The sequence below is a fragment of the Macaca nemestrina genome, chromosome 1 (genome assembly GCF_043159975.1).
Source record: "Macaca nemestrina isolate mMacNem1 chromosome 1, mMacNem.hap1, whole genome shotgun sequence".
Lineage (NCBI taxonomy): Eukaryota > Metazoa > Chordata > Mammalia > Primates > Cercopithecidae > Macaca > Macaca nemestrina.
In genome coordinates, this window is record NC_092125.1 from 201,534,493 (window position 1) to 201,647,928 (window position 113,436).

Consider the following 113,436-nt stretch of genomic DNA (forward strand, 5'->3'; position numbering starts at 1 on the left):
GCACACACCCTCTTGCCTGCCACCACATAAGACATGCCTTTGCTCCTCCTTCACCTTCCACCATGATTATGAGGCCTCCCCAGTCACGTGGAACTGTTTTTTGCTTTCTTATAGTGCAAAAGTCACCCCGTGGGTATTCACAATTTGTCCCTAAATTCATTAAACCTCTTCTTCTTTAAAATTACCAAGTCTTGGGTATGTCTTTATTAGCAGCATGAGAACAGACTAATACAGAGAGAAATGAGGATCTGGGGAAGCTGCCCCCAATATTTCAATATAGGTTCTTTCTATTTTCCCTAAGTGTTGGCCAGTCTGAGAAGTAAAGAGAAAGAGTACAAAGAGAAGAATTTTACAGCTGGGCCTCCAGGGGTAACATCACATGTAGGTAGGTCTGTGATATTCCCTGAGCCACAAAACCAGCAAGTTTTTATTAGTGATTTTAAAAGGGGAGGGGGGTATGAACATGGAGTAGGTCACAAAGATTGCATGCTTCAAACAGCAATAAAGGTCACAAGGCAAAGGCAAAATTAGAATTACTGATGAGGGTCTATGTCCCACTGTGCACATATTGTCTTGATAAACATCTTAACAGAAAACAGGGTTCAAGAGCAGAGAACTGGTCTGACCAAAATTTACCAGGCTGAAAGTTCCCAATCCTAGTAAGCCTGAGGGTACTGCAGGAGACCAGGGCATAGTTCGTCCTTATCTCAACCGCATAAGACAGACACTCCCACAGCAGCCGTTTATAGACCTTCCCCCAGGAATGCATTCCTTCCCCAGGATATTCCTTGCTGGAAAAAGAATTCAGCAATATCTCTCCTACTTGCATGTCCATTTATAGGCTCTGTGCAAGAAGAAAAATATGCCTCTCTTCTGCCTGATCCTGCAGGCAGTCAGACCTTATGGTTATCTTCCCTCGTTCCCTGAAAATCGCTGTTATTCTGTTCTTTTTCAAGGTGCACTGATTTCATATTATTTGAACACACATGTTTTACAATCAATTTGTACAATAGTGGTCCTGAGGTGATGTACATTCCCAGCTTATAAAGATAACAGGATTAAGAGATTAAAGTAAAGTCAGGCATAAGAAATTATAAGAGTAGGAGTGGTGAGAGAGGGCATCCCTGTCTTGTGCCAGTTTTCAAGGGGAATGCTTCCAGTTTTTGCCCATTCAGTATGATATTGGCTGTGGGTTTGTCATAAACAACTCTTATTATTTTGAGATACGTTCCATCAATACCGAATTTATTGAGAGTTTTTAGCATGAAGGGCTGTTGAATTTTGTCAAATGCCTTTTCTGCATCTATTGAGATAATCATGTGGTTTTTGTCTTTGGTTCTGTTTATATGCTGGATTACATTTATTGATTTGCATATATTGAACCGGCCTTGCATCCCAGGGATGAAGCCCACTTGATCATGGTGGATAAGCTTTTTGATGTGCTGCTGGATTCGGTTTCCCAGTATTTTATTGAGGATTTTTTCATCGATGTTCATCAGGGATATTGGTCTAAAATTCTCTTTTTTTGCTGTGTCTCTGCCAGGCTTTGGTAACAGGATGATGTTGGCTGCATAAAATGAGTTAGGAAGGATTCCCTCTTTTTCTGTCAATTGGAATAGTTTCAGAAGGAATGGTACCAGCTCCTCCTTGTACCTCTGGTAGAATTCAGCTGTGAATCCGTCTGGTCCTGGACTTTTTTTTGGTTGGTAGGCTATTAATTATTGCCTGAGTTTCAGAGCCTGTTATTGGTCTATTCAGGGATTCAACTTCTTCCTGGTATAGTCTTGGGAGGGTGTATGTGTCCAGGAATTTATCCATTTCTTCCATATTTTCTAGTTTATTTGCATAGAGGTGTTTATAGTATTCTCTGATGGTTGTTTATATTTCTGTGGGGTCAGTGGTAATATCCCCTTTATCATTTTTTATTGTGTCTATTTGATTCTTCTCTCTTTTCTTCTTTATTAGTCTTGCTAGCGATCTATCAATTTTGTTGATCTTTTCAAAAAGCCAGCTCCTAGATTCATTGATTTTTTGAAGAGTTTTCCCTGTCTCTATCTCCTTCAGTTCTGCTCTGATCTTAGTTATTTCTTGCCTTCTGCTAGCTTTTGAATGTGTTTGCTCTTGCTTCTCTAGTTCTTTTAATTGTGATGTTAGGGTGTCAATTTTAGATCTTTCCTGCTTTCTCTTGTGGGCATTTAGTGCTATAAATTTCCCTCTACATACTGCTTTAAATGTGTCCCAGAGATTCTGGTATGTTGTATCTTTGTTTCACTGGTTTCAAAGAACATCTTTATTTCTGCCTTAATTTCGTTATGTACCCAGTAGTCATTCAGGAGCAGGTTGTTCAGTTTCCATGTAGTTGAGCGGTTTTGAGTGAGTTTCTTAATCCTGAGTCCTAGTTTGATTGCATTGTGGTCTGAGAGGCAGTTTGTTATAATTTCTGTTCTTGTACATTTGCCGAGGAGTGCTTTACTTCCAACTATGTGGTCAATTTTGGAATAAGTGCAATGTGGTGCTGAGAAGAATGTATATTCTGTTGATTTGGGGTGGAAGTTCTGGCCAGGGCAATCAGGCAAGAGAAAGAAATAAAGGGTATTCAATTAGGAAAAGAGGAAATCAAATTGTCCCTGTTTGCAGATGACATGATTCTATATTTAGAAAACCCCATCATCTCAGCCCAAAATCTCCTTAAGCTGATAATCAACTTCAGCAAAGTCTCAGGATACAAAATCAATGTGCAAAAATCACAAGCATTCTTATGGCCGGGCGCGGTGGCTCACGCCTGTAATCCCAGCACTTTGGGAGGCCGAGGCGGGCGGATCACAAGGTCAGGAGATCAAGACCACAGTGAAACCCCGTCTCTACTAAAAATACAAAAAATTAGCCGGGCGCGGTGGCGGGCGCCTGTAGTCCCAGCTACTCAGGAGGCTGAGGCAGGAGAATGGCGTGAACCCGGGAGGCGGAGCTTGCAGTGAGCCGAGATCGCGCCACTGCACTCCAGCCTGGGCGACAGAGCGAGACTCCGTCTCAAAAAAAAAAAAAAAAAAAAATCACAAGCATTCTTATACACCAATGACAGACAAACAGCAAATCATGAGTGAACTCCCATTCACAATTGCTTCAAAGGGAATAAAATACCTAGGAATCCAACTTACAAGGGATGTGAAGGACCTCTTCAAGGAGAACTGCAAACCACTGCTTAATGAAATAAAAGAGGACACAAACAAATGGAAGAACATTTCATGCTCATGGATAGGAAGAATCAATATCGTGAAAATGGCCACACTGCCCAAGGTAATTTATAGATTCAATGTCATCCCCATTAAGCTACCAATGACTTTATTCCCAGAATTGGAAAAAACTACTTTAAAGTTCATATGGGGGCCAGGTGCAGTGGCTCAAGCCTGTAATCCCAGCACTTTGGGAGGCCGAGACAGGCAGATCATGAGGTCAGGAGATCGAGACCATCCTGGCTAACACGGTGAAACCCCGTCTCTACTAAAAAATACAAAAAGCTAGCCAGGCAAGGTGGCAGGCACCTGTAGTCCCAGCTACTCAGGAGGCTGAGGCAGGAGAATGGGGTAAACCCGGGAGGTGGAGCTTGCAGTGAGCTGAGATCCGGCCACTGCACTCCAGCCCGGGCGACAGAGTGAGACTCCATCCCAAAAAAAAAAAAAAAAAAAAGTTAATATGGAACCAAAAAAGAGCCTGCATTGCCAAGACAATCCTAAGCCAGAAGAACAAAGCTGGAGGCATCACGCTACCTGACTTCAAACTATACTACAAGGCTACAGTAACCAAAACAGCATGGTACTGGTACCAAAACAGAGATATAGACCAATGGAACAGAACAGAGCCCTCAGAAATAATACCACGTATCTACAACCATCTGATCTTTGACAAACCTGACAAGAACAAGAAATGGGGAAAGGGTTCCCTATTTAATAAATGATGCTGGGAAAACTGGCTAACCATAAGTAGAAAGCTGAAACTGGATCCCTTCCTTACACTTTATACAAAAATTAATTCAAGATGGATTAGAGACTTAAATGTTAAACCTAAAACCATAAAAACCCTAGAAGAAAACCTAGGCAATACCATTCAGGACATAGGCATGGGCAAGGACTTCATGTCTAAAACACCAAAAGCAATGGCAACAAAAGCCAAAATTGACAAATGAGATCTAATTAAACTAAAGAGCTTCTGCACAGAAAAAGAAACTACCATCATAGTGAACAGGCAACCTACAGAATGAGAGAAAATTTTTTGCAATCTACTCCTCTGAGAAAGGGCTAATATCCAGAACCTACAAAGAACTCAAACAAATTTATAAGAAAAAAACAACCCCATCAAAAAGTGGGCAAAGGATATGAACAGACACTTCTCAAAAGAAGGCATTCATGTAGCCAACAGACACATGAAAACATGCTCATCATCACTAGCCATCAGAGAAATGCAAATCAAAACCACAATGAGATACCATCTCACACCACTTAGAATGGCGATCATTAAAAAGTCAGGAAACAACAGGTGCTGGAGAGAATGTGGAGAAATAGGAACACTTTTACACTGTTGGTGGGACTGTAAACTAGTTCAACGATTGTGGAAGACAGTGTGGCTATTCCTCAAGGATCTAGAACTAGAAATACCATTTGACCCAGCCATCCCATTACTGGGTATATACCCAAAAGATTATAAATCATGCTGCTATAAAGACACATGCACACATATATTTATGGCAGCACTATTCACAATAGCAAAGACTTGGAACCAACCCAAATGACAATCAATGACAGACTGGATTAAGAAAATGTGGCACGTACACATCATGGAATACTATGCGGCCATAAAAAAAGATGAGTTCATGTCCTTTGTAGGGACATGGATACAGCTGGAAACCATCATTCTCAGCAAACTATTGCAAGAACAGAAAATCAAACACTGCATGTTCTCACTCATAAGTGGGAATTGAGCCGGGCGCGGTGGCTCAAGCCTGTAATCCCAGCACTTTGGGAGGCCGAGATGGGCGGATCACAAGGTCAGGACATCGAGACCATCCTGGCTAACACGGTGAAACCCCGTCTCTACTAAAAAATACAAAAAAACTAGCTGGGCGAGGTGGCGGGCGCCTGTAGTCCCCGCTACTTGGGAGGCTGAGGCAGGAGAATGGCGTAAACCCGGGAGGCGGAGCTTGCAGTGAGCTGAGATCCGGCCACTGCACTCCAGCCTGGGCGACAGAGCCAGACTCCATCTCAAAAAAAAAAAAAAAAAAGGTGGGAATTGAACAATGAGAACACTTGGACACAGGAAGGGGAACATCACACACCCAGGGCCTGTTGTGGGGTGGGGGGAGGGGGGAGGGATAGCATTAGGAGATATACCTAATGTAAATGACGAGTTAATGGGTGCAACACACCAACATGGCACATGTGTACATATGTAACAAACCTGCACGTTTTGCACATGTACCCTAGAACATAAAGTATAATAAATAAATTTTTTTTTTTTAATTTAAAAGAAAAGTTACAGGAAGTTCTTCAGATTGAAGGGAAATTACCCCAGAGGGAAAATCAGAACTTCAGGAATGAAGGAAGAACAACAGAAATTGTAGACATCTGTGTAAATATAATAAACCATTTTGTCCTCTAAAAAAAGAAAAAAAGAAATTATAAGAGTATTATTAGGGAAGTGATAAATGTCCATGAAATCTTCACAATTTATGTTCAGAGATTGCAGTAAAGACTGGTGTAAGAAATTATAAAAGTATTAATTCTGGGAACTGATAAATGTCCATGAAATCTTCACAATTTATGTTCTTCTGCCTCAGCTCCAGCCAGTCCCTCCATTTGGGGTCCCTGACTTCCTGCAACAAATGAGGATGTCCTGTTTTCTGACCTGTGGGAATGTATTCCTCAAGTGATGCCTGGTTAGTAATGATCAGCTGTTTTTCTGCCTTAGGTGGCCCAATCCATAGGCTGTGAAAAAGAAGTTTCTAGGGAAGAACATAAGGGTGGCACTTTGTGATGATACTCAGCAGGCTTCTCCCACAGGTCTGTTCCAATTGCAGTGTCTTCTCTGTGGATGATGCATTTACAAGATGTTCACTTTCACAGCTTGGTGCCTATGGCTTATGGATAGAGATGCACAGAGGCCATTAGTCCACCCAGAGGTCTGATAAATCATTGAACCCGAGCGCGGTAGCTCACACCTGTAATCCCAGCACCTTGGGAGGCCAAGGTGGGCAGACCGTCTGAGGTCAGGAGTTTGAGACCAGCCTGACCAACATGGTGAAACCCCATCTCTACTAAAAATACAAAACTTAACTGGGTGTAGTGGAGGGTGCCTGTAGTCCCAGCTACTCAGGAGGCTGAGGCAGGAGAATCGCATGAACCCACGAGGCAGAGGTTGCAGTGAGCTGAGATTACGTCATTGCACCGCAGTGTGGGTAACAAGAGTGAAACTGTCTCAAAAAAAAAAAAAAAAAAAAAGCAAATCATTGAACAAAGTCATCACAGGACAATATATATTCCCTCAGACTCAAGAGGTACATGACAACCATGGCTGCATGTTCAGGGCCATGCAGTCCATATGGACATACCCAGCCACCGGATTGTATACATTGGCTATATTTGATTCCCATATGGGGAAGATAGAAAAAGGCTACACCCCCTCACTAAGACTGTCCATATTACTCCCCACAGCAGGCAGGGCCAGAACAATTGCAAATGCACTATACCTGTAGCCACCCTGGAAAATCACAGAGCATTTTCTGATGCCCGAAAGAGGCCACCAATAAAACTTCTCCAGTCAGCATTCAGGCAGGACAGGCAATGAACAAAACGGAGGACATTCAAGCTATCACTGGGGAAACACATTACTGTCACCTTCAGGATTTGGGATGTGTGTGGTTTATTACAGGAGCGATTTATGAGAAGCTTGTCATGGCAGCTGCTAGGGTGCTAAACTTAAAACCACAGACAACTGTGTTCCTTTTATTTTTTTTTTCCCAGAGGCAGGGTCTCACTCTGTCCCCCAGCTGAAGTGCAGTGGTGCAATCATAGCTCACTATAGCCTCAAACTCCTGGCCTCAAGCGACTCTCCCAAAACGATGCTCCCACTTTGGCCTCCTAAAGTGCTGGGATTACAGGTGTAAGCCACAGCACCCAGCCTCCCTACATTGTTTTTTTTGTAATCTCTGTATTTACTGTGGCCAGCCACTGTCAACATCTGTCCTAGTGAGGAGTACTCAGAACAATAGAAAGCCACTTGAGGAACTACACACAACTCACCTTTTCTCAGGGGTTCCCTGAGTTTCCACTGAGAGTGGATGTGTGTGATACTTGAATAACAGAGTCAGGAGCAGCTGGGCACTTCCCAAAAAGATGCAAGAATAGAAGCCGCCCACCTGGTCAGGAGGCATCTGATTTGTCAGGAGCAATATGATAGAGTGTGGATAACTTGTGTTGCAACAGATGTGGGTTCCACCTGCCTTCATCCAACAAGGCGCTATAATGTCCTTGCCTGTAACTGATTCCAAAGGCAAAACCATCCCCTCTGCATCTCCAGGTTCTGGGCCACCATCTCTCCTCTCCTGGGAGGACTCATGAAGCGGTCACCACAAAATATGTTGCACCTCAATGGAAGTCAGTGTTTGTTTGTTTGTTTGTTTGTTTGCTTTTAGAGATGGGGATCTCACTATGTTGCCCAGGCGGGAGCACAGTAGCTATTCACAGGCATGATCCCACTACCGATCAGCACAGGAGTTTTGACCTGCTCTGTTTTCAACCTGGGCCAATTCACCGCTCCTTAGGCAACCTGGTGGCCCCCTGCTCCCAGAAAGTCACCATACTGATGCTGAACTTAATGCAGACACCCAATCAGCATAGTGCTCAGAGCTCCTGGGTTCCAGTGATCCTCCTGTCAGCCTCCTGAGTCGCCGGGACTACAAGGCATGTACCATCACACCCAGCCAAGATTTCTTATTAATATTAGTTTAGGCTGGGCATGGTGGCTTGTGTCTGTAGTCCCAGCTACTCAGGAGGCTGAGGTGGGAGGATCACTTGAACCCAGGAGTTCAACACTAGCCTGGGCAACATAGTGAGACCCTGTCTCTACAAAAAATAAAAGATTAGCCAGGCATGGTGGCATACACCTGTTGTCCCAGCTACTCAAGAGGCTGAGGTGGGAGGATTGCTTGAGCGTGGGAGGTTGAGACTGCAGTGAGCTCTGATTGTGCCACTGAACTCCAGCCTGGGTGACAGAGTGAGGACTATCTCAAAAGAAAAAAAAAATCCATTTAACCCAAGGGCAACTCTGAGTTTTCCCTGCCAATGTAGGGCGCTCACATTTATTCTTAGGTGTATGCGTCTTCCCCTGGATTAGATACAGTGGTCACTGCCTCTTGAGTCAATTCCAAATACCCTCTCAATCTGTATTTTACTCCCAGTTGAAGCCCTGACTTTATAGAAAATGTAATAGGTGGACATTTGGACAGGATGGCAGGCACAGGAATGGTCCTCTGGTATGATTGCCTCAGTTTGGTTGTTGTTGTTTGATTGTACTTTTTATTACAGAGAACTTTTAATATACAAAGTACATTTATTGTAAATATCCTTTATGAGATAAAGAAAGTTCCGTTATGGGACAGAAAGACTTAACAGCAAGGCTGTAACCCATTTCCTGTCTTTCCTAGGGTCCAGGGAAAAAGAAATGATCCTGGTCAAATCTTATAAACATGCTACTAACTCATACCCTTGGTAAACACATGAATAGAATTTACTGGCCGAAAAATAATAGGAAATCCTTATTTATGAAACATTCTTAACTGGATATACCTGGCCTGTCTAGGTTGCTTACTATATATAACCCTGGAACTTACAGATTTATGGGGAACTTGGCTAGCCAGAAAATGGAGGACAGTCATATAATACACTGTGTAATTAACTGGATATAAGATGGAGATGTTCCATAACCAAAATGTTTCCCTTTCTATAAGTAATGGCATCCACTCTTTGGCCTTGGACTTGCTTCAGCATGCTCCACAGCTGGGCCCCGCCCTGGTCACCCTGGCCTCAATGTCACTACCGAAGCCTCTCCTGAAAGCTGCTGCGGTTTCCCATTCCAGGGCCCCTGTGGCTTCTGGCCCCACCCACTGCACCAGCGTCATCGGCCATTTGGTGTTTTCTCATAGAAGATGCAATTTGCTAATATTTTGTTTAGATTGATATCCATGATTGAGATTGACCCTTCATTTTTATTCTTGTCATTTCTTACCAGGTTTGGTTTCATGGTTATGATGCAGCACAGGTGAGCCCTGTCCTGTATATAACCATGAAACCAAAAGGTGCTTTTAAAAAGTCTTAGAGCAACTTTTATCAAAGCAGCAGTGCACCGTGGCGGCAGAGGTACCACTCCTTGCAGAACAGGGTTACCCCATAGGCAGTGTGCCCAGAATAGCAGCTCAGAGGCAGGCCTGCATTCATATTTTTACTTTTAATTATATGCAAATATTATCTTTGCATATAATACAATAAGGGCCAATTTATGCAGAAATTTCTAGGAAAAAGGTGGCAACTTCCTGGCTATCAGGGTCATTGCCACGTAAAGGGGTGGTAAATTCTGGGTGTTGCCATGGCAGTGGTAAACGGACATGGCATACTGGTAGGCATGTTTTATGGAAAGCTGTTTCCGCCCTAGACCTGTTTTAGCTAGTCCTCAATTTGGTCGAGAGTCTAAGCCCCAGCTCTGGAGTCCAGTCCTGCCTCCTACCTCAGTCATGCCAACTTCATGCAATGCACTGGAAAGTTCTCACTTTTTCTCTTCTCTGGAAGAATTTGTATAGGACGGTAATTACTCAGCCTCTGCCACAGTCCACTTTTTGACTACTCCACATCCACACTCATTCTTCTTCCAAAATATAAAACACATTGATCTTCTCCCTGAGAGGTATTCTAAAGTCCCATCCAAAGTGACTGCATCATACTTAAAGTCTCGGTATAACATGCGGTCTTCTCCATCAAATTCAGATGTGTAAAGACGTTATCTGTCTATCATTCAACACTCCCAGTATACAATGAGAGAGAAGAAAGGATGACTACAACTTTTTAAAAACCTATCATTCAAAAAGCAGAGATTATTTTTGTTTGCTTGTTTGAGATAGGGTCTTGCTCTCTCACCCAGGCTGGAGTACAGTAAGCATCAAAGCTCACTACAGCCTCCACCTGCCTGGCTAAAGGGATCCTCCCTCCTCAGCCTCCCGAGTAGGCGGGACTACAGGTGTGCATCACCAGACTCAGCTGATTTTTAAATTTTTTTGTAGAGATGAGGTCTTGCTATATTGCCTACGCTGGTCTCAAGCTCCTGGGCTAAAATAATACTCCCACTTTGGCCTCCCAAAGTGTTGAGATTACAGGCATGAACAACCATGCCCTGCCGATTCTTAGTTCTTGATCAACCAATTAGTCAGCCCCTGGATGGATTCTCTGGAAGGATCTTCCTAGTCCATTGTTCTCTATGTCCACCTCCAGGGGGGCATTGGAGAAAATGTTCTTGGCAGCTGCCCAGCTGTGCTGATTACTAATCTGTTGACTCATGGCTTTAAACCCACTGCCTATGGTCTGTTTTCTAATGCCAGAGCTGAAATTGAAAACCACCATTCTTTTTTTCCAGCTGCCAGTGGAGTACACCAGAGGGAAACTTCTAAGCTAGAAGCTCTTGTCAATTTCTTATACCTGTCATCATCCCCTCAGCAATGATTTTTCACCCAGTAGCTGCAGTTTATTCCAGTATCAGCAGTTGATTTGTTTGCACTTTTCTACCATTCACAGCTTCACTGTGGTCCCCTCAAAGACATCTGTCACTGACAAGCAGCCTCCTCGCCTCAGATGTCAGGGTTCCAGGTAGGGTTGCCAGACTTAGCAAAGAAAAACACAGAGCATCAGTTAAATTTGAATTGTAGATAAACAATAAATAATTTAAAAGTATAAGTATGTTCCAAATCTCACATGGTATATAGTTAGACTAAAATTATTCATAGTTGACTGGTCGCAGTGGCTCATGCCTTTAATCCCAGCACTTTGGGAGGCTGAGGCAGGCAGATCACCTGAGGTTAGGAGTTCAAGACTAGACTGACCAACATGGTGAAACTCATCTCTACTAAAAATACAAAATTAGCCAGGCATGGTGGCACATGCCTGTGATCCTAGCTACTTGGGAGGCTGAGGCAGGAAAATCACTTGAACCCAGGAGGCAGAGGTTGCAGTGAGCCAAGATCGTGCCATTGCATTCTAGCCTGGGCAACAAGAGTGAAACTCCATCTCAAAAAATAAAAAATAATAATAAAAATAAATTATTCATAGTTTATCTGAAATTCTAACTTAAAGGAGTGTCCTGTATTTTACCTGGCAATCTTAGTTCTAACTTCTAAATTGGAATAATTTCTCCCTCTTCCTATGATTCTCAGATATAAGGGTGGCAGATACTTCTTCCAGTTATTCTCTTTATGCTACTTTAGTTTCCTTTTTTGCCTTTGGTTCTCTAATACCCGCTTTAAAAATATTTACAGGGCCAGGTGTGGTCGATCATGCCTGTAATCCCAGCACTTTGGGAGGCTGAGGCGGGCAGATCACAAGGTCAGGAGATCGAGATCATCCTGGCTAGTACCATGAAACCTCATCTCTACTAAAAATACAAAAAATTAGCCAAGCATGGTGGCAGGCACCTGTAATCCCAGTTACTCAGGAGGCTGAAGCAGGGGAATCGCTTGAACCTAGGAGGCAGAGGTTTCAAGCAGGAGGATGGCTTAAGGCCAAGATTTCAAGACCAGCCTGGGACACATAGCAAGACTCCATCTCTACAAAAAATGTAAAAAATAGCTGAGCATGGTGACACATCCCCATAGCCCCAGCTACTCGGGAGGCTGAGGGGGGAGAATCACTTGAGCCCAGGAACTGGAGGCTGCGGTGAGCTATGATTGGCCATTCCATTCCAGCCTGGGTGACAGAGCAAGATCCTGTCTCAAAAACAAACAAAAGGCCGGGCACGGTGGCTCAAGCCTGTAATCCCAGCACTTTGGGAGGCCGAGACGGGCGGATCACGAGGTCAGGAGATCGAGACCATCCTGGCTAACACGGTGAAACCCCGTCTCTACTAAAAAGTACAAAAAACTAGCCGGGCGAGGTGGCGGGCGCCTGTAGTCCCAGCTACTCGGGAGGCTGAGCCAGGAGAATGGCGTAAACCCGGGAGGCGGAGCTTGCAGTGAGCAGAGATCCGGCCACCACACTCCAGCCTGGGTGACAGACCAAGACTCCGTCTCAAAAAAAAAAAAAAAAAAAAAAAATTAAAAAAAAAAACAAACAAAAAACAAAAAGACTCTTAAACTCAGCAACATGTTAGATATGAGTTCTAAATTTATGTTTGAAGAATCAATATGTCAGTATATACAATTCTTTGCCTTGTACTTTTAAACTTAACTTTCTCATAAAGCAACCTTTTTCAATTACCTGCTCCACCTTGACTCATTCTGATTACATGCTCTACCCTGACTCATTCTGATTACCTGCTACCTGCTCCACCCTGACTCATTCTCCACCCTGCATGACCATTTTTCCCACCAAACCACTCAGCCTGCCACTCTCTTTAAATTAGCCAATCGGAATTAGTTTAGCCTGTGCAGTCTAACCCTAGCCAATAGGGGAATGACACAGCAGCAGAGGCCACATGCATCAGAAATAAAAAGCCCTTCCCCTCCCTTGTCCAAGTGTGTGCTCACCATTGCTCCATCTGTAAGGGTGCACTCTTCTATAGAAGTAACTTGCCTTGCTGAGAATTAAAAAGAAAATTTTATATTTGAGTGCTATTTCTTTTGTGGCACTGAAACTTTATTTATAACAATTTGGGGGCTCATCCGGGATTACATTCCCCTCCAAGGGTGGTCGCTGGTTCTCTCTCGTAAGGAGGTGCACCCTGCCCCCGAGTGGCTGCCTCAGGGGTGAGAAATCAAAACCCACCCAGTGTGAGGAATAACCCGAGCTCTCAGCAATGTGGAAAAAAAAATGGCCAGCAACCTAGCTTAAAGGATCCTCACACACTGCGGCAATGACTCTATAGGGTCCAGCCCTACAGGGCCTGTGGGTTTTCTCTTCGTGTGAGGAGACGAGAAATCATCAAAATAAAGATACAAGACAAAGCGAGAGAGAGAAAGACAGCTGGGCCTGGGGAACCACAACCACCAAGATGTGGAGACCCAAATGCCTGGTCGCACTGCTATTTATTGTATACAAGGCAAGGGGGCGGGGTTAGGAGTATGAGTCATCTCCAGTGATAGGTAAGGTCATGCAAGTCACGTGTTCACCAGACAGGAGGCCCTTCCCTATTTGGTAGCCAAGGTGGAGAGAGAGAGGGGACAGCTTATGTCATTATTTCTTCTATGCATTTTTCGGAAAGATCAAAGACTTTAATACTTTCACTAATTCTGCTACTGCTATCTAGAAGGCAGAGCCAGGTGTACAGAGTGGAACATGAAAGTGGACCAGGAGTGTGACTATTGAAGCACAACATCACAGGGAGACATTTAGGCCTCCAGATGGCTGTGGGCAGGCCTAACTGATGTCAGGCCTTCCACAAGAGGTGGTGGAGCAGCATGTTCTCTAACTCCCCCAGGGAAAGGGATTCTCCCTTTCTCTGCTAAGTAACAGGTGCCTTCCCAGGCACTGGCGCTACCACTAGACCGAAGTCTGCTAAGTAACGGGTGACTTCTCAGGCACTGGCGTTACTGCTAGACCAAGGAGCCCTCTAGTGGCCCTGTCTGGGTGTGACAGAGGGTTCACACTCTTGCCTTCCGGTCTCTTCTCACCACGTCCCTTCAGCTGCTAACTCTGTATGGCCTGGTTTTCCTAAGTTATAATTGTAGAACAGAAGTTATTAATAAAAGAGTAATGCTACAAACTGATGATTAATAATATTAATATATAATCATGTCTATATTCTATTTCTAATATAACTATTCTTATTCTAATTATTTTCTTTATTATATTGGAACAGCTTGTGCCTTCGGTCTCTTGCCTTGGCACCTGGGTGGCTTGCCACACACACAGACCAAGGAAGGAGAAGCTACAGGAGCCAGTAAAGTATTTCCTTGGTGGTTGGGACTAAGGAAAAAGCCGTGGGGCAGTAAAGCATTCCTTGGTTAGGACATACCAAGGAGAGAGAAACCGCAGGGGCAGTAAAGCATTCCTCAGTCAGGACTAGGGAAAGAAAGCCGCGGGGGGCAGTGAAGTATTCCTTACTTGGGATGTCTTGGAGGTTAAAAAGTGGTAAGAAATCGGCTGGGCGTGATGGCTCACGCCTGTAATCCCAGCACTTCCAGAGGCTGAGGCGGGTGGATCACGAGGTCAGGAGATCGAGACCATCCTGGCTAACACAGTGAAACCCTGTCTCTACTAAAAATACAAAAAAATTAGCTGGGCGTGGTGGCAGGTGCCTGTAGTCCCAGCTACTCGGGAGGCTGAGGCAGGAGAAAGGCATGGACCCAGGAGGCAGAGCTTGCAGTGAGCTGCGATTGCACCACTGCACTCCAGCATGGGTGACAGAGCGAGATTCCGTCTCAAACAAACAAACAAACAAACAAAAAACAGTGAGAAATCCCCATGAGTGGGGGTTGAACCTCCGAAAGAGGTGAGAAATCCCCTTGGCAGGGATTGAACCTCAAAAAAGAGGTGAGAAATTCCCATGGAGGGGGTTGAACCTCACACAAACCCCCCACCCCCGGCTTTCCTTTCTTCTCGGGGGAAGAAAAAGTAGCTCCACTCCCACTGGTCCCTCCCCTAGGGGAAGGAGTGGGGAGAACAGCAGCATAAGTGGCTGGCAGAGGCAGGGAAAGACCAGCAGAGAGGAAAGAGAGAAAAAGAAAGGGGCAGAGAGAGGGAGAGATAAAGAGACAAATAAAGAGTTAAAGAGAGAGAGAGAGACAGAAAGTCAAAGAGAGAAAAAGAGAGATGAAAGTAGTAAAGAGAAAACAGTGTACCCTATTCCTTTAAAAGCAAGGCTAAATTTAAAAGCTATAATTGACAATTGAAGGTCTTCTCCATGACTCTATAACACTAGAATACAACCTTGGTCTCAGTGATAACAAGGGTGTAGCCAGAAAGCACTAAGGCCACTGACAACCTTTAGCCTTCCTATTAAAAATCCTTGGCTGGGCGCGGTGGCTCACGCATGTAATCCCAGCACTTTGGGAGGCTAAGGTGGGAGGATCACCAGGTCAAGAGATCAAGATCATCCTGGCTAACACAGTGAAACCCCATCTCTACTAAAAGTACAAAAATTAGCTTGGCATGGTGGGGTAAGCCTGTAGTCCCAGCTGCTAGGGAGGCTGAGGCAGGAGAATTGATTGAACCTGGGAGGCGGAGGTTTTAGTGAGCCGAGATAGCACCACTGCACTCCAGCCTGACAACAGAGCAAGACTCTGTCTCAAAAAATATATACAAAAAATTAGGCCGGGCGCGGTGGCTCAAGCCTGTAATCCCAGCACTTTGGGAGGCCGAGGCGGGCGGATCACAAGGTCAGGAGATCGAGACCACAGTGAAACCCCGTCTCTACTAAAAATACAAAAAATTAGCCGGGCGCGGTGGCGGGCGCCTGTAGTCCCAGCTACTCAGGAGGCTGAGGCAGGAGAATGGCGGGAACCCGGGAGGTGGAGCTTGCAGTGAGCCGAGATCGCGCCACTGCACTCCAGCCTGGGCAACAGCGTGAGACTCTGTCTCAAAAAAAAAAAAAAAAAAAAAAAAAAATTAGATGGGCATTTGAGTACCTGTAGTATCAGCTACTCGGGAGGCTGAGGCAGGAGAACGGCATGAACCCGGGAGGTGGAGCTTGCAGTGATCCAAGATTGCGCCACTGCACTCCAGCCTGGGCAACAAAGCAAGACTCCATCTCAAAATAAATAAATAAATAAATAAATAAATAAATAAATAAATAAATAAATAAATCCTTAACCCAGGAACACGTGGATGGCCCAAATGAATTCAATCTGTAGCGGCAACTGCTTTGCTAGCAGAAGAAAGTAGAAAAATAACTTTTAGAGGAAACCTCATTGTGAGCGCACCTCACCAGTTCAGAACTATCCTAAGACAAAAAAAAAAAAAAGCAAAACGGTAGCTTACTAACGCAAAAATCTTAAAAGTATGGGATTATTCTGTTAGAAAAAGATCATTTAACTTTAACCACTGATAATTTCCTTAACCCAGCAGGTTTCCTAAGGGGGATCTAAATCTTAATTAATTGCCATACAAAGGCCCTACCAGACCTAGGAGGAATTCCCTTCAGGACAGGATGATAGATGATTCCTCCCAGGTGATTGAGGGAAAAAAAACACAATGAGTATTCAGTAATTGATAGGGAAACTCTTGTAGAAGCAGAATTAGGAAAATTGCCTAATAATTGGTCTGCTCAAAAGTGGGAGCTGTTTGCACTCAGCCAAGCCTTGAAGTACTTACAGAACCAGGAAGGAACTACCTATGCCAGTTCTAAGTTAATTTGGACTAGACAAGGTCTTATTAATAGCAAATACAAAAATTAGCCGAGTGTGCTGGCACCTGCCTGTGATCCCAGCTACTCAAGAGGCTGAGGTGGGAGGATCACTTGAGCCTAGGAGGCGGTGGTTGCAGTGAACCGAGATCACGCTCCATCCTGGGTGACAGAGTGAGACTCTGTCTCAAACAAAAACAAAAACAAAAAACAAAACAGATAATAACAAGTATTGGCAAGGGTAGAGGACAAAGCAATTCTATTCTGGATGTTAATCCACCATGTTGATTTCTGATTAACCTCAGTTCCAGGAAAGCCTCTAAGATTTTTAGTTTTTTGTTCCTTATGTAAGATTACATTCTTCCCATAAATCCTGCCCTTAGGTCAAAATAACATTCATGTTCATGTACTTTCCATGAGATCTGCCTGTAAGCAATTGTCCTATATATTCCTTCTGAATCACATATGCCCTTTCCCTGTGGTAAATAAGCCCTGGGCTCGGGGAGTAATGGCACAGGTAACCATTATCTCATCTCACTGTTGCCCAAGACACAGACATGACTTCTGTTCATAAGTCCCTATTAAATGTCTTTTTTTTTTTTTTTTTGATACAGAGTTTCGCTCTTGTGCACAGGCTGGAGTACAAAGACACGCTCTTGGCTCACCACAACATCCACCTCCTGGGTTCAAGCGATTCTCCTGCCTCAGCCTCCCAAGTAGCTAGGATTACAGGCATGCACCACCACATCTGGTTAATTTTGTATTTTTAGTAGAGACGGGGTTTCTCCATGTTGGTCAGGCTGGTCTCAAACTCCCGACCTCAGGTGATCCGCCCGCCTCGGCCTCCCAAAGTGCTGGGATTACAGGCATAAGCCACTGTGCCCAGCCTATTAAATGTCTCTTAATGAGAAACTGAATATGTCAGCGTCTCCAGCCACTCAGCTTCCTCGGACTTTCAGGGAGGTGGGCTTGCCTACTGCGGAACAGCAGGGATGTGGAGAAAGGGAAACACCTGTACATTGCTGGTGGGAATGTAAAATGGTGCAACAACTGTGAAACACAGTTTGGTGGGTTCCTCAAAAAGTTAAACAGGATTAGCATATGACCCAGCAATTCCACACTTAGGTATATACCTAAGGGAAATGAAACAGCAATTCCACACTTAGGTATATACCTAAGGGAAATGAAAATATATGTCCAGAGTAACTTGTTTTTTTTTGTTTTTTTTTTTGTTTGTTTGTTTTTTTGAGACGGAGTCTCGCTCTGTCCCCTGGGCTGGAGTGCAGTGGCCGGATCTCAGCTCACTGCAAGCTCCGCCTCCTGGGTTTACGCCATTCTCCTGTCTCAGCCTCCCGAGTAACTGGGATTACAGGCGCCCACCAACTCACCCGGCTAGTTTTTTGTATTTTTTAGTAGAGACGGGGTTTCACCATGTTCGCCAGGATGGTCTCAATCTCCTGACCTCGTGATCCACCCGTCTCGGCCTCCCAAAGTGCTGGGATTACAGGCTTGAGCCACCGCGCCCGGCCCAGAGTAACTTGTACATTAATGTTTATAGCAGCATTATTTATAATAGCCAAAAGGTGGGAACAGCCCAAATATCCACCTTCAGATGAATGAATGTGGCATAGACATACAATTGAATATTATTCAGTCATAAGGAAGAGCAAAGTACCAATATATGCTACAACTTGGATAAACCTCAAAAACTACGCTAAGTGAAATAAGCCAAACACAAGAGATCTTTTTTTTTTTTTTTTTTTTGAGTGGAGTTTCGCTCTTTGTTGCCCCAGGTGGAGTGCAGTGGTGCAATCTTGACTCACTGCAACCTCTGCCTCCCTGGTTCAAGCAATTCTCCTGTCTCAGCCTCCCAAGCAGCTGAGATTACAGGCACCTACCACCATGCCCAGCTAATTTTTGTATTTTTAATAGAGATGGGGTTTCAACATGTTGGCCAGGCTGGTCTCGAGCTCCTGACCTCAGGTGATCCACCCACCTCAGCCTCCCAAAGTGCTGGGATTACAGGCGTGAACTGTCACACCCATCTCAAAATAAATAAATAAATAAATAAATAAATCCTTAAATAAATGTCTTAAAATAAAAAAATAAAATAGGCTGGGCACAGTGGCTCATGCTTGTAATTCCACCACTTTAGGAGGCCGAGGTGGGTGGATTGCTTGAGCTCAGGAGTTGAAGACCAGCCTGGGCAACATGGTGAAACCTTGTCTGTATAAGGAATACAAAAAGTAGCCAGGTGCAGTAGCGTGTGCCTGTAGTACCAGTTACTTGGGAGACTGAGGTGGAAGGATCATTTCAGCCTGGGAGGTCAAGACTGCAGTGAACCATGATCACACCACTGCACTCAAGCCTGGGTGACAGAGTGAGACCTTGTCTCAAAATTAATTAATTAATTTTTTAATTAATTAATTAATTAATTAAATAGTGTTGAGGTCTCACTCTGTTGCCCAGGCTGGTCTCAAATTCTTGAGCTCAAGTGAGCCTCCTGCCTCAGCCTTTGAAAATGTTGGTATTATAGGTGTGAGCCAACATGCCCAGCCAAAAGGTCACATTTTGTATGATTTCTTTTATGTAATTTATTAGTTGAGATTCTCAAAAAAACAGAACCAAAAGGAGAAAGAGAAATTGATTTATTATGAGAAATTCCTCAAGGTGAAACCACCTTTGCAAAAATTGTGTCAGTGAGAAAATGACAGTGGGGAAGACCTGATTTTGCCTAGCCAATCCCCCTCTTACCTTTAGCCTTGCTTTGGAAGACATTTAGGTTATCATGTAAATGATAATAGCTCTTCCCCAAAACTCAGCCACCTTTGTAAAGCTAATGAGAGACCACCAGGTTAGGAGGAAGAGAGGAGCCTGAATTCTGCCAAGGCATAGACATAAATGATTGCTAGCCATTATTTCAGGAGCCACAAGATATACAACTTTCCCAATTACTCCTGCAAATAATATCACTATTGTAGAACCCAAGATCGGCCTTGTGAGATATCTTTTCAGATTTCTTGCATGTCTGACACCTAGTTCCACCTGGACCCACCTGCTGATGGCTCCTGTAGCCCTACCCAGAAGCGATTTGGCATACAGGAGGATGATTTCCCACACCCCTATAATTACACCCCAATCAATCAGCAGCAAGCACCCATTTTCTAGCCACCCCTACCCCTTCCCCCAAACTGCCTTTGAAAAATCCCTAACCTATGAGTCTTAGATGATATTGATTTGAGTAATAACTCCATCTCTTGCATGTCATGGCCAGTCTGGCATCAATTAAACTCTTTCTCTACTGCAATGGTGTAGTCTTCACTTGTGCAGCAGGCAGGCAGAACCCATCAGGTTGTTACAATGGAATTATAAAGGCTGAGAAATCCATGATCTGCCACCTGTAAGCTGGAGACACAGAAAATCAGTGGTGTAATTCAAGTCAAAGGTGGTAGAACCAGGGGAGATGAAGGTATAAATCCCAATTTAAGTGTAGAATAAAATAAGATAAGATGTCCCAGCTTGATGGGCACGGTTGCTCATGCCTGTAATCCCAGCACTTTGGGAGGCTGAGGCAGGCGGATCACCTGAGGTCGGGAGTTTAAGACCAGCCTGACCAACATGGAGAAATCCCGTCTCTCCTAAAAACACAAAATTAGCCAGGCATGGTGGCGCACGCCTATAATCTCAGCCACTTGGGAGGCTGAGGCAGGAGAATCGCTTGAACCTAGGAGGTGGGGGTTGCAGTGAGCCGAGATGGCACCATTGCATGCCAGCCTGGGCAACAAGAGGGAAACTCCATCTCTAAAAAAAAAAAAAGATGTCCCAGCTCAAACAGTAAGACAGAAAAGAAGCCATGGGCTGTGAACAGTGATTCATGCCTGTAGTACCAGGACTTTGGGAGGCCAAGGTGGGAGGAATGTTTGAGGCCAAGAGTTGGAGACCAGCCTGGGCAATATAGCAAGACCCCTTCTCTACAAAAAATTTAAAAATTAGCTCAGCAAGGTGGCACACACCTGTAGTCCCAGCTAGTTGGAAGGCTGAGGCAGTGAGTTCAAGGCCGCAGTGAGCTATTGCCAATGAAGAGTCAAACTCTGTAAAATATTTGAAGAGATTTATTCTGAGCCCAATATGAGTGACTAATGGCCCATGCCCATGAGACACCCCTAGAAGATCCTGAAAACATGTGCCCAAGGGGGTTGGACTACAGCTTGGTTTTATATATTTTAGGAAGACATAAGACACCAATCAATATATGGAAGATGTAACCTTTCTGGTTTGTTCCAGAAAGATGGGACAACTGGAGGTGGGGTGGAAAAGGGACTTCTAGGTCATAGGTGGATTCAAAATTTTTCTTTTTTTTTTTCTCCTATTCTGTGGGTCCTGAAGCTCCAAAAATATTCTGATTGGCAATTGGTTGAAAGAGTTTACCTGAAGACCTGGAATCCATAAAAAGGAATGTCTGGGTTATGATAAAGGGCTGTGAAGACCAGAGTTTTATCATGTAGATGAAGCCTCCAGGTAGCAGGCTTCAGAGAGAATAGATTGTGAATGTTTCTCATTAGATTTAACTAGTCTGTTCTGCCAATCTTAAGGTCTCCACATCTATGTTTATCTGGTCAGCTGTGCCTGAATTCCGAAAGGGAGGAGGATATACTGAGGCATGTTGAACCCCCACTTCTCATCATGGCCTGAATTAGTTCTTCAGGTTAACTTTGGAATGCCCTTGGCCAACGGGAGGGCTCACCAGTCGGCTGCGGGCTTAGAATTTTATTTTTGGTTTACACTATCACTGTGCTGCTGCACTCCAGTGTGCGTGACAGAGCAAGACCCTGTCTCAAAAAAAAAAAAAAAAAAAAAAAGTAAAGAAAAGAAACCCTGACTTCTCCATGCTCTGACTTTTGTTCTGTTTGGATCCTCAACAAATTAGATTATGCCTACCCACACTGGGGAAGGCAAGCTGCTTGACTGAGTCCAGAGATTCAAATGCTAATCTCATCTGGAAACAACCTTAAAGACACACCCAGAAATAATGTTTGACCAGATGTCTGGGAATCCCCTGATCCAGTCAAGTTGACACATAAAATTAACTGTCACACATGATGCATCCAGACTAGGCAAATCCATAGAGACAGAAAGATGATTAGCAGTTAACAAGGCATTGGGGGAGGGGAAATGAGCAATAATTACTTAATGGGGATGGGGTGTTTTTCTAGAGCGGTAAAAAATGTTGAAACTGGCCAGGCACAGTGGCTCACGCCTGTAATCCCAGCCCTTAGGGGGACTGAGGAGGGAGGATCACCTGAGATCAAGAGTTTGAGATCAGCCTGGATAACATGGTAAAACCCCATCTCTACTAAAAATACAAAAAATTAGCTGGGCATGGTGGCAGGAACCTGGAATCCCCATTACCTGGGAGGCCAAGGCAGGAGAATCGCTTGAACCTGGGAGGTGGATGCTGCAGTAAGCTGAGATTTCACCACTGCACTCTAGCCTGGGCGACAGAGCAAAACTCTGTCTCAAAAAACAACAACAACAACAAAAAAAGTTGAAACTATGGATAGAAGGAGAGTTGCTGCTGTACAACATTGTGAATACGCTAAATGCCACTGAATTTTACACTTTAAAATAGTTAATTGCATGTTGCATAACTTTTACTTCAACTTTTTAAAAAAGCATAAAAAACTCTTTCCCTGCCGCTGTGTAGTCACGCAGAGGCAGAGGCTTGCATGCACTCAAGATCTGGCTTCACCCGTAACCCACCACCGCGGCCCACGAAGGCATGGCTGCAGGAGGTGTTGTGGACCTCAATACTGCTTTACAAGAGGCTCTGAAGATTGCCCTTGCCATAATGTCCTGGCACATGGAATTTTTTTTTTTTTTTTTTTAATTTAGAGAGGGTCTTATTCTGTTGCCCAGGTTTGAGTGCAGTGGCCCAGTCATGGCTCACTACAGCCTAGACCTCCTGGGCTCAAGCGATTCTCCTACTTCAGCCTCCCCAGTAGCTGGGGCATCAGGTATACAACATCACATCTGGCTAATTTTTATATTTCTTATAGAGACAAGGTTTTGCCATGTTGCCCAGGCTGGTCTTGTACTCCTGAGCTCAAGCAATCCACCCGCCTCAGCCTCCCAGAGTCCTGGGATTACAGATGTGAGCCACTGTGCCCAGCCAAGACTTGGTTAGATTTCTTAGTGAGAATGTAGAGATTTGTCTACTGAGCCCTAAGAAAGTGTTCCTAGCTGGGCGCGGTGGCTTACACCTATAATCCCAGCACTTTGGGAGGCCAAGGCGGGCAGATCACGAGGTCAGGGGATCGAGACCATCCTGGCTAACACGGTGAAACCCCATCTCTACTAAAAATACAAAAATTAGTCGGGCATGGTGGCAGGCACCTATAGTCCCAGCTACTCGGGAGACTGAGGCAGGAGAATGGCATGAACCCGGGAGGCGGAGCTTGCAGTGAGCTGAGATCGTGCCACTGCACTCCAGCCTGGGCAACAGAGCAAGAATCCATCTCAAAAATAAAAAATAAAAAAAAGAAAGAAAGTGTTCCCTTCTCCCTTGCCTGAAGAACTTGATCCTCCTTTAATTGGGAAAATTATCCTAATTGCTGGGGAAAACAGGTCCCTTTTTGCCCCTTAGCCAGAATTGAAGTCCACACCTAGCATGTCCTGGGGGATGAAAAGTAGACAAATATAGGGCAGAAGAGACCTTCCCAAAGAAAAAATTACAGGAATTTGCTACTTTATTTAATGAGCGGGCAGGGGACTATTTATGCAGGTGGATTTGGAAAGTTCTCAACTAAGGAAAATCTGAATATAATTTTAGATCAAAATGAATTTATTGATTTGAGTGTACTTACTGGCGATTCTGCATCCGATGTTCTCCCACTGACAGCTGGCAACCATTATTCTAGAAATTCGAAGTGTTAGTTTATGCAAACCTGGATATGATTCTGGCCCATCATTAATTTGTACAACAGTGGAAGTCTCTTGACATAAATTAGAGGAAGACATTTAAAGACCTCAGGAGGCAAGAATGATTTACTGAATCTATATATGTATCTTGCTGAGCAACCCAATAATTATATTCCTTGAAAAGGCCCAGAATTCACCTTCATTACCAAAGCTAGAGGACAATTGATGAAGGAAGTGCCAAAATCATTAAAAAGCACTTTCCTGACCATCTTCTCTAAGCCCAGAATAGTTGTGGATGGGTTCACCATTGAAATGGCTCTGACCTCAAGGAGGATGAGAGGATTCTGGGTTGTTAGAGGCCATGTGGTGACAGTGAAGCAGCTACATTGTCTCATGTATATACCCTGGGGTTCACTGTTATGTGCCAGCAAAATTTAGGACATGGACACACACAAGTTTAGGAGTGGAGGTTTAATAGGTAGAAGAGAAGAGAAAGAGAAATAGCTTCTTCCGAAGAGGAAGGGGTCTTCAATTGGAGAAGGAAAGGACCGAGTGGCAAACGACCGGCTGTAGATGAAGGCACCGAGTTTTATCGTCCAGTTTGAGGAGGCAGTGTCTGATTTTTGTAGGGCTCGATTGGTTCAATCAGGTATGACGTCTAATAATGCACAGGGAAGAATGGTTGCCTCACCTGAATCTTATTATGCAAATGGGCTTTCCAGTTGATTGGCACCATTGTGTCTACTCCTTTACAATACACGTGGCTGGCAGAGAAGGGAAGGTGGAGCTGCCATCTTTTTTTTTTTTTTTTTTTTTTGGAGACGGAGGCTTGCTCTGTCGCCCAGGCTGGAGTGCAGTGGCCGGATCTTGGCTCACTGCAAGCTCCACCTCCTGGGTTTACACCATTCTCCTGCCTCAGCCTCCCGAGTAGCTGGGACTACAGGCGCCCGCCACCTCGCCCAGCTAGTTTTTTGTATTTTTTTTTAGTAGAGTCGGGGTTTCACCGTGTTAACCAGGATAGTCTCGATCTCCTAACCTCGTGATCCGCCCGTCTCGGCCTCCCAAAGTGCTGGGATTACAGGCTTGACCCACTGCGCCTGGCCGAAGCTGCCATCTTAAACATGTCTAGTCCTTAGTTCCTGCCAGCATTCACCCATGCAAGCTCCCAGCTTGCAGGCTACTCTTTGTTAGAAAGTGAGTTGGAGGGCCAGGCACGGTGGCTCACACCTGTAATCCCAACACTTTGGGAGGCCGAGGCCAGCAGATCACTTGGGGTGGGGAGTTCGAGTCCAGCCTGGCCAACATGGTGAAACTCTGACTCTACTAAAATTACAAAAATTAGGCGTAGTGGCACACACCTGTAATCCTAGCTACTCAGGAGGCTGAGGCATGAGAATCACTTCAACCTGGGAGGCGGAGGAGGTGGAGGTTGCAGTGAGCTGAGATTGCACCACTGTATCTAGCCTAGGCCACAGAGCGAGAGTCTCTCTCAAAAAAAAAAAAAAGAAAGAAAGAAAGTGATTTAATGATTTGGGGCTGCTTTTCATTAAAAAAGAAAAGCCTTACCGAGGACTCCCATACCCTTACTATCTGCCTAAGTAATTTCTTCTTAGCTCCTGTATCATTACCTCCCTCTGGAGTGGTAACCCTAACTGCTGTTAGGGGGTGTTGGGCAATGACTCTTTCTAGCTGCTTCCTTCTGAAAAGGGGCGTCATGTGGGGAACAGCAGCTGGGACTCCTCCTGGAGTCTATCTAAGGGACCTCAGAAGAAAGGCGTGCCCATGCATACTTCAGTCTGCAGCAGCATTTGGAGTTTGATTGCTTCTAGGCAAGAGGAAACAATTTGAGTTATAATATTGAGCAGACAAGGTCACATGAGCAAAAGGGGACTTAATAATGGAGCTAACCAGTTCCACAAAGAAGACTGGGATTCATTAAAGAGGGATTGTAGCCATCCGGGGCTGGAGCCTGCATTTTCTCTTAACCTGTCAATGATTTTCACTTGATCTTTAAGCAACTGTAAGTTTTCCTCTACTTGACTAGAGGTGTTTCTCCAGAAGCAGCATGTTTCATTTAAGACTGCACAGGTGGCCGGGCGCGGTGGCTCAAGCCTGTAATCCCAGCACTTTGGGAGGCCGAGACAGGCGGATCACGAGGTCAGGAGATCAAGACCATCCTGGCTAACACGGTGAAACCCCGTCTCTACTAAAAAATGCAAAAAAAAAAAAACTAGCCGGGTGAGGTGGTGGGCGCCTGTAGTCCCAGCTACTCGGGAGGCTGAGGCAGGAGAATGGCGTAAACCCGGGAGGCGGAGCTTGCAGTGAGCTGAGATCCGGCCACTGCACTCCAGCCTGGGTGACAGAGCGAAACTCCGTCTCAAAAAGAAAAAAAAAAAGACTGCACAGGTACCCCTACCTTTGCTGTAAGGACATCGAGGCCCAGTCTATTCTGTGTTACTACTGAGGCTAAAGACTCTGGATTGTTTGTGCTTCCACAGCTCCTACTGTTGCCTTCCATCCTCGTTGCATCACAGTGGAAATATTAAGTGCTGACCTTTCTTTTTTTTTTTTGAGACGGAGTCTCGGTCTGTCGCCCAGGCTGGAGTGCAGTGGCCGGATCTCAGCTCACTGCAAGCTCCGCCTCCCGGGTTCACACCATTCTCCTGCCTCAGCCTCCCGAGTAGCTGGGACTACAGGCGCCCGCCGCCTCGCCCGGCTAGTTTTTTGTATTTTTTAGTAGAGACGGGGTTTCACTGGGTTAGCCAGGATGGTCTCGATCTCCTGACCTCGTGATCCGCCGGTCTCGGCCTCCCAAAGTGCTGGGATTACAGGCTTGAGCCACCGCGCCCGGCCAAGTGCTGACCTTTCAAGGAGAGGAATACCAGCAAACCGGAAGAGGCCTCTGGTTATGGAATTCCCCATCCATGGTCTTTCTAAGATGAGATTGTCATGTGCATGCCCTCTCAATCTTCTCTTTCAGTTAAATCTCCATATGAGGGCATGGAAATGATAGGTCTCTTTGTTAGGCGTATTCAAGATAGTGCACTTTTTTTTTTTTTTTTGAGAATTACAATAGGTACCTTTTATTGAAAGCTCACTGTTTGCAAAGCAGTGTACATTCATTATCAAATTAAATCATCAGAAAACCCTAAAAGGTAGGTATCAGTACCACCCGCACTTTGTAATTGTGCCAGACAATGAGTAATAAAATAGGTAAGAATGGCTGTGGGGGAAGCCAGCTGGGTTCTAGTTATAGCTGCGTTTCAGAAAATTATTTAACATGCTGACTTTAACAACCTAAGCGTCTTCTCCATGTGTGCACACAGGGTAGACTTCTGAAGAGTGGCGCTGTAGCTTCTAGGGTAAAGGCTGTATTAAGTCAAGGCAGGATGACAATTCAGCCTCCTCCCAGTCTAACGGCCCTCCCAGCAAAGGGCTATTCACTCGGATTAAGGCCTTCTCTCCCAGACTGAATTGCCCACCCCCCAAAACACCTCCTACAGAAAATTTGGAGTCCTCGCTCGTTCCCTGGCAGCCCGTACTTAATAGGGCGGTGAATTAATGATCAAACATGCAACAAAGGATATCGAAAGTTTAGCGAAAATGGCAACATTTTGGAATAAATGACCATAATGTGTATTCTGCGAGCCACCCTAACTGGCGCAGATTTTGCAGGTCAGTTGTTTTCCCTGGAAGCTGTATGGCCGAGAGGAGGAAGAGTATCTCTCGGATTTCAGCTTGGAGGAGAAAGAATTCAGGCTGCCAGGACTGGACTAGCACTTCGGAATATCCCGAGGTGAGGTCCCGTGACTTCCTTGGGAAGCTCTACCGCGCCTGCACCCCACCCCACCCCACCACCACCACAATAGGCTACTGGAGTCTTGGGACCACCCAGGTCTGCTGCCTAAATCCTTCCTCGCTTAGGGAGAAGAGGAGTGTTCCTGCGGGGCGGGGCTTGGGGAAGGGAGGCTTGGGCAGGATTGTAGGGTAAGATCGCCCTGGTGACGAGGAGCGGATCTAGACCTCAGCCTAATAAAGGTTGCTTATAAAGGTGTCGTAAATAAAGGACAGGGCGGTGCCCACGGTTGCTAGGGGCGCAACCGTCTCCGGGCTGCCAGAATGACTCCAGCTCTGTGCGCGGCGCCAGTCCATGTCATGTTCCGGCTGTGTCTCTGGGTCCCACGGCCCCCTGCTCACGTGGCAACTACTGTGGCTACTCGTCCAGGCAGCTCAGCCTCTGGAGTGGGTCCAGGACCCGCTGCAGCTGATCTCCGACGCCCTGTGGCGGATGAGCCCTTGTCTTCCCGCTCCTCCGATCTCCCACCCGAATCGCCCCATGCGCTTACCCTCCCGCCACCTCGCAGACCCGGGGGCTTTGAACATCTGGGGTCCTCTGCTCCCTCCCAGATGTCAGCTCCGGCTCAGGAATTGACTGAGACTTTGACCAAGACTTTGGTTCCATTCCTGGACACGGATTCAGTTGGAGAGCTGCCCCCGTGGCCACAGCAGTTCCTTGCTGCACACCAGAATCTGAATGACAAGCTGACTCGGCAAGAAAGGCTCCCAGAGGTGGTCCCAATGCTGGACTGGGATCAGAACCAGGCCCTAGCTCGGCCTCTTTGCCTCAAAAGTAAGGTTAAAACTGCAAATCTAGATCAGGCTGCAGATCATCAGGCATATGAAATACTTATTCTACCTCTAGATAGAATTCAAAAGCAACGAAGCTTATTGTTTGGCCCAAGAACCTGAAGAAAGGTCTACCTCAGCATGGAGGCTTGCTAAGGTTGTGGCTGGAACTTCCACATCGATTTGTATCAAAACCTCAGTGTCAGAAACAAACTTTGCAGGATATTTAAATTCAAGTATGAATATACTGTATCCAGGCACCCTGTCCCCAGAACTCCAGGTGAACTCAGGGCCTCCTGAGCAAGTTGGACTTTTTCAATTTCATCTAGAGCCAGAAACCCAAAATCCAGAGACCTTGAAGAAATCCAGTCCTCTTCACTCCAGCAAGAAGCCCCAGAGCAGCTTCCACAGCTCCCTGGGGAGGTAGAACCTTCTTCAACTCAGGAGGAGGTCCCAGCTCTGCCTTCACAGTCCCTTGAGAGGGTTCACTCTACTTCAACAGAGCAGGAGGCCCCAGCACAGCAGCTACCCGCCTCTGAAGAGACTGTAGCTCAGCCATCAATACATCATGAGGCAAATGTCTCATTTAAAAGTTGGAGTGCATCCTGGCTAACACGGTGAAACCCCGTCTCTACTAAAAAATACAAAAAACTAGCCGGGCGAGGTGGCGGGCGCCTGTAGTCCCAGTTACTCGGGAGGCTGAGGCGGGAGAATGGCGTGAACCTGTGAGGCGGAGCTTGCTGTGAGCTGAGATCCGGCAACTGCACTCCAGCCTGGGCGACAGAGCGAGACTCCGTCTCAAAAACAAAAAACAAAAAACAAAAAAACCAAAAACAATAAAAGTTGGAGTGAAGCAGCCGGGCTCCATGGCTCATGCCTGTAATCCCAGCACTTTGGGAGGCTGAGGTGGGCAGATCACAGGTTCAGGAGTTTGAGACCAGCCTGGCCAATATGGTGAAACCCCATCTCTACTAAAAATACAAAAATTAGCCAGATGTGGTGGCAGGCGCCTGTAATCCCAGCTACCCAGGAGGCTGAGGCAGGAGAATTGCTTGAACCTGGGAGGCAGAGGTTGCAGTGAGCCGAGATCACACCACTGCACTCCAGCCTGGGCAACAGAGCAAGACTCTGTCTCAAAAAAAAAAAGTTAGAGTGAAGCTCAGCACTCACACTTGCCCAATGTCACAGTCAAACCTGTGGATGTGGAGCTGACAGTAACTCCAGAACCAGGTAAGGAACTTACATCAAGCCAGGAACAGGCTGCAACTCAGCCTCTAGAGCATCCTAAGGAGGTGGACTCTTCCTCAACCCAATTAGAGGCCCCCAGCTCAGATACCAGAGCACCCTGAGGAGATGAAACCTTCTGCAACCCACTAAGGGACCCCAGCTGAGCCTCCAGGTCCTCCTGTGAAGGCTGAACTTTCCCCCAGTGAGCAGGAGAAGCCAGCTCAGCCTTCTGAGTTTCCTGGGGAGGCTGAACCTTCTCAGACCCAGCAGGAGGCCCCAACTCAGCCTCTAGAGTCCTCTGTGGAGAGTGCAGCTCAAACTCCACTGAATCATGAAGCGACACTTCACCCTCCTGGTGAAGATCAAGCTCATTATAACTTGCCCAACATTACAGTGAAACCTGCGGATGCAGAGGTTACCATAACCTCAGAGCCTACCAGGGAGATTGAATCTTCTCTAGCCCAGCAGGAGGCCCCAACCCAGTCTCCAGAGGAGGTGGAACCTTCTGCAACCCAAGAAGAGGCCCCAGCTGAGCCTCCAGGTTCTCCTGTGAAGCCTGAACCTTCTCCCAGAGAGCAGGAGAAGCCAGCTCAGCCTTCTGAGTCTTCTGGAGAGGTTGAACCTTCTCCCACCCAGGAGAAGATCCCAGCTCAGCCTCCAGACATCATGAAGTAACAGTTTTACCTCAAGCTCAGCACTCAGATTTGCCCAATGTCACTGTTAAGTCTCCAGATATGCAGCTCACCATAGCAACGGAGCCTACTGCAGAGAGGGAAATTTCTCCAATCCACCAGCAGGCTACAGCTCAGCTCTCAGGGCCAGTTAATGATGCAGAACCTTCCGCCACCCAGCATGGGGGCCCATCTCTGCCTCCAGAGTCATCAGAAGAGGCTGGACCTTTACCAGTTAAACAGGAGACTTCAATACCATAACCTATTAAGGATGAGAACCCCTTTCCAACCCAGCAGGAGGCTGCAGCTGAGCATCCACAGACCCCTGAGGAGGTTGAGTCTTCTCCAACCCATCAAGAAGCCCCAGCTCAGCCTTCAGAGCTCCGTAATGAAGTTGTAGCTCAATCTCCAGAGCATTATAAGGTAATAGTTTCTCCTCTAAGTCATGATCAAGTTCAGCCTCCAACATTGCACAATGTCACTGTTAAACTTGTGGATCACATGGTTGCCGTGACTCCAGAATTCACTAATCAGGTTGAAATTTTAATACAACAGGGGGCCCCAGCTCAGTCCTTAATGTCCCCTGAGCAGTTTCAACATTTGAAAGACCAGCAAGAGATTGTAATTCAGCAGCTAAATACCCCTGAAATGATGAACTTCCTCCAGTCCATCAAGAGGCCACAACTCAGCCTCCAACTCAGCTCTCCTCAGACTTTAAGTTCATAGAATGATCAGATGGTATTTTCAACTCTAGATCTGTCTTCAATATTAAGAAGTAATTCAACTTTGACTATTGTTAGGGTCACCCTGACCAGACTGTTCCCTTTCCCTCCCACAGGCCTTACAATACAGTCCCTTGCACTCTCCACACAGCTACCCCAGGGCAAAAGACAAACCCCCTTTCACTGAACCCTCCAGTGACTGTCCAGAAGATTTCGGCTAAACTGGCAGTTACAAGATGCGGTTAACATGTCTGTTAACCTCGCTTAACAAAGCTGGCAAAAACATCTCCAGGAAGTGGGCAGAACACCTGCTCCCAACTCAGTTCACACACCCTGACCCAGTTCCTTGCCCTGTAAAGCCCTGCTGCAGCCTGTAAGCGGCGCTGTCTCCTCTGCTAGTCAAGGAGCAGCCCGGCAGGACAATAAAAACTTGCCCGTCTGACTTTGGGTCTCCTTGTCCTTTTCCTCGGCCGGCCTTACAACCAATACCACAGTTAAAAATGTGGATATGGAGCTTACCAACTGTCGAGGTTGGACCTTCTCCCTTCCAGCAGGACAACCCTCCAATTCCCACTGAGCAGGCTGACTTTTCTCTAACCCAGTCTGATCCCCCTTCCCCACCTCTGGATTCTCTTGAAAGGATTGAATCTCCAGTCAGGCAACAGGCCACAGCTCAGACTCCAGATCCCTCTAAGGAAGTAGAACTTTCTCCAGTCCCACAAGAGTTCCCAGCTGAGCCACCAGCGCCCCCTAAGGAGGCTGAACCATCTGCAACCCAGCAGGAAGCCTCAGGTCGTCCTCCAAAGTCCACTGAAGAGGTCAGTCCTCCACCACAGCAGGAGATACCAGCTCAGTCATCAGAGCCACCTGAGAAGGTTGAACCATCTCCAGTCCTACAGAAGGCCTCAACTCAGGTTTTAGAGCCACATCCAAAGTAATTAACTGGCTGGGCACGGTGGCTCATGCCGGTAATCCCAGTGCTTTGGGAGGCCAAGGCAGGTAGATCACCTGGGGTCAAGAGTTCAAGACTAGCCTGGCCAACATGGTGAAACCCCGTCTCTACTAATACTACAAAATTTAGCCGGGTGTGGTCATGGGCACCTGTAATCCCAACTACTCAGGAGGCTGAGGCAGGTGAATCGCTGGAACCTGGGAGGCAGAGGTTGCAGTAAGCCGAGATCGCACCACTGCACTCCAGCCTGGGCAGCAGAGCGAGACTCCGTCTCAAAAAACAAACAAACAAACAAAACAAAGTAACTAACTGGCATTATCTGTTCAAGAGATTGGACAGATAGGAAGTTAAACTTCCCGGAGATGCCTCATCATTTGTGCCAGTGACCCCACATTATTTGTGCAAACTGGGAAGCTGATAGCTAGTTTTTCCAATTCAAGAGTCATCATGAGGATGTTCTCAATTGTTATAAGTGGGACTTGTGTTGTTCCCGTGTCTAGATATTTTAATGCCGGCAATTTTTTTTTTTTTTTTTTTTTTTTTTTTTTGGAGACAGAGTTTTGCTCTTGTTGCCCAGGCTGGAGTGCAGTGGCGCAATCTCTGCTCACCGCAACATCTGCCTCCCAGGTTCAAGCAATTCTCCTGCCTCGGTCTCCCAAGTAGTTGGAATTACAGGCATGTGTCACCACGCTCAGCTAATTTTGCATTTTTAGTAGAGACAGGGTTCTCCATGTCGGTCAGGCTGGTCTCGAACTCCTGACCTCAGGTGATCCGCCCACCTCGGCCTCCCAAAGTGCTGGATTACAGGTGTGAGCCACCATGTCCAGCAATGCCAGCAGTTTAAACAGATACGAATCTTCAACAGTTATCAGAGGATTGCGATTGAGAATTGTTTGTGGTGAAGGTTTGAGAAGCTCTTCTTGCTGTCTCTCCTGCTGCTCCCTTGTATAGTGTTGATGCTGGAAGTTTCTGAGAGCAGTCTGCAGGTGCTGAACATCATACTTTAACTGGTCAACCCGAAGTTTAGCATTCTGCCTTTTGTTAGGGGGCTCCTTGCTGGACAAAATCTCCAGATGTTCTAGACGGCTGAATATCTGGTCTGTGCTTGCTTGGATTTTGTTTTCTACTAAGTGTGCAAACTGCTTGTCTGCCATCTCCAGGCGTCCCATGTGAGACTAGATCTAATGGATCTGCTTGTGGGTTTACTGGTACAGGGGCTCCATGTCACCAGTCTGGCTTGACCTGGCTCCAGCTCTGGCTTCCAAGATAGTGCACTTTCTAAAAAGGAACCTAGGTTAGGGATGTCCCCAGATGATGTGGCCATGTCAGTGCAATTTAAAAATAATAGGTTGGGAACCATTGCTACCATAGTGCAGGTTCCTTAGCATTATTGAACTGAGCAAATTGCTCAGGACAGACCCAACAATTAGTCTTTTTGTACAAATGGGCCATGGCTGATAGTGTAGGAGCTAAAGGGTGTGATGTATCACTAAACCCAATAAAAAGGCCTAGCAGACTTGGTGATAGTAAAACTTTCATGCTTCCTTTTTGTTGGTAACTATTATCCCTGTTATAACAGTTATATATAACTATTTTATATATATATAAAATAAGCAAAATACTACAATGATGGAAACTATCCAATATTTCAGTTAGAAGGTGCTACTGTGTATAGCTCTACTGCAATTAGTAGAATGAGTATAGCAATTTCTGCAAGGGTGTTGTATTAGATTATTTCCATCTAAAATGTTACTTACCAAGATATTGAATTTCACTTTGGGGGTCTATGAAGTTCCTTGGTTTTATTTTGCCAAACAAATCTCTGGGTTATGGGCACCCTACTCACTTTCATTACCTGGCAGAATTTGCAGGATAATTGCCCAGAACTAGCGTATTGATCCAGATATTCACATTACCCATCCCTTTTTGCTTCTTCCAAGCTGCAGGTGATCACCACTTACCACTTGATCCACAGGTATAAGCAGGGTTAGTCTAAAACGCAGGCAAAAAGCTTAAAAACAATGAGACTAGGATTTAATGACAAATATATAAGCTTGGGAGCGTAATTTCTCTCTCTAGTCCTCATTTTTGGTAAAAACAAATTATGATAGGACTATGTTGTTCGTAGAATAAACTTTAGTTTTATACTTAGCCTGATTATTTGCATAAAGTGCAGCAAGAAGAGTAATTTCTACATAAGCCTTTTGGATTGGTTTTGATGGAACTCTGTTCCACAAGGAATCTCAGACAAGACCTTTTAAAGCTGAGCCCAGCCATGGGTTTGTATCCTCAGATACCTGTGAGTTGGATCCTAAGATAAACTTGGAGCTCCTGGACCTGTTAGAAAGTGACATTCTTTACTGACCACAGGTTGGGAACTCTGTGTGGGGACTGTGCAGACAAGGTATGAGGCCTTGTTCTCCCCATGGGAATTTTATCAGCTCAGCAAGTCAAGATTGACTCCTTAAAGGGACGCATACCCTTCCAGTCAAATACCCAAACCTCTTGGGGACAATCAGACCACTAACCACATTGATTCCTGGAGACCCACAATGCCTCTGGGCTTCAGCATTCAGAGTGTGGGCTTATGGAAATGTATGAGTAAGTGTCGATAAGAAAAACAGAGAACAGGCCGGGCGCGGTGGCTCAAGCCTGTAATCTCAGCACTTTGGGAGGCCGAGACGGGCGGATCACAAGGTCAGGAGATCGAGACCATCCTGGCTAACACGGCGAAACCCCGTCTCTAATAAAAACACAAAAAATTAGCCGGGCGAGGTGGCGGCGCCTGTGGTCCCAGCTACTCGGGAGGCTGAGGCAGGAGAATGGCGGGAACCCGGGAGGCGGAGCTTGCAGTGAGCTGAGATCTGGCCACTGCACTCCAGCCTGGGCGACAGAGCGAGACTCTGTCTCAAAAAAAAAAAAAAAAAAACAGAGAACATTCAACATATTTCAAGCAGAAATGTATACAATGCAGGGACTTGCTTACAAAGATGTTGGAAATGCCAAAGGAGCTAAGAGTAAAATGTCACATTTTCCAGAGCCCAGGAAACCACCCTGGGGGTGAAGCCAACACCCCACTCTCACTACTGACAGTGCTGGAGGAGCCACCACTGCTAAAGGTAAGGCACCTCCTAAAGCCTAAGAATTTCTCCCTTCCTCTCACCTTCAAATATAACCAGGCACCTCCCATTGGCACAACGTAACTGGGACGCAGCTAGCAGTGGAATCTGGGAAGTGTTGTTGGCTGGTGTCTAGCTCTGGCAGTACAGGGCAGATGGCAGATGGTCAACTGAGAGGCTAAGTATCAAGAGACAACGGGAGGCATAGGGATTTAGGTGACAAATGGAGTTTTGACCAAAGTCCACTTTAGGGTGGATCTAGTCCCAAAAACTGATAGTTTTGTCCTCATGTGTGTAACTGTTAAGAAATATCCTAAAATACTGGCAGAAACCTGCATTAGCTTCCAGACCATAGGTTAGTAGTTTTTATTATAAGAAGAACAGGCTGGGCATGGTGGCTCATGCCTGTAATCTTAGCACTTTGGGAAGCTGAAGCAGGCAGATCACCTGAGGTCAGGAGTTCGAGACCAGCCTGGCCAACATGGGGAAACCCCATCTGTACTAAAAATACAAATATTAGCCAAGTGTGGTGGCAGATGCCCAGAATCAAAGCTACTCAGGAGGCTGAGGCAGGAGAATTGCTTGAACCCAGGGGCGGAGTTTACATTGAGCTGAGATTGCACCACTGTACTTCAGCCTGGGTGAGAGAGTGAAACTCTCTCTCAAAAAATAAATAAATAAATAAATAAATAAATAAATAAAACAAGCTGGGTGTGGTGGCTCATGCCTGTAAACCCCCAACACTTTAAGAGGCTGAGGCTGGCAGATCACTTGAGGCCAGGAATTTGAAACCAGCATGGGCAATATGGTAAAACCTTGTCTCTACTAAAAATGCAAAAATTAGCCGGGCATGGTGGTGCATGCATGTAATCCCGGTTACTCAGGAGGCCGATGCAGGAGAATCGCTTGAACCTGGGAGGCAGAGGTTGCAGTGAGCCGAGATCATACCACTTCACTCCAGCCTGAGCAACAGAGTGAGACTCCATCTCAAAAAAAGAGAAAAACAAAGTAGAACTCATCAAAGTTTTTCATTCCCACCAAAATGTAAATTAAAATTAAAAATCCTGGTATGCTGAGAGAGCAACTAAAAAAATTTTTTTTTTTTTTTTTTTTTTTGAGACGGAGTCTCGCTCTGTTGCCTAGGCTGGAGTGCAGTGGCCAGATCTCAGCTCACTGCAAGCTCCGCTGCCTCCCAGGTTTACGCCATTCCCCTGCCTCAGCCTCCCGAGTAGCTGGGACTACAGGCGCCCGCCACCTCACCTGTCTAGTTTTTTTGTTTTTTTGTATTTTTTAGTAGAGATGGGGTTTCACCGGGTTAGCCAGGATGGTCTCGATCTCCTGACCTCGTGATCCGCCCGTCTCGGCCTCCCAAAGTGCTGGGATTACAGGTTTGAACCACTGCACCTAGCCAAAAATTTTTTTTAATAAAAATGAAATAAAAAATCCTGAAAGCGTTGCAAAGTTTAATGCCACCATCAAAGACTTCAGATATGCAGAGGTGGTGACTTCTGTCACATCCATATCCATGTCTTCAATCTAGATAGAGAAAGAGACAGATGGTCTTCAAGAAGGTGGAGGAATATTGTAAACTGAATCAAATGGCAGCCTGAGTTACCACTGCTATTTCAGATGTGGCTATTGGGGGAGTATATCAGTGCAACTCCCAGAATTTGGACAAGCAAATGCATTTTTCTCCAATATGACAGAGAACATAAGAAGCAATTTGTGGCCAGGTGCGGTGCCTCATGCTTGTAATTCCGGCACTATGGGAGGCTGAGGCAGGTGAATCACTTGAGGAGAGTAGTTCGAGACCAGCTTGGCCAACATAGTGAAACCCTGTTTCTTCTAAAAATACAGAAAATTAGCTGGGCATGGTGGTGGCTGCCTGTAATCCCAGCTACTTGGGAGGCTGAGGCAGGTGAATTGCTTGAACCCCAGAGGTGGAGGTTGCAGTGAGCCAAGATTGTACTCCAGCCTGGGTGACAGACCGTAGCTCCATCTCAATGAAAAAAAAACAAAAAAAACAAAAACAGCAGCAGCAATTTGCTTTATGGCCAGGCACAGTGGCTCACACCTGTAATCCTAGCACTTTGGGAGGCTGAGGCTGGCAGAAGTTGCAGTGAGCTAAGATCGTGCCACTCCACTCCAGCCTGGGTGACAGAGTGAGACTCCATCTCAAAAAAAAAAAAAAAAAAAAGCAATTTACATTATAATCTTTCCTCAAAGAAAAGCCAACCCTTCTGCTCTGTGCCCCAATTTGGTCTGTAGAAATTTTGGCTCTGCCATCATCTGTATCAGTCAGTTCAGTGCAGAAACAACTCAATGTATTTCAAGCAGGCATCTCTGCCAGCAGCCACTTCTGCAGAAAGGTGACTTCTGCCTCACAGCTGCTTTCCCACATCTCACATGGATGTGCCTACTTGAAGGAACCTAGTTCACGAGCAGAACCTTAACTGCAAGGGACTCTGGGAAATGTGATATTTCACTTTACAATGCATCCAATAGAAGGAGGGTGGCATAGAGGTCAAGAGTCAATCCAAGTATTTGTCATTTCATTCTACAGGCTGTCATGCTGTTCTACTACTTTGGTGGCACCGTGCTGACACAAACCCAAAGGTAGAAAACAGTGGGTATAAAAGGGTAGGAGCTAAATCCAGCAAAAATATAGCAGGCTGCCATTTCATTAAAATTTTGGAAGTCATTGGCCGGGTGTGGCGGCTCACGCTGTAATCCCAGCACTTCGGGAGGCCGAGGCAGGCAAATCACGAGGTCAGGAGATCGAGACCATCCTGGCTAACACGGTGAAACCCCGTCTCTACTGAAAATACAAAAAATTAGCCGGGCATGGTGGCGGGCGCCTGTAGTCCCAGCTTCTAGGCAGGCTGAGGCAGGAGAATGGCGTGAACCTGGGAGGCGGCAGAGCTTGCAGTGAGCAGAGATCATGCCACTGCACTCCAGCCTGGGCGACAGAGCGAGACTCCATCTCAAAAAAAAAAAAAAAAATTGGAAGTCACACAGTCTGAGACGCACCAGGACATTCCCTCCAGAGCAGAGGACAGGTTGCTGTACTTCAGTCTTCCTTCCTCTAAGAAGGAATCCCAGTGCTTGATAGGTCTCTTTGGATTTTGCGGGCAACATACAAACATTACTAGGTACACTACTTCTTTTTTTGTCTTTTTTAAATAATTTTTTTTTACTTTTATTTTTAGCAGAGATAGGGTTTTGCCATGTTGGCCAGGCTGGTCTTGAACTCCCGGCCTCAAGCAAACAGCCCACCTCAGCTTCCCAAAGTGCTGGGATTATAGGCATGAGCCACCACACCCAGCCAACTCCTTCTAACTATTTGCCAGTCTCCAGGTTTGAGTAAGGCACAGAGTTAAAGAGGATGCCTCTCCAACTGGTACAGGCTGCAGTGCAAACTGGCTCAGCAATTTGGCCCTGACAACGAAACAGATCCACAGCTTAAAGTGTCTGAGGGAAGGCCAGGTGCAGTGGTTTACACCTGTAATCCCAGCACTTTGGGAGGCTGAGGCGGGTGGATCACCTGAGGTTGGGAGTTCGAGACCAGCCTGACCAACATGGAGAAATCCGGTCTCTACTGAAAATACAAAATTAGCCGGGCGTGGTGGCGGATACCTCTAATCCCAGCTACTCAGGAGGCTGAGGCAGGAGAATTGCTTGAATCCGGGAGGCAGAGGGTGCAGTGAGCCGAGATCACACCACTGCACTCCAGCCTGGGCAACAGAGTGAGATTCTGTCTCAAAAAAAGAAAAAAAAATGTGTCTGAGGGAAATGATGCCATACTGAGCCTATTGCAAACATTGGTAGAGGGATCACTGTAGAGGCCCTCAAAGTTTGGAGGCAAAGCTGTTAGCTTTGTTACTCATTCATAATGAGTATTTTTCTTTTGAGAAATAGCTCCTTAGTTTTAGTAGTAGTAGCTACTTTTTTTTTAAGAATGTGAACCAAAGTTTTATTTGTTCATTATCGCATCTGAAGTACTCTTCGATGACATCCTTGCCCTAGTAGTAGCTACTAGGATTTTCCTAATAGTTCTAGTAGGCTGCATGGTTGACCATAGAGCATCAGGTGACGTTGCATCCTGAGCTGCCCATCATGAATTGGGTGTTTTCTGATCGCCAATACTCAGTCATTCTCAAGTGAAAGTGGTCCATGGAGAATGTGGCCTAAACAGCCCTGAAGGTGCAATGAGCAGGCTGTTTTCACTCCCAGTGCCCATTCCTGCACACTGCTCCAGAGACTCCAACCCAGGTCATACAGGAGGAAGCAAGTGTGAATTCTGTTATGCATGGCTCTGTACAACGTGCTGGTATGAGCTGGAAATGGACTGTCATGGCCTGAGCAAGGTCACTCTGAAGGATAGCGGAGAAAGGAGCTCTTCTTGGTGGCCGTTGGAGCAAGGCATATGGTTTTCCACTTTGTCTCAAGGCAGAGATGTCTTGAAATCAGAATCAACACTGAATCATAGGCCATAGTTACTGAAGGAAGCAATATGACAGAATAAAAAGTTTAGGAAAGGCTGGGCGCAGTGGCTCACGCCTGTAATCCCAGCACTTTGGGAGGCCAAGGCAGGTAGATCACTTGAGGTCAGGAGTTCTAGACCAGCCCGGCCAACATGGCGAAACCTTTGTCTCTACCAAAAAAGCCAGGCTTGGTGGCCACGCGTGTAATTCCAGCTACTCAGGAAGTGGGAGCACAAGAATCACTTCAACCTGGGAGGTGGGGGTTGCAGTGAGCAGAGATGACACCACTGCACTCCAGCCTGGGCAACAGAGTGAGACCCTGTCTCAACAACAACAAAACAAGTTTGGGAGAGAGAAACAAGGATAGACCCGCTGAAATAGACCCAGCCATTAGAATATTCATGACTATGTAAATGATTGTGACAAGGCTCCACTGTAAAGAAAAAAATATATGAGAGCCTGGTTTTCAGATGGCAGATTCTGAAAGAGCAAGAAATAGGCAGAACTGTAAGCAGTGCATTTCATTGTCCACTTTGCCTGGTAGGAGAAATGGCCTGAGGTCAGGATCTATACCAGTTCACCAGCCAATGACAAATAGTGTGAGCAGCTCAGGGTCTTAAAAGATTGCAAGTTAATGACAAAGAGGTTTGGGAAAGGTGGATTTCCTGGAATGGTCCCAGATCATGAGACAGCAGGTGTGTCAAATGATTGCTTGCCATGGGCCACCACTGTGCAGGAAGCTTTTAATAATCAGCAGATATGATGTTCTGTGGATATTAACTAGATGGCCTTTTCCGCCAGCCAGTCCAGTTCTTGTTCAGTGGGTTCATGGACAGAGGACGATAGTGACAGAAGTGGAAATTATGCATAGGCCCAAGAACAGGGACATCCCTGTCCAAGGCCATCCTGGCAACCACCACTACTGACCTACTGATGCCCAGTTTGCCCACAGGAGCAAACAGTCCTGGACTCTTGATGTGGTGTCATACCTTGATGGAACAAACCAACTATTTGGTGGCAGATCAATAACATAGGACTATGTCCCTTGTGAAGAAGGAACAATTTGTCTCACTGGTGACAGTGCTTACTCTGGGTTTGAATTTCCTTTCCCTGCTTCTCATTCTTCTCTCAGAACCTCCATCTATGGACTTAATACACAGTCTTAGTGTCCCACACAATATTGTTTCTGACCATGAAATTCACTTCACAAGAAAAGAAGTGAAACAGTAAGCGGACACCACAGGATTCACTGGTCTGACCTGCGCTCCATCAGCCAACCTTCTAGAGTGGTGGCAAAGTCTACTGAAGGCCCAGGTAATCTACCAGCTGTTAGATAGCACCCTGTGAGATACAGCGCTGTTAAAAGGATGCAGTATATGCTCTGAACCAGTATACCATTTCTCCTTTAGCCAGATACATAGTTCAGAAACCAAGGGCTGAATGTAGGAGTGGTTTCTGTCATACTTAGACTTTTTTTTTTTTGAGACATGGTCTCCCTCTGTCACCCAGGGTAGAGTGCAGTGGTGCAATCTTGGCTTACTACAACCTCCATTTCCCGGGCTCAACTAATCCTCCCACCTCAGCCTCCCAAGTAGCTAGGACCACAGGTGCGAGCCACCAAGCCCGGCTAATTTTTTTGGTATTTTTTTAGAGACGAGGTTTTGCCATGTTACCCAGACTGGTCTCAAACTCCTGGCCTCAAGCGATCCATCTGCCTCAGCCTCCCAAAGTGCTGGGATTACAGGTGTGAGCCACTGAGCCTGGCCCACAATGAAACTTTTTGACTCACTCATAAGTTATTTGCTTCTTGACCATATGACTGTAGGGAGGAGAGGTATGTTAAAATTTTAGTCTCCAAGGGAGAAATGCCTCCATTAAGTGACACAATTTTTCACCAAACTGGAAGTTGAAATTGCCACTCAACCTTTTTGAGCATCTCCTGCCACTGAACAGACAGGCCGAAAAAAAAAAAAAAATCAAGATATTTTCTAGAATTTTAAACTCTAGCTACCAAGTGGAAATAGGTTGAGTGGAGGCAGGGAGCTTTAGTGATAGACTTTGCTATGTTTCCAGAGGATCCTACAACTACTGCAATATTCTGTGATCAAAGGCACTGCAAAACTACTGCAGTTCTATACAAAAGGATCTTTTAGGCCACAGATTGCTCAGGAATGAAGGGGTGGTCTCTCCTGTGGCTAAATAACTCGACCATCTGTTGCTGACTGAAGGCAGATGGAACCTAGAATAGATAGTAAAGAAGGAAAGTCATAAATACAAGATCAGCCTTAGACTGCTTTACAGAGGGGGGGATTATAGTCTCTACTTGAATTTCTTTCCTTGATGTAGATATTTACATATTTTGAATACTTTTACTTCTCTTTCTTTTCCCTTTCTGCCACTATTGTCTCTAGGTGGTTTTATAGGGAAATTAACTTCACCATTCAGTCATGGATTGCAGATTCCTAAGCAGGAATTATGAGAGAGCTGGAGGACAGTCGTCAAGGCTTTGGGATGCCTTCATTGGAGAGTAATTAAAACAATGTTTTTAATTACAGAAGTGGTAGTTACTTTATACTAATTGGGAAGCAAGTCTAAGTTCAAAACACAGAGTGTATGTGTTTGGCAGCAAATGGGGAACAGGACAGTTGATGTTCGGGTTATCTGCATCCAAGCCCAGTCTCCCTTTTGGGAAAAACCCTCGCTATTGTAGTAAGAAGAATATTCCACTTCCCGCCTCCCACCTCCCTTATACAGAAGCCAGAGGGAGCTAGATCTTTCCCCACTTCCAGAAATAGCCAAGAAGGAGGCTTATGATGTGTGAGTCCCAAAAGCAACGCTGGAGGTGCCCAAAAGAATATTATTATTGACCAAACGCGGTGGCTCACGCCTATAAGCCTAGCACTTTGGGAGGCTGAGGCCGGTGGACTGCTTGAGTCCAGGAGTTCAAGATCAGCCTAGGCAACATGGCAAAACCCCGTATCTATAAAAATACAAAAATTAGCCAGACATGGTGGCGTGTGCCTGTGGTCCCAGCTACTTGGGAGGCTGAAGTGGGAGGGTGGCTTGAGCCCAGGAGGCAGAGGTTGCATTGAGCCGAGATCGTGCCACTGCACTCCAGCCTGGAAGACAGAGTGAGACCCCGTCTTAAAATACATATACACTGCCGAGTGTAATGGCGCATGCCTGTAATCCCAGCTACTTGGGAGGCTGAGGCAGGAGAATCGCTTGAACCCAGGAGGTGGAGGTTGCGGTGAGTCGAGATCGCACCATGCACTCCAGCCTGGGCAACAAGGGCAAAACTCCATCTCAAAAACTATATATAATATATACATAATATGTATTATATATAATATGCAAATATTATATATCGTATGTAAATAATATATATTATACTATAGATACCATATGTAAATAATATATACTATATATACCATATGTATACTATATTTATATTATACATGCCATATGTTATATATTATATATACCATATGTATACTATATTTATATTATATATGCCATATGTATATTATATATTATATTATATATCATATGTATATTATATATTATATGGCATATGTATATTATATATTATATTATATATATCATATGTATGTAATTGTTATCCTTTAACCAATGTGGAGAACATGGCACTGAAAGACAGTGTGCCAGTCCACAGTGCCATCTTTTGGGAATTCTGGTAACAGAGCCACCCTGGAGCAAAGTTCTTCTTTGCTCTTTGGACTACAATATTCTACCCCTGGGGTAGTTCTAAGAATTCTATGAGACAACAGCGCCTAGCACACAAAGATGCTGCCCTTTTGTCAATTATAAAGTGATACATAAATACATAGGAGTCTGGGGAAAACAGGGCTTTGCTCAAAATCACATAGGACATTAGGAGTACAATCAGGACCCGGGTATTCTGGTAAAAGTTTAACAACTGGCTTGAGGGAAGAAGGGGCATGATTTGTAGTGTTTGTGGATTTTAATGATTAAACACTCCCACCTTCATCAATTTTAAGCTGCCAATGTGACATCACTGAATGCAGAGTTGAGGAGAGATACCATAAATAGTACACTATTAGGCGTGGTGGCTCATGCCTGTAATCCCAGCACTTCGGGAGGCCGAGGCGGGTGGATCACTTGGGGTCAGGAGTTCAAGACCAGCCTGACCAACATGGTGAAATCCCATCTCTACTAAAAATACAAAAAATTAGCCAGGCATGGTGGTGTGTGCCTGTAACCCCATCTACTTGGGAGGTGGAGGAAAAGAATCGCTTGAACCCAGGAAGCAGAGGTTGCAGTGAAACGAGATACTGCCGCTGCACTCCAGCCTGGGCAACAAAAGTGAAACTCCGTCTCAAAAAAAAAAAAAAAGTACACTATTATATAGTATTTTCACCATATAGATACAATAAATGTAAGTTAATTCAGGAGTACAGATGAGCCCTCTGCTCTTTCCATACGACATACAGACACATCTTCTCGTGTAGCACCAGCAGCAGCCTTGAGACATCATGGTGTGAGTGAAGGCCAGAGTAAACAGATCGGACCATATTGGAAGCCTGTTTACCAGGGCTGCTTTTAACTCTAGCAAAGTGGATAGTGTCACCATCAATGACCACTTCATTCAGGTCAACTCCATGGTCTACATGTTCCAGTATGATTCCACCCATGACAAGTTCCATGGCACCATCAAGGCCGAGAACGAGAAGTTTGTCATCAGTGGAAATCCCATCACCATCTTCCAGGAACAAAATCCTATCAAAATCAAATGGGCTGGTCCTGATGCTGGTTATGTTGTGAAGTCCACTGTCCTCTTCACTGCCTTGGAGAACATTGGGGCTCACTTAGAGGGTGCAACCAAAGGGGTCATCTCTGCCCTCTCTGTTGATGTCCCCATGTTTGTGATGGGCGTGAACCTTGAGAAGTATGAAAACAACCTCGTGATTGTCAGCAATGCTTCCTGTACTGCCAACTGCTTAGCTATCCTGCCCAAGGTCATCCATGACAACTTTGGCATCATGGAGGGACTCATGGCCACAGTTGGTGCCAACATTGCCACCCAGAAGATTGCGGATGGCCTCTCTGGGAAACTGTGGCATGATGGCCACAAGACTCTCCAGGACATCATCCCTGCATTTACCCACTCTGCCAAGGCTGTGGGCAAGGCCATCCCTGAGCTTAACAGAAAGCTCTCTGGCATGGCCTTCCATGTCTCCATTGCCAACATGTGGGTTGTGGACCTGATCTGCCATCTGGAGAGAGCTGCCAAATATGATAACATCAAGAAGGTGGTGAAGCTGGCATCAGAGGCCCCCCTCAAGGGCCTCCTGAGCTACATTGAGCAGTAGGTTGTCTCCTCCAACTTTAACAGAGACACCCACCTTTTTCACCTTAGATCCTGGGAATGGCATTGTCCTCAGTGACCGCTTTGTCAAGCTCATTTCCTGATATGACAATGAATTTGGCTACAGCAACAGAACGATATACCTTATGGTCTACATGGCTTCCAAGGAGTAAGAGCCCTCTGAACCACTAGCCCCAGTGACAGCACGAGAGGAAGAGAGGCCCTCAGCTGCTGGGGAATCCCTGCCAAACTCAGTCCCCCACGACACTGAGAATCTCCCCATCCTGAACACAGTTTCCACGCCAGGCTCCCTGAAGAATGGGAGAGGACTATGAGATCCCACTTTGTCATGTACCGTCAATAAAGTCCCCTATACCCAGCCAAAAAAAAGTGAGCATAAATGATAGTGAAATATATAAAAGTAATTACACAGTGATGAGTTTGGGTTATTTATTACCTTTGTTTTTATTTTATTTATTTATTTTTTAGAAATGAGCTCTCGTGGCTGGGCACGGTGGTTCACGCCTGTAATCCCAGCACCTTGGGAGGCCGAGGCAGGCGGATCATGAGATCAGGAGATGGAGACCATCCTGGTTAACACGGTGAAACCCCGTCTCTACTAAAAAACACAAAAAATTAGCCAGGCGTGGTGGCAGGTGCCTGTAGTCCCAGCTACTCAGGAGGCTGAGGCAGGAGAATGGCGTGAACCCGGGAGGTGGAGCTTGCAGTGAGCCGAGATCGTGCCACTGCACTCCAGCCTGGGCGACAGAGCAAGATGCCGTCTCAAAAAAAAAAAAAAAAAAGAAATGAGCTCTTGCTCTGTCACCCAGCATCCAGGCTGGAGTACAATGGAGTAATCATACCTCGCTGTAACCTTGAACTCCTGGACTCAAGAGATCGTCCAGCTTCAGCTGCCTGAAAAGTTGCGATTATAGGTGTGAGCCACCACACCCAACTCTATAACTTATTTAATGGTAAGTTTATAACATTTAATTAAATAATGGCCATGTTCAACAACCAGCTCTTAAAATTCCTTTTTTTTTTTTTTGAGACAGGGTCTCCCTCTGTCACCCAGGGTGGAGTGGTGCAGTGGCTCCATCCCTGCTCACTGCAACCTCTGCCTCTCAGGCTAAAGTGATCCTGCTGCCTCAGCCTCCCAGGCAGCTGAGACTACAGGCGTGAGCCACCACACCTGTCCAAAATTCCTGAAATGTTAACAGTCAGCTCTAGAGGGCTGAACTAGAACCATTCCATGGGCTTTTAGGCATTCCCTGTGCTGCCTACATCAGCAGTTTAGGCATTTTCATTTTACACTGAGTTCTACAAATCACGCAGTCCGTCCTTCTGCCAACTCTGTGCTGGAATCTGCACAGCCAAACCAAGGGCGGGCTTGGGCCTTGGAAATTTCTGAAAGGCTTGAGTCACCTCCCAGGATTATCCCAGGCCTAGGAGTCTTCCACGGAGGAACCCCACCCTGTCCAGAGGAGCCAGAAGGCCTCTCCCAGGAGGCAGGGAGATGGGGAGCCGGGGAGCCAGCTTCCCATGAAGAATGAGTCCACAGCACCATCTGGTGGCACCTGGGTGTCAGAGCTCCCTCGGAGTGAAAGCCAGGATCCTGGGATAAGAATCACCTGCCAGTTCTAACGGGTGGGTGGGGGGAGTAGGAAAAAATATCATCTGCCAAAAGCGGTCTAGCAGTGTCAGATGGGGGATTTGGGTCAAAGGAGGGTCTGAGGGTGAGGGATTTACCTGCATTCATACTTTGCCTAAGAGCTAAAAGAGACTGTAGAGGCCCCAAGGACAGTGAAAAAACTGAATTTCAGAGAGAAACAGTGACAACTGCCCATTAACCAGTATTAAAATCCAGCTCTGCTGACTCCCAATCCAGTGTTCTTTCAATATACTGTTTAACTCAACAGATGCCCATTAGCCCTCTACCAGCGCCTAGCATTGTCTTAGGCTCTGAGGACAGGGGTAAGAAGGTAAGACAATCATAATCCCCGCATGAGGACTTTATGCCTTGCAATGTGCTCGGTGTTTTACTTATTTTCTTTAGTCATCACAACAACCAGAATTAGTATCCCAACATTAAGAATGAAGACATTGGCCAGGCACAGTGGCTTATGCCTGTAATCCCAACACTTTGGAAGGCCAAAGCAGGTGGATTACTAGATCCCAGGGGTGCATAGACCAGCCTAGGCAACATAGCAAGACTCCATCTCTACAAAAAAAAAAAAAATTAAATTAAATTAGGCATGGTGGCACACGCCTGTGGTCCCAGCTACTCAGGAGGCTGAGGCAGGAGGATCACTTAAGCCTAGAAGGTTGAGGCTGCAGTGAGCCGTGATCATGCCACTGTAGTCCAGCCAGGGTGACAGAGTGAGACCTGCCTCCAAAAAAAAAAAAAAAAAAAAAAGGATGAATATGTTTGATGCCAGAGGTTATGCCAGTGAAAGGAGCCGAGGGTCAAGGTACTGGAGTGAACAGATAAGGAAAACCAAAGAAACCCAAGCAAAGGATCCCACTGAATCCACAGTCACTAGGGACATCATGGGCAAGCACCCTGCTGGGCCTGGGGGTGAGGAATGAGATAAGGTGAAGATAATGAAGAACAGGATGCCTGCAGCTATCATCTGGGTAAGCAAGCAGGGCATAAGGTTGGAAGAAGTTAAGACTAGCATGAAATGCACAGAAGCTTGATTTTATTAGACAGCCTTGGGTTCAAATCCGAGTTCTGCCATTTCCTAGCAGTGTCACCTTGAGAAAGTCACCCTATACCTCTGAATCTTAGTTTTTTCATTTTTATTAAAAAAAAATTAATAGAGGCCGGGCACAGTGGCTCATGCCTGTAATCCCAGCACTTCGGGAGGCCGAGGCAGGCAGATCTCCTGAGGTCAGCAGTTCAAGACCAGCCTGGCCAACATGGGGAAACCCTGTCTCTACTAAAAATACAAAAATTAGCTGGGTGTGGTGAAGCATGCCTATAATCCCAGCTACTCGGGAGGCTGAGGCAGGAGAATTGCTTGAACCTGGGAGGCTGAGGTCGCAGTAAGCCAAGATCGTGCCACTGCACTCCAGCCTGGGTGACCGAGTGAGACTGTCTCAAAATAATAATAATAATAATAATAATAATAATAATAATAATAATAATAGAGATTGGGTCTCATTATGTTGCCTAGACTGGTCTCAAACTTCTGGGCTCAAGCAATCCTTCCCTCTCAGTCTCCCAAAAAATGCTGGGATTACATGAGTCACCATGCCTGGTCACCTTCTTCATTTATAAAATGTAGATTACAACTAGTTCCTACCTCATTGAGCTTTTAGGAGGATACACTGTATAAAGTGCTCACCTCGATGGCATCATTAGACCTGTTAACAGTAGTATTCAATCATTTGATCACATCATCTTCACAACACAAGTGGGTGGATCGCCTGAGGTCAGGAGTTCAAGACCAGCCTGACTAACATGGTGAAAACCTGTCTCTACTAAAAATACAAAAATTAGCTGGGCGTGGTGGTGGGTACCTGTAATCCCAGCTACTTGGGAGGCTGAGGCAGGAGAATCACTTGAACCTGGGAGGTGGAGGTTGCAGTGAGCCGAGATTGCTTGTCACTCCAGCCTGGGTGACAAGAGCAAAATTCGGTCTCAAAATAAATAAATAAATAAAATTAGCTCAGTGTGGTGGCACGCACTTATAGTTTCAGCTACTGGGGAGGCTAAGGCAGGAGAATTGCTTGAACCCAGGAGGCAGAGGTTGAGGTGAGCTGGGATCGTGCCATTGCACTCCAGCCTGGGCAACAAGAGCGAAACTCCATCTAAAACAAACAAACAAAACAACACCAAATATCTGTTTGAGTACTTGCCTTCTATTCTTTTGGGTATATACTCAGAAGTGGAAGTGCTGGATCATATGGTAATTCTGTTTAATTTTTTTGAGGAAATGGCATACTGTGTTCCATACCAGTTGCACCATTTTGCATTCCCAGTGACTTAGGTCTTTTTTTTTTTTTTTTTTTTTTTGAGACGGAGTCTTGCTCTGTCGCCCAGGCTGGAGTGCAGTGGCTGATCTCAGCTCACTGCAAGCTCTGCCTCCCAGGTTCACGCCATTCTCCTGCCTCAGCCTCCCAAGTAGCTGGCACTACAGGCACCTGCCACCTCAGCTGGCCAGTTTTTTGTATTTTTTTAGTAGAGACGGGGTTTCACTATGTTAGCCAGGATGGTCTCGATCTCCTGACCTCGTGATCCACCCATCTCGGCCTCCCAGAGTGTTGGGATTACAGGCTTGAGCCACCGCGCCCGGCCGACTTATGTCTTTTAAAAGATTATTTTCAGGCAAATGAAGACTAGACTTAAGGAAGGCAAGAGTGGATGCAGAAATAATTGTTAAGAGGCTTTTTTTTTTTTTTTTTTTTTTTTGAGACGGAGTCTCGCTCTGTCGCCTGGGCTGGAGTGCAGTGGCCGGATCTCAGCTTTTACGCCATTCTCCTGCCTCAGCCTCCCGAGTAGCTGGGACTACAGGCACCCGCCACCTCACCTGGCTAGTTTTTTTGTATTTGTTAGTAGAGACGGGGTTTCACCGTGTTAGCCAGGATGGTCTCGATCTCCTGACCTCGTGATCCACCCGTCTCGGCCTCCCAAAGTGCTGGGATTACAGGCTTGAGCCACCGCGCCCGGCCAAGAGGCTCTTGTAATTAACCATGAGATTGATTATGGTAGCTTGTATCTACATAGTAACAGTGGAGGTGGTGAGAAGTCACTAGATTGTGGTTTTGTTTGAAAGGCAGAGCCAACTGGATTTGCTGATAGGATTAGTTTGGGATATGAAAGAGAGAAAGCAAGGATGACTCCTAGGTTTTTGGCTTGAGCAACTGGAATAATGAGGTTTCCATTTACAAATGTGGGAAAGTTTGAAGGAAGATGAGGTGGATAAATCAGGAGTTTGTTTTGGGACATGTTAAATATAATACACCTATTACACATCCAAATAGACAAAATGAGCCTGATGTTCAGAGAAAATGTATTGGTTGGAGAGAAAATTTGAGAGCTATCAGCATATACGTGGCATTTAAAAGTATGAGATTTATAAGATGGCTCACGCCTGTAATCTCAGCACTTTGGGAGGCCAAGGTGGGCAGATCACTAGAGACCAGGAGTTCAAGACCAGCCTGGGCAACATAGTGAGGCATTGCTAAAGAAAAATTAAAAGTAAGGCAACACAGGGAGACTTCATCTCTATTTAAGAAAATGATAATAATAGCTGGGCTTGATGGTGCATGCCTGTAGTCCCAGCTACTCAGGAGACTGAGGCAGGAGGATTGCTTGAGTCCAGGAAGTCAAGGCTGCAGTGAGCCATGATCGTGCCACTGCACTCCAGCCTGGGCAACTGACATGGTTTAGCTCTGTGTTCCCACCCAAATCTCATCTTGTAGCTCCCATAATTCCCATGTGTTACGGAAGGGACCCAGTGAGAGATGATTGAATCATGGTAGGGGAGGGTCTTTCCCATACTGTTCTTGTAATAGTGAATGGTTCTCATGAGATCTGATGGTTTTAAAATCAGGAGTTTCCCTGCACAAGTTCTCTTGTCTGCCACCATGTGAGACATGCCTTTTACCTTCCTCCATGATTGTGAGGTCTCCCTGGCCACGTGGAACCACGAGTCCAGGAAAACTTTTGTAAATTGCCCAGTCTCAGGTATATCTTTATCAGCAGTGTGAAAACGGACTAATATGGCAACAGAGTAAGATCCTGTCTTAAAAATAAAATAAAATGGGCCAGGCGCAGTGGCTCTTGCACTCCACTGTACTCCCAGCACTGTGGGAGGCTGAGGGAGGTGGATCACCTGAGGCTAGGAGTTCAAGACCAGCCTGGCCAACATGGTGAAACCCTGTCTCTACTAAAAATACAAAATTAGCCGGGCGTGGTGGTGGGCACCTGTAATCCCAGCTACTTGGGAGGCTGAGGCAGGAGAATCGCTTGAACCCAGGAGGCAGAGGTTGCAGTGAGCCAAGATTGTGCCACTGCAGTCCAGCCTGGGCAATAGAGTGAGACTCCATCTCAACAAAAATAAATAAATAAAATAATGAGACTTTATGAGAACATCTGGGGAATGACTATAAACATCAAAAAGGAGGACACCAAGGGCTGAGCCCTCTCCCAGGGAATGTCCCATTCCAGCAACAAGAAGGTGGTGAGAAAACAGCAAAGAATACTGAGGAGATGCCAATGAATGGGGAAGAAAGTCAAGAGGGAATGATGTCCTGGAAGCCAAATGAAGAAAGTGGTCAACTGTGTCAAATAAGATGTGGATGTAAAATAAGAACTGAAAATTGGCCACTCCTCTTGGTGACCTTAAGAAAGTTATGTCAAGCTGGGCGCAGTGCTTCATGCCTATAATCCCAGCACTTTGGGAGGCCGAGGCAGGCATACCACCTGAAGTCAGGAGTTCGAGACTAGCCAGCCAACATGGTGAAACCCCATCTCTACTAAAAATACAAAAATTAGTCGGGCGTGGTGGTGGGCCCCTAGAATCTCAGCTACTTGGGAGGCTGAGGCAGGAGAATCGCTTGAACCCGGGAGGCAGAGGTTGCAGTGAGCTGAGATCACACCACTACACTCCAGCCCCGGTGACAGAGCAAGACTCTGACTCAAAATAAAGTAAAATAAAATGAAACGAAATAAAATAAAATAAAATAGATATGTCTGTCTTCCACAGGGAGGACGTGGGATGGCGGTGGAGCTGGCTGAAGCAGAGCTACCAAATAAATAAATATAAAATAAATAAAATAAAAGAAACAAATAAATAAAAGAAAGTTATTTCAAAGGATTGTCTGAGAGGTAAAATCCTAACTGCAGTGAGTTCAAGAGAGAATGGGAGGAGAGGGGAGTTGGAGACTATGAGTAGGCAACGCTTTTGCTGTAAAGGGGAGTAGGGAAACCGTGAGGGATCTAGAGAGGGCTGGTTTTTGTTTGCCTTTGAGATGGGAGAAACAGCAGTACGGATGATGACAAGGATAATGCAGTCATCAGAGGGAAATGAGATGAAGGGGGGATTACTAGATCTATGTCCTTAAGCAAACAAGAGGCGACGGGATCTACCGCACATGTGGAGGGGTTGACCTTAGCTAAGGTCCAAAGTATGTGGGCTGTGGACTCTCCGTTCCAAACGCAGTGGAACTCAATGCAGGCTGTCTCTGGATTTCTCCAGACCACCTCCAACTGGCATTGTTCTGAGCCGGGCCACCGAAAGTTGGATTACTGAATGTGTGTCTGTCTCCCATTAACCCGGGAGCCCTCCAAAGGTTGCATCTAAGTCGCCTCTGAATTCTTCACATTCCTCCAAACTTTGGGCCAGAGCCCCGCAGTATGGGCTTATTGAATTAGCCTGAAGAGACACAAAGCAGCCTCGACGCAGCTGGTTTCACAAAGGGGGGCGGTGCTAACCCTGCGCTCTGGGATCCTGACGTTCGAGCTATCTCTCCTCCTCCCTTCTGCTCCCAGCTCTCCGCCGTCCAGCTGGTCGGCTGATCATCGTCCATAGAGGCCACCGTACCGGACGTTTGCGGACAGCGACAGAATCAAGTTTGGTGGAGGTGGAGCCTGAGGACAGCACTGAATGACGATTGAACTGAGAGTTCAGGGGCGGAGTTTGAGGCAGAACTCGGGACAGAGACTGGACAGAGACTGGAGAGTTAAGGGAGGCGGGACCTAATGATGGAGCAGGGAAGGGATTGGGCTGAGGGCGGTGCCGGCGCAAGGATTGGGCCGAGCGCCTCGGGGCGGTCCTTGAGGGGGCGGTGCCGTGTCGGAAGTCAAAGGTCAGTAAATAGTGGTGATGTCATGCAGGCAAGATGGCGGAAGGGTGAGCCCGTCGTTTTGCTCCTAGGCGTTGGGGCCTGAATTCTCCCAGGGTTGGGGTGCTGGGCAAGAGTCCCGGTGGGGAACATGAGATCAGCGCGGGCGTGGACTGATCTGAAAGGGCAGAGTGGAGTCGCACTCTGAGGGGGTGGGGAAGCGGTCTGCGAAGCCTCGGCCCGCGGGGTACATTTGAGGGGGAAACAGACCGGATCCTTGGGCGGGCAGGAATCGCACCGCGGTACTGCCAGATGTGTCTCTCTTCCACAGTGAGGACGTGGGATGGTGGCGGAGCTGGCTGCAGCAGAGCTACCAAGCAGTCAAAGAGAAGGTAAGCCGGGCCCGTGCCCTTCTTCCCTCACCAGGGCCCTGCGCCGCCTCAGTGCAACCTGGTCCAACCAGCCCCGCCCAACTTTTGCGGGCGTTAAGTCTTAAGGATGAGGCTGACCCGGGCCTTTCTTTTAGCCTCTACCGGTCCACGGCAAGACAGACCTCGACGCAAACCAGTGTGATACTACCCACAGTGAAATAAAGATGGTTTTAAAGGCTGGAGTTAACGAACGTTTTGTAGGAATCCATAGGAAGGAGCAATTTATTTCAGTTCAAGAAATTCAGTTTCTTCGTGAAAGAGAGAACATTTGATATAGGTCTTGAAGGAAAAGATTCTAGCAATAAAAAAAACTTACTCGTATACTCATTCAGGTATTAGAGTATATGCGACAACCAGCGCTCTAATAGGTCTTGAGGATACAGACTTCAGCCAGACACATGTAATCCTGGGCCTTACAAAGCTCACAGTCTAGTGGGGAGACAGCCATTAACCGAGTAGCCAAACAGTTGTTTAGTTACCGTTGTGGTAAGTTCTGTGAAAGGAAAGTACTGAGGCTCCTTGTCTATTCTCGGTAGTCAGTAACTCACCAGAGAAGGCCTTTTGGAGAAGGAACCTTATTAAGGCCAACCCTGCCTAGACAGGATGAAAAGCAAGAACCCAAGCCAGAGATGAGCATGAGCCATACACACTGGTACCTGATGAGTTCTAAGTAAGGGCTATGCAACAGGCGATAGAGAGAGAGATTAGTCACCAGAGAGTGGAAGGCCTTCTTGCTGAACAATCTCTGTGGGATGAGTGATATTTGGCTGTGCCAGTGGGTAATTTGCCAATGTGTATTCCTGTTTCATTTCATGCTTATTTGTCAAAATCAGCCCAACTGAATTGTGGGAAAAGTTGATTACTGTTTACCTCAAGCAATTGGGGTAAGTCCTGCCTCAGGGCCAACTCCAGGAAGCTTCTGACCTCACCTAAATAAGTCCCCTACTCTGGGAGTATTTTTGTTTTGTTTTGAGACAGAGTCTTACTCTCGCCTAGGCTGGAGTGCACAGGTACGGTCTCAGCTCACTGCAACCTCTGTCTCCCAGGTTCAAGCGATTCTTGTGCCTCAGCCTCCCAAGTAGCTGGGATCAGAGGCGTGTGCCACTACTCCTGGCTAATTTTTGTATTTTTAGTAGAGACAGGGTTTCACCATGTTGGCCAGGCTGGTCTGGAACTCCTCACCTCAGGTGATCCACCCACCTCAGCCTCCCACAGTGCTGGGATTACAGGCGTGAGCCACCACACCCAGACATCTGGGAGTGTTTTTGTTCCTCCCCTATCCTGGGTACTCCTGGACAGCCTCTCAGCAATAGCCCAGGAAATCTGAGAATGCCCTGAGCTGTTTATGTTGTTGATGAGGACTAAGAGAGAAGACTGCACCCTAACATTTGATAGAAAAGACCAGAAAGTAGCATGTTTTCTGTTGGGTAATTTCCTGGCAGGAAAGTCTGACATTCATTCAGCAGATGTTGCATGAGGGCCTCTTGTGTTTCTCTCAAGGTTGGTCTTACCACAACTTGTGAAAGATAGATAGTTGGCCAACCTTTCGTCTTCCTTCTTTGAATTCCCAGTTAAAAGCTGGGGGGGGGGTGGAGGTGGGAGTCTTTTTGGAAAGAAAAGACTTAATTTCCCTTTTTTTTTACTTTCTTACTTACTCTTACATGTACTTGGGCAAGTGTTGTTTGTTTTTTGTTTGTTTGTTTGCTTTTGAGTCTGGCTCTGTTACCCAGGCTGGAGTGCAGTGGTTCAATCTCGGCTCTGCAACTTCTGCCTCCCAAGTTCAAGTGATTCTCCTGCCTCGGCCTCTTGAGTAGCTGGGATTATAGGCGTGCGCCACCATGCCCAGCTAATTTTTGTATTTTCAGTAGAGACAGGGTTTCACCACGTTGGCCAGGCTGGTCTCCAGCTCCTGACCTCAGGTGATCCGCCTGCCTCGGCCTCCCAAAGTGCTAGGATTACAGGCATGAGCCACCACACCTGGCCTCTTGGGGAAGTTTTTAACCTCTCTAGGCCTCAGTTCCTCATCTATATAATGGGAATACTAACAATACCTACCTGATGAGATTGTGGTGATGGTTAAATGTAAAACACTAAAAACAGTACCTAGCATATAGTAAGTGCCGTATAAGTGTTAGCTGTTATTAGGTGCCAGGCTGATGGGAAAACCTCTTAGATACCACCCCCAGTTCGTTTTTCCTTCCATTTTTTTTCTTGGTCTTTTGGTGCTTTCCTATATTTATGTCCCATTCTGGCTCCATTTGGACCACTCACTTCTCAACACTCCTTAGAATACATTGCCCTGAAGACTACAGCTATGAGATGGTGCTGTCATCTGCTTTCCTCTGCTCCTTACCTCCTCCTGTCCTGTCTTCCTGTGTGTTGTCAAGAGCAATATGACTGACACAAATACTTGTGCATACACGTTGATAGAGAAAGACACATCGTTGCTCTGCATACTTACCAGAAAGAAAAAAATTAAAAAGAGAAAGGCACCAAATGCTTTTTGGTTCCATCACGGATTCGCCAACCTCATCTGGGCCCACATACTCTTCAGTCTCCAATTTGCTTTTCTTCCCCTTAACTTCAGAAACTTTCCCAAAACCTAACTCTTCCCTCGGGTCCCCTATTCAGCCACTTTATCCCTTTCACTTCCAGGAGACAACCTCATCTACTTTTTGAAACTTCAGGTCAACAAACAGGATCTTTAACTCCCTCCCCACCCTCAGAGCCACCACCTATAAGCTTATCTTTACTCACACTCAGCTTCACCTACCGCTTGCCAAATCCAGTGGGTGGTTTTCAGCCCTTATCTTCCTGGACCTTTCTGCTGCATTTGACACTAGTGATCACTCCCTCTCTTGAAACACTACTCTCTTGGATTTTGTGACATGATTCTTAAGTCTCCACATCTCTAGACGTTGCTTTTGTAACTGTTTCATGAGTTCCTCTTCCTCTGCTTGCCCCCTACAGGTGGTGTCTGAGGACACTTATCCTCAGCCCGTTGCTCTGTCCACTTTCCAGACTCTTCCTGGGTCACCTTCTCCACTTTTCTGTTAGGGCGACTCTTAGACCTTTTCCCTGAACTTTAATGTTGTCTTTTGTTTTGTTTTGTTTTGAGACGGGCCCTCGCTTTGTCACCCAAGCTGAAGTGCTGTGATGCAAACATGGTTCTCTGTAACCTCCACTTCCTGGATTCAAGCAATCCTCCCGCCTCAGGCCCCCAGGTAGCTGGGACTATAGGCGTGTACCACCACGCCCAACTAATTTTTGTATTTTTTTGTAGAGATAAGATATCGCCATGTTACCCAGGCTGATCTCAAACTCCTGGGCTCAAGCAATCTGCCCACCTTGGTCTCCCAAAGTGCTGGGACTATAGGCACGAGCCATCATGCCCGGCCAGCTTTAGTGTTTGAGGATGGCTATTGCTGGACAGCTATCCTAGACAGCCCACAGTTATCTCAAGTTCTGCGTGCCCAAAGTCATTGTTACCACCTTCTCTCTAGAACTGCTCCTCCTCCAGGATTTTCTCACTTCGCTGGTAGTACTGCATCTACCCAGTCACCTATTTTAGCAGCCTATGGCACTTCCATGATTCTTTTCTAGCCCTCAGTCAGTATACCTGTTCAGTCACCAAATCCACGTTCTTCTGCCTCCTATCTCTTGAACCAGTCTCATCCTCTCTGTCTTTACTAGCATTGTCCTTACTCATATTTTTCTCTTTTCTTTCCTGGATTATTGCAGCAGCCTCCTGACTGGTCTTCCTTCCTCTTCTAATCTTCTCACCTCTGGACCTTTGCTCCATTCCAGTCACTGGAGTAATTTAGTGAAAAGGCAAATCTCATATCCCACCCACTTCAAACCTTTGGTGGCTCCTTATCATCCTAGGGCTGACCAGGCCCTCCCTGGTTGCCCTTGGCAACCTCTCCAGCTTTATCCCTCACCACTCTTGCTTCACATTTTATGTCCGTCAGGACTATAATGCTTGTAGATGTCAGTAAACCCCATGTCAACACTTCTTAGCTGACTCCTGTTCCTTTTGTTTTTTTTTTTGAGACAAGGTCTCACTCTGTTACCCAGGCTGGAGTGCAGTGGCGTGATCACAGCCCACCACTGCAGCCTCAACCACCCGGGCTCAGGTGATTCTCCCACCTAAGCCTCCTGGGTAGCTGGGACTACAGGTGCGTGCCACCACCCCTGGCTAATTTTTTGTATATATATATATTGTGGAGACAGTTTTGCCATGGTGCCCAAACTGGTCTCAAATTCCTGGGCTCAAGCAATCTTCCTGCCTCGTCTTCCCAAAGTGCTGGGATTACAGGCGTCAGCCACCACACCTGGCCCACATCAATACTTCTTAATCAACTCCTGTTCATTCTTTAAGGGCCCATTTCAGGCCTCCGGTCACCACATCTTCCCAACCTCCCCATAGTACAGCGGCTACTGCTCTGCCCTTGCACATCAGCACTATCGTGGGACTATTTTCCCCAGTATACTGTGACCTGCTTGAGGGCAACATCTGTTCATGTTTGCTCAGAGCTCACAATTAGTGGGAAGACAACCATTTAGTCATACAAGTGGTTACATAACTGAAATTTCAGTGGTCCTTGTAAATTTAACAAGCAGACTTTTTTGAGCACCTACTGTATGCTCTGTGTCAGATACTGGGGAACCATCAGGGAACAAAACACATAGGACCTGTATTCACAGAACTCACAGTTTATCCAGGAAGACAGACATTGAACAGGTCATCATAAGTCTAAAGTATGTTCTATGTTAAAGAAGAGATAAATTGGGAGGCCGAGGTGGGCGAATCACAAGGTCAGGAGATCGAGACCATCCTGGCTAACATGGTGAAACCCCATCTCTACTAAAAATACAAAAAATTAGCCGGGCACATCAGCACTATTATGGGACCATTTTGGGTGCTCCTGTGGTTTATTCTTCTGGGAAGGGCCTGCCCACTTTTCATTAGCTTGGGAAGTTTCTGAATGGGACAGTCTCACATATCAGCTACAGGCTTCTCTGGGGGGTGGTAATCATGCCTCCGCAAGGTGGCAAGCGCCTGTAGTCCCAGCACTTGGGAGGCTGAGGCAGGAGAATGGCTTGAACCCAGGAGGCGGAGGTTGCAGTGAGCCGAGATCGCACCACTGCACTCCAGCCTGGGTAACAGAGGGAAACTCCGTCTCCAAAAAAAAAAAAAAGAAGAGATAAAGCAGGGAAAGCCAGCTGAGTCTGAAGAGGCAGCAGGGAAGCCCCTCTAGGGAAATGGAGCATAGACTTTAAGGATGAGCAGTAGTTTTCCAGATAAGAGGGTTCCTTCATTGTGTTTGCAGCTTGCTTGTTTTGAAGAGTTAGAACTCTGTATCAGGGAGAGGAAACAATGTGTTCAGATACCCTGAGGCAGGGCAGATGCTAGGGCATTTTAGAAACTTGAGGAAGTGGCTGGGCGCAGTGGCTCAAGCCTGTAATCCCAGCACTTTGGGAGGCCGAGACGGGCGGATCACGAGGTCAGGAGATCGAGACCATCCTGGCTAACACGGTGAAACCCCATCTCTACTAAAAAATACAAAAAACTAGCCGGGCGAAGTGGCGGGCGCCTGTGGTCCCAGCTACTCGGGAGGCTGAGGCAGGAGAATGGCGTAAACCCGGGAGGCAGAGCTTGCAGTGAGCTGAGATCCGGCCACTGCACTCCAGCCTGGGCGACAGAGCCAGACTCAGTCTCAAAAAAAAAAAAAAAAAGAAACTTGAGGAAGGCCAGCTGGAGCTCAGTGAAGGGCACGGTGGTAGGGGATACCAATCAGCCAGAGGCCAAGTTATATAGGCCTTGTAAGTAAACGTGGATTTTCAACTTGCTCTTATGATAGTGTGTAAACTTAAAGAGTATAAAGCAGCAGGGTCTGCCCTAACAGACAAAGCACCCACTGGGTGTCATAAGGAGAATGAAGTAAAGGTAGCTGAGACAACCTGGGAGGAATCCAGATAAAAGAACAAGTTGGCCTGGACTAAGGTGGTGGCAGTGTGGGTAGAAAGAGTGAATCGGTAAATGACCCGGGGCACAATTTCATGGTGCCGTGAAATATTTTTTTTAATTTTAATAAAAGCAAATAAGTAAATTACCCCCTCCACCCCCAATTAAGGAGTCCTAAATCAATATGGAGGCATGATTACCACCCCCAGAGAAGCCTGTAGCTGATACGTGAGACTGTCCCATTCAGAAACTTCCCAAGCTAATGAAAAGTGGGCAGGCCCTTCCCAGAAGAATAAACCACAGGAGCACTCAAAAACATGCTTTTAAAAATGCAGGTGATTATCCCCCTGTAAAATGACAGGGCTTGCAGGGGGAGTGGCCACTGAGATACTCCAGGAAGGCATCCTAGAGTTGGTGAGTGAAGCAAGACAGGGCAAGACCTAGAAGTGAGCTGAGGGCCTGCTTTCTCCAGTGAGGTCTGGGTGCAGACGGAGAAGCAGATTGGTTTAGCAGGAGCAAATATGAGTTCTGCCCGAAGGAGCTTTGTATATGAATAGAACCTTGGGATGGTAGAACCAAGAAGGCCTTCAGGATAATCTGATCCAGTTGTTATCTTGACCGCTTCCTCCTTTGTTGAATGTAAAAATCACATGCCTTTTTACTGATACTAAATTGTTAAGAATTACTCATAAAACAGCTTTCCAAGCTATTGCTGTTACTAATACAATTAGTAATTACTAATTCTTAAACCTGAAGGCAAATAACTTCACCTACTGCCTCATATTTCAACTTAATTTCCCTGTAACAAAAAAAGTAAAAATAGAAACACTTTCCTTTGATAAAAAAATCACATGCCTTAGGCTGGGTGGCTCACTACTATAATCCCAACACTTTGGGAGGCCAAGGTGGGCAGATCACCTGAGGTTGGGAGTTCGAGACCAGCCTGACCAACATGGAGAAACCCCATCTCTACTAAAAATACAAAATTATCTGGGCGTGGTGGCGCTGCCTGTAATCTCAGCTACTCAGAGGCTGAGGCAGAAGAATTGCTTGAACCCGGGAGGTGGAGGTTGCGATGAGCCGAGATGGTGCCATTGCACTCCAGCCTGGGCAACAGGAGGGAAACTCCGTCTCAAGGGGGAAAAAAAAAGTCATGTACCTTTTTTTCATGTTATTTGAAACTTAATATGAATATCATGATTTAAAGCATATCAAAGCAATTAATCAAAGCCAGTATTGTTTTCAGACTGACTGTGCCCCCTCTTTTCCAGTTTGTGCTTGAGAATCTCTGGTCTAGATCACCTCCCTCATTTTATAGGAGAAAACTGAGGACTAGATGAGACTTACTCATGGCCACATAGCTTGTGAGTGCATAGGCTGAGACTCAGTCTTCATGCTCAGAGTAGCAGGAAATTCTCCTGCACTCTCTGCTGTCAGGTAATCCCAGATCATGGAATTGGGACAAATGAGCTTTGTTTCTGAGCCCAAGCTCCCCTGCCATTTGAGATTTCCATGTGTCTGTCTGGTACTGAAGAAGCACAGGGAACAGGAACAAGGGGTGGTGGGGCCAGCTGGCCCTGGCATCCCTCTCTGTCTTCCCACAGTCCTCTGAAGCCTTGGAGTTCATGAAGCGGGACCTGACAGAGTTTACCCAGGTGGTGCAGCATGACACGGCCTGTACCATCGCAGCCACGGCCAGCGTGGTCAAGGAGAAGCTGGCTGTGAGTACCACCCAAATGCTCCCAAGTAACTGCCCCTCGCAACCTGCCCTGTCCTGGGTTCCCAACCGTTAAGTGATTATTTTTTTCTATCGTTAAGTGATTATTTTTCCTCCCATTTTGAAAGAATTGTGTCTGGCAACCAAACAAGCTGCATATTTTAAGTAATAATTAGTTTTCCCACTTCTGTATTGTTTTAGCAAATGTTTTCCATTAGCAAAGTCATTCATGTTGACAATTTAGAAAATACAGGCAAGTAAAAGAGAAAGAATGAAGAAAGGAAGAAAGCAAGAGAAAAACCTAGAGACATCCATAACTCCATCTCCCAAAGATAACTACTGTTAATATTTTGGGGGTGTATCCCTGATGTAGACTTCTTTTTCAAAACAGGGGTCAACTGAATACCATGTTTTGTAACCCTTTTTTTTTTTTTTTGAGACAGAGTCTCCATTTGGCACCCAGGCTGGAGTGCAGTGGCACCATCTCGGCTCACTGCAAGCTTCGCCTCCTGGGTTCACGCTATTCTCCTGCCTCAGCCTCCCAAGTAGCTGGGACTACAGGTGCCTGCCACAACGCCCGGCTAATTTTTTGTATTTTTTAGTAGAGACAGGGTTTCACCATGTTAGCCAGGATGGTCTCGATCTCCTGACCTCGTGATCCGCCTGCCTCGGCCTCCCAAAGTGCTGGGATTACAGGCATTAGCCATAGCACCCGGCCCCTGTTTTTTTACTTAAATTGCAAACCTTGTTCTAGAGTGTAATAAGTGGCATGGTATTCCACTATGTGGATTTAACCAGTTGCTGCTTTCCTATTTCAGTTTTTTCCAGTATTGTACACAGAGCTACAGTAAACATTCTGCTAAACCTTTGCCCAGTGCCATAATATTTGCTTTATAATATAATTGTGGAAGGTATCACAGAGTGATTAGTTTAAGCCTTTTACTATACTCAAAACTGCCCTCCAGAAATGTTGTACCAACTTATTTTCTTACTGGTCCTGTTTTTTGTTGGTGGTTGCTGTTGTTTTGAGATGGAGTCTCACTCTGTCACCCAGGCTGGAGTGCAGTGGCATGATCTCAGCTCACTGCAACCTTTGCCTCCCCGGCTCAAGTGATCCTCCTACCTCAGCCTCCTGAATAGCTGGGACCACAGGTGCATGCCACCACACCCAGCTCATTTTTGTATTTTTTGTAGAGACAGGGTTTCACTCTGTTGCCCAGGCTGGTTTCAAACTCCTAAGCTTAAGCGATCCACCTGCTTTGGCCTCCTGAAGTGCTGGGATTACAGGTGTGAGGCACCGTGCCTGGCTTGTTTGTTGTTTTCTGGTTTTAGATTCAGGGGATACGTGCACAGGTTTGTTACATGGGAATATTGTGTATATACTGAGGTTTGGGCTTTTAATGAACCCATCACCAGCTAGTACCCCATAGGTAGTTTTTCAATCCTTGTCCCCCTCCCCCAATACTGTTTTTATTAATCAGAAATGTACAGTGGAAACCTCTTACAAGATGGAGGTTAGATTCTAAAGTCAGTGTGAGAAGGAAAAATTGTGGTCAAAGATATCCCTGCAAAGTTCTGAAGTTTCCAGTGAGGTAAAGCATACTGTTTTTTATATTACAATTTTCCCTTTAGCATTGGAACAAATTGCAGCTTCTTAATTTGATCACCAGCTGAATCAATTATCTTGTAATTAATTACTCATGTTATGAAAAATGAGTTTTGGAATTTTTTAGTCAAGCTTATTTTGCTGAATCTTCTTGTAAAATACTGTCTCCATTCTAACCACAGCTACTGATGAGCATGAATGACAAGTTGTAACCCTGCTGAACTGCTATAAGTCTAGCCAATAGCAGAGATATCACTTGTTTATTTCATTCATTTATTCATTTTTTTAATTCAACAAATATTGCCTGTAACAATATGTGCCAGGCACTATGATAGGTTATAGGTTTAAAATGCTTCGGCAGCTTAATCAAGAGTAAGTATAATTTTCCACGAGGTTTTTAGACCCTGTTCTCAGCACCCTATCCCTGCCTGCTGGAAGGCATTCTGACCAGTGTGGTCTGTATAGTGACCCTCAATTAGTCCCAGGCAAGGCAAGGCTATCTGTTCTAATCCTGCCCATATGTTTCCAGCCTTTTGTACAAAGTATTCTACTTCCTGAGCAATAATGATGATGAAATTGCAATATTACAGTGCCGCAGTTTATTAAGCGTATGCTGTGTGCCAGGCATTGTCCATGCCCTATCTTTTAATCTTCATGGTAACCCCATGAAGGATGTATACTTGTCCCCATTTTACAATAAGGAAACTCGGGTTCAGAAAGGGTTTTGGTTTCATGACCAACAAGTGGTAGAGCAAGGATTCAAACTAGCTTTGTCTAACTCCAAAGCTAGTACCCCTTCCACCACTCTACCCATAGGCCCTCTTCCCCACTGATATGTCTATGGTATGGACCTTCTCTGGCCAAGTTTTGACCAGCCTGACTGGCCTTGAAATTTTGATGAAACAGCCAATCAAAGATCTTTACTCTGATCTACGCAGGCCTACCATGGCCCTGTTCTGCAGACCCACTTGGGGGATGGAGGACCCTTGCTTCCTCCTACTCCTCCTCCAGCCCCAAAGATGGGTGAAGAGTCGTGAGCACCTCCCTGGTCCCCCAACACACGATACACCTTTGCCCCAATGTTTTACCCCCATACCCCAGATTGCAGCCTGTTGCCGGGGCGCTTGCTTCCTCTGCCCATTCTCTATACAGACGGAAGGCTCCTCAGGAGCAACGGAGAAGATGAAGAAAGGGTTGTCTGACTTCCTAGGGGTGATCTCAGACACCTTTGCCCCCTCACCAGACAAAACCATCGACTGCGATGTCATCACCCTGATGGGCACACCATCTGGCACAGCTGAGCCCTATGATGGCACCAAGGTATTCACTGACAGTCTCCCCTACAGATGCCTAACATCTGTAACCTGGGCTTTAACTTACAACCTGTACTCACAAAAGCAACCCATGTTCAGGCCAAAAAATCAATATGGCTATATTATTAATAGTAAATCCAAAAATACCAGTAAGCAAGGACAAGTTAATTATTTTTAAACTCATACTTGCATCACCGAAAGAGAACCCCTGATTTCTTATTGGTATATAACCTTACATTTGTTTTTGTTTTTAAACATAGGTAAAGATAGTTTGGTTTCTTCTTTTGAACAAAAAAGACATTTTATACATGCGGTTTTGTAACCTGCTTTTAAAAAACCAACAAACGTAGCATCTTTCCTAATCACCTTTTTTTGGTTGTCGTTGTTGTTTTTTTTTTTTTTGAGACGGAGTCTCGCTCTGTTGCCCAGGCTGGAGTGCAGTGGCCGGATCTCAGCTCACTGCAAGCTCTGCCTCCCGGATTTATGCCATTCTCCTGCCTCAGCCTCCTGAGTAGCTGGGACTACAGGCGCCTGCCACCTCGCCCGGCTAGTTTTTTATATTTTTTAGTAGAGACGGGGTTTCACCATGTTAGCCAAGATGGTCTCCATCTCCTGACCTTGTGATCCACCTGTCTCGGCCTCCCAAAGTGCTGGGCTTTGAGCCACCGCGCCCGGCCCTGTTTTGTTTTTTTTAATGAGACAGGGTCTCACTCTGTCACCCAAGCTCTCTCTGAGGCTCAGTGGTGCAGTCACGGCTCATTGCAGCCTCAACTTTCCAGGCTCAAGTGTCCTTCCACATCAGTCTCCTGAGTAGCTGGGACCACCGGCGTAAACCACCACATCCAACTAATTAAAAAAATTTTTTTTTGGTAGAAACAGGGTCTCGTTATGTTGCCCAGGCTGGTCTCAAATGCCTGGGCTCAAGTGACTCTCCCACCTTGGTCTCCCAAAGTGCTAGGATTACAGGCGTGAGCCACTGTGCCCAGCCAGCCATAATTTTTAATGTCTTTAAATTCTTGCAAGTGAAAATAGCATTAATTATTCCATTATTTCCTTCATGTTGCATATTTGGATTCCTTTCAGCTTTCAAGCATAATAAGGAACGCTGTGGAGAGCATTTTTAGAGGCATAATCTCCACATTTGGGTTATTTAGACTAATTTCTAGTAATATATGTATAGGTAAAGGGAGAGAGGTGTCTTCAGAGCACTTAAAGCAACAGCCACTGTAGTGTATTTTTGCTGTGTTTTCGCATTTTCTTTTCTTCTTCTTTTTTTTTTTTTTTTTTTTTTTGAGACGGTCTCACTCTGTCACTCAGGCTAGAGTGCAGTAGCATGATGCCAGCTCACTGCAGCTTCAACTTCCTGGGCTCAAGTGTTCCTCCCACCTTAATCTACCTAGTATCCATAGTAGCAGGGACCACAGGCATGCACTACCACGCCCGGCATTTTTTTTTTTTTTTTTTGTAGAGACGAGGTTTCCCTATTCTGCCCAGGCTGGTCTCAAACCCCTGAGCCCAAGTGATCCTCCTACCTCAGCCCCCTGAAGTACTGAGATTACAGGCATAAGCCACCACGCCTGGCCACATTGTGTTTTCTATTTCATGGAGAGTTTTCTTCTAAATTTACAATATAATGTCATGGCAACTGGGGGCCCTCTTTGTAGTTTGTTCTTTTGAAATAGGGTCTCACTCTGTCCCCCAGGCTGGAGTGCAGTGGTGCGATCACAGTTCACGGCAGCCTCCATCTCCTAAGGTGCTCCTCCCACCTCAGCCTCCTGAGCAGCTGGGACTGCAAGCACACATCACCATGCCCAGCTAATTTTTATACTTGTAGAAACAGGATTTCCCCATGTTGCCTAGGCTGGCTTTGTAGCATTTTATCACATTGAACTTTTTTTTTTTTTTTGAGACGGCGTCTCTGTCTGTCACCCAGACTGGAGTGCAGTGGAGTGATCTTGGCTCACTGCAACCTCCACCTCCTGGGTTCAAGTGATTCTCCTGCCTCAGCGTCCTGAGTAGCTGGGATTACAGGCATGCACCACCATGCCCGGCTAATTTTTGCATTTTTAGTAGAGACGGGGTTTCACCATGTTGGCCAGGCTGGTTTTGAACTCCAGATCTCCAGCAATCCACCCACCTCGGCCTCCCAGAGTGCTGGGATTACAGGCGTGAGCTACCGCACCCGGCCCATGTTGAACTTCTGTTCCAAAAGTACTGATTTTTCAAGTATGTATCAACAAGCACTAGTATTAGCACCACCACTTAGTGAACATGTGAGTGGAATTGTGAAAATGTTTGATAAGATTTTGAGCCATAATGACAGTGAATTGTCACCAAATCCACTTACAGACAGCCCATGCTTCCTGTAATACTGAGGAAGAAAGGCGGACTTCGTCTTTGCCAGCTAAGTTTGCCACCCTGTGGTCCCAGTGAGAACATAACTTGGTAGAGACTGGCTATACAATTAATAAATTCTTGAATGGTTTTAACTGGAGGGAAATTGTGTTATTTTAAAATTTATCCCTAAATTTTGACTTTATTAATATATGGGCACTAACATTTTTCAAATTTCACTACTACAAAACATTTTACAAATAATTTTGTAGCCTGCTTGTGCTGTATTTTCTTAACTCCTGGGGTAGAATACTGGGTGAAAGGCCATTTTTCTGGGAACCCCAGTTTTGGATGCCCAGCCTAGTGCTCCACTCTCTGTGCCACAGTGCTAATTAACAAGTGCCCTGGGGGTATCCCAGCCAATAAGGGAGAAGCTGGGTTGTGGTTGGCTGAGTATCCTGGCAGAGAAAGGGTGCTTTCTATGCCCAGCATCTCAGGATTTCTGTTTCCTCTTCTCTGTTTCTTACAGGCTCGCCTCTATAGCCTGCAGTCGGACCCAGCAACCTACTGCAATGAACCAGATGGTGAGAGGGTAGCAGTGAGGGGGTGGGCTTGTAGGGCAAGTAGACTAAGGGGGTCTGGTTGTAGGCCCTGTTTGTCTCAGGTAGCAGAGGCCAGGCACCCGCTATGTAGGGGGACCAGAGTGAGACTAGTGTGTACCTTATACCGTGTGGATTGGGTTGATGTTCTCTTTTCTTTCCTGAACTTGAGCTGTCCTGCCCACCCTGCAGGGACTTGGCCCCTCTCATCCCTCATCCTTAGCTCAGCCTCCCTCCCAGCCCTGCTGCCCCACTTGCCTTCTCTTCAGCTTGTGTTGGCTAAGCCCCTGCCATGCAGCAAACCCCATGATGGAAACTGGAGATCAGAAATGAGCCAAACCCTCCACCTAGTCCAGCCCTCCAGGAACTAGCGGTTAAGAGGGAGAAAGCAGAAACAGTGAATAAAGTAGAAATACTAGAGAGCAGCATGACTGCTTCTACAGAGCAGCGGGACAGTGGGAGCCCAGAGGAATGGCACCTTTCCTGGTCTGGGAACCAAGCAAGTGATGCTGGAGTTGGGTTTTGTTTGTTTGTTTTTGAGATGGAGTCTCACTTTGTCGCCCAGGCTGGAGTGCAGTGGCGCGATCTCGGCTCACTGCAACCTCTACCTCCCGGGTTCTAGCAGTTCTTTTGACTCAGCCTCCCGAGTAGCTGGGCTTACAGGCACCTGCCACTGTGTCCGGCTGATTTTTGTAATTTTAGTAGAGACGGGGTTTCACTACATTGGTTAGGCTGGTCTCGAACTCCTGACCTCAGGTGATCCACCCGCCTCGGCCTCCCAAAGTGCAGGGATTACAGGCATGAGCCACCACACCTGGACGGAGTTGGAGTTTTAAGGTTAAATGAGACGTCAGTTAGCTTCACTATGAGAAGTGGGGAAGGGCATTCAGGCAAAGATTGCTGGGAGAGAGAGCAGGGAGCACCCCACCTTTTAGTAACGCTAGGTTAAAGGGTGCGTATGAGGAAGTGAAGGCAATGAGAGCAGCTCATGGGAGCCAGATTGTGAAGGGCTTGGTGTGACAGACCAGGCAGTTGGAATTTTGGCCTAAAAGGCTCACAGTAGTAGCTCTAGACCTCTCTTTAGTCACAAAGGCCTTTAAAAATCTATTGAAAATGACAAGCCCTCTCTCCACAAAACTTTTTGTGCAATATGGGAATTCTTTGACCCTTTGAAGCCCATCTTGGACTCCAGCTTAAAAAGGCCTCCCATAGAGAACCAGTGAAAGTTTTTGAGGCCTGGGGTGATCAGAGTTTGCATTTTGTAAAGCAGCCCTTGGGGCAGCATTGTAAAGAATGAAATAGAAAGACAGAAGACAGGAAGACCAGTTAGGAGGCTAGGTAGGAATCCCGTGTCAGAGGTAAGGCCAAAACCTAGGAAGAGTCAGGTGGCATGGAGAGGACAGTGTGCATATAAAAGACACAAGTTAGCCAGGCGTGATGGTGTGCCTGTAGCCTCAGCTATTCGGAAGGTTGAGGCAGGAGGATCACTTGGGCCCAGAAATTCAAGGTTGCAGTGAGCCACAGTTGTGTCACTGCACTCCAGTCTGGTGACAGAGCAAGACTCTTATCTCTTAAAAAATAAAAAAGAGACAACTGAGGAAGTGTGATCTAGAGTGATTGGATAAGGGAGGAGATAGGATGGCCCCCAGATTGGATAACCCTGTCAGATAATCAGGTGGGAAGGAAAATGAGTGCATGGTGTGTTTGCAGGTAGAAGTATCGGGGGTACTTGGAACTCTGGATCTGGGGCCAAGAGAGTAGCCTGGGCTGCAAAGAGAGACACAGTGGGAGGATGAGGTTGAAACTTATGGTTTAGTGGCAATTATTTTGGGGGAAAAAAAAGCCAGAGAGAGATGGAAAGGAAAGGAAAACAAAAAACCCACAGAGACTCAAATGGACCAACCAGAGAAGTGGAGGAAAATAACAAAGGAGTGAGAAACCAGGACAGACGAGGGCTTCGGGAGGAAGGCAATGGCCCCCAGAGTCAGAGATGGTCACAAGAGGGAAGACAGAGAAATAGATGTTGGCTCTGGCAGCTGGGGTCATGTGACCTAAGAGCAGCTGTTTCAGAGACGAGGAGATTCAGTAGCCAGGTGCCATGGGCTAAAAAGCGAGCAGGGATATGAGAACATGGAGACTGCAGCCCCTTCTGGAGATCACTCAGGTGCACACCCGCCCCTTCACCCTGCCTGACCCCCTACCCTTGGCTAAGTGGCTTTGAACACACAAGCTTTCTTCATTTTCCATGACCAGCCTTAGGTATATTCTGTAGGCCCAGTGTTCTTTCCCCAGACCAAGGGAACTGACTGTCAGCATCTGTCCCTCTGCAGGGCCCCCGGAATTGTTTGACGCCTGGCTTTCCCAGTTCTGCTTGGAGGAGAAGAAGGGGGAGATCTCAGAGCTCCTTGTAGGCAGCCCCTCTATCCGGGCCCTCTACACCAAGATGGTGAGGGCCCAGTCTGCAGGGCCTCAGCCAGCTCCAGGCTTGAGGTGTTGGGAGGTGGGAGGGACATGTTCAGAGTCACTGTGGCGTCATCTGGCTCGGAGAGCACTGGGAGGCTCCATAGAGCCAGACCAGCCATATCCTGAGCCAAGAACTCACATGGGAGAAGCTGGTTTGCCAGGCTTCTGGCAGTCAGAGAATGGTGAGAAATGAAAGGGCCAGCAAAGCCTGATGGGAGTTCTTTTCTCCCTCCTTGGCCAACCCGGACTAGGAAGGTGGGTCTGGCCGAAACTTTGGTCAGGGTGGAAGTGCTCTATCACTGCTAAGCCGCTTACTGGGTCTGATATCCAGACTTGCTGGGAATAGACTGATAAGGGTGGGGACACAGACCCCACACAAATACTCCCAAAGTCTCACCTCCATTTTCCCCTCCCTCCAGGTTCCAGCAGCTGTTTCCCATTCAGAATTCTGGCATCGGTATTTCTATAAAGTCCATCAGCTAGAGCAGGTACGCTGGTCTAGCCTGGGGAGGTCCCCACTCAACCCTGGGGGAAGCAGGCTGGATTTATTGAGAGAAGAAAGGGATACAGGGTGCCAAGAGTTGTGGGATCAGGACCAGGATCTGGGAAGAGGGTGCCCTGACTTCCTGTGTCCATCTGCTCCCTCACATTCAGGAGCAGGCCCGGAGGGACGCCCTGAAGCAGCGGGCGGAACAGAGCATCTCTGAAGAACCTGGCTGGGAGGAGGAGGAAGGTAAGAGGCGTTGAGAGGTGAAGGGCAAGTGACACATCTGTGTGGGACACTCTGGGCTGGGCCATGCTTTCTGAAGCCTGGAGAGACTTGGCGCCCATCAGGCAAGAGTAGGGAACGAGCACATTGTATGTGCTGAGGATAGGCGGAGCTAACAAGGAGATATTGAACAAGGCTAGTGGAATTCCGATTTAGCTACAGAAATCCCATGTGTCAGTTGGTGTAGATTCCCCTGCCAGCCCATGAACCAGCTGCCGCCTAGTCACTGGGGAGCTTCTTGAAAATCCAGATTCCCTTCCCCACCTTCTAAAGAAGACTGTAAAGAAGCGGCCAGACATGTATTTTAAACAAGCTCCCTGGTAATATTAATGCACAGGCTGGTTTGGGAACCACTGAGTTAGGGAGGGAGCTGAGCATCCTCTACCTGTAGCTCAGTTTATAACAGCACGTTGGAGCCTTCTGGATGATATAATATTAATGCATTTCTTAAGTGTTTACACCATATGTCGAGGCTGCACTAAGAGCTTTACACAGAGTCCTTACCACCACCCTATTACCCCTCTTAAGGATAAAAGTAAGTTAAGAGTAAAAGTTAGGTGACTTGCCCAATCATATACCTAGGATGTAGCAGAGCCCATCCTGAACCCAAAACTGACTCACTTCTGAGCCTTGGCTTTCTAATCCATAACAGCCCCTTGAACTGCATTGCTGGAAGCCCACCAGGCATTAGGCCCCAGGGCTGAGCAGGACTTTTGACTAGCAGGGAGTGTCTGCAGAAGCATTGTGATGGCAAAGGGGAGAGCTAAATGACACTATTGAGTCTTTTTTTTTTTTTTTCGTTTTGAGACAGTCTTGCTCTGTCGTCCAGACTGGAGTGCAGTGGTGCAATCTCGGCCCATTGCAACCACCGCCTCCTGGGTTTAAGCGATTCTCTTGCCTCAGCCTCCCGAGTAGCTGGGATTACAGGCATGTGCCACCACACTCAGCTAATATTTTTGTATTTTTAGTAGAGACAGGGTTTCACCATGTTGGCCAGGCTGGTCTCAAAAACTCCTGACCTCAGGTGATCCACCCGCCTCGTTCCCACAGTGCTGGGATTACAGGCGTGAGCCACCGCGCCCGGCCCCAAGGTTGTCTTAGGGCTGGCCAGGGTACATTTCCCTCTTGCCCCTCCCTTTCTCTCTCTACAGAGGAGCTCATGGGCATTTCACTCACATCTCCAAAAGAGGCAAAGGTTCCTGTGACCAAAACTTCTACATTCCCTGAAGGAGGACCTGGCCCCCAGAGCCCCTGTGAAGAGAATCTGGTGACCTCAGTTGAGCCCCCAGCAGAGGTGACTCCATCAGAGAGCAGCGAGAGCGTCTCCCTCGTGACACAGATTGCCAACCCAGCCGCTGCACCTGAGGCACCAGTGCTGCCCAAGGACCTGTCCCAAAAGCTGCTAGAGGCATCTTTGGAGGAACAGGGCCTGGTTGTGGATGTGGGCGAGACTGGACCCCCGCCCCCTATTCACTCCAAGCCCCTAACCCCTGCTGGCCACCCCAGCGGCCCAGAACCCAGGCCTCCAGCCAGAGTAGAGACTCTGAGGGAGGAGGCTCCCACAGACTTACGGGTGTTTGAGCTGAACTCGGACAGTGGGAAGTCTACACCCTCCAACAATGGAAAGAAAGGTAGGTCTGGGCTGGGAGTGGTGGCTCATGCCTGTAATCCCAGCACTTTGGGAGGCCGAGGTGGGCGAATCACCTGAGGTTGGGAGTTTGAGACCAGCCTAACCGACATGGAGAAACCCTGTCTCTAAGTACAAAATTAGCTAGGCATGGTGGCACATGCCTGTAATCCTAGCTACTGGGGAGTCTGGGTCAGGAGAATCGCTTGAAGCCAGGAGGCAGAGGTTGCAGTGAGCCGAGATTGCGCCATTGCACTCCAGCCTAGGCAAGAAGAGCGAAACTCCATCTCAAAAAATAAAATTAAAAAAAAAAAAAAAAAAAGGTAGGTCTGGAGGTCTAAGCCCATTGTTGTGTGGGGTCAGGGCCACCTCCCAAGGCAGATTTGTCTCCTTGTCCCTTTTTAGGATACTATGAGCAGATTTTTTTCATTTCCAATAGTGATGACAGCTGCTATATATTGACTATTTGCTAACATGTTTCATTCTTTTTTTTTTTTTTTTTTTTTCGAGACGGAGTCTCGCTCTGTCACCCAGGCTGGAGCGCGGTGCCCGGATCTCAGCTCACTGCAAGCTCCGCCTCCCGAGTTGACGCCATTCTCCTGCCTCAGCCTCCCGAGTAGCTGGGACTACAGGCGCCGCCACCTCGCCCGGCTAGTTTTTTGTATTTTTTAGTAGAGACGGGGTTTCACCGTGTAGGCCAGGATGGTCTCGATCTCCTGAGCTCGTGATCCGCCCGGCTCGGCCTCCCAAATGCTGGGATTACAGGCTTGAGCCACTGCGCCCGGCCACGTGTTTCATTCTAAATTGCACATTAATCTCTGAAATAAGAATGCATCTTAAATTGTTGGCATCTTAAGAGTCAACAAAACAAGTTTGATGCTAGATCCCATGCTACATATGTTATATGGCACTTAATTTCTCAGTATTACTGTCCTCATTTTACAGATGAAAAAAATGAGACCCAAAAATACTAGGTTAGGTAATGCCCAAGTTCACATGGCCAGGAGGCCCAGATTCAGACCCAGGGCTGTCTGACTCCAAGCCCGTGCCCTTAACTAGCACACTGTGCCAATTTCTATCTTTTTGGACAATTTAACCTTACCCTGGCTTGGAAATCCCAGTGACATTGATGTTAAAGGGTCTTCGTCCTGTGTAGCCTTAGGAAAGTCATTCAGCTTCCCCAGGCCTTTATTATTATGAAATATATAAACAAAACTCATATGTGCAGTTTAAAGAAGAATAAAATGAACATCCATGAACTTACAGTGACCCAGCTTGAGTAATGGAGCTTTAGTTTCTTATCTGTATAATGGAATTTTAGACTGGAGACTCTGAGTTTATGTCAAAGAGCAACCTCTGTAACTGCAGGAATTAAAGGACAAGGATAGCCTTGGTGTCAGCCTTTTTACCACATCCAAAATACCACTTCAGGTATGGCTGATTATCACTAAGAACCGCCCCCCTCCCAGTCCCCCCACCACCTGCACACTTCACACACGCATCCTCCTGTCTTTGCTAACACTCAGCACCAGCCACAGCCACAAAGCTTGCCCGGCAGGTAAGGCCTGGCCTGCTGGCCCAGGAAGGGACTGGTTTGCCACAGTGGATGGGAAATGAACCCCACCTCACCTCTAACCTATTCCCTGATGGAAATCATGGAGTTTCCAGTCTCCAACCCAGTGCCTCCCTTCTGACTGATCAGTGAGGTCATCCATTGGGCTCCTACCTGGTTTTGTTTTTTTTTTTTTGAGGCGGAGTCTCACTCGTGTCGCCTAGGCTGGAGTGCAGTGGCGCAGTCTCGCTCACTGCAGCCTCCACCTACCGTGTTCACTCCATTCTCCTGCCTCAGCCTCCCGAGTAGCTGGGACTACAGGCACAGCTACTTTTTTGCCACACCCAGCTAATTTTTTGTCTTTTTAGTAGAGACAGGGTTTCATTGTGTTAGCCAGGATGGTCTTGATCTCCTGACCTTGTGATCTGCCCACCTTGGCCTCCCAAAGTGCTGGGATTACAGGCGTGAACCACCGCGCCCGGCCCAAGCTCCTTCCTGTTCTTTATGAGACACTGAGTGGGAGAGGGGCAGAAGCCGCAGTCTTTGTGAGGGAGCATAAAGCAGGATGGGCCAGTCTGGTACTGGAGGAGTTCAGAGAAAGAAGGAATCTCTGGACATCTGTGTTGCTTCGCCAAGGAGTCAAGCCTTGTATAGGAGAGTTGACAAGTTTGGGGCAGGTGCAGGGGAGTGGTAGTCTAAGATGAGGGGGCCTACAAGGACCAGCTAGCAAAGGTCATGGGGCATGTTTAAGGGGTGGTGACCTAAACCCACTCTTCTGTATTCTCTCCCAGGAGAAGGAGGTACAAGAAGGGTGAGTGGGTTGACTCAGAAATAGAACTTCGGAATTTAAAACCTTAAGCTGGATTCAGAAGGTTGGCCTTGGGGCCATAAAGCAGCAGAGCATGGATGCTAAGGGTGTGGGTTCTGGAGTTCAGACAGTTCTGGGTTCAAATCCCAACTTTGTTCATAAGCCATGTGACTTCAGAAAGATTACTAATCTTCTGTAAGCCTTTGTTTGCTCTTCTATAGACGGGATAATTGTTTCATGATAGATCCTCAATCAGAGCAGAAATTTAAGTAGAGCCCTGCTTTGGGGAAACGATAATAGAGGTAACATTCTCTGAGCACTTTCTGTGTGTCTAGCTCTGTGCTAAGCACTTGATATGCATGTTACTCAATCCTTACAAAAGCCCTGTGAGGGCCGGGTGCGGTGGCTCAAGCCTGTAATCCCAGCACTTTGGGAGGCCGAGACAGGCGGATCACGAGGTCAGATCATCGAGACCATCTTGGCGAACAAAGTGAAACCCCGTCTCTATTAAAAAATACAAAAAACTAGCCAGGCCTGGTGGCGGGCGCCTGTAGTCCCAGCTACTAGGGAGGCTGAGGCAGGAGAATAGTGTAAACCTGGGAGGCGGAGCTTGCAGTGAGCTGAGATCCGGCCACTGCACTCCAGCCTGGGCGACAGAGCAAGACTCCGTCTCAAAAAAAAAAAAAAAAAGCCCTGTGAGATCTGTGTACTTTTTCCTATTTTTCTAGTGGTAGGAACCTGAGATCAGTCACACCCAATAAATATTTCAGAGAGTATGAAATAGTCCTGTAGGAGACGGAAGAGTAGGTGATGGGCCTGACAGGTATAATAGGTTTGCTGGGTGGATGGTCCCAGGGCCCTTGTGATTGTAGATTTTAAGTGAGACCATCAACCTGTTGTATTTTTGTTCAGTCACATTCAGTTGCTTAGGTGCAGGAACAGAGCAGATGGGGAGTTGGATCTAATTAGGTTCAAGTTTAGCCAGGTAAAATCAGTGGATGAAAAGAAGAAAGTCCGCTGGGCCTGGTGGCTCATGCCTATAATTGCAGTACTTAAGGGAGACTGAGGCAGATGGATTGCTTGAGCCCAGGAGTTCAAGACCAGCCCTGGCATTGTGGTGAAACCCCATCTCTACAGAAAATACAAAAAGTTAGCCAGATGTGGTGGCACATGCCTGTAGTCATAGCTACTCAGGAGGCTGAGGTGGGAGAATCACCTGAGTGGGGAGGTTGAGGCTGCAGTGAGTTGAGATCGCTAAACTGCCCTCCAGCCTGGCTGACAGAGCTGAGACCCTGTCTCAAAAAAATAAAAAGGAAAGAAAAGAAAGTATATGCAAGAAGTGATAAGAATGATGGCTTATAGAATATGAGCTGAGTAAGGGAGAGAATGAGGGATAGTGAAACAGTTGGAGGGTTACAAATTATAGGTTTCATTTGGAATTGGGCTACAAAGGCTAATCAGAAAAAAATAGTAGTGGTTGGAGACTGGATGGAATTGAAATTATAGGAGAAGTAAACATAAGCTCTTAACCACTCTGCTATGCTGCCTCTACTGCCCTCGGGGCCTGTGAAAGGAGAGGCTGAGGATGTGCTACAGAAGACCCACCAGAAACAACTGTAGTCAGGTGGGAGGCAGCCAGAGTCTTGGACCAGGCTGGAACAGTGGGAACAGAGTAGAGGAAATAAATCTTAAAAGGAAGAAAGGGGGCTTGGAGACAAAGTAACTCCTTTTTCCTCTTGGGCCCAGGTCCTAGGGTGATACAAGGCTTGGTCTCTGGGTTCAGCAGAGTCTCTTAGGGTGCCCTAGGCAAAGGGTTTTACTGGGTCCCAGGGTGATTCCTGTCATTGCAGAGCTGCTTCCCACCTACATTTTGTCACAGGATTCGTCTGTTCTGAGAGACTGGATTTCTTTCTGCACAGGAAGGGGCGAGAGATTGGGGCAGGCTCATGGCCTGGAAGGAGCCTAGAGGTTAAGACCTTACTTCATGACTGACTGTGTAACCTAAGAGCAGTATTGCCTCTGTTTCTTAACTGGGGAAGCAGAGGGCCAATTAAACAGAATAAAATGAGCTGTGAGTGACAGCACTACAAAGTTAGCAATCACCTGAAAACTTCCATTTTCAAAACCAAACCAGTAGAACTCCATCCTGAAGTCTTCAGTTGTAGCACAGGTCAGCTCTCTGCCACGTGCACATTGTGATGGAGGTCTTAGTGCTCTCCTTATGTGATAGGACAGGACGGTGGAAGGAGGCACATGGCAGAGAGAGCCCAGCTTCACATCTCCCTGTGCCACCTGAAGCCTTCGTTTCATTATCTGTATACGGGGACTGTTAATACCCACCCAAGAGGTAGATGTGGAATATTCCAGAAATGTTAGTGGATACTCTGTTCTTTACCCCTGAAAGGGTCTGCTGTAGCATTTAAGCCTGAAGAGACGGTTTCAAGTCCCTAGAGGGCAGCCTGAGGTTAGGGAAAGCTGTCATGGCCACAGACAAAGCCCTGAAGTGAGGAAGCAACCAAGAGTCTGGCTAACCCACAGGAAGCCTGTGGTGACAGCCAGATGAATGTCACTTAAGTGTCCTGAAGGCACAGAGAGATGTAGGTGCAGAGTCAGAAGAACTGGGTCTTGGCTGCCCTGACTTGCTGAGGTACCTTGTACAGAATGACTTAACTCTGAGACAAGGCCCTTAGAAGAAAGGCAGCACCATTCATTACATAGCCATGTATATATACGTAATAGGCACTTTATATGCATAGCTCTAATTCTAACACCATTGTTTCTCAAACTGCAGGCCCAGGTCTACACAGAATCACACAGGTACCTGCTTACAATTTACAATGCAGCCTTCCCAGCCACCAGCTAGACCTGCTGAGTCTTTGTTGGGATCGGGGGTGGACAGGGTAGAAGTCTGCATTCTAATAAGCTTCTCCAGTGGTTCTTTGCAGAGGGTGCTTTTATCCATATTTTATAAATAGACTGAAGCCCACAATAATTTGCCCAAGACTACACAGTGAAGGAGTAGGTATTCAACCCAGGTCTGCCTGGCCCCAGAGACCATGCTCTGGCTGGAAGAGAGGATGATACAGGAAACCATATAAGGAATGTGGGAGTGGGGCTGAGGGGTAGGTCTCAGTGCTGAGGCATCTGGTGAGGAGTAGTCAGAGAAGAAGAAATGAAGATGTTTACTGGTCATGCCATTGGAGGATGAGGGACCCACTCTTTTTAAAGGTACTTAAAAAAAAAGATTACAGGCCGGGCATAGTGGCTCACGCCTGTAATCCCAGCACTTTGGGAAGCCAAGGTGGGCGGATCACGAGGTCAGGAGATCAAGACCATCCTGGCTAACACAGTGAAATGCCGTCTCTACTAAAAATACAAAAAATTAGCCAGGCGTGGTGGTGGGCGCCTGTAGTCCCAGCTACTCGGGAGGCTGAGGCAGGAGAATGGCGTGAACCCAGGAGGCAGAGCTTGCAGTGAGCCGAGATCGTGCCACTGTACTCCAGCCTGGGCGACAGAGCAAGACTCCGTCTCAAAAAGAAAAAAAAAAAGATCACAAAGTAATATGTGTTCATTTTTGGAAAAAAATTAAGAAAAATCACCCCATGACCTCATCACCTAGAGATAACTTTGCTAGTGTATTTGGATATCTTGCTCATCTCTTCTGCATGTGTACATGCATTTGTGGGCTTTTTTTTTTTTTTTTTTTTTGAGATGGAGTCTCGCTCTGTCACCCAGGCTGGAGTGCAGTGGCGAGATCTCAGCTCACTGCAAGCTCTGCCTCCCGGGTTTATGCCATTCTCCTGCCTCAGCCTCCCAAATAGCTGGGACTACAGGCGCCCGCCACCTCGCCTGGCTAGTTTTTTGTATTTTTTAGTAGAGACGGGGTTTCACCGAGTTAGCCAGGATGGTCTCCATCTCCTGACCTTGTGATCCACCTGTCTCAGCCTCCCAAAGTGCTGGGATTACAGGTTTGAGCCACCACAACTGGCCTGTGGGCACATTTTAAAGCTGGAATGATACTGTACATGCTTTATTGAAAGGAACTATTTGTGTAGTTTGCTTCTTAATAACTTTTATATATACACTTTTAATATTGCCTATAAGAAGTCATAGCCAAATATGAATGTTTAGAGCAATGATCATCAAATAGTACAGACAGGCATCAGAATCACATAGAGCAGGGGGTGGTAAACTTTTTCTGTATAGGACCAGACCATAAATATTTTAGGCTTTTTGGGCCATGCAGTTGAAATTACTGATCTCCGCTCTTGTAGCATGAAAGCAGCCATAGACAGTATGTAAACAAATGATGTGACATGGCTGGATTTGATCCATGGGCCATAGTTTGCCAACCCCTGGTTTACAGAAAGGGTCTGTGACTATTGAGTGCCAACTATGTGTTCTAAGAACTTGAAATACATAAGAGAACAAAACAAAAGATCCCTGCCCTCATAGGGCTCATACTCTAACTCCTCTATTAATAGACAATAAACATATTAAGTCTGATTATGTAATATGTTAGAAGTGATCACTACAATGGAAAAAAGATCAATCCAGAGCCAGGCGTGGTGGCTCTCGTCTATAATCCCAATACTTTGGGAGGTCGAAGTGGTCGGATCAGCTAAGGTCAGGAGTTTGAGACCAGCCTGGCAAACATGGTGAAACCCTGTTTCTACTAAAGATACAAAAGTTAGCCAGACATGGTGGTGCGCACCTGTAATCTCAGCTACTCAGGAGGCTGAGGCAGGAGAATCACTTGAACCTGCGAGGCGGAGGTTGCAGTGAGCCAGGATCGCACCACTGCACTCTAGCCTAGGCGACAGAGTGAGACTGTTTCAAAAATAAATAAATACAAAAATTAGCTGGACGTGGTAGTAGGTGTCTTTGTAATCCCAGCTACTCAGGAGGCTGAGGCAAGAGAATCTCTTGAACCCAGGAGGCAGAGGTTGCAGTGAGCTGAGATTGTGCCACTACACTCCAGCCTGGATGACAGAGCGAGACTCTGTCTCAAACAACAACAACAACAACAACAACTAGAACAGAGTGAGGGTGATGATCGGTTGCTCTTTAGGATGGTCAGTGTAGACCACATCTAGAAGGTGAGATTTGAGCAATGGCGTGAAGGAGGTGACAAGTTGGTCTTGTGGGTATCTGAGGAGATGAGTTCCAGGTGCAGGGAACAGCCCATGCAAAAGCCCTAAGTTGGGAATGCGCCTGGTGTGTTTCTGGAGGAACAGGATTAGTATGGGCAGAATGGAGTGAGGAGGAAGAGGTTCACTGTTTTGGGTTTGAGGGGAGGTTTTTGTTTTGTTTAGAGACAGGGTTTTGCACTGTCACCAGTGGCATGATCATAGCTCACTGCAGCCTTGAACTGGGCTCAAGTGATCATCACACCTCAGCCTCCTGAGTAGCTGGGATTCCTCAGGTGTGCACTACCATGCCTGGCTAATTTTAAAATTTTTTTCTAGAGACAAGGTCTCAGTTCACTGTGTATTTCCTCTGGAAGATTTCTGTGACTCTTGGAGCCTCTGAGCCACAGTGCTTCTCCACTCTTTAGTAGCCTGCTTTTTCTGAGGTAATAGTTTAAGGCTGTTTGGCATGGATGTGAAGTTCTTCTCCAGCCTAACCTCTGACAGCCTATAGTGTTCCATCATGTAACTCACTATTTACTTGTCTAATTCCCTGTCAGTGGACTTTCAGATTGTTTCTAGGTTTCCATCACTATGACAGCACTGCAGTGAACACTCTGCTAAATTCCTGACTGAATCCAGGATTTTTTCTTAGAATAGATTCTTAAAAGTGGGGACGAGGCGCCGTGGCTCACGCCTGTTATTGCAGCAGTTTGGGAGGCCGAGGCAAGCAGATCATTGAGGTCAGGAGTTTGAAACCAGCCTGGCCAACATGGTGAAACCCTGTCTCTACTAAAAATACAAAAATTAGCTGGGCATGGGGTCATGCTCCTGTAGTCCCAGCTACTTGGGAGGCTGAGGCAGGAGAATCGCTTGAACCTGGGAAGCGGAGGTTGCAGTGGGCCAAGATCGCACCACTGCACTCCAGCCTGGGCGACAGAGCGAGACTCCATCTAAGAAAACAAAACAAAACAAAAAAGTGGGATTGCTGTGCCAGAGTGAACACAGAATGTAAAGACTTGTGTATTTGTGAGACCCTTTTAAAGCATGCTATCTCCCCAGCTACACCCTCTTCAAGTGTCCCTTCCCTGCCTCCTCCTGCTTTTCACACTGTGGCTCGTGGTTCCAGGCTCAAGCACAGACATCAGTGAGGACTGGGAGAAAGACTTTGACTTGGACATGACCGAAGAGGAAGTGCAGATGGCACTTTCCAAAGTGGATGCCTCTGGGGAGGTGAGTGGGCCTGGTGGGTCAGAGGGACGTGAGCCTAATGGTCCTGGATGTGAGAACTCTCCCCAGCCAGCCCAGCTGTCCCCTCAGGAGGGTCACTGCTCCTGTCTGAGGTGATAGGTTGTGGGAAAGGAGCTGGAGCTTCCTGCTCAGATCCACAACAGTGGTCATCGGTAGGCTCCACTTCCCCTCAGTTCCAGGGTAGATAGAGGGGAGAGTTCTTGACATTAGCTCTGTATTAAAATTGCCTGAGAAACTGCTTAAGAAAACAGATGCCGTGCTGGGCGCGGTGGCTCACGCCTGTAATCCCAACACTTTGGGAGGCCAAGGTGGGAGGATTGCTTGAGGCCAGGAGTTCAAGATCAGCCTGGCCAATATAGTGAGACCCCATTTCTATTTTTGAAAAAAAAAAAAGACATCAAACCCTACCTGACCTTCTGAGTTGTGGTCCCCAGGTATGAGGCCTGAGTATATACTTGGCCTTGGAGACAAAAGACCAGTGTGATCAAGGGCAAGTTACTTAACCTAAGCCCCTGGTTCCTCATCTAAAACATGGAATTGATTATTATAAGACCTGGCTTATAAGCTCTAATGAGGTGATCCATGTAGACACCTTAGGGCTAGTGCCTGAGACATGGTGGCACTCAGGAGACATTAGTGATAAACCCCACAAAACCCATTCCAGTTATTCAGCTCAAAGAGGCCTTAGTACTGTTATTCTTCACTACCTCTCAGAATCAAAAGTGGCTCATTTAGATTCAGAGGCTGGAACAGTCCAAAGCTTTCCCAGCTAATTAATGACAGGACTGAGGCTGCAGCCCAGATATCTGATTCATGTCAGCATTACTTCCACTGTCACATAAGAACCATATGAGTCCTTCCATTGTGTAACTCATGAGCCTGTTAGAAAGAGGTGGACAGATTAGAGAGACCTGTGAAGGGCCTCCTTTTTCATGACAGGAAACTGAAGCCTTGGGGGAATATTTTATCTACAGGAGTATTTTATCTACAGGAGTATTTTGCACTTGTGACTACCTCACTATACTCAGGACAGAGAAGGCCTATAGTGCCCTGTCAGGCCACAGGGGCTTGCTGGCTTTTTGTGTCTTTGCAGCCCCCTTTAAAACCTGATTGCAATACACCTGAGCATTCTAGAACCTCTTATACCAGGGCTTAGCCGACAGCAGGCCAAGAGTAGGAACAAAGCAAGAAAAGGTTCTGTGGGGAGACTTGAGCTGGGAATTAGGGTGTTGGTGCCCCTAGTGAAGACCTAGTGGGCACCTGTAGGCCATTGCCACCTCTGTTTTTAACCATAGTGCCACTCGGAGAGTGGCCCCCATTCACCCAAAGGCTAAGTAACTTGCCCTTGATTACACTGTTCTTTTGTGACCAAGGCCAAGTATCTGCTCAGGCCTCCTAAGTTATCTGCATCTCAGAGCCATGGCATTATCTGCTCAGCAGGAGGCAAGTTCTCCTTAAAGGACTGGGGCTGACTTGGTTCCTGTAGGCAGCCATCACCTTGTGGTGTCTGGTGTTGGTTGGCGGAAGCATTTCCTTTAGGTCTGAAATAATCAGAGCAGCAGGCCCACCCCTCAAGCAGAGGGCAGCTCTGCCCCTCAGACACATTCCTTAAGACTAGGGATTCACTCTCAGTAGGGGGCAGAGTATGGCCTAGGGTAGGGGATGGGAGGTGGCTCTGCTCAGCAAGGGGAGGTTAGGTCTGGGCCTGACTCAGGAGTAACTGTGTTTGTGATCTCCATTACCCCCTCCCATTTGCAGCTGGAAGATGTAGAGTGGGAGGACTGGGAGTAAGGGAGCCAGAGGGAGCAGCTCCCCACCCATGGCATCTCTCGCCTCCCTCGTTCGTCTCAGCCCAGCCCTGGAAGACTCTGAGAATGTCCCCCAAAATCTCCTTTGCAAACCAGAGCTCTGGGCACAGATTCTGGTGGCTCCCTGCTGGCCCTCTGGGCCTCTGCTCATGCCTGGAAAGGGGCTCTCTAAATCCCGGCCAGGAACTCTGACTTGTGCCAACAATAGGATGACCCGAGGGAGAGGAAACCTATCCCCCGTCACCAGAAGAGCCTGTGTTTTTCTGCCGAACACCCACTGTTCCTGAGGACTCCTGCTGGGAAGTCCCAAGGGATAGTTCTAGCCCTTCCGCCTGTGTAGACAGAAGCTAAACCACCAGTCTCTCGGAGGAAGCCGAGACAACACACACTGTCCACCATAAGCAGGCAGGGAGGGCCTCACCACCTACCCTTGGCTAAACAGGGACAGCAAACACATTTTGGTTCCTATCCCAGTGGGTAAGATGCACTTACCTCTGGGAAATTTGCCTCTCTTCTCTTGGGAATCTCCCCTTCCCAGGCATTTTCCATTCCTGGAAAGGCTCCTTTGGGGTTCAGAATCCAGAGACCAAACCCTGACCCACCACCTTCCTTTCCTCCAGCCCACGCTGGTCTGTCCCTATGCCTTCCCAGGGCTTCTTCATGTCAGATGCACCCAAGTCCTTAGCCCAGCTGTGCCACCTGCAGGAGTTCGCTCTTGCATTTCTTCCCCTCCCCAAGAAGGGAGGGGGCCACTTGAGGCCCTTCTGTGTGTTGCCTGGCAGGATACCTTGTCCAACCAGCTACCCACCTCAACTCCCCTGTAGCTTAGGACACAAAACAGCTACCAGCGGTACAGAGCGGTGATCACAGCCGAGTACTTACAACTCTGGTAAGCCTAGCTTCTCCGCCTCAGCCCTTCTGCTTCTGGAAGGGCTATCCTGGGGGTGAACTTGAAACTCTCATCAGGCTTCTGCAAAAGCTCTTCTCCCTGAAGACAGACCCAGCCTTTGCACTCTCACCCTCCAGTCTGGTAAAGCTGCACCTCTGGGGGGAATGAGGGGCTGCAGGAATCTCTGGAGAGCCTGGTGCTTCACGATGCTGCTCTGATGATTCTTGTACCTAATCTGGTGTGCTCACCAGCGAGTGAAAGGGATCGTGGTCAGGGACACCGAGAGAGTGGGGTCACTTCTACTTCAAACCTTCAGTGAGGGGGTGGGTTGGAGAGAATGCTGAATCTTTTTTTTGACGGGATGGGGTTTTTCTCTTTGTAATTATTTCTTTAGTTTAATTAACTTTTTGGTTGTTTGTGCAATATTATATATTTTAAATTATAATGCATCTCCCCAGAGTATTTTGTAGCTGGGAAAAGAAAAAAGGAAAAAAAAAAAAAGAAAAAAGATTCTAACAGCTGTTAGTTTTATAATTAAATAAGAAAGAAAAAAGAACTTTGTCCTGAACCTTTTACAGACTTGCCGTTAACAGCATTAAAGTGATTCAACCAAAGCTGGAAGGTGTCTGGGGTCTGTTTTCGTCCCCTTGGCAGCTGCACTGGGCCAGGGCAGGACTGGCTTCCCACTTGGAGCCAGAAACAGGGTAGAGGGATAGCCGGGGTCCAGAGGACATCGCTTGTCCTCATCCCAGATTCAGCTTTGCCTTTGGGATGAGAAAGGGACAGGGCTCCCCACAGGCCTCTCACTGGGACAAGGAGTCGGGAGGCCATCTCTGCACTCCCGACACCTCTGCTTTTCTTTGGAAAGGAAGTTGCAACAACAATGGCTTCAGTTGTTCTTGGTCGTTTTTCTCCTCTCCTCCCCCTGTTTGTATATGATTCTGGGGTCTATTTTAATTAACTTTAGTATGAAAATCACTTGTCAGACCAGGCATTGGTGGCTCACGCCTGTAATCCCAGCACTTTGGGAGGCGGAGGCAGGCCTCCACTTAAGGTCAGGAGTTCGAGACCAGCCTGGCCAACATGATGAAACCCCATCTCTGCTAAAAATACAGAAATAGCCAGGTGTGGTGGTAGGTGCCTGTAATCCCAGCTACTAGGGAGGCTGAGGCAGGAGAAACGCTTGAACCTGAGAAGCAGAGTTGCAGTGAGCTGGAATCGTGCCACTGCACTCCAGCCTGGGCGACAGAGCAAGGAGAAAAAAAAAAAAAAAAAAAGCAAGTCTGAATGAGGCCCTTTGATTCCATGAAGATCTCTAAAAGGAAAGAGTGGTAGTAAGGCTCCGGTAGATGTAAGTTTTAGGATAAGTAAACTTAAGGCGTAAAATATATATCACCATTTTAGAAGCGGATTTTTGGGTTTGCTTTCTCCCCCTACTTTATTGGGGAGCACTTGCCATTGCTTTTATCAAGTGCTTGCTAGCCATGGATGCCAACTAACTTCTTCAATTGAAGGCCGGAGGATCATGTCGGGTTCCAGGAGCCTCTTGAGCAGGTCCTGGCAATCGGCCGAGATGCTCAGATGAGTGGGGAAGGACACCCCCTTCTGCTGCTGCCACAGCATCTTGGGGATGTCTGTGTCGTCAAAAGGTAGGCTGGCACAGAGCATGACATACAGGACCACACCCATGCTCCAGACATCACCTTTCTTGCTATCATGGGGAATGCCCTGCAGCACCTCAGGGGCGGCATAGGCTGTGCTGCCGCAGAAGGTCTGGCTCAGCTCCCGGCGCGACTTGGGCAACACCTTGGCAAAGCCAAAGTCAGTCAGCTTCAGGTTGAAGCCCTGCAACAAGGCGTTCTCACATTTGAGGTCCCGGTGGGCCACACCACAGCCATGGCAGTAGCGGATGGCCTCAACCATCTGACGGAAGAGGGCCTTGGCCCGGCTCTCAGGCAATGGCCCCCCATTCAGCACGCAGTCAAAGACATCCCCTCCCTCAGCCAGCTCCATCACCAGGCAGATTTTCCCGTCGGCAGACTCCAGCATCTCATACACCTGGATGATGTTCTTGTGTTCCAGGGTACGGACAATTTGGAGCTCCCGAGGCAGGAATCTCTGGATAAACTCTGAGGAAGTAAGGGGAGGAGAGATGGGCTGGCAGATCAGAAAGGCCCACCTCCTCACACCTGTCTCCTGCCTTCCAACTTCTGCCCACTTTGTCTGGGTCTTATTTCTTGGCTCCCTTAATGGTCTTAAATGTGTCTAGCTGCTTGGACATTGCAAAGAATGTTTACTTCTATTATTTTTGTCATTAGTGTATCATTCAAAAAAGAACCACTCCCACCAGCCTCGTGGACTGTTGAGCAGTCTGTGAGACTGGATATCAAGGTGCTTTAGGTGCTTTTAGACAAAGCCACAGAATCACAAATTAGCAGGCCTGATTTGTCCACAGGCTGGTGAGCCAGCTCCTCCCGCCGCTGTCCCCTGACCCCATAGTTCTTTCCATGAGCCCTGTCTTCCTTTTTCCCATCTCCACGGGCCTTGGCACCAGCCCCTGTTCTCTACTAGCCCTGGCTGTGGCCTCTGCCAGTCTCTGTTCCCCTGCCGCAAAGCCTGGCTCAGGTTTTGCCTCTGAGGATCCTTTACCTCATGCCACTTTAATCTTGCATTTTGGGGGGTGTAATGTTCCTGGACTCCCAGAATCCCTCTGTTACCCACTGACCCACTCCAGAGCTGCCATCCGGCTTGCTTGGTTCCAGGCCAGTGGGCGCAGGGAGTGATCGAATGATCTTTTCAACAGGAGGAAGCACCCACCGCCTTCAGCCAGCCCTCCTTCCCTCCAAAGGGGCCCCAGCTCACCTTCTGGCCCTCCCATCTTGTCTATAACTTTAATTGCCACTTTTCTTTGGTGTTTTTTGGAAAATGCTTCTTTGACTTTTGAGTAGGTCCCTTCCCCAATGGTCTTGCCCAGCTGGTACCCATTGGAGAGCAGAAAGTCCTCCATCCTGTCTAGCGCCTCCTTCCTATCACCCTCTCAGCTCATGCTGCCTCTGCGAGGCAGCTCTACTCCACCATCGCCTTTGGCCTGCTCCTTTTCTCCCCAAGGACTTCATCCGCAGCCGCCCCCAGCGTTAGAACATTGTCTGGACACAGCCGCGGGTGGTGGGGAGGGAGAGGGCCAGACATTTTTAAGCTCCGGCGCAATTGTGATGTAAATGCTGTGTGACCCTTGGCCAAAATGGGCAGTGCCCCTACCTGCCCTCACTACCACCACCAAACCCAGCCCGGAGTAAGTCACCGCCGAGCCCGCCCCCGCGCCAGGCACTGAGTCGTAGTCCCGTCTGGGAGGGCGCTCCTCGGCGTCTGTGTGGGCCGGGAAGGCTCGGCTCCTTGGCGTGGACGCCGCCTCGCGGCGGGTTGCCCTGGCCTGCTGCGCCCCCATCGGGTGGCTGGGGTCTGCGCTACCCCGTCTCCAGGCGCCATGGCCAGATCCCTCCAGTCCCCGGTTCCGGCCCGCGCTGAGTGCCAGGGGCGGCCGGGGGCGCCGTTGGGGGTTCTCCAGTGGGAGGAACGGGTTCTGTGAGGTCAGCGCGCCGCGGCCCGGGTCACAATGCTGCCCTCCTCGACGCCCGGGTCCGGGCCCGCCGCAGAGACCTGCCCGGCTCCGCCTGGACCGGAGCGTTCTCCCGCGGCCAGGGCTCGGGCAGCTGCTTCCAGCCTGGGACCGGTCTCAGCCTCCGGGAGGTGAGCGACGGCCCAGGGGGCGGGCGCGAGGCGGCGGCGCCCGGCTGCCCGGGAGAGGCCTGACCGCCACTCCCCGCGCAGAGCGCCCCGGGGCCTGGACATGAGCGCCCAGGAGCCCCCGCAGGGTCGGAGATTCCCCATTGAGGCCGGAGACTCCCGTGGCCTTGCCGCCTCCCCCGAGTCCCAGGACAGCCCGGAGGCGGTAGCGACGGAGCACAACCCGGTCAGGTGAGGCCCGCGCCAACCCCCTCCGCCCGTCCCGCGGCCCAGCCCTCGGTCCCACTTGGCGCCCCCAGCAGTCAGGTCCCCGCATCCACGTCCGGACCCCCGGGGACCCAGGTGCACTCCCTGGATGTGCCCCACAGGATGGGCCGGGCCCCCGCCTCAGCGCCCCCTGTCGCGCCCCGCTTTCCCCAGGCCGCTTCGTCGCTGCCCCGGATGCCACTGCCTGACGCTGCTGCACGTGCCCATCGACGTCTACCTGGCCATGGGCGGGAGCCCCCGGGCCCGCGCCACGTGAGTGCGCCTGCTCCCTGCGGCTCCGCGGGAGCTGGGCGGGAACGAGGCCCCCCCGCGGGCCACCACGCTGAGGTCGCATGCGCCGAGCACGAGACAATGATGCACATTTTAAAATAAATGATGCACATTTTAATAAAGCACAGCATAAACTGTTCTTTCCACTCCGGGCTGGCAGTGTATGTCTATCCGTCGGGCCCACCAGCTGCTCTGTCCAGTCCAATAACACTTGCCCTTCCGCGGCCTCCTCGCTTGGACACAGCCCCAGGGGCCCGCCCTTCCACCTTTCAACCTATGCCACTTCGCTCCTCCCATTTTTTGCTGGGCAGCCTTTCCCCTGGGGCCCTGCCCTTGTCCGAGATCTCTCTAACCCTCTCCTAGTTCTCTGGTGAAATTCACATCACTGTGCTGGACCCCGGTGACCCATAGAAGTGGGGGACAGGAGGGAGAGATGGGCCGACAAGTAACATAGAATACAGCCAGTGGCCACCCACACCAGGCCCATTATTTATTTATTTATTTATTATATTTTTTTTTTGAGACGAAGTCTCACTGTTTCCCAGGCTGGAGTGCAATGGCGCGATCTCTGCTCACTGCAACCTCCGCCTCCCAGGTTCAAACAATTCTCCTGCCTCAGCCTCCCGAGTAGCTGAGACTACAGACGCCCCACCAGGCCCATTTTAATCCTCTCCAGCGAGAAGATGGTTCTGGGACTTGCTCTTTGCGGTCCTAGGCGCCTGGGGCCTTCCTTGTTGGAAGGGTTTGGAGCTGCCCTAGTCCATCCTGAGACTTGTTTTCTCCTTGCACAGAAGGGATCATAAAAAGATTGGGGGAGAGGCCATTTGAAAAACCTTGGCTTGCCGGTCATGCTGGCTGACGCCTGTAATCCCAGCACTTTGGGAGGCCAAGGCAGGTGGATCACGAGGTCAGGAGTTTGAGACCAGCCTGGCCAACATGGTGACACCCCATCTCTACTAAAGATATAAAAATTAGCTGGGTGTGGTGGTACACGCCTGTAATCCTAGCCACTCGGGAGGCTGAGGCAGGAGAATCACTTGAACCCAGAAGGCAGAGGTTGCAGTGAGCTAAGATCATGCCTCTGCACTCCAGCCTGGGCAACAGAGCAAGACTCTATCAAAAAAAAGAAAAAAAAGAAAGAGAAAGAAAGAAGTTGGTTTAACTTCCTATTTTACAGATGAGTGAACTGAGCCTTTGAGACTCAGTTCCCCCAATGAGAAGTGACACTAGCACACTCCTTGGCATCCTCAGACCACATGCCCTAAGATCTACCCTCAGAGGGGCCCATGACAGGAAGCCTGCCCGGAAGTGGTAGTATTTAAGCAACTATTTTCTACTTTCCAATTTTGCTTTAATGAGCCCGTATATTCTGCTTTCCAATTTTGTATGGAGGGAGTGTAACCTAAAGGTTAGGTTCAGTCTCCTGTACCCTGAGATCTAAGGACAATTAATTCAACACCCGCATCTAATCCTCATGGGGTAGAGAAGTCCAGACTCTCCCTACAGCACCTTAGAATTCCACAGTCACCCAAAAGGGATACCCTTCTCAGTTTCCACATAAAATGCTGTCCCAGGCAGTCCCCATGTAGGAGGCTTATTAAAAGGGCCTATTTCCTCACTGTTTTTTTTTAATTTAAAAAAAAAAAAAAAGGCATCAGCTGGTCTCTTTGGACTCTACCAGCCCCCAAATAGTGAATCCTTCTCATTCTTCCTTTTTTTTTTCCCCCATCTCTCCCACTGCCTTTCTCCTGTCTTCTCAACCTTCCTTTCCTAAAAAAAAAAAAAAAAAATAGGCCAGGCATGGTGGCTCAGGCCTGTAATCCCAGCACTTTGGGAGGCTGAGGCACAAGGATCACTTAAGCCCAGGAGTTCAAGACCAGCATGGAAAACAGCAGGATCCCATCTCTAAAAACGAAACAAAACCCAAAAACCAGGTATGATGACATGTGCCTGTAGTCCTAGCTACTGGGGAGCCTGAGGCAGGAGGATTGCTTAAGCCCAGGAGTTTGAGACTGCAATGAGCCAAGTTCACACCACTGCACTCCAGCCAGAGCAACAGAGTGAGATGCTGACTCTAAAAAAAATTAGAACGGGTGCGGTGGCTCACACCTGTAATCCTAGCACTTTGTGAGGCCGAGGCGGGTGAATCATAAGGTCGAGAGATCGAGACCATCCTGGATAACATGGTGAAACCCATCTCTACTAAAAATACAAAAAAAATAGCCAGGCATGGTGGCAGAAGCCTGTAGTCCCAGCTACTCGGGAGGCTGAGGCAGGAGAATGGTGTGAACCTGGGAGGTGGAGCTTGCAGTTAGACGAGATCGCGCCACTGCACTCCAGCCTGGGTGACAGAGTGAGACTGCGTCTCAAAAAAAAAAAAAAATTTAGAACCAGTTACTGCCACGTCCCACATGCCTGATTTGTGAAGGACACAAAGATTCTAGACGCAGTCCTTGCCAGTGGGACTAGTTAGCTCTAGAATGTCCATGAGCAAGGGGAAGGGCACTCCCTTTGGGGAGGAAGCATTGTGGGTAAAGGCCTGGAGGCAGGAAAGTGAAGGACAAGTTCAAGAAACTCAGTTCATCAATTTTCGTCAACACCTTCCTGGGCCATGGCTGGTACTGAGAATCCAGGCCTGAATTTGACATCATTTTCCCTTTCAGAGCGTAGAATGCAGGGGATCCAGGAATGGGTTAATAGAAGAGAAGCTGGATCAAGGAGACCTTTGCATACCAGGTGAAGGAGTCTGAATTTTGTTCTGCAGGCAGGCAGAGTATGACAGGTTCCTAGCTGGGTCACTTCACTCTCCTGTTTCTCTTCTCTTCCATCCTGGTCTCTGTTTCTTCTTCCTCCTTCTCACTGGAAAAGCCACTGGCCGAAACTAGTGCTGAGTTCAGGTCCTGACTCTGGTTTTTTTTTTTTTTTTGTATTTTTTAGTAGAGACAGGGTTTCACCGTGTTAGCCAGGATGGTCTTGATCTCCTGACCTCGTGATCCGCCCACCTCGGCCTCCCAAAGTGCTGGGATTACAGGCGTGAGCCACCGTGCCCGGCCCTGACTCTGTTTTTCTAACTGTGCAATCTTGAGCTAGTTACTTAGCCCCTCTGAGCCTCCATCTTCAAATCTGTAAAGTGGGGTTAACTGACACCTGGTGGAAAGTTTCAGCAAGGACCTGTATGTATAGCACCACGCAAGAATCACTGCCACAGCTACCACTTGATAAGCAAGAGAGACTGCTATGGCTGCTGCTCCTACCATTGGCTTCAAGGGGCAGCAGAGAGCCAGACAGCCAAAGACACTGTCCCCAGGGGTTGGGTGATGTCCAGCCCTGAAGAGGGCTGAGGAAACCCTCTTGTCTCTCTCTGCCAACTTCCTAGCAGTTCTGTTCAGGAGCCTAAGAACTTGGTGGGGGGATTGGGGGCAGGGGAATTTCCAGGGGAATCCCCAGGTAGCAAAGACAGAGCTGCCTCCCTTACCCTAAAGGGTACATCTGTCCCCAGACCCCAGTGCAGGACCCAATGTAGATCCCAGCCTTACTCTCTGGGCCTGAGGAATGGGGAGGGGCCAGGCAAAGGGGGATGCTCGAATCACTGCCTTCCCTGACTTCTTTCTCAGACACCTTATTAGCCAGCCCCTCCCTAAGGGACCCCCTTTTAGAAGGAGGGGGCGAAGTACAGATGGACCCCCCAGGTTACCATGGAGACAGCAGGGAAAGGGTTGCTGTATCACCATGGCAATAACTGACGTCAGTGCTACCCTTTCCCATCGCTTGATATGAGAGGGGGACAGCCACCCCAACCACAAGCAAATCCCCCACAAATCCTCCTCCTCTTACTGAGCCAATCAACCAGGGGGGTCGCCAGACTTAATATAGCACAGGAGTTAAAAGCACAGACTCTGATGTCAGTCAAACCTTGGTTCAAATCCTCACTCTGCCTCACCCTAGCCGTGCAAATTTGAGCAAGTTCCTTAACCCCTTGAAGTCTCATAGGTGCCATGGGGATAAATAAGCTATGTGCCTCCAAGGATTACATGAGGATGACATGGGATCATGCAGGGAACAGGCGTGGGGTCTGCCTCACCCGAAGTGCACATTGGCATTAGGGACAGTCAGGGATCCTACTCACCACCTTGGGACTTGTCAGGGGATTGTGGACCTCCTGATACAGACTCACATCCCCTAGAGGGCCCCCAGGACTTGTAAGGACTGGGCCCCAGGGTTTGAGCATCTCAGGATTTGGGGGTCTCAGAGTGGAGCCGGAAACAGTGGAATTTCCAGGCTCTGAGGAAACCCCAGATGCCACTTTCCCTGAAACCTCATCACATCGGGACTCGGACCCAGCTTCCCCTTCTCCTCCCCTCTGCCTAGTCCTAGGCCTTATTAGCAGCCTTCTACTTCTTAGGGGCCTCCATCTGCTCCCCTAAGAAAAAGGATGGGGTGCCCAGGCATGGTGGCTTACGCCTGTAATCCCAGCACTTTGGGAGGCTGAGATGGGCAGACCTCTTGAGGTCAGGAGATTGAGACCAGCCTGGGCAACATGGCAAAACCCTGTCTCTACCAAAAAAAAAAAAAAATTGCCAAGTGTGGTGGCACATGCCTGTAGTCCCAACTACTTGGGAGGCTGAGGCGGGAGGATCACCTGAGTTTAGGAGGTCGAGGTTGCCGTGAGCCAAGATCATGCCACTGCACTCCAGGCTGGGCAACAGAGTGAGACTCTGTCTCAAAAAGAAAAAGAGAGAGAGAGAGAAGAGAGAGAGAGAGAAAGAAAGAAAGAGAGAAAGAGAGAGAGAGAAAGAAAAGAAAGAAAGAAAGAAAGAAAGAAAGAAAGAAAGAAAGAAAGAAAGAAAGAAAGGAAGGAAGGAAGGAAGGAAGGAAGGAAGGAAGGAAGGAAGGAAGGAAGGAAGGAAGGAAGGAAGGAAGGAAGGAAGGAAGGAGAAAGAGAAAGAAAGAAAGAGAGGAAGGAAGGAAGACAGATGAAGGGAAGGAAGATAGGAAGGAAAGAGAGGGAGGGAGGGAAAAAGGAAAGGGAAAGGAAGGAAAGAAGAAAGAAAAGAAAAAGGATGAGGCCAGTGCGGTAGCTCACACCTGTAATCCCAGCACTCTGAGAGGCTGAGGCAGGTGGATCTTTTGAGCACAGGGGTTCAAGACCAGCCTGGACAACATAGTGTCTCTACAAATACAAAAATATTAGCTGGGTGTGGTAGCATGTGCCTGTAGTCACAGCTACTCAGGAGGGTGAGAGAAGAATCGCTTGAGCCTGGACGGTCAAGGCTGCAGTGAGCCGAGATCATGTCACTGCATGAATATAAAAAAAAAAGACGGCCAGGCGCGGTGGCTCACACCTGTAATCCCAGCACTTTGGGAGGCCGAGGCAGGCATATTACAAGGTCAGGAGTTCAAGACCAGCCTGACCAACATGGTGAAACCGCGTCTCTACTAAAAATACAAAAATTAGCTAGGCATGGTGGCATGTGCTTGTAATCCCAGCTACTCAGGAGGCTGAGGCAGGAGGATCGCTTGAACCTGGAAGGTGGGTGTCACAGTGAGCTGAGATCATGCCACTGCACTCCAGCCTGGGCGGCAAAGCGAGACTGACTCAAAAAAAAAAAGAAAAGAAAAGAAAAAAAAATACAAAGGATGGATGAAGGACTGCAGGTAGAACAGCCTGGTCACCACGGGGATATGGATGGTCCAGCTCCCACTGCCCTCTCCCACCCACCGTAAGGGTAGGGGACTAGAATCATTCTCATTCCCTCCCTCTTCCCTGACTCCAGTACAGGCAACCACAGTTCAGTCTGCCCCAAATCCACTGCCACTGCCCTGAGTCAGGTCCCCCTTAATACTTACCTGATTATTCCCGCAGCTCCCTGCCGGGTTTCCCTCCTTTCTTCCTCGCTTGATTCCTCCAATCCAGAATTATTTTATAAAGACCACAAATGCAGCTGGGTCAGTTTCCTATTTAAACCTCATCAATGGCTTCTTCACATCCAAATCATCACAAAACATTCCTCCCACCTTAAGCACACTGTCCCTTCTGCCTGGAATAGCTTCCCCTGACCCTGCAGATTGCCCTCAAAGGCGGCTCCCCTGACCACCCATCAGTCCCCCATCCCTAGGGCCTGCATGGCCACTGTGTTGCCTTCAGTGTCCGTATCTATTCCTGATCTCAGCTCACACCTGTCATCCCAGGGGCCAGGGGCTGGACCGTCCTCCTCCTGACATCCCCAGGGTGTAGAACAGGAGGGCTCAGGAATCTGCAGATTAGACTAGTTTGTGAGTGACTGCTTGTGATGTCCACAGAGGAGAGGCCTTGGTGCTATGAGGAGAAGAAAGAGTAGAGCCACCTGCCTGGCTGGGAGGTTGGAAATGGCTCTCATGAGGAACGGACACTTGAACTGAAGGATGAGAAGCTGTTACCCAGGCAAAGACTGAGGAACGCCCCAACACTGGGGTTGGCATGGGCCATGGGTTGGGTGAACTTGATGCTAAAGACATGGTGCAGGGAGACATATTCCTATTTTGGGAAGACACACCCGGCTGCCCTATAGGAACAGACCACATAGGGGATTGAGAGTGGCAGCAGGGAGACAGGTCAGCAGGCTGCTGCAGCCTCTCTGGTGAAAGGTGATGGGCCCTTGGCTCAGGTGTTGGTGGAAATGGAGAGAAGCGATGGGATTTTAGGTATGTCCTGAAAGGACAGGATTTCATAGCTGCTTAAGGATGAAAAGGGTGAGAAAAGCTGGGCACAGTGGCTCACGCCTATCATCCCAGCACTTTGGGAGGCCGAGGAGGGTGGATCATGAGGTCAGGAGTTCAAGACCAGCCTGGCCAACATGATGAAACCCCGTCTCTACTAAAAATATAAAAATTAGCCAGGCATGGTGATGCACGCCTGTAGTCCCAGCTACTCGGGAAGCTGAGGCAGGAGAATTGCTTGAACCCAGGAGGCAGAGGTTGCAGGGAGCCAAGACTGCACCACTGCACTCCAGCCTAGGCAACAGAGCAAGACTCTGTCTCAAAAAAAAAAAAAAAAAGGGGGTGAGAGAGGACAGAATCTAGAACCAAGTCCAGATTTCAGGTTCAGACAACTGGGAGATGGCTAAGCTGGGGGACATGGAGGGAGGGCAGGTATGCAGCCTGTTTCCTGAGAGATGGGACATCCAGCAGGAGGGGTCCAGAAGGCAGGTGTGGGGTGGGGGAGAGGGCTGGACTGAGAAAGAGAAATGAGTTTCTGACATGGGCTGGACGCTGAAGAAATGGGAGTTGATGAGACTCCCCGGGGACAGACTGTAGCAGGTCTGGGAACAACCATGATTAGGCAGTGAGCAAAGGATAAGAAATTTGCCATGTGGCAGCAACCCATAAGATAGCAAGAAAATCAAAAGTGCACAGTGTCCAGAAATACAAGGGCCTAAAAGTATCTCAAAGAGGAAGAAGTATTTGTGTCAAAGCTGGCCACTGCTAAGGGGTCAAGGCAGATAAAGACTTATAAGCATCCCTTGGATTTAGCAACAAGGAGGTCAGTGGTGACCTTGGCAGGCTGTTCCTGTGGAATGGTAGGGGAGGAAGCCAGATTGCAGGGGCTGAGTGAGGAAGTGGAAACAACGTGTGTATACAACTCCTTCAAGAATGTTGGCTGCAGAGGGGAGCTGGAGAAGGATGTGGAGCTGAGGGAGGGCTTTCTTTTTTTCAAACATATGAAAAGACTAGAGCCTGTTTGTCTGCCTGTGGGAAGAAGCCATCAGGGAGGGTGAGGCTGAAGATATGGAAAAATGGTTGAAGACAGGGAAAAAAAGGAAGGGATTAAGGGAAGGAGAGTCCCCAAGGAGGAAAAACAGATTAAATTCCCAAATATGGCTGTACAACTTGGGGGGCAAGTCAGGGCCTGTACTGGGCTCTGGGGGCTCAGAACAGCTGCCCACTCTCCCCGGCAGCCAGTGTGAGTCACTGGTGGGGAAATAGCCCAAACTGGCAGTGTGGGAAGGGGAGCTGGGCCAGCATGTTCCTTAGAATCCCCAGGGGTCAGGGAGGAGCAGGGCCCAGCCTGGGCTCTAAGCCCTGAACCCCATGCCCTGAGCTAGACAAGGACACACAGAAGGGTTGTATCACCTTTTGTAGGAGCAGGCAGAGTTGTAGAAAGCTTAGGTTTTACTTTTGGCTTTTCACTGCCCCATTGTGAACCTCAGTTTCTTCTTCTGCAAAAAGAGAGGGTTAAACAGATCAAAGACTTCAGTTTTGGGGAAGGAAAGTATCAGGACTTTGCTGACAGTTTAGGGAATCCTAGAGCCCCAGCAGCCTCCTGAACTAGAGTTGGCTGAAGAGCTGACATTTAAGCATGCATAGAATTAGGGAAAAGGCACCTATGAAAGCCATGGGGAGCGGGTCAGGGTGCGCCTAAGCCTGGGAGAAGAGGAGGCCCTTTGAGGTGTGAGATGTGCCTGAGCACACCATCAGGAGTGTGTGAGGCCAGCCAGGAGTGGCGGCTCATGCCTGCAATCCCAGCACTTTGGGGAAGCTGATTGGGAGGCGGGCAGATTGCTTGATCCCAGGAGTTTGAGACCAGCCTAGACAACATGGCAAAACTGTCTCTACAAAAAAAAAACCACAAAAAATTAGCTGAACTTGGTTGCGCAGGCCTGTGGTCCCAGCTGCTGCAATCCCAGCAATCTTCCTGCATCAGCAGGAAGGTTAGCCCTGGGAGGTCGAAGATGCAGTGAGCAGTGATTGTGCCACTGCACTCCAGCCTGGGTGACAGAGTTGAGACCGTCTCAAAAAAAAAAAAAGAAAAGAAAAAAAGGCTCACCTGTAATCCTAGACTTGAGAGGCCAAGGCCGGTGATTCACTTGAGCTCAGGAGTTCGACACCAGCCTTGGCAACATAGTGAAACCCTGTATCTACAAAAAATACAAAAAATTAGCCAGATGTGGTGGTGAGTGCCTGTAGACCAGTTACTTGGGGGGCTGAGGCAGGAGGATCATTGGAGCCCAGGAGGTCGAGGCTGCAGTGAGCTGTGATCACCCCACTGCACTCCAGCCTGGATGACAAAGTGAGATCCTGTCTCAAAAAAAAGTGTGTGAGCAGGGGCTGGAAGCCCTGGGTGGGATAAGGAAGGGTTTCTCCAATGGGCAGCTGACCTTCCTGTCCCTGGCCCCTCCTGCTGCCTCTGCCTGTCCTTGCACTTCTGTCCTTGGACCTGGGGAGGAGTGTCTCTGGGGAACCTGGAGATCTGGTGACCAGCCCCCTCCCACTGAAGCGACTAGTGGGGGCAGACCAGACTAGACCTCATGAGAGAGACCAGCTCTGCCCCCACCCCCTCTGCCAGCTGACGCCTCCTGGCCTTCTGCTAAAAACAGCCAGGCCCCGGGGGACTATGGGTTTTCAGGACTCCCCCTCCACGCCCAGGCAGGTATTAAAGAGGCTGCAGTCGGGCCAGACCGGCCGGACACCATGCTATTCACCGAGACTGCTCACTTCGTGGTGAATTTTCTTCTGTCCCGGTGAGGGGGCCCGAGGGAAGGCGCCGGCGGGATAAAGCACCCTGGTCTGGCAGCTGGAGAAGGAGGCACCCAGGTCCTTGGGAAGGCGCCAGTGGGGGCCTCCAGTCCCTTTCCACGTCCTTCTAAATCGACCAGGAGTGACCCCGGGCCGTGCCCTGCCTCGTCCGATCCGAGGCAGCTCCCTTCTCCCCGCCTGTCGTGTTCTCCTGGGGTGATCGCTGTCCCATCTCCCCCGCAGGCGGCCCCGGGCCACGGCCCCGCACCGCCTGGACAAGGAGTTGTGTTTCTGGGGCAGCCGGGGCCCGGTCTTGCCGGCGCCCGCCGCCCGCCGCAGCCTGGGCGACTACTGGCTGAGCCCGCAGCGCCGCCACCCTCCGGGTGCCGCCTGGCGCTGGCCCGCACGCAACCTGTTACTGCTGCCCGGGGCCACCGGCCTGGCCGACGTGCCCTCAGCGCGCTGGCCAAGCTGCTACGGCGCGCGCCCGAGACTCACGTGAGTGCGCCGGGAGGGGCGGGGCGAGGGTCCGGGGAGCAGACGGGTGCGGGGCCTATGCGAAGGGGCGCGGTCTAAGGAAGGGGAGGATCCCCAGAGCCGAGGATCGGGGCCTGGGAGCGAGGGGAGGGGGTGGAACTGGGTGGGAAGGGCGGGGCCTGAGGGCTACCGGGAGCGGAAGGAAGGGGCGGGACTAGGCGGAGTAGACGCAGACCCAGAGGGAGGGGAGCCTTGCCCCCACCCTGTCTTCCCGATTTCCCCTCCCTCCAGGTGGAAGCACCGATGGCAGAATATTAACTACTATTTTCTGGGCAAAAGGAAGAGACACCTAGTTCCCTTGCACCCGTGAGAGCCGGTGAGGGGCGGGGCCACAGGGGGCGAGGTCGGTGGGCGGGGCCTCGTGGAGGGGCGGTTCTGGGCGGGGCCTAGCTAGAGGCGTGGGGAGGGGCGAGGCCCGAGCACGGGGTCGGCCAGCCTCAGCCTCGGCCTGCGAGGCTCCAGGGCCCTGTGGGGGCCCCGAGTGCAGGGCGTGGTCTTTGCAGGGTTATTTTTCCCTGCCCTTCTTGGGCCGACACAAACATACGCGCGGTGGCTCAAGCCTGTAATCCCAGCACTTTGGGAGGCCGAGACGGGCGGATCACGAGGTCAGGAGATCGAGACCATCCTGGCTAACACGGTGAAACCCCATCTCTACTAAAAAATACAAAAAACTAGCCGGGCAAGGTGGCGGGCGCCTGTAGTCCCAGCTACTGGGGAGGCTGAGGCAGGAGAATGGCGTAAACCCGGGAGGCGGAGCTTGCAGTGACCCGAGATCCGGCCACTGCACTCCAGCCTGGGCGACAGAGCGAGACTCCATCTCAAAAAAAAAAAAAAAAAAGATTGACAAATTTGACTATGTTGAAATTTATGTTCGTCAGAAGATGCCCCAAAAAAGTAGAGGAGCCCCAAACAGGACTCCCCAAACGTAATACCAACTCTGTGCCCGGTGCAAGGAGTTGGGGACCAGGAAAGTGGTGCACTTGGGTGGGCCCCAGCTGGGTCAGCCCCAGGGCAAAGGTCACTCCAGCCCTGGGCCTAGAGGCAAGGAAGGGAGGCTCCGTCAGTTTGAAGGGCCCTGTCGTGGCAATCATCCTGTGTGTCTGTGTTCACATTTCAGTGCATCTCTGAAAGTCTGTACCGCCTCTGAGCGTGGTTCTGTTTCTGTGTGTTCTGTCTCTGATATCTGTGTATATTTAGTCAACAAATATTTATCAAGGGCTTGGCCAGGCGTGGTGGCTCACGCCTGTAATCCCAGCACTTTGGGAGGCTGACGGGGGCAGATTGCTTGAGGCCAGAAGTTCTAGACCAGCCTGGGCAACATGGCGAAACCCCGTCTCTATTAAAAGTACGAAAAATTAGCCAGGCATGGTGGCATGCACCTGTAGTCCCAGCTACTCCCAGCTGAGGTGGGAGGATCACTTGAGCCCAGGAGGCAGAGGTTGCATGCAGTGAGCCAAGAGCGTACCACTGCACTCCAGCCTGGGCAATAGAGCAGACCTTGTCTCAAAAAAAAAAAAAAAAAAAACAAGACAAGTATTTATCAAGGGCCTATTTTAGTGGTTTGTGACAGGTTTATACACTGAGTTAATCACTGGGTTTACACTGGTGAAGCAAACAGTTGAGGTCCCTGCCCTCATGGAACATACATTCTGGTGGGGAGACAGGCTATAAACTGAAGAGAGAAACAGTGTGTTATGTTTGAGAAGAACAGGGCTGGGTCAGGTGCTACTTGATATGGGATGGACAGGGACTTGGTCTTTTTTTTTTTTTTGAGACGGAGTCTCGCTCTGTCGCCCAGGCTGGAGTGCAGTGGCACGATCTCAGCTCACTGCAAGCTCCGCCTCCTGGGTTCATGCCAATCTCCTGCCTCAGCCTCCAGAGTAGCTGGGACTACAGGCGCCCGCCACCACGCCCGGCTATTTTTTTGTATTTTTAGTAGAGATGGGGTTTCACCGTGTTAGCCAGGATGGTTTCAATCTCCTGACCTCATGATCCGCCTGCCTCAGCTTCCCAAAGTGCTGGGATTACAGGCATGAGCCACCGCACCCGGCTGGGACTTAGTGTTGTTCACAGGTCTAGAACAGTGCCTAACACATAGCTGGGGCACAGCAAATGCTGAAAGAATGCATGCGTTGTCGGGAGGTCACTTCTGAGGAAGCAAGTCTTAAACGAGGCTAGGAAAGACGGTCAGCCGCTTCCAGAGCCTGGCAAGAGTGTTCTGGGTGGAGGGAACAGTATAGTCTCTTGGTTGGTAACCACTGCCTCTGGCTGTCTGTGCCTGGAGAATCGTGTTTCTGTGTCTTTTTTGTCTGTCGTCTCTGTGATCCTGGGAGCCCTGGGGCCAGTTTAAACAGGGCCCCATCAGCGTCTCTGGAAGTGAGGTCACTGCCCAGTAGAATCACCCCACTGGCTAACTCTGGCTTAACAGGCTTGGCCTTGCCATTCTCCTGGAAGCAACTCCTCCCCCCAAACGGCATCAGTCCCACGACCTCTGGCTCCTTCCCAGGGCAGCATCCTGCAGTCCGGAAGGAAGTTCTTCGTCCTGTCTAACCACAGTCCCTGCTGAGGCAACCCCAGCCTTTTCCTCTCATTCTGCCTTGTGGGCAGAAGGGAGGAGATGGGCTGGCCCTTCAGCAACGGGTCCTGCCTAGACAGAGAGCCCAGTAAAGACCTGACAGAGTGGGAGTGACAACACCCTGCAGCTTCGGGGAAGTGAACTTCAAAGGGCAGAAATAATCACTCATCTCAGAAGCTTCTTTGGCATCCATTATCTCATTTAATCAATTAACACCTACTTTATAGATGGAAACTCAGGCAGGCCTAGGGAAGAAAACAGTGGCAGAACTGGGACCAGATTCCAGGCCTCTTGATAAAATAGTAATAATTAATATTATTGCACATTTACTCACTGCCAGGTACTGTGCTAAAACTTTGCATGCATTTTCTTCTTTAAGCCTCATCACATCCCCATGAGGTGGGTACCCTCATTATTCCCATTATCCTCAGATGAGGAGGCGGAGGCTCAGAGCTGTCAAATGACTTGTCCAAAGACACCCAGGCAGTTCATGGCAGGACAGGATTTGAGCCCAGGCAGTCTGGCATGCTCAGCCATACTCCCTGTGCCCTGGGATTCAAGAAGAGTGTCACAGATGTGTTTTTCAGGGACTTGGGGAGACAGGCTTCAGTCTCCATCGCACGATGATCCTGGGGCCGACTTGTGCCAAGGCTGGGCTAAGAGGGAAGACGGCCTGGATGCGCAGCGTGATCCTGAGTCCCCTCTCTGTGGATGACAATGAGTTACCTTTGCCCTCCTTCCTGAGATCTCTGTGGTTCTGCCCTTCATTCTCCAAATAAAATCGCCGTGGCCTCACTCTGGCTCTCTCTACTTTGAGGGGATGATCTCGGTTTTTCCCATTGACACACACTGAGTTGGCCAAACCTACAGGGCTGGGAGAGCCTCTGCCATCACCCCTTGACCTTCCACCGTGCCCACCCCAACCATGAGCTCCCAGGGAGGAGAGTGGATGAAAGAGGCCTGGTTCCTACTCTCCTGACTCTCAAAGTGCCACGGAAAGAGGAGACATGCACCAGCTGAGTACAGTGTCACAGGAGGGTGACATTAGTTTGGGGCACAGTGGGTCAGGAAAGTCTTCTGGAGGGGTCCCTGGAGCTGGATCTTGACAGGTGGGCGGGCACTGGGGTTGGCATGCCCGGGGAGCCGCATTCCAGGCAGAGGGGGCAGCGTGCAGAAAGGTTTGGGGATTTGTGAGACTGGCAGCCAAGCGGGCTCTCCCTAAAATGAGGCCAGTTAGGGCATCGCTTCAAAGACCTTGAAAGCCAGTACAAGGGGTTATCCAGGCAGAAACAGGGAGCCATGAACACGTTTAAAGCAGGGGAGGGGCTGGGTGCGGTGGCTCACGCCTGTAATCCCAGCATTTTGGGAGGCCGGGGTGGGTGGATCTCTTGAGGTCAGGAGTTCGAGACAGCCTGGCCAACACGGTGAAACCCCGTCTCTACTAAAAATACAAAATAGCTGGGTGTGGTGGCATGCACTTGTAATTCCAGCTACTCGGGAGGCTGAGGCAGGAGAATCACTTGAACCCAGGAGGTAGGGGTTGTAATGAGCCAAGATCACGCCACTGCATTCCAGCCTGGGCGATAGAGCGAGACTCTGTCTCAAAAAAGTAATAAATAAATAAATAAACAAATAAATAAAGCAGGGGAGGGACGCGGCCTGGCGATTGGTCCCCGGCCCTCAGTTAGGTCCGAGGCCTAGCTGTCCTTGCACCCTCTCTTACCCACTGTCCCAGGTCCTGTCCAGGACTGTGGCCTGGAGGGGTTCCCCCCAAGCCTCCGTGCAAAGGTCTGGCAGAGGTTGCTGATGACTAGAGGAAAGAGCTGCCCTGACTTATCCACTCACTGCTCAACAGGAGCCCCCCTCCCCCACCCACATAAGACCCCCCTATGGGCTGGACGCGGTGGCTCATGCCTATGATCCCAGTACTTTGGGAGGCCGAGGCAGGCAGATGGCCTGAGGTCAGGAGTTTGAGACCAGTCTGGCCAACATGGCAAAACTCTGTCTTTACTAAAAGTACAAAAATTAGCCGGGTGTGGTGTCGGGCACCTGTAATCCCAGCTACTTGGGAGGTTGAGGCAGAATCACTTGAACCCAGGAGGCAGAGGTTGCGGTGAGCCAAGATCACACCACCTCAATCCAGCCTGGGCAACAAGAGCAAAAGTCCGTCAAAACAAAACAAAACAAACAAACAAAAAACCTTACGACCCATCCCCTGCCTTCTGCGGGGCTCTCAGTCAAATAAACAGGTGAGATTGGCAGCCAGGTGGGCTCCTCCTCAAACAAGGCCAGCTCAGGGCAGCCCCATGCCCAGCTCTCTGGAGCAGCAACCATGTCCCTCCCTCCTCCAGCCCCTCTCCCTTCACACAGAACCTAGTCCCTATCTCTGGGGCTCTCTGCTCTCAGAATGTCTCTAGACTTCTTCTCCTCCTCCTATACCCTCTTCCCTCGCCTAGTTCAGGCCACCATTGCCTTTGTCCTTTGTCTGGACGAGTCCAATTGACTTTTCCCTGGGTTTCCTGCCTCCAACTCTGTCCTCTCTGATCTGTGTCCACTGGGGCCTGTTTGTCTGTTTTACAGGTCCCTATGGGACATCCAGGGTGACCTCCAAGTTCACTGGGAGTTCTGGACAGAGATCTAGGCTGGAGATAGAGACTTCAGAGTAGCAATATAGATGAGCTCATAGATACGGGAGAGAGAAAAGAGAGAGAGAGAGAGAGGGTGGTTGGGGGTCTCATTTTTTCTCTCTCTCCAACACAGACTTCTCTCTCCAGGCCATAGATCTAATGACATCCCAAAGCCACCTCAGTTTCGCCTGGCCCAAACCGACCCCTCTGTTTCCACGCACACGCCGCTGCTCTTCCTCAGGCTTCCTCCATGGCACTTGGCACACCCTTCCGCCCATTTTCCCAAGCCAGACCTGCGGTCCCCTTCAGCCCTCCGACCTCCCCAATCCCACACTGAGTCCTTCCCTGAGTCCTGTGGCTGCTGCTCCTGAATGTCCCCCGTGCTCCTTTCCCTCCTTTCCTCTGCCTTTCAGCGGTATTTAACATGGTGGATCACTCACTCCTTCCGGAAGGCGTTTCTTCCCCCAGCCTTGAGGACACCCCTGCTCCTGGCTCACTGGTCATCAGCTGATCCCCAATGGGAGTCTAAATGTCTTCTGCCTTCTTTTTTGTTTGTTTCTTTTAGAGATGGGGATCACGCTACGTTGCCCAGGCTGGTCTCGAACTCCTGGGCTCAAGCAATCCTCCCGACTCAGCCTTCCAAAGTGCTGGGATTGCAGGCGTGAGCCACCGCACCCAGCCTGACTCTGCCTTCCTTTCTTGAGCCACTCTTTCTCTCTAATGGATCCCGTTGAGCCCTTTGGCTTCAAATTTGGGATCACCCCAAACTATGGGGCTTCTCCTCTGTAGTCCAGACTCATATATCCACTAACTGCCAGCCTGATGTCTCCATGGGCCCTCTAATAGGCACTGGAACTTCAACTCCAAGGCTACCCTCTTAAGCCCCAGCACTGAGAGCAGGGAGAACACTAAGCTCAAGACACATGGGTGCTGGCCAACTCTCCCTTCCGCATTGAGTTCAGGCCCCATCATCTCTGGCCTCGATTACTGCAATAGCAGGGAAAGACAGCCAGGCAGAGGGGACTGCCTGTGCTAAGGCAGGAAGGAGAGCAAGGTTATGGCCTGGCCAGAAGCCCAGAGTGTGTTGTGGGGCTCAGATAGCAAATACCTTAAATGTAAGGCTCGGGCTTGGTCCTGAGAGCAATAGGGAACCACTGAACGGTTAAAATCCAAGGAGAGCACATTTGTTTTTACATTTCTGTCACGCCTTCATTCATTCCTCCTGTCGTTTACTTTGTCTGTCAACAAATAGCTGCTGAGCACCCTCTATTAGAAAGTGACCCTGAGGCCGGGCGCGGTGGCTCAAGCCTGTAATCCCAGCACTTTGGGAGGCCGAGATGGGCGGATCACGAGGTCAGGAGATCGAGACCATCCTGGCTAACACGGTGAAACCCCGTCTCTACTAAAAAATACAAAAAACTAGCCGGGTGAGGTGGTGGGCGCCTGTAGTCCCAGCTACTCCGGAGGCTGAGGCAGGAGAATGGCGTGAACCCGGGAGGCGGAGCTTGCAGTGAGCTGAGATCCGGCCACTGCACTCCAGCCTGGGTGACAGAGCGAGACTCCGTCTCAAAAAAAAAAAAAAAAAAAAAAAAGAAAGTGACCCTGAGACAGTGGAGAATGTCTGGAGGGGCAGGACTGGTTGGCAGAGAGATCAGTGAGAAGCAGATGACATAGCCCAGCCCAGGTGAACAAAGGGTCTTCCGCAGTGCGGAATGGAGAGGAGCAATGAGCTGAGATCAGTCCAGGTTCCTGGCTTGGGCAGTGGAGGACGTAAGTAAGGTGTGAGAGGTGCTGAGCCCAAAGCCCAGAGCAATGGCGTCTGTGGTGGGAAGAGCCAGTCCTTCCTCCTGGGGACTCTGGAAAGCTCCTTGGGAGTGGTTTGATCTGGGTTTTAAAAGAAGAGTAGGCTGGGAACAGTGGCTTACACCTGTAATCCCAGCATTTTGGGAGGCTGAGGTGGGCGGATCACTTGAGGTCAGAAGTTCAAGACCAGCCTGGCTAACATGGTGAAACCCCGTCTCTACTAAACATACAAAAATTAGCTGAGCATAGTGGCGGGTGCCTGTAATCCCAGCTACTCGGGAGGTTGAGGCAGGAGAATTGCTTGAACCCGGGAGGCAGAGGTTGCAGTGAGCCAAGATTGTGCCACCGCACTCTAGCCTGGGTGACACAGTGAGACTCCATCTCAAAAAAAAAAAAAAAAAAGAGAAGAGTAGAAATTCAGAAAGCAGAGAGGAATGCTGGGCAGAGGAAACAGCATGTTCAAAGGCCCTGAGGCAGGACAGAGCTCAGCACTCAGAGGAACTGAGAAGCCAGTCGAGTTGAAGCTCGGCAGGCCGAGTGGATTGCTATGACTTGAATGTGTCCCCCCAAAAGCATGTGTTATATTCCTGGCATATTCCCCAATGCAACAGTGGTGAGAGCTGAGGCACTGGGGAAGGGTAGCCAGGGATATGAGACCTCTCTGAGTAAGCAGAAGAGAAGGGGAATTTAGGCCGGGCACGGTGGCTCACGCCTGTAATCCCAGCACTTTGGGAGGCTGAGGCAGGTGGATCGCCTGAGGTCAGGAGTTCAAGACCAGCCTGGCCAGCATGGTAAAACCCCATCTCTACTAAAAATACAAAAATTAGCTCGGAATGATGGCAGGCACCTGTAATCCCAGCTGCTTGGGAAGCTGAGGCTGGAGAATCACTTGAACCTGGGAGGCGGAGGTTGCAGTGAGCTGATATCACACCAAAAAAAAAAAAAAAAAGAGAGAGAGAGAGAGAGAGAAGGGGAATTTAAGGAGGGGCTGGGAGGGGACAGAAAGATGAAGTATGTGTTTGGGTGCAGGTGGGGGGCCACTCCACAGTATATTTCTCTGGAAAAAGATACTAAAAGGAGGTCCCAGGAGGACACTTACGGGGTGCAAAAGGAAAGGGAGAGAATCTTCAGGATTCTGAGAAAGAGGCACGTTCCTTTCTCATTAAGAAATTAACTGAGGCCAGTGGCTCACGCCTGTAATCCCAACACTTTGGGAGGCCGAAGTAGGAGGATCACTTGAGTCCTGGAGTTCTAAGGCCAGCTTGGGCAACATGGCGAGGCCTGTCTCTATGGAAAAAAAAAAAAAAAGCTGGGCATGATGGTGTGTACCTGTAGTCCCAGCTACTTGGGAGGCTGAGGTGAGAGGATCACCTGAGCCCAGGGAAGTTGAGGCTGCAATGAGCTATGACGGCACCACTGCACGCGAGCCTGGGTGACAGAGCAGGACTCTGTTAAAAAAAAAAAAACGGGCGCGGTGGCTCACGCCTGTAATCCCAGCACTTTGGGAGGCCGAGGCGGGCGGATCACGGGGTCAGGAGATCGAGACCACAGTGAAACCCCGTCTCTACTAAAAAATACAAAAAATTGGCCGGGCGCGGTGGCGGGCGCCTGTAGTCCTAGCTACTCGGGAGGCTGAGGCAGGAGAATGGCGGGAACCCGGGAGGCGGAGCTTGCAGTGAGCCAAGATCGCGCCACTGCACTCCAGCCTGGGCAACAGCGTGAGACTCCGTCTCAAAAAAAAAAAAAAAAAAAAAAAAAAAAAAGAGGGAGAGAAGATAGGAAATAAGGAAATTTATTGAAGCCAAATACATTCCCCCCTGAACAATTCCCATCGTTGGGACAGCCCAGTCAGTGCCTTCACCACCTGCCCCAGAGGAAAGATGATGAAGGGCCACAGGGCTGATTCAGGGCAATCCTAGGCTCCCAGCTCCCCTCCCCAGGGCAGAAAGAGAAGAGAGAGAGAAGACAAGAATGGAAAACTGTTGGGCACCAAGTTTGTGTCTGGCGCCTGCCCTGGAATTTTATGTAACAGCCCTGAGGAACATTATTGAAATCTTCCAGTGTGGTCTGCACCTCAAATGCGCGGGTTTTGTGGTGTGTGTGTGTGTGTGTGTGTTTTGTTTTGTTTTTTGAGACAGAGTCTCCCTCTATCACCAGGTTGGAGTACAGTGGTAGGATCTCGACTCACTGCAACATCTGCCTTTCAGGTTTAAGCGATTCTCCTGCCCCAGCCTCTGGAGTAGCTGGGATCACAGGTACGTGCCATCATGCCCAGCTAATTTTTGTATTTTTAGTAGAGATGAGGTTTGTTGGGCAGGATGATCTCGATCTCTTGACCTCAGGTGATGCGCCCGCCTCGGCCTCCCAAAGTGCTGGGATTACAGGTGTGAGCAACCGCGCCAGGATACTCTGTTTTAAGGTCTTTCCTTGATGCTTCCAATTCATTTATTTCACAATAACCCCACAGAATGAGTACTATTATCATTCTCATTTCTTTTTTTTTTTTTTTTTTTGAGACGGAGTCTCGCTCTGTCGCCCAGGCTGGAGTGCAGTGGCACGATCTCGGCTCACTGCAAGCTCCGCCTCCCAGGTTCACGCCATTCTCCTGCCTCAGCCTCCCGAGTAGCTGGGACTACAGGCGCCCACCACGATGCCCAGCTAATTTTTTTGTATTTTTAGTAGAGACGGGGTTTCACCATGTTAGCCAGGATGGTCTCGATCTCCTGACCTTGTCATCCGCCCACCTCGGCCTCCCAAAGTGCTGGGATTACAGGCGTCAGCCACTGCGCCCAGCCTATCATTCCCATTTTATAGATGAGGATACTGAGGCTCAGAGAGGGCCTAAAGTCACACAGTGGCAATGGAGCCAGCTCTTTACCACGAACACCACCTCAACACAAGAATACCTCACCCAACCTCACAACCACCTGAAGCGGTTCCCAGTGTCTTCATTTTCGAGTGGGCGAGTGGGGCTAGGAAGGGGAAGGGACCTGTCTAGGGCTGCAAAGCTGGAAGGCAGCAGTAGTGTGGGCTCGGATCATCTGGGGGCAGAGGCAGAATAGGAGAGGTAGTGGGGTGGGGTTGGGGTGATGTAGAAAGGGGTGGGATTGGGGACTAGGCTAGGAGGGAGTTTCCGTTTCTCTTTTTGATGTTGTTGTTTTGAGACGGAGTTTTGCTCTTGTCGCCCAGGCTGGAGTGCAATGGAGTGATCTTGGCTCACTGCAACCTCTGCCTCCCGGGTTCAAGCGATTCTCCTGCCTTAGCCTCCCGAGTAGCTGAGATTACAGGAACATGCCACCATGCCCAGCTAATTTTGTATTTTTAGCAGAGACGAGGTTTCACCATGTTGGACAAGCTGGTCTCAAACTCCTGACCTCAGGTGATCTGCCTGCTTCAACCTCCCAAAATGCTGGGATTACAAGCATGAGCCACCATGCCCGGCCCAGTTTCTCTTTTGAAGGGACTTCCCCTAAGTGGGGAATTTTGGTTGGAAAGTTGTAAGCAACCCGCATTCCACTGATTTGGCCACTCCTTTCCCAGAGGTACCCAGGATCTGTAAAGAAACTGAAAGTCAGGAAGAGGTGAGGAGAAGGGGGAGAGGGTAGGCTCCGGGCAGCCCAGATAAACTGGGTTGAATTTCTGGTGACCTCATCAAGCCTGGGGGAGGTCAGCAGGCAAGCTGGAATTACAGGCTTCTTTGCTATTGGGGAAACTGAGCCCCAGAGAGACAGCTCTATCAGATAGTGGCTGGGCCTCATCCAGTCTATGCAACCACCACACATACACATGCGTGTGCACGTGTGCACACGCGCACACACACACAGCCAGGGGAAGCAGGAGGGGAAGGGAGAAATGAAAGGTCTGGGTGGCCTAGAATTCTGAAAGGGAACTTTCGAAATCCCTGTCCTTATGACTTGGTCACTGTCTGGATGGCAGCTCCCAGTGAAGGGCCCCTGAGGTGTCCCCGTATCCAGAGCAGGGTTCAAGGCCTGTCACTGGCAGGGACACAGCACACCTGGGTCTTGCTGACAACCAAGCCGGGAGCCAGGGAGCCCAGGCACATGAGAAGTAGCGCTGGTTCTGCAGTGTCCAGCCCCTGGGGCAGACTCTGCCGCTGCCTTGGCTTTCCTCGCCAGCACCTCTGGCATCTCCTCTCAGCCTGGAGCTCAGAACTCTCTCTGGAAGCCTCCAGCTGACCCTAGCACCACACACGCCTCAGAGCTCTTAAAAACCACCTTCCCCTAGTCCTGGCCTTGTTTCCTGCTCTGGAAATGGGGACAGTGGTGGGACACATCTCACAGGGTCAGAGGGAACATATGGAAAGCAGTCAGCACAAGGCTTGCCATACAACAGGCACGCAATCAACGCCAGCAGCAATGATGGTGATTACTCTCTGTTCTTCCTGCCTTTAAAAACATTTACTTTTAGGCCGGGCGTGGTGGATCAAGCCTGTAATCCCAGCACTTTGGGAGGCCGAGACGGGCGGATCACGAGGTCAGGAGATCGAGACCATCCTGGCTAACATGGTGAAACGCCGTCTCTACTAAAACATACAAAAAACTAGCCGGGCGAGGTGGCGGGTGCCTGTAGTCCCAGCTACGCGGGAGGCTGAGCCAGGAGAATGGCGTGAACCTGGGAGGCGGAGCTTGCAGTGAGCTGAGATCTGGCCACTGCACTCTAGCCTGGGTGACAGAGCAAGACTCCGTCTCAAAAAAACAAAAAAACAAAAAAAACCATTTACTTTTTACTTACTTATTTTTGAGACAGTCTCACTCTGTTGCCCACACTGGAGTGCAGTGGCACAAACTCAGCTCACTGCAACCTCCACCACCCTGCCATCCCCCAGCCTCCCAAGTAGCTGGGATTACAGGCACACACCACCACACCCGGGTAATTTTTGTATTTTTAGTAGAGACAGGGATTTACCATATTGGCCATGGCTGGTCTTGAACTCCTGGCCTCAAGTGATCTGCATGCCTCAGCCTCCCAAAGTGCTGGGATTACAGACATGAGGCACTGTACCTGGCCTATCTTATTTTTTGTAGAGATGAGGTCTTGTTGTGTTACACCCCAGGCTGGTCTTAGACTTCTGGGCTCAAGCAATCCTCCTGCCTTGGCCTCCCAAAGTGCTGGAATTACACATGTGAGCCACTGCACCCTGTCCCTATTCCTGCCTTTTCCCTTTTTTTTTTTTTTTTTTTAAGACAGATTCTCATTCTGTCACCCAGGCTAGAGTGCAATGGCACAATCTCTGCTCACTGCAACCTCTGCCTCCCAGGTTCAAGCAATTCTCGAGCCTCAGCCTCCCGAGTAGCTAGGACTACAGGCACGCACCACCACACTCAGCTAATTTTTGTATTTTTTGATAGAGGTGGGGTTTCACCATGTTGGGCAGCCTGGTCTTGAACTCCTGGCCTCAAGTGATCTGCCCACGTTGGCCTCCCAAAGTGCTGGGATGCACCCTGCCCCCTTCCCGCCTTTTAAAGATTCTTCCCATTGGTCTGCACTCCGGGCTTTCTCCTGCCCCTAGTCTGCTGCTGGCTTTTTCCCGGAGCCCTCTCCTGCTGCTGCCCACCAATGCGGTGCTCCTGCCACCGAGGCACCTCCTGGGCGTCCTATGCATGACTTGGCTGCCATTACCCTCTTATTGGCAGTAATCAGAGGCCTAGATTTTCAGGGGTCAGTCCTGACTTAAAACCTTCTGTCTGTTGTCCCTGTAAGGTCACTAGCCAGCCTTTAGGCTCTAGCCTTTGGCTCAGGAAATGTGATCACATGTCTATGTGAAGTATATAGACTTCAGGCTGCCTTCTGGACATCCCCCTGAATCTTCCTTGGACATCGCAAATGTAACAGGACTAGATTCAGCAACTCCCTCCCACGTTCTTTTTCCCTTTGATGGCCTATCTCAGTTGACGGGTCCACTTCACCCACTGTCACCCCAAACAGAAAAGTGGGAGGCATCAGCATCTGGTCCCTGCACCCAGCCAGTTAACAAATCCTAGGGATCCCACCTCCCAAACCTTGCTCCAGAAAAGGCCTCTGCCTCCCTCTGCACCCTCACACCTACCACTCCTGTTCCCACTTTGTCCTGCTCTGAGCTCTTCTCCATGCTCTTCTTCCTCCAGGCAGCCCACAGGTCCTTCATCTAATGCTAGGTCTGGCTTTCTTCTCCCTAAGATATGGCCTGTCTCTTCTCTCCCTCCCCTCATGGGAAACCCCTGAGGGCTGGGACCCTGCCTGACTCACCACTTACTCTTGACGTCTAAGTGTGAGCAGAAAGAGGAACTCCAGTCAGTATCTGCAACTATGAGTCACAGAGCCCAACCTCTCACTGTACAGATAAGCAACGGAGGCCAAAGAGAGAGGACTGGCTGATGGTGACAGCAAGAAGAGGCCAACCTGGGGCAAGAACTGAGGTCTCAGGTCCAGCTGATGCTCCCTAGGAGATGGGGACTGGGGCTGTGCCAAGTCGCCGTTCCCTAGGGCCTCCGTTGGAACCTCTGATGATGTCACTTCCCATCTCGAGGCCTTTACATATGCCGGTCCCTCCGCTAGGAAGGCCCACGCCTCCATCTCTGACTACTTATTGCCCATTCACACCTCCCCTGGCATCTAATCCAGTCCTCAACACAAGGCTCTGGGGCCTGACAGGCGTCAAAGTAGCCCCCCCAACCTCCTTCATGGGGCACTGGTTTCCGCTGCCCCCTCCCATCTTCAGCCCTGCTCTGCATCTCTCTAGGGGTCCCAGGTTTCCTGCCAGGGAAATTCATCTTCTGCTGTCCCTGCCTGATTCGTGGTGGGGCCGGGAGCATCTCAGGACAGGGCCAAGGCCAGGGCCACAGCCCTTACTAGGAGAACTGGGACAGATGAGGAGTTGTGTGAACGCGGAGTCTCTGGTCTCTACAGCTTCCCTTCCCCCATCCATTTCAGAGTTACCCTGTCCTTCCCATTCCTCCTTTCCCTGTCACTCCATCCTGGCAAATGCCCACACCTCAGATGTTCTAACCACCACAGCCACAGCCTCAATGACACACTGAGGCACACACAGCCCCCCTCAGGAACACTCACCCAGACATAAAGGAGCCGCTCTTTGCTCCACACACTCAGATATTCCCGAACTCTGGGCTTCAGCAATCTTCCCGCCCCAGCCTCCCAAAGCACTGGGATTACAGGCGAGAGCCACCACACCCGGCCCATCGATATCCTCTCATACAGCCACACACTCACAGTTTCACGCCCAGTCAGACACAGTCACCAACAGTCTCAAGGAAGGGCAGGTACATACTCAGCAAGTCTCAGTTACCAGGATCACCAGGCTCTCTCCTTCACCCTTGAATATACAGGGCCAAACAAAGATCCAGACGCATGCAACCACAAACGTGCACACCTGGGCACATGCGCACACACACACACAGCCAGAAAGTCTCACACACACAGACACAGAGCAATACACACAGTCATACACAGAGAGAAACAGATACACGCAGTTGCACACAGGCTCCCGGAGACACAGAACAATGGGCGCATTGTCTGGGTTGGCAGCAGCTGGGGAGGAAGGAGCTGCAGTGTGGACCGAGGAGGCCATGGGGCTGCTGTACCCTCCCACCCCCACCCTAAAGCATCCTAAACCTCTTGCCTCTTCCAGAAGTCAGATTCTGCTGGGACCTGGATTTGCTGAGGGATCAGGCTCCCAGGCGCCCCCTCCCCAGCCTCCTGGGATGTCTGGTGGGGATGCAGGGCCTCCCCCGGGGACCAGGCTCCCTCTGGGGCTCTGGGGACCCAGGGTCTTTCACCCTGATGCTCCTCGATGCTACTCCTGGGATCCTTGGGAATATTTGCCTCTCATCCCCGCCAGGCAGTGCCTGGAGATCAGAAGCCTTAGGTTCTGCTCTTAACCTCTGACCCCAACCCCTCCAAGACTCACACACCCTCCCTCCATCTGATCCCAGCCAGCTGGTGCAGGCAGCGCCTGGCAGCATTGTGGGTTCCCTATTGTGGCTGAGACAGAGAACAGGTCATGACATCCGTCCCTTAGTGGCAAGCTGTGGAGAAGTCACGGTACTTTCAATGAGCTGTGGTGGGGGCACGGTGCCTCTCCCTGTCCCAGAAGTAGCCCTTGCCTCCCACTCTGACCAGGCAGCCCCAGATCTCAACAGAACATTCTGCCAGGGGATTCCTTACAGCCCTTGGCCCATGTTATCAAATCTCTCCAAACCTTTTCTCACCCTCAGCTACTGGTAGCTGCTGTGTGCCCTTGGGCATGTCACTTTCTCTTCCTGAACCTCAGTGTCCCAGTCTGTGAAATGGGGTGGGGGGTGGAGGGCGAGTGAACCTGAGATAGCTGAGGGTATTCTGTAGTCTCAGGGTGGGGGTGGGGATGGAGGATACAGGAGTGAGTGCAGAATGTAGAAGCCACCTCAGCCCTCCCCGCCCCTTTGTTGGTCAGATCTCTGGGGAGTTCCCAAGTTCTCAGGCCCTGGGGTGTCTCCACACTTCACAGCCTCAGGCCTCCCAGGAGGCTTCACCGTAGGAGGGAGGGGAGGGACTTGCTGAGCTGGCTGGGACACAGCCTTGCATTTGCAACACTTTGCTTCCTTCCAGCCCCCATCCCTTTCCTCCTGGGGGCTGAGGGCTGGCAGCCGGACACAGACATCCAGGGCCGGCCAGGACTCTGGGGTTCCCACCAGCCTATCCAGGCCAGCGGAAGGAGAGGTGGCAGAGGACCAGAGCTAGGGAGTCTCCAGCCACCCCCATCCTGCCTCCAGGCTCCCTTGCTCTCAGGCAGGGTGGGAAGCTGGGCTGGGCAGCTTTGAGGGCTGTCCTCAAGGGGCTGTCTCTTGGAGGGACCCTTGGTGGCATCCTATCCCTCCCCTTCAGAAACTGGGGTGTTTTGAGGTTTGAGTCCCCGGCTGGGGTTTCTCTGCCGGCCTGGGGCACCCTGATGTAGGGGAGCAGAGTTGTGTGTCGAGGTAAAGAGGAAAGACCAGAGCAGGCCAGACAGGTTGTCAATGCCGCTAAGCCTTGGCCTTTCAACCGGGATGGAGATGCCCTTCAAGGTCACAAAATACCCCACGTGGGACTCTGCAGTGCGTCCCAGCTGAGGGTGGGAGGGGCTGAAGGCAAATCTGTCTGTCCCCACTCAGAATGACTGGCCACCAAGGGACTGAAAGGAAGAATGAGGGAAAGTCCTCACTAGTCTGACCAGAGTGACCCCAAGGCAAGTCACAGCCCTCTGCTCCACGGCTGGCCACGGCAGGCAGGCAGGGACGTGGGTGGGACCTCTGACCGCTCTCCAGGCCGGAGCGGGTGCCGAGCCCAGCGCAGTGGCCCTGCGGCTTCTATGACCACATTTTCTAGAGTATATAATTCAGGACCAGTCATCTGACGGGTCTGGTCGTGTGAGCCCTTCGAAGGGTTCAAGCGGGGAGACTGACAGCGGCTGCAGGACCAAGGCGTTGGGGGCCGCTCCA

At 48.7% G+C, this 113,436-nt stretch overlaps 3 protein-coding genes, 1 long non-coding RNA gene and 1 pseudogene across 12 annotated transcripts; 3 read left to right on the forward strand and 2 right to left on the reverse strand.

The window, feature by feature from the left end:
- Positions 1-29,488: 29,488 nt before the first annotated feature.
- Positions 29,489-45,045, forward strand: LOC105495213 (glyceraldehyde-3-phosphate dehydrogenase pseudogene; annotated as a pseudogene).
- A 7,124-nt stretch (positions 45,046-52,169) lies between these two features.
- LOC105494641 (BSD domain containing 1) lies at positions 52,170-83,265 on the forward strand. Of its 8 annotated transcripts, none has more exons than XM_011763253.3 (11): positions 52,170-52,411; positions 52,719-52,779; positions 60,391-60,507; positions 63,211-63,429; positions 66,286-66,340; positions 68,686-68,801; positions 69,238-69,306; positions 69,473-69,551; positions 70,739-71,218; positions 79,833-79,936; positions 81,713-83,265. In XM_011763253.3, the coding sequence occupies exons 1-11, from the start codon at positions 52,305-52,307 to the stop codon at positions 81,743-81,745; spliced, it is 1,440 nt and encodes a 479-aa protein (XP_011761555.2). In that variant the 5' UTR covers positions 52,170-52,304; the 3' UTR covers positions 81,746-83,265. The 8 variants fall into 8 exon arrangements, with proteins under 8 accessions (XP_011761555.2, XP_011761557.2, XP_011761553.2 ...); XM_011763255.3 differs by having other exon boundaries at positions 63,262-63,429; XM_011763257.2 differs by lacking the exon at positions 52,170-52,411 and adding an exon at positions 52,418-52,455.
- Positions 83,266-84,015: 750 nt separating this feature from the next.
- On the reverse strand, positions 84,016-85,818 carry LOC105494639 (testis specific serine kinase 3). The gene is made up of 2 exons (XM_011763249.3): positions 85,514-85,818; positions 84,016-84,780 (listed from the first exon to the last, which is right to left on the reverse strand). Exons 1-2 carry the CDS (start codon positions 85,656-85,658, stop codon positions 84,119-84,121), a joined length of 807 nt encoding a protein of 268 aa, XP_011761551.1. The 5' UTR covers positions 85,659-85,818; the 3' UTR covers positions 84,016-84,118.
- A 51-nt stretch (positions 85,819-85,869) lies between these two features.
- Positions 85,870-87,078, forward strand: LOC105494640 (family with sequence similarity 229 member A). Its single transcript, XM_011763250.2, has 3 exons — positions 85,870-86,398; positions 86,480-86,626; positions 86,816-87,078. Exons 1-3 carry the CDS (start codon positions 86,265-86,267, stop codon positions 86,916-86,918), a joined length of 384 nt encoding a protein of 127 aa, XP_011761552.1. The 5' UTR covers positions 85,870-86,264; the 3' UTR covers positions 86,919-87,078.
- A 340-nt stretch (positions 87,079-87,418) lies between these two features.
- Positions 87,419-96,673, reverse strand: LOC139363366 (uncharacterized). 2 transcript variants are annotated; one of them, XR_011623607.1, is made up of 3 exons: positions 96,404-96,673; positions 95,736-95,826; positions 87,419-95,127 (listed from the first exon to the last, which is right to left on the reverse strand). It is a non-coding gene; the product is annotated as an uncharacterized lncRNA (long non-coding RNA). The 2 variants fall into 2 exon arrangements; XR_011623610.1 differs by lacking the exon at positions 95,736-95,826.
- Between the last annotated feature and the right edge of the window lie 16,763 nt (positions 96,674-113,436).

Bases quoted from the DNA above. Each gene is read 5' to 3' on its own strand.
- LOC105494641 (XM_011763251.3), top strand. From the start codon at position 52,305: ATGATGGAGCAGGGAAGGGATTGGGCTGAGGGCGGTGCCGGCGCAAGG. The intron at 63,430-66,285 runs GTATTCACTGAC...TGTTTCTTACAG, and splicing joins AGCCCTATGATGGCACCAAG to GCTCGCCTCTATAGCCTGCA. The intron at 71,219-79,832 runs GTAGGTCTGGGC...TCGTGGTTCCAG, and splicing joins CTCCAACAATGGAAAGAAAG to GCTCAAGCACAGACATCAGT.
- LOC105494639 (XM_011763249.3), bottom strand. From the start codon at position 85,658: ATGGAGGACTTTCTGCTCTCCAATGGGTACCAGCTGGGCAAGACCATT. The intron at 84,781-85,513 runs GTGAGCTGGGGC...TTACTTCCTCAG, and splicing joins CAAGATGGGAGGGCCAGAAG to AGTTTATCCAGAGATTCCTG.
- LOC105494640 (XM_011763250.2), top strand. From the start codon at position 86,265: ATGCTGCCCTCCTCGACGCCCGGGTCCGGGCCCGCCGCAGAGACCTGC. The intron at 86,399-86,479 runs GTGAGCGACGGC...CTCCCCGCGCAG, and splicing joins CCGGTCTCAGCCTCCGGGAG to AGCGCCCCGGGGCCTGGACA. The intron at 86,627-86,815 runs GTGAGGCCCGCG...CGCTTTCCCCAG, and splicing joins ACGGAGCACAACCCGGTCAG to GCCGCTTCGTCGCTGCCCCG.